The following is a 140,351-nucleotide window of genomic DNA, read 5'->3' as shown; positions in this document are numbered from 1 at the left end:
CAGAAAGTTTGATCGACCTAGGGCTGTTAGCAGCTTTGATCACTGGGGAATCTCACCGCCCACAACCCACCTTACTCATAAAAGCCCCAGTTATGTCCAAAGGCAGGTCGGATTTGAAAGTTTGTCTCTCCCGGTCGGGCGCAGTGGCTCACGCCTGTAATCCCATAACTTTGGGAGGCCGAGGCGTGTGGATTACCTGAGGTCAGGAGTTCGAGACCAGCCTGGCCAATATGGCGAAACCCTGTCTCTACTAAAAATACCAAAATTAGCCAGGTGTGGTGGCGGGTGCCTGTAGTCCCAGCTACTGGGGAGGCTGAGACAGGAGAATCACTTGAACCTGGGAGGCGGAGGTTGCAGCGAACCGAGATCGCACCACTGCACTCCAGCCTGGGCGATAAAGTGAGACTCTGTATGTCTTTCTTTTTTTTTTTTTTTTTGAGACGGAGTCTCGCTCTGTCACCCAGGCTGGAGTACAGTGGTGTGATCTCGGCTCACTGTAAGCTCCGCCTCCCAGGTTCACACCATTCTCCTGCCTCAGCCTCCTGAGTAGCGGGGACTACAGGCGCCCGCCACCTTGCCCAGCTAATTTTTGGTATTTTTTAGTAGAGATGGGGTTTCACCGTGTGAGCCAGGGTGGTCTCGATCTCCTGACCTCGTGATCTGCCCACCTCGGCCTCCCAAAGTGCTGGGATTACAGGCGTGAGCCACCGCGCCCAGAGACTCTGTTTCAAAAAAGAGAAAGTTTGTCTCTCCCATGCTCACAGGTTGGCCAAATCAAATCAACCATTTTCTGTTCCAAAGCACTGATGTGTCACTGTTTGGCTTCCTGCACATCCGGTACTCAAACTGAGCTTTTGGGGTTCTACAAGTATAGGAGAGAAAAAAATATTGCTTCTTGGTACCCTTCTAAGTTCTTTGGCAGGTCTATGAATTAAATTGACATAGACAGATTTACAAGAGAAAAACATTTTTAATTTCATGTGTATGCACAGGAGTCCCACAAAAATATAAGACTCCAAGAAACAGCCCGAAAATTAAAGCTTATGTACTCTCCTGAGCTACAGAATAGGGAATTGGGGCTTCTAGAGGTGATGGAGACATAGGATGGTGAGGGGAGGAAATGGGTGGTAAAAATAAAGGGTGCCTTGTTATGCAGATACAAGCCTCTCAGGTGACAACAATTGTCTGGAGTAAATCTCTTCCTGATATAGATGCCCTCTCTAATGAAAATTTCCTTGTTAGATGTAGATTTCCTTGATAAAAGAACAGAGCAACTCCCATGTCTGCAGTTTCTCAAAATAACCAGCTTGAAATAATCAATATCCCAAAGAGATATATTTTGGGGTGGCATAGTCTCACCCCAATAGTGCAAATTAACAGCTTGTCTTCAGAGGTATGGGATAAAGACAAGACTAGAAATCATCCCTTTGCCCACCCCAAGACCAACGCATGTTTGACTTCTTCCTGGCAGTTCTGTTTTGGAGTGGTGTGTCCTGAGTCCCTAAAGCACCTACTAAAAGGGTCTTTATCCAGAAATCTACGTGGCTTCATCTCTGACCTCCTTCAAATCTTTGCTCAAATATTACTCAACCATCCTATTTAAATGTACACTCCTTCCACCCCACCTGCAGCTGCCCTGCCATCCTTTCCTCTACTTTCTTTACCTCTCTGCTAAATCACTGTCAGACATGCTATATATTTTACTTCCTTATCTTGTTGGTTATCTGCCTCCCTTGCTAAACCTAAGATCTACCAGGTACAGTGACTCACTCCTGTAATCCCAGCACTTTGGGAGACCAAGGCGGGTGGATCACCTGAGGTCAGGAGTTTGAGACACCAGCTGGGCCAACATGGAAACTCCGTCTCTACTAAAAATGCAAAAAATTAGCCAGCCATGGTGGTGGGCGCCTGTAATCCCAGCTACTCAGGAGGCTGAGGCAGAAGAATCGCTTGAACCTGGGAGGCAGAGGTTGCATTGTGCTGAGATCATGCCACTGCACTCCAGCCTGGGCGACAGAGAGAAACTCCGTCTCAAATAAATAAATAAATAAATAAATAAATAAATAAATAAAATAAAACGTAAGTTCTGTGAGAGAAGGGACTTGAGAATAGGAACTATTTTGTCTGTTGTCGTGGCCCAGTTCTTGGCAATAAATACTTATTTAAAATGTTGTAAGAAATGTGAAAGGAAAAGAGACCCCAAACTCACAAAGGGGAAAGTTAAGCTTGGGAACTGAGTCACACAAAAACTGCCTTATTTTGGTTCCTAAACAGACAGCTACAGCAATGGAAGGCCTCATATTTTCCAGGTGACCTTTCTCACAAATTACTCAGGAGGAATTCCTTGTGGGCTCCAAAGTCCTCACCCTAAGGCCAAGTTCTGTTGAATCTCACCCTAATAGTGTAAATTAACAGCTTGTCTTCACAGGTATGGGATAAAGACAAGACTAGAAATCATCCCTTTGCCCACCCCAAGACCAACGCATGTTTGACTTCTTCCTCTACTCTGTGTTCGCTTTATCTTACATAAAATGCAGATTTACTGAGCCAAGGTGAAGGCGTAATGGACTGTTTTCCCTCCTGCGGCTCTTTCCCCTTTAAGTATGGAAATCCTGAAACTGTCTTTGGAAAAAGGACAGGCCACAGAACCTCCTGTAATTTTTGTCTCTTTTTCCCAGGCTCATCCTCAACCTTGGCAAAATAAACCACTAAGTTGACGGAGATCTGTCTCACACACTTTTTTTGGGTTTATGGAACAGATAAATGAAGGTTCTGTGGCAGGATCCAAACCCGGGTTTGCTTGCCCCACAATCTGTGCAGCTGGGGCACACTCCTAGGATGTGTGTGAGAACCCCTGGGCTGCACAGACAGCTGGAGAGAGTCTCGAGGGGAGGAACGACAGGCCCTGATGGCTCCCTCTAAGAACTACCAAAGTCCCATACTCCGTGGGCAACCGTGGAGGCCCCACCAAGCACTGGCCCACATCTGTGGTTGCTGTGACCTTGGCTAAGTCACATCTCGCTCCTCCCAGCCTCAGTTTCCATAGCTGTGGGATCTTCCAGCGGTGAGATCCTTGGACCCTGGGATGAGGCCCAAAAATACTCCTACCCCACCGCTGCCTCTTGTAAACAGAGTGAGGGATTCCTGGGGCCTGGGATGGTGAGGCAGGTAAAGGAAACTGGCTATTGTGTCTGGGAACAATGGGGAACTCCAGAGGGGTTTGGGCAGTGAGGTGGGGGAGGCGCAGTGGCTGGCTCCAAGGAATGGATCTAGTCTTAGTTTACTCTGTAACCCCCAACCTCTCCTGGGATTAACTGCCCTCTCCACCACCTTCTCATCCTCCATTAGCTCCACCCCACCTCCCTTGGCCTGCCCCAGACATTTTCTCCAAGGCAGGAACACTAAATCTGTTGTGGATTTCCTCAGCATTCCTGGAAAAATAACCATCCTCGTCAGCAACAAAGCTGCCAGGGAGTGGTTTCTTCCAGTTCCCAGTTTAGCCTTGTGTCATGGATCCTTCCTGTACTTCCCAGACCTCTGCCTCCCATGCTCTGCAGGCAACTTTGAGGAAACTGACCAAATCTCGTGTTTCCTTAAGGTCAATTAAAAAAAAAAAAAAAAAGAGTATCTGGATACCAACTTGTGAAGGTGAGGACTGTGGGCTAGCACTAAGTGGCCCCTGGGGTCTGCCTTCGTGGTCCACTCCCCAGATGCCCAGGGCCATCCAGAAACATTCTGGATGATGCCCATACACAGGCTTCAGTTAATCGAGCCAGACATGACAACATACATTGCGTGCCGACTGTGTGAAGGCCCATGCAAGGCTCTGGGACAGTGGTGAAGAGGACAGACACACCAAGAGCCACCAGACTGACAGACAGCAGACGGGGAAAACAGGAATGGTAGCAAGAGTTGCACTAGAGTCGGGTCTGGCACCGAGAGTCCTCCTCTTCCCACCCCTTTCTGCATGTCTCCACCCAGGCGCTCAAGAGCATGCTGCCAAAGGCCACTGACTCCGCATGACTTGCATTAAAAACACGTGTCTGAGTCCCAGCTCGTGAAGTTGGCTGGAGGTGCTTCTGAGTTGGTCGCTGTGGAACCACATACTGGCTCTGGGACCCTCTCTCAGGGCCCCTCTGGATGCCAGAGCAGTCTGTATATTGCACAGCAGGGGTTGAGAGTGGCACCTTCCGGAGCTGTGCTATGGGATGGCCCTCCTCCCTAAAATGGGACTTATAATAATACCTACAGCTGACCAGATAAAGAGATGAGGAGAATGTGAGGCTCAGAGTCTGGCTACTAGGAAGGTGTCTCATAAATATTAGTTTCCTTCCTTTCACCCTTATGTCAGAGGCCAGTGGAGAACTGGCTGCTCCTTGGAGGCCTGATACAAGGCAACCTGCTGCTCATGGGCAGCACTTAGATCAGAGGCTAGAGCTCTGTTAATGCTTGAAGAATCAAGGGAGGCCTGCAGAGGCTGTGGCCCCTCACTCCGTCATGTTCCACTGGCCTGTTTTCCTCTCTGGGAAATCAGCACTGGTGTGGGGCCCTTCCCATTTGTAGGAGGTTGAGGACAGCTCTGATGCCTAAACAAGGAGTTCTGACAAGGAGCCAGGGAGGCCTTATCATGGGCAGGGAGTGTCAAGGGTTGATGTTGCCAAGGAGAAGGTGGGGAGACCTTAGGGCCAGGAACCACAGCCAGCCAGGTATAGGCAGTGTGGGAGGGGAAAGGGCAGAGTTCTAGCCCAGGAAGTGGGAGCTCAGCCCTGTCATTATCACAGTGCCTTTCTGCCTGGGACAACAGACCAGAAACCATCTACCTGAGTGAGGAGCTAGGGCCTAAATGTGACCACTGAAAGAGGAGGTGATGCACTTTGGAGAGATGGTCCCTTATCCATGACCATCATTCCTCTGCCTACCAATCCCAGGCAATGATAGACCTATGCACAGGCGACCGGGCAGTGGGGCACACACTGGGTATGCCTGTAAGACATGAGCAAAATGGGCCAGGGAGAGTGACAGGTGGGACTTCCCAATCCACAAGAACAGTTGTTCTGGCCAGGGAGGAGGAGGTGGTCCAGGAGAAGAGCTTGTGTAGAATGCAGCCATTGTCCCCACTGAAACAGCTGTTGCCCACTGCCCCCCACCCCTCACTCAGCTGACAGGACCCTGAGGGTGGGAGGCGGGGGCCCTGCCCTCTCTGGCAAGGCCTCAGAGGGAACAGTCAGCTGTTGAGGCAGAAGACAGCTGTTCCCTGGACAGTGAGAGGGATGAGGGTGGACAGAGGACCTTCAGGAGAAGGTAAGGAAGGACATGCCTAGCATATCTGATGTGGGGAGGGAGAGCAGAAAAAACCACAAAGCCCGAGGGAAAAAAATCTAATAAAGACTGGGCAGCTGGATAGCTCCCGCCTGTAATCCCAGCACTTCGGGAGGCTGAGGCAGGTGGATCACCTGAGGTCAGGAGCTTGAGACCAGCCTGACCAACAAGGTGAAACACCATCTCTACTAAAAATATAAAAATTAGCCAGGTGTGGTGGCAGCCGCCTGTAGTCCCAGCTACCCGGGAGGCTGAGACAGGAGAATTGCTTGAACCTGGGAGGCAGAGGTTGCAGTGAGCCCAGATCGCGCCACTGCACTCCAACCTGGATGACAGAGCGAGACTCTGTCTAAAAAAAAAAAAAAAAAAAACTGGGCAAGACCCCAGTGGAGAAACAGACTTTTTACAGAGAAACCAAAAAAGAAGACCTAAATATTTGAATATTTGAATGAATGAAGCAAGGTAATGATCAGTAAAGTATCATGTTATAATTTTTGTTTTAAAGAGGAAGGTTCTTCCTCTGTCTCCCAGGCCTGGAGTGCAGTGGCACAATCATAGCTCACTGTAGCCTTGACCTCCTAAGTTCAAGCAATCCTCCCACATCAAGCTCCTGAGTAACCAGGACTACAGGAACAGGCTACCGTGAGCCACTGTGCCTGGCTATAATTGTTATAAAGATGTTAGTTCTGACCAGGCACGGTGTCTCATGCCTGTAATCCCAACACTTCAGCAGGTCAAGACGCTTGGATTGCTTGAGCCCAGGAGTTTGAGACCAGCCTGGGTAACATGGCAAAACCCAGTCTCTACCAAAAAATACAAAAATTAGCCAGGCATGATGGTGCATGCCTACAGTCTCAGCTACTTGGGAGGCTGAGGTGGGAGGATGGCTTGAGCCCGGGAAATTGAGGCTGCAGTGAACAGTGATCATGCCACTGGACTCCAGCCTGGGTGGCAGAGAGAGAACATGTCTCAAAAAAATAAATAAATAAATAAAAATAAAATAAAATAAATTAGTTCTCCCCCAAATTAATCTAGAAATTCAATGCAACTCTGACCAAGAATCAACCAATCTGTGTTTTTTGTCTTTCTTTCTGGAAACTGATTATAAAATGTATATGGGAGTCTCAAAAAATAAATAAATAAAATTTATATGGGGAAAAAAAGATCAGGAATAACCAAGTTAATGCTGGAGAAGAAAAAGAAGAGGGGGCCAGGCATGGGGGCTCACACTTCTAATTCCAGCACTTTGGAAGGCCACGGCAGGCAGTTCATTTGAGGCGAGGAGTTCGAGATCAGCCTGGGCAACATGATGAAACTGTCTCTACTAAAAATACAAAAGAAAATTAGGGGGCACGGTGGCACGCACCTGTAGTCCCAGTTACTCGGGAGGCTGAGGTGGGAGGATCACCTGAGCCTGGGAAGTCAAGGCTGTTAGGGAACCATGATAGCACCACTGTACTCCAGCCTGGGCAACAGAAGTGAGATCCTGTCTCTAAAATATACAATGAAAGAAAGGTAACAAAAATAAGAGGGCACTAGCCCTACGGATACCAATCTGGCTAATCTGGTAATATGGGAATGAAAACAGTGTGGCAAAATGCAAGAACAGACACAGTGACTAAGAAACAGAATAGAGAGATTAGAAACAGATCCAAGAACATGTAGGGGAGAGGGGGAATTGCTGGTCAGTGGAGAAGGGACATAAATGGTCATCCCTAAAGGGAAAAATAAGATTTGATCCTCTGGCACATCAATTACAAAAATAAATTCTGGGCCGGGCGTGGTTACTGATGCCTGTAATCCCAGTATGTCTGGAGGCCAAGGAGGGCGGATCACTTGAGGTCAGGAGTTTGAGACCAGCTTGACTAACGTGGTGAAACCCTGTCTCTCCTAAAAATACAAAAACTAGCTGAGCATGGTGGTAAACGCCTGTAATCCAGCCTGGGCCACAGACTAAAACTCTGTCTTAAAAAAAAAAAATTTCTGGTGGCATTAGAGATCTAAATGTATAAAGTCAAACTATAAAATATAGGCACTGGTGCCTATAATCCCAGCTACTGGGGAGGCCGAGGTGGGAGAATTGCTTGAACCTGGGAGGCGGAGGTTGCAGTGAGCTGAGATCGCGCCACTGCGCTCCAGCCTGGGCGACAGAGCAAGACTCTCAAAAAAATAAATAAGTAAATAAATTAAATTAAATATAGGCACAGATCTTTAGGAATTTGGGATAGGCCGGGCACAGCGGCTCACACCTTTAATCCTAGCACTTTGGGAGGCCGAGGCAGGTGGATCATGAGGTCAGAAGATCGAGACCATCCTGGCTAACACAGTGAAACCCCGTCTCTACTAAAAATACAAAAAAAATTAGCCAGGCGTGGTGGTGGGCGCCTGTAGTCTCAGTTACTCGGGAGGCTGAGGCAGGAGAATGGCGTGAACCTGGGAGGCGGAGGTTGCAGTGAGCCGCAATGAGCCGAGTTCACGCCACTGCACTTGAGCCTGGGTGACAGAGCGAGACTCCGTCTCAAAACAAAAGGGAATTTGGGATAGTAGAGAATTATGTGTTGTATAAAACAAATTTTACAAACTTTTTGTTATGGTAATTTTTAAAATTATGAGAATAATATAATAAACTCCTATGCATGAGCCACCTAGCTTCAATAGTAAGTTGAAAACTTTTGGTACTACAAGAGATACTACAAAGTGAAAAGACGATCCCCCACAGGCTGGAAGGAGATATCTGCAGTCCATATAATTGAAAAAGATTTAGTATCAATTACAAGTAACATGCTTTCATAATCCATAGGGCCAGCAGTGGTAGTTCACACCTTAATCCCAGCATTTTGGGAGGCTGATGCAGGAGGATCACTTGATCCCAGGAGTTCAAGGCCAAAATGGGCAACATAGTCAGGCCCTGTCTTTATTAAAACATAATAGAATCAGTAAGAAAATGACAGGAAAAGAAACAAAGGATCAGAGGTGGCAATTTCCTGAAACATGAGTAAGTAATCCATAACTGTGAAAAGCTAGTTATCCCTGCCAGCAAATGGAGAACTGCAAACTATACCCAGAAAGAGTTACCACATCATGCTCCTGAGACGTGGCAAGTCATAGGGTACTGGAAGGAGAGGTGGTGGTGTTTTGTTGTTTGTTTTTTTGAGACGGAGTCTCAATCTGTCCCCTAGGCTGGAGTGCAGTGGTACGATCTCAGCTCACTGCAACCTCCGCCTCCTGGGTTCAAGCGATTCTTCTGCCTCAGCCTCCGGAGTAGCTGGGACTACAGGCATCTGCCACCACACCCAGCTAATTTTTGTAGTTTTAGTAGAGATGGGGTTTCACCATGTTGGTCAGACTGGTCTCGAACTCCTGACCTCAAATGATCTGCCTGCCTTGGCCCCCCAAAGTGCTGGAATTACAGACATGAGCCACTGTGACTGGCCTGTTCATTTGTTTTTGAGATGAAGGCTCACTCTGTCCCCCAGGCTGGAGTACAGTAGCTCGATCTCGGCTCACTGCACCCTCTGTTTCCTGGGTTCAAGTGATTCTCCTGCCTCAGCCTCTGGAGTAACTGGGATTACTGGCTAATTTTTGTATTTTTAGTAGAGACGGGGTTTTGCCATGTTGGCCAGGCTGGTCTTGAACTCCTGACCTCAGGTCATTTGCTTGCCTCGGCCTCCCAACATGCTGGGGTTACAGGCATGAGCCACCATGCCCAGCCTGTTTGTTTGTTTTGAGACAGAGTTTCACTCTTGTTGCCCAGGTTGGAGTGCAACGGCACCATCTCAGCTCACTGCAACCTCCGCCTCCCAGGTTCAAGCGATTCTCCTGCCTCAGCCTCCTGAGCAGTTGGGATTACAGGCGTGCCACCACATCCGGCTAATTTTGCATTTTTAGTAGAGATAGGGTTTCTTCATGTTGGTCAGTCTGGTCTCGAACTCCCGACCTCAAATGATCCATCCACCTCAGCCTCCCAAAGTGTTGGGATTACAGGCATGAACCACCGTGCCCGTCCTGTTTGTTTGTTTTGAGACCGAGCCTCACTCTGTAGCCCAGGCTGGAGTGCAGTGACACAAACTCCACCTCCCAGGTGCAAGTGTTTCTCGTGCCTCAGTCTTCTGAGTAACTGGGATTACAGGCATGCACCACCATGCCCAGCTAATTTTTGTAATTTTAATAGAGATGGGCTTTCACCCTGTTGGCCAGGCTGGCCTCAAACTCCTGACCTCAGGTGATCCGCCAGCCTCTGCCTCCCAAAGTGCTGGCATTACAGGTGTGAGTCACTGCTCCTGGCCTGGAGAAAGAGTTTATAACACAATCATTTCAGAGGGCAATTTGGCAATATCTGATAAACCTGGAATTGCATGTTTATTATTTCCCTGGAACCCAGCAATTCTAAGCTGTAGGGGTGGCTCTAGAGAAACTCCCGTAGATGTGATGCGGAGACATGTACAAGGATGTCCAGGCTGGGAGTGATGGCTCTCGCCAGCACTCTGGGAGGCCGAGGCAGGAGGGTCATTTGAGGTCAGGAGTTTGCGACTAGCCTGGCCAACATAGTGAAACCCTGTCTCTACTAAAAATACTAAAATTAGGTGGATGTGGTGGCAGGTGCCCATAATTCCAGCTACTCGGGAGGCTGAGGCAGGGGAATTGCTTGAACCTGGGAGGCAGAGGTTGCAGTGAGCTGAGGTCATGCCACTGCACTCCAGCCTGGGCAACAGAGTGAGACTCTGTCTCAAAAAAGAAAAAAACAAACAAACAAACAAAAAGAAGTTATCCATTCATGTTCTTTATAATAACAAAAAAAGTAGAAACAACTTAAATGTCCATGAATAGGAGAGCAGAAAAGTAAATTTAGATGTATTCATAAAACAGAATACTATACAGCAGATAAAATGAAAGTACTATCTCATGTATCAAAGGGGATAAGTATCAAAAACATGATACATGATGTGAGTAAAATAAAACCAAATGGCAAAATGATATGGGCCAAATTACATCATATTTGTAAGAATTTATGATACATGAGCAATAATATCTATTTTTGTGGGTGCATATCCATTTAGTAAAAGTAGAAACATAGCCAGGTGTAGTAGCTCACGCCTGTAATCCCAGCATTTTGGGAGGCTGAGGATCACTTGAGCCCAGAAAGTTGAGGCTGTAGTGAGCCACAGTCATGCCATTGCACTTCAGTCTGGGTGACAGAGCGAGACCCTGTCTCTCACACACATTAAAAAAAAAAAAAAAGAAAAAAAAATTACAGCATAGACGGGAAAGACAACTTCAGGAGAGTGGCTCCTTCTCAGGGAGAAGGGGCAGAGATGGCGATGTTCCACAGGGAGAGGAGGGGACTATAGCTGTTTCAGTAATGTGTTATTCCTTCAAAAATAAAGAAAGTGACCGGGCGTGGTAGCTCGTGCCTGTAATCCCAGCACTTTGGGAGGCAGAGGTGGGCGGACCACTGGAGGTCAAGGGTTGGAGACCAGCCTGGCCAATGTGGCAAATCCCCATCTCTACTAAAATTACAAAAATTAGCTGGGCTTGGTGGTGCACACCTGTAATCCCAGCTACTTGGGAGGCTGAGGCAGGAGAATCGCTTAAACCCGGGAGATGAAGGCTGCAGTGAGCCGAACTCCCGCCACTACCCTCCAGCCTAAAAAAAAGAATTTGATAAGGAAAAGCAAAAATGGGCCAGGCACAGTGGCTTACGCCTGTAATACCAGCACTTTGGGAGGCGGGGGCGGGCGGATCACCTGAGGTCAGGAGTTCAAGACCAGGCTGACCAAGGTGGTGAAACCCCGTCTCTACTAAAAATATAAAAATCAGCCAGGCACTGGTGATGGTGGTGGCGAGCACCTGTAATCCCAGCTACTTGGGAGGCTGAGGTAGGAGAATCGCTGGAACATGGGAGGTGGAGGTTCCAGTGAGCCGAGATCACACCATTGCACTCCAGCCTGGGCAACAGGAGCAAAACTTTGTCTCAAAAAAAAAGAAAGAAAAGAGAAAGAAAAAGAAAAAAAAATGTCCAGTACAAAAATGGACAAGGACAAGAGGCTCAGGCAGGAGGATCACTTGAGCCCAGGCATTCCAGGCTGTAGTGCCTGATGATCCCACCTGTAAATAGCAGCCACTCCAGCCTGGCCAACATAGTGAGAACTTTAAAAAAAATGTGTGTGTGTGTGTGTGTGTGTGTATATATATAATATATAACTATATATTCTTTGGGAACATATATAACATACACATAACATATATGTTATATATGTTACATATATTTTATATTTGTGTATATATTACATATATGTTATATATGAAATATATTACGCTATATTAAAAATGTTATATATTATAATATACTATACATTATATATTATAACATATAACATATGTTATATATGTTATATATAAGATATATAGTATAAAATAGATTTGTTATATATGTTGTTATTTATATGTTGTATATGACATATAACATGATATATATAATATATATTTCATATATAACATATATGTTATATGTACAAGTATAGCTTATATATGTTACATATATTGTATATTATATATGCAACATATATATTATATGTAACATATATAATACATGTAACATATATTATATATTATATATGTAACATATATGTAACATATATTATATGTATAACATATATTATATATTATATATGTTCCCAAAGAATATAGAGATAGTTCATAGAAAATAAAATGCAAGCAAAAGCAAAAAATGAAGAGTTGCTCAATCTCATTTGCCATAAGAGAAACGCAAATTATGGCTATGCTGAGATACCATTTTTCTTCTACCAGATTAGAAATATGTAAAAAGTTGCCCACACACGGTGTTTATGAGTCTGTAGGGGAAAACGGCAGTCTCTTATCCTGCTTGTGGGAGTACAAATTAGTATTACCCTTACAGAGGGGAATTTCCTTTTTTTCAGAATTACTGATATACATATTCTTTAGCCCAATAATCCTACATTTAGAAATTTATTGTATAAAAATATTTTACTGGGATAAAATGACATATGTATAGTGTTATTTATTGCAGCATTATTTATAATAATGAAAGATTGGAAAAAACTGTCAACAAAGAACTGCTAAATAGTGAGACTTTAATCCAGTGCAGTACTATGCAGTTATTAAAAAAATAAGGAAGCTCTCAGCCAGGCACGGTTGCTTATGCCTGTAATCCTAGCACTTTGGGAGGCTGAGGCGGGCAGATCACTTGAGGTCAGGAGTTCAAAACCAGCCTGGCCAACATGGTGAAACCTCGTCTCAAAAAAAAAAAAAAAATTGGCTGGGCACGGTGGCGGGTGCCTGTAATCCCAGCTACCTGGGAGGCTGAGGCACGAGAATTGCTTGAACCTGGGAGGTGGAGGTTGCAGTGAACCGAGATGGTGCCATTGCACTCCAGCCTGGGCAACAAGAGCAAAACTCCGACTCAAAAAAAAAAAAAAAAGAAAACTCTCTATATATTAATAGAAAAATATCTCCAAGATATATATTTTAAAATTGCTTTTAAAAATAAGCTAGTTATTGGGCTAGGCACAGTTGCTCATGCCTGTAATCTCAATACTTTGGGAGGCCAAGGCAAGAAGATCACTTGAGCCCAGAGGTTCGAGACCAGCCTGGGCAACATAGTGAGACTGTCTCTACAAAAAATAAAAAAAAATAGCTGGTGTGCACCCATAGTCCCAGCTACATGGGAATGAGGCAGAAAGATCATCTGAGCACAAGAGTTCGAGGCTGCAGTGAGCCATGATTGTACCACTGCACTGCAGCCTGGGCGACAGAGGGAGACCCTGTGCCTAAAATAAGCAAAATACCAACCAACAAACAAAAAAAAAACCAACCACCAAAAACAAAAGAAGCTAATGAGCTCATCCTGCTTTACTTTTTCTTCACTCAGCATCTTCTCAGGCTCTACAGCTGTGGCTGGGTGGCATCTAGTGTGCTGCTTCTGTTGCGTGGCATTCCATGGTTTTCAAGCACATTTGGGACCCAGCTTTCTCGAGACCAGAGGATGAAGCTGCGGAGATATTCTGACGGAGGAGAGGAGTGGGGTTGAGGCTGTTTCTCTGACGTAGCCTCATTCTTTGCAGTAAAAGTGGAGGCTGTAGTGAGAGGTCTGGGGGAAATGAGGGCAGTGGGTGTGGAGAATGGTAGTCAGTCATCAGGAGAAGAAATCTAGCTTGCCATGTGGCCTCCATCGAAGTCAACCAGCATGGATCGGGAGGATGCAGGCAGCATGGTTAGTGCCCTTTCCCAGCAAAACCCAGCCACCTGGTTTTATGAGCAGAGGACTAAAAGGGAATAGAAAGTGTGGGGCTGCCTGCCTGTGGTTACAGGTCCCTCAGTGACAGCAAGGACATAGTGGGAATGGCCTCCCAGGGCATTCAGGCTGAGCTGGGATGGAGTTCCAGTGAAGCTGGACGGGAATGGAGCCCGAAGGGACTAGAAGAATGGCGTACCTCATTTTCCAAATTTTAAATAATATTGTAAATAGCCATTGCTAATAATATTTAATGCAGACAAGTGGTAAACACTTACTAATGTCAAGGACTATTGTAAATCTAATATGCATCTTGCTTATTCAACTCTATGTCATAACCCTCATGCTATTTGTGTTATTTAGTTCAATGGCTTGATATTTTATTGTGTGTAACATCTAATGTGTATGTATGTATTTATTTATTTGTGAGACAGTCTCCCTCTGTTGCCCAGGCTGGAATGCAGTGGTTTGATCAGAGCTCACTGCAGCCTTGAACTCCTAGGCTCAAGCGATTTTCCTGCCTCAGCCTCCCGAGTAACTAGGACTGTAAGCATGACCCACCACTCTTGGCTATAATGTGTTCACAACTGAAAATTCGTTTTTAAAATTTTTTTTACTATTATAGATAATATCAAAGTTTTTTTTTTTTAAAGAATGATGTGCCTAAGTGCTTCACTTTCATTATCGCATTATCGCAGTTGTCCATCCAACACCCCTCTGAGATAGGAATTGTCACCTCTAATTGACAGATTCAGAAGGACACTCTGTTAGAAAGGTAAAATCATTTGCCCAAAGACACACAGCTCATGAATCCTCACCTTGAGCCACTGTGCGAAGTGTTGGGAAAAGAAAATAACTTTTATTTGGCGAGGTGGCAGGTGCCTGTAATCCAGCTTCTTGGGAGACTGAGGCCTGAGAATCTCTTGAACCCGGGACGCGGAGGTTGCAGTGAGCTGAGATTGCGCCACTGAACTCCAGCCTGGGCGGCAGAGAAAGACTCTGTCTCAAGAAAATAAAAAATAAAAATAAGGCCGGGCGCGGTGGCTCAAGCCTGTAATCCCAGCACTTTGGGAGGCCGAGACGGGCGGATCACGAGGTCAGGAGATCGAGACCATCCTGGCTAACACGGTGAAACCCCGTCTCTACTAAAAAAATACAAAAAACTAGCCGGGCGTGGTGGCGGTGCCTGTGGTCCCAGCTACTCGGGAGGCTGAGGCAGGAGAATGGCGGGAACCCGGGAGGCGGAGCTTGCAGTGAGCTGAGATCTGGCCACTGCACTCCAGCCTGGGCGAAAGAGCGAGACTCCGTCTCAAAAAAATAAAATAAATAAATAAATAAATAAATAAATAAATAAATAAATAAAATAAAAATAAATAAAATAAAAATAACTTTTATCTGAGGAAGGCAAGTCCTTTTAACTATCAGGCCCAGAGAGACATTAATATGACACACAATTGCACCCTATACCCTGCTCTCCCATTCAAGCTATGTATTCATCTCTTGAAACTGTTTGCTATTGCGACAAGTAGCTATAAATTATCCTAATAATGCAACACCAGACACTATAGCCAATAACTAATCAACGTTATTTCTGAAAACCAGAATTCCTGACAAACAACTTTGTACCATTCCACTCACTGTCCTCCTTTTTTACTTTTCTTTTTTTCTTTTCTTTTTCTTCTTTCTTTTTTCTTTTTTGAGACGGAGTCTCTCACTGTCGCCCTGGCTGGAATGCAATGGCGCAATCTCGGCTCACCACGACCTCCACCTCCCGGGTTCAAGCAATCCTCCTGCCTCAGCTTCCCAAGTAGCTGGGATTACAGGTGCCCGCCACCACACCTGGCTAATTTTTTGTATTTTTACTAGAGACGGGGTTTCGCCATGTTCGGCAGGCCTGACCTCCTGACCTCGTGATCCGCCCGCCTTGGCCTCCCAAAGAGCTGGGATCACAGGCATGAACCACTATGCCCGGCCCTTTTTTACCTTTAAAAATGCATTTTGGGCCAGGCATAGTGGCTCATGCCTTTAATCTCAGCACTTTGGGAGGCTGGGGGGCGGGGGTGGGGCAGATCACTTGAGGTCAGTAGTTTGAGGCTAGCCTGGCCAACATGGTGAAACCCTGTGTCTACTGAAAATACAAAAATTAGCCAGGTGTGGTGGCGGCAGGTGTCTGTAATCCCAGCTACTAGGGAGGCTGAGGCAGGAGGATCACCTGAGCCCAGGAGGCAGAGGTTACCGTAAGCCAAAACTGTGCCACTGCACTCCAGCTGGGTGACAAAGAGAGACCCTGACACACACACACACACACACACACATACCCCAAAACAAAACAAAACAAAAACTTTTTTTTTTTTTTTTTTGAGACAAGGCCTCACTCCGTCACCCAGGCTGTAGTGCAGGGAGTGCAGTGGCATTTCACTGCAGCCTCGACCTCCTGGATTCAAGTCATTCTCCCACTTCAGCTCCCCACGCAGCTGGGACCACAGGTGTGTGCCACCAGTCCTGGCTAACTTTCTTTTCTTTTTTTGAGACAGTCTCACTCTGTCATCCAGGTTGGAGTGCAGTGGTGCTATCTCGGCTCACTGCAACCTCCACTTCCCAGGTTCATGCGATTCTCATGCCTCAGCCTCCTGAGTAGCTGGGACTAGAGGCATGTGCCACCACGCCTGGCTATTTTTTGTATTTTTAGTAGAGATGGGGTTTCACCATGATGGCCAGGCTGGTCTTGAATTTCTGGCCTCAAGTGATCTGCCCATCCCAAGCTTCCAAAGTGCTGGGGTTAGGCCGGGCGCGGTGGCTCAAGCCTGTAATCCCAGCACTTTGGGAGGCCGAGACGGGCGGATCACGAGGTCAGGAGATCGAGACCATCCTGGCTAACACGGTGAAACCCCGTCTCTATTAAGAAATACAAAAAACTAGCCGGGCGAGGTGGCGGGCGCCTGTAGTCCCAGCTACTCGGGAGGCTGAGGCCGGAGAATGGAGTGAACCCGGGAGGCGGAGCTTGCAGTGAGCTGAGATCCGGCCACTGCACTCCAGCCTGGGTGACAGAGCGAGACTCCGTCTCAAAAAAACAAACAAACAAACAAAAAAAAAACAAAAAACAACAACAACAACAAAGTGCTGGGGTTATAGGTGTGAACCACTGTACCCAGCCTAAAAATCCACTTGTAACTGCTGCTAATCGGAATGTATATTCAGAACAATTTGAATCTATTTTCCAGGGTTACAATCCTTAAGTTTGGCCCAAACAAATTCTCTACTCATATGAAGCTTGCTTCATTTTATGTTTACAGAGTGTTCATGAGTAACCAGCTTTGTTACAAACCGGAAGGGATAATCCTGATTTGAGAGTTTTCTGCTTCCTCTCCATCCTGGCTTGAAGTTGGCAGCATCTCACCCTAGGCCATGGAACAAGGGGTGGGGTTAGCATCTTCCTAGGGTCCCCAGAACCAATTGGGACTGCCCAGGACCTCTCAGAGTCTCAAAGGACCTGCTAGGTTTTTGTTTTTAAAAGATAGAGTCTCCCTATATTGCCCAGGGCTGATCTCAAACTCTTCAGCCTCCCAAGTAGCTGGGATTACAAGCATGTGCCACCATGCCCATCATGGACCTGTTAGTTTGAGGCTCCCACTGACCTCTCCTGCTCTCCCTGGGGACTTTTGCTCATCACCCAGAGAAGCTCTGTGGAGAGCAGGTGGTGGCTGCCATCTCTTAGAGAGAGAGGGAGAATGACGAGTGGGAGAAGAGTTTTTCAAGAGGCTCCAAAGAGAGTGTGACCTATTCTTTCAGAGTGGACTGGAGACGGAGAGGAAGCAGGGAGGGCTGGCAGGACAGGAAATGATTCCTTTGAAGGCTGTGCGGGGTGGCGATAATGGAGGGAAGGCGGCTTTATATCCAGGCAGACTAGCTTTAGTCTTTGAAGTCACAAAGAAGACAGGGGCCAGGGCTCGTGCAGAGAATCAGTCACCAGATTAAGGAAGATCAGAATCCCACCTGCTCCACTAAGCACACAGGGGCTGGGTTTAGAGCACGTGGCAGGAAGTTAGCGACCCCAGGAAGCTGCACAGGTACACAGAGACAGGAAGGGTTTAGCTTCGTTAGGGATGACAGATCTCTAATCTAGGGGAAGTTGGGGGCGCTGTCTCTACCTGAGAGGCTGAGAAGCGCATGTGCTTGGGCTCCAGTGTCCCTGCCAGAAACCAGAAGGGGATGCTGTGGAGAGCTCTCAAAGGACAGGGGGAGAAGTACAGTTTAGAGACTGCTGTTAATTGCCTGGATCTTCTCACTACTGCAGGGGGCTGGGGCTGGGGTTGGGGTGTGGGCATCTGAGGCAGAGACCCCGAGGTCAAAAACAGGTGGACCCAGAAATAAGTGTTTCTTCCATGCCTCCTGCAAGAGCAGTAGCTTGACAGGCAACAAATTTCTTTCTTTTTTTAAATTTTCTTTTAAATTCTCAGCAAGGCAAGTTACTTCTATATAGAAGGGTGAGCCTAGATGGAACAATGGGGAGTGCACATTTGGACAAGGGAGGGGAAGGGGTTCTTATTCCTGATGCTGTGTTGTTCCCCTATTGGCTAGGGTTAGACCGCACAGGATAAACTAATTCTGATTGACTAATTTAAAGAGAATGACGGCGTGAGTACTTTGGTAGGAGTCAGGGCAGAGCAGGTAGCAGGCAATTGGAATAAGAGTGGAGTAGGTAATTGAAAAGATTGCTTTATGAAGAAGTTTAAAAGTAGAAGGCAAAGAATTGAACATACTGACATATTAATTCTTTGAAAAGAAATTTAGAACTCATATCTAACAATCCCTCCCCTTGTATTCCTTACAGGTTCCTTTTCAAACTTTTTTTTTTTTTTTTTTTTTTTTTAAACATGTCTTGACTTAGTTGTTTTGCTTGATTTTCTAAAAGAAGAAGCTTCTCTGGATAAGGTGGAGGATAGTTAAGGGAGGTTTTAGTAAGTAAACAGGCAACAAATTTCTAACAATAGTAATAACAATCTGAATCTGAACACCTTTAAGGCAGGAATGAGTTCACCTATTGCCACAGTCCTCAGCCCTCCCAGTCCCACACCAGGAGGGTTTGTTTGTTTGTTTGTTTACTTATTTAATTTGTTTCTGAGACAGAGTCTTGCTCTGTTGCCTAAGCTGGAGTGAAGTGGTATGATCTTGGCTCACTGCAACCTCCATCCCCCGGGTTCAAGCAGTTCTCCTGCCTCAGCCTCCCAAGTAGCTGGGATTATAGGCGCGTGCCACTAAGCCCAGCTAATTTTTGCATTTTTAGCAGAGATGGAGTTTTGCCATGTTGGCCGGGGTGGTCTCCAACTCCTGACCTCAGGTGATCCACCTGCCTCGGCCCCCCAGAGTGCTAGGATTACAGGCGTGAGCCACCGCGCCCGGCAGGTTCGTTCATTTATGTGACCTGTTGGTTGCTGCAGGTGTCAGATTTTTAACATTTGAGGCCCCTGCAGTGCCACCTTTGGGGACCCCAGTTTGAAGCAGCTGATGAGACTCCTGCCAGCTCTGGCTCAGCCCCTCTAGAGGCACTCCACCATAGGGCACACCACACAGTTCTTTACAGGGAGAGACTTGTGTGCTTAGCATCCGGCACTGCCCATAAACACCAACTGTGGCCTCCAGTTACTGTGACAACTGCACATTTCTACATGCTCTCTATCACCTTTGGCTGAGAGCTACCCAATCCTTTGGTCCTGGGGAAGTGACTTCCACCCTTGCCAGTCTTTTCATGGGATAAAAACACAGAGACAGGGAAGCCAATGGCATGTGCTATTTATTAGAATAGTGTCCACAGGTGGGGAGGAAAAGAGAGAGGCTGTGCCAGGATGGGTGGTCAGCAGGGAGGTGTGAGCAGGACAGCAAGCATGGAGCGTAAGAAATGAGCTACAAGTCCCTTCCCTATTCTTGACCTCTCCAGCCAGGGGGATCCTGGGGAAGCATCACCTACTCTTTAGTCAAATATACTCTGAGAGCGAGCGATGGTGGGGGAAAGCCAGCCATCAGAAGCCTGGTTTGGGAAAAAAGAGAAAGGCTCTGAGCTCGGGGAGTGGGCACGGAGGTCCCACTGCTGCAGTAAACATGGCACCTGGGACCTGGGCACTGCCACCTGGAGCCCATTTCATCAGCAGAGACCGGAGAGCTGAGGGCTACAAGAAGCACCGTACCCTCCTGGGCTAGAACCTCACTGCTGCTGGTAGAGATGGCCAGGCTCCTGCAGACCTCTATCCCCACATGGTCATCTGCAGCCACTGTGGAGACAGGAAGCAGATCCCAGGGTAGGAAGAGGTGGGGGCAGGATGCTGGCCAGAGGACAGCAGAGTTGGGCGGGGGTGGGGTTGCGAGGCAGGCAGGCGCAATCCTGCAGATTCCTTCCCACCCCTTTCCAAGTACCTGTTCCAGGTTCAAGCAAATATGGCCAGTATTCTTGGGGTCCATGGTTAGAAAGACTGCTGTGTTACAGAGGAAGCAGGGGAGAGGGGCTGAGTGCTAAGTCAGTGTTCTGAAAGAACCACTCCCAACTAGGTAGGAAGGGGCAACACCAGCTGTTCCTGGCTGTTCCCCACATAAATCCCCTAGCCCAGTGGGGAATTAATGAGAGCAACTCACATAGCCTCACCAGGAGCCAGGCCCAGTTCTGAGTGCCTTCCATAGACTAACTGGTTTAACCTGCACCTCAGTCCTTTGAGGGCAGCACTATTATTATCCACATTCTAAAGAGGAGGGAATGGAGGCACAGAAAGATTAAGTGACTTGCTCAAGTCACAGCTGCCAGCAAGTGGCGGAGCTGGGCTTTGAACCCATTTCACGTGTGCCTTGTAAGGGGGAGGGGCTCTGGAGCAGCACCCATCAGGGTGTATGGGAGAGGGCCCGCAGCCCCTGGCCTAGGCTGGGGTGTGGGTAGATGCCTAACTCACTGAACATGGTCTTTAGCCTCAGGAAACAGCTGATGAAGCTGTCAAAGTCTACGATCAAGTCATCATCTGCATACCTGGCCACCAGGACCTGCGTTACCTTGTTGTTCAGCTTGATGCCTGAGAGACAGAGAAGTGGGGAGGGGAAAAGTCCAGGCCTCTGGATGCTGCCATCCTCTTCCCTGCCCCAAGGCCCGCACCTGACCCTTGGCCACCTGCTTTCTCAATAGCCAACCGCATCTCATAGGAGTTCAAGGTGCCTGAATGGTCCTGGTCACACTCTCTGAAGATGTCCTGAATAGACAGACAGATGTGGTAGGGCCACGTGCATGGCATGGTGGTTGAAATAATGAAATACTGAGGCCGGGTGCAGTGGCTCACGCCTGTAATCCCAGCACTTTGAGAGGCCGAGGCAGGTGGATCATCTGAGGTCAGGAGGTCGAGACCAGCCTGGCCAACATGACGAAACCCCGTCTCTACTAAAGATACAAAAATTAGCTGGGTGTGGTGGTGCATGCCTATAATCCCAGCTAGTCAGGAGGCAGGAGGTGGAGGTTACAGTGAGCAGAGATCGAACCACTGCACTCCAGCCTGGGCGACTGAGTGAGATTCCGTCTCAAAAAAAAAAAAAAGAAAAGAAAAGAAAAATAAATACTTTAGGACAGTCGGCTCACAGCAGTGGCCTAAGACACCATGCCCCAACTCCAACCCTGGCCCACTCCTGATATGCCTATCATCTGGTGACCTAAGGGTTAATGCCAAGCATGGGTTGTCGGAAGCACTGGTGCCCTGCCCGGCGCTCTCTGTGTGCATCCTTCATGACTAGTTGATACCTGAGCTATACTTGTTATAAAATATTTTGACTGGGTAATATGCCACACTCCAACAGACCCTTTTCTAGTGTGTGTGTGTGTTTGTGTGTGTGTGTGTGGTGTTGTGTCTGTATGTGAGTGTGTTTGTGTGTGTGTGAGTGTGGTGTGGGGGTGTGTGTGTGTGGTTAGGGCTCCGGTCCTAGCTTCCCCTCATTAGTTCCATCTCTCCTAAGACCCTCTTTTCCTTACCCCTCGAGGCTGCCCTTTTAGTGCCCTTTACCGTCCATTTCTTGAGTTTTTTCCACAGGATCTTGAACTCTAGAAGCCCCAGCTTGCCAGAGTCATCTTTCTGGAAGGTGGTCAAGGACAGCAGAGAAGGGAGTGGAGAAGGCATCCCAGGGGACAGGGAAGCAGCAGGGCTTCCCGAGGGGACACACAAGCCCTGGGATTCCGGTACTGTAGCAGCCAGAAGAACTGGCATCTTCTGCTACCACAGAGCCTAATCCCCATCAGGGAGGAGGGCATGGCTGGCCTCTGGGCCAGGCTTGTAGGCAGGGGACAGGGCCAAGAGAGCACTGGACAGGAGGATACATCCATGAGGTTGATCATGCAGCGGCAAGCATCCAGGCCAAAGCCCTTGGTCTTGAAGCTTTTGACTGTGAGGAAGGGAGGGGGTAGAAAGGAGAGACAGGGTAAATGAGGTATCGTGGGGGGCACTGGGAGTGATCAAGAGGGGCACAAAATATGGGGGAGGGGTCGCGTGCAGCAGGAGTGGAAGACTCACATTTGATGGTCATCCTGTTGAGCAGCCTCTGGAGCTCGTGTGCCCCTATCTCCTTGCCCTAGGAAGGGGGACAGTGAACCCCACTTGGGTCCCTCCAGCCCCTCATCCCCCTCCCGTCAGCCCTCCGCCTGTGGCCTGCTCACCTCTCCTGCCACTATCTTAAACAAATGTAGGAAGTCCTGGTCCATGTCATCCTCAGAGACCTTTTCCTGGGGGCAAGGGAGCGGGAAAGGGACCTGGTCAGAAAACTTCCTTCACAGGCCTGGGAGCTTCCTTCCAACCCCCAGCCCTACAGCCTCCCCTCACCTCTTGGAGTTGCTCAGCATAGTTGACTTCATCCAATTCCCTGGGCAAAATCATTGAAAGCTCAAGAGTTACCGGGGAAGGGAGATGGGGATTTCAGCAGGGTGCTCTGGGGGTCATGTCATGTCTTTGAAGCAATATAGGGCAGCTCCATGGAAATCTGGGTTCTAGTTCTAGGTCTGGTTCTGCCACTAACTGGGACTTCACCTTTCCATGCCTCAGTTTCCCTGACTGTAAAACAGGGACAAAGTGAGGGAGGACCTGACAGCAGCTCCCTGAGCTTGATATCCTGCAGCTCTTGGGTGGCAGGCCTTGGAGCAGTGAGGTGCAGTCCCTTACCATGACTCGCTGTGCTTCTCGGTGAAGACACGAAGTAGGAAGTCGGCATCTCTGTGTGGCTCAAAGGTGGAGGGAATAATGATATACTCCCCCGGAGGCAGCCGGAGTTGGCTGCTCACCTCCCGTGAGTTGGCGAAGATCTCTGAGAAGCCATGGTCCTGATACTTCACGAAGAATTCCTTCTTCAAGGGGACATCCTGGATGTTCTGAAACTATATGCACTCTGGAGGTGGGTACAGGACTGGCACGGGAGGTTAGGGAGGGAGGGCCCCCCAAGGTGAACAGCCTGGCCGGGCAGGGTTGGAGGTAGGTGCCACCACCAACTGACCTGGCCTGGACACCACCTAAGTGGTCCGCAACTCCAATAGGGTCTCTTCCTTTCCCGACCCCTACCAGTCCCCAAGAGGGCTGGAATCCTAACCCAGTGACCCCCAGAGCCTCTCGCCAAATTCCACCCTTTGCCAATCCACTTGCAGCCAGGGGTGGGGTGGGTGTGTGTCCAGGAACAAGCCCCACATCTTTATCTTCTGTACCTCCTTTGGGACCTGGGAAGGGAAGAAAGAGGAGAGTCAGATCTCTAGGGTGGTAAAGGGCCTCAGGCCTTCAGAAGCCAAACGGGATGTGTATAGTGTGTGTCTGTGTCTGTGTGTGTGTGTTTTTGGAGGGGTATTAAGAGCCCTGGGACACGGGTGGTGGAGTGGGGCACGGGCTCTGACAGTTCAAAGGTCCTGGCATTAACAATCCCTCTGCTGGCCGGGCGCGGTGGCTCAAGCCTGTAATCCCAGCACTTTGGGAGGCCGAGACGGGCGGATCACGAGGTCAGGAGATCGAGACCATCCTGGCTAACACGGTGAAACCCCGTCTCTACTAAAAAATACAAAAAACTAGCCGGGCGCGGTGGCGGGCACCTGTAGTCCCAACTACTCGGGAGGCTGAGGCAGGAGAATGGCGTGAACCCGGGAGGCGGAGCTTGCAGTGAGCTGAGATCCGGCCACTGCACTCCAGCCTGGGCGGCAGAGCGAGACTCCGTCTCAAAAAAAAAACAAAAACAAAAACAAAAAAAAAAAAACAATCCCTCTGCTGTAGAGGTGGGAGGATTGCTTGAGCTGGAGGTCAAGGCTGCAGTGAGTCATGATCATGTCACTGCCCTCCAGCCTGGGCAACAGAGTGAGACCCTGTCTCAACAACAACAACAAAAAAAAATCCTTCAGCTTTCGGTAGTAAAGTACAGTTTATATAAGGTAGATTTTTATCATTCCAGGTTAAGGGAAGGAAACAGAATCCCAAAGATGTGAGGTGATTTGTCCAACCTCAGATGGCTGAAAAGTGAAAGAGCTGGGATAAAAATCTAGGACAGTGTTTTGCTTTTCCGTGGAACACTCATATCCTGCAGGAAGTGAACAGAAGATTACTAAAATTGAGGATCGAGGACAAATAAGTTTGTAAAAATGTGAGTTAAACCAAGTTAAACAGGTTGCTGTATTGCAGAGGTGGCTTATCAGCACCTCAGTGTGCTTGTGTGCACCGGAGAGCTCGGGCTGGAGTCGTCTTTCCTGAGCTTTTCTAACCTTGACGATGTCTTTGGGACAGGGTCTCGCTCTGTGCCCAGGCTGAAGTGCAGTGGTGCGATCATGGCTCGCCGCAGCTTTGACCTCCTGGGCTCCAATGATCCTCTCACCTCAGCTTCTCGAGTAGTTGGGACCACAGGTGTGTGCTACCATGCCCGGCTAATTTTTTGTTGTTGTTGAGACAGGCTCTTGCTGTGTTGCCCATGCTGGTGTTAAATTCCTTGGGCGCTGGGCGCGGTGGCTCAAGCCTGTAATCCTAGCACTTTGGGAGGCCGAGATGGGCGGATCACGAGGTCAGGAGATCGAGACCATCCTGGCTGACACGGTGAAACCCCGTCTCTACTAAAAAGTACAAAAAACTAGCCGGGCGAGGTGGCGAGCGCCTGTAGTCCCAGCTACTCGGGAGGCTGAGCCAGGAGAATGGCGTAAACCCGGGAGGCGGAGCTTGCAGTGAGCAGAGATCCGGCCACTGTACTCCAGCCTGGGTGACAGAGCGAGACTCCGTCTCAAAAAAAAAAAAAAAAAAAAAAAAAATTCCTTGGGCATCCTCCGAGTGATCCTCCCACCTCGGCCTCCCAAAGTGCTGGGATAACAGGCATGAGCCACCACCCCCAACAAAAATGTTATCCTGAAGCACCAGTCTGTTAACCTGGTGGACTAATGGCCCTAAGAGTAGGGCAAGGCTTGTGTCTGTTTTGCTCACTATTGAACCCCTGGAGACTGAACTGGGGCCTGGCATACAGTAGATGCTCCATATAACTTGCTTATAGAAGGGAAAGCAAGTGAACGAACAACATTCTTTTGGAGATTTGGAGAATTTTGAAAAGCATGGTTTGGCTTGGGAAATGCTTCTCAGGGCTTTCTCTTGGCTCCTGGAATGAGTGCGGCTGGTGGAGCAGACAAGGGGGATGGATTGTCGGCGGGGGGGCATGGATTGTCCGCAGGGGGCGGCGTGTGGAAAAGTCTCAGAGTGCCTGGGAATCAGGACACAGGCTTGGCCTCTGACCCTTGGATGTGTGAGCTTGGGCAAGTGACTTCATATCGCTGGTCCACAGGCTCCTTCTGCTTCCTTAAAGGTATTAGTAGTTAGTATTCCTGAGACCTTTGGAACAATGCCTGGCACAAAGGATAAAATCCATGAAGAGAAAACTGCTGGCTCTGGCTTGAAAAGCACAAAGCACCATTCAAGAGTCAGGGCTCAGCCTGGGCAACATAGTGAGACCCTATCTTACAAAAAATTAAAAAAAAAAAAACAAAAAACTAGCAGGACAATTGCCTGCAGTCCTAGCTAGTCAGGAGGCTGAGGTAGGAGGATTGCTTAAGCCTGGGAGGTCAGGGCTGCTGTGAGCTGTAATCACACCACTGCATTCCAACCTGGGCAACAGATTGAGACTCTGTCTTAAAAAAAAAAAAAAAAGAAATCAGGGCTGTGAAGCCTGTTGGAGCCTGTTCCTCTCCCAGGCAGGAAGTGGCCCTGGGGAGAAAGGAGTGAGGCCAGGCGGCTGGGCGTGGTGGCTCACACTTGTAATTCCAACACTTTGGGAGGCCGAGGCAGGCAGAGTACCTGAGGTCACGAGTTCCAGACCAGGCTAGCCAACATGGTGAAACCCCATCTCTACTAAAAATACAAAAATTATCTGGGCATGGTGGTACATGCCTGTAATCCAGCTACTGGGAAGGCTGAGGCACGAGAATCACTTGAACTGGGGAGGCAGAGTTTGCAGTGAATGGAGATTGTGCCACTGCAATCTTTCTTTCCCTGCCCTCACCTAGGAAACAGAGTGAGACTCTGTCAAAAAAAAAAAAGAAAGAGAGAAAGAGGGAAAGAGAGAAAGAAAGAAAGAAAAGAAAGGAAAGAAAGAAAGGAAAGAAAGGAAGCAAGAAAGCAAGAAAGTAAGAAAGCAAGAAAGCAAGCAAACAAGAAAGGAGTGAGGCCAGGTGAGAGAGAGTGAGTGGCCGGGGGGACCAGCCAGGCACCCACCGAATACAGGACAAAGCCAATGGTCTGCAGCTGGGTTCCCTGCTGCCGTGCATGCCGCCAGTTCTTCTGCATCAGGGCCACCAGGCAGGTGCAGACCACAGCATCGTTCTCTGTGTCATCCTCTGGGTCATCTCCCTCAGGGAGAGAAATCTTAAACTGGGGGTTGGTCCAGAATGTGCCTGTGGTGGAAGCGGGTCAGCATGGTTATATGGGGGCTTCCCTTGGCCACGCCCTTTCCGGGTGGACGGAGCTTCCCCAGCCACACAGGAGTTGTCTCCTCCACAGGGGCTGTGAAATCTGACTAACCCCTGACCTCATGGACCCTGACTCCGGTGACTTGTGCCCCAGGTCTGGTTTCATGGTGAGCCATGGCCCATCCTTCACTCCCTGCACACCCCCTCCCCCCTCACCCCCTCACCCACCAGGGTGGTTCCTGCAGCCCCCTGCGGAGCTGCCTCTGCGCCAGCTGCCCTCATAGAAGGTGGTGTGCCAGTAGCTCTTGTAGTCCCCAGAGAGTGCATCAGGCGTGAGGTTGCAGATCTCCAGGAGCGTGAAGTTGTTCAGGAAATCTTGGTAGGACATCCTGTGGTGGGGTGGGGGTGGAGCCCATCAGCAGCACACTTGCATCCTCAGTTCCCTCTCCCTGAACCGCAACCCCTCAACAACCACCGGAGCCTCTGCATCCAAGGCGCAGAGAGGAGCGGAGCAGGGAGATGAAGGACCAGGGCCTGGGGCAGTGGTAGGAAGCCCACCCCAAGCCACACTGACCAGAACTCCCCGTCCTCCATCTTGTGCAGCAGCTGCATCTGAATGTCTGGGGCCACCTCTTCCCACTCGCTGGACCTGGAGCAGAGATGGGCGGTGGAAGGAGAGGGGCGGAAGTCACGTGGCACCTCCTTCCTCTCCAAGGGACTCCCTCTTCCCTGAATGCCTGCCTGCTGGGGTGCGGAGCTAGATGGAGAATCTAGAGGGAGGGGCTTTGCCCTGTTGTACAGGTTTTTCTCCCAGATGGGATACCAGTCGGTCCACCTAGCACTGCCTGCTGTATCCTCTGACCACCCCTGACCTGGATTGGGGGCACCTACCTGTCACTCCAAGCTCCATTCCACTCAATCCGGCCCCAGGGATTCCGGACCCGAATCAGTGTTTCCATTTTGCCTCTGTAGTGGACCTGGGTAGGCAGGGGTGGTTAAAGGTCAGAGTTATGGGGACAGGGAGACCTTCTCCTCCTTCTCAGGGTCCTCGGGGTAGGGCACATTTCTCAGGACTCACATCCTGAAGGCCAGTCACTGAGTAAGCGTGCCCTCTCACCAGCATCTTGTTGGTCATGGACTCCAGTTCACTGTCGCTGGTGACCTACAGAACAGAGAGGAAGGGAAGGTACGGAGGACCTGGACTGGGCACCCAAAGGAAGGGAGAGCTCTCCAGGTTAATTTTTTTAAACTAAACTTTTAAATTATTATCATTATTTTGAGGTAATTGTAGATTCACATGCAATTGTAAGAAATCATACAGAGAAATCCCATGTATCCCATTCTCAGGTTCCCCCAGTGGTAACATCTGGCAAAACTACAGTGAAATATCAAACCAGAATGTTTTAAAAATTGTTATTATTATTATTTATTATTATTTGAGACAGAGCTTTGCTCTTGTTGCTCTTGGAGTGCAGTGGCGAGATCTCAACTCACTGCAACGTCTGCCTCGTAGGTTCAAGTGATTCTCCTGCCTCAGCCTCCCAAGTAGCTGGGATTACAGGCGCCTGCCAACACGCCTGGCTAATTTTTTGAGTTTTTAGTATGGATGGTGTTTCACCATGTTGGCCAGGCTGGTCTCGAACTCCTGACCTCAGGTGATCCACCCACCTCGGCTTCCCAAAGTGCTGGGATTACAAGTGTGAGCCACTGCACCCAGCTTTATTATTATTATTATTATTATTTATTTATTTATTTTTTTTTGAGACGGAGTCTCACTGTGTCTCCCAGGCTGGAGTGCAGTGGCGTGATCTCGGCTCACTGCAAGCTCCGCCTCCCGGGTTCACGCCATTCTCCCGCCTCAGCCTCCCAAGTAGCTGGGACTACAGGCGCCCACCACCGTGCCCGGCTAATTTTTTGTATTTTTAGTAGAGACGGGGTTTCACCATGTTAGCCAGGATAGTCTCGATCTCCTGACCTCGTGATCCACCCGCCTCGGCCTCCCAAAGTGCTGGGATTACAGGCTTGAGCCACCGCGCCCGGCCTATTATTATTTTTGAGACAGGGTCTCACTGTGTCACCCAGGCTGGAGTGCAGTGGTGTGATCTCGGTTCACTGAAGCCTTGACCTCCTAGCCTCGAGCAAGCCTCTCATGTCAGCCTCCTGAGTAGCTGAGACTACAGCTAATTTTTGTATTTTTAGTAGAGATTGGGTCTTGCCATGTTGCCCAGGCTTGTCTCAAAATTCTGGGCTCAAGCAATCTGCCCACCTCAGCCTCCCAAAGTGCTGGGATTACAGGTGTGAGCCACTGTGCCCAGCCCAGAATGCTGATATGGATGCAATCCATAAACCTGATACAGATTTCCCCAGTTTTACAAGTGCTCACTTTTGTGTGCTCTATGCAATTCCATTACGTGTAGTTTCGTGTAGCCACCACCACAGTCAAGATATAGAACATTTCTATCACCACAAGCATCCCTTGAGTCACCCTTTTATAACCAAACCCATCTCTTTTCACGACTCCCCTTCCCTAAACCCTGGCAACCACTCGTCTCTTCTTAATTTCTATTATTTTGTCATTTCAAGAATGTCATTTAAGGCCAGGCGCAGTGGCTCACGCCTATAATCCTAGCACTTTGGGAGGCCAAGGCGGGCAGATCACCTGAGGTGGGGAGTTCAAGACCAGTCTGGCCAACATGGTGAAACCCTGGCTCTACTAAAAATACAAAAATTAGCCAGGTGTGGTGGCAGGCTCCTATAATCCCAGCTACATGGGAGGGTGAGGGAGGAAAATCGCTTGAACCCAGGAGGTAGATGTTGCAGTGAGACGAGACCACACTGCTGCTCTCCAGCCTGGGCAACAGAGTGAGAATCTGTCTCAAAAAAAAAAAAAAAAGAATGTCATTTAAATGGAATCATGCAGTGTGTAACCTTTGGGGGTTGTCTTTTTTTTTTCTTTTCTCTCAGCTAATTATTATTATTATTGTTTTTGGTAGAGATGAGGTCTCACTATATTCCTTAGACTGGTCTCGAACTCCTGGGCTCAAGCAATTCTCCCACCTCAGCCTCCCAAAGTGTTGGAATTACAGGCGTGAGCCACTGCACCTGGCTGGGTTTGGTGTTTTTCATTCAGCATAATTCCCCTGAGATCTGTCCTAGTTTCTCTGAGTATCAGTAGTTTGTTCCTTTTTATTGCTGAGTAGTATTCCATGGTGTGTAATCAACACAGTTTGTTTAACCATTTACTCACTGAAGGACATCTAGGTTGTTTCCTGTTTGGGGGCTATGATGAATAAGGTTGCTGCAAACATTTGTGTACAAACATTTTTGGAGACATGTCTTCATTTCTCTGGGATAAATGCCAAGAATGCAGGGTCATATGTTGCACCCTGTGTTCATGTATTTTGTCGAGCAAATGTTGGTTGGGTGCCTACTGCATGCTGGGCTCCTTCCCAAGTTCCAGGGTCCAGCAGTGAATGAGACAAAGAAGGTCACTGCCCTCATGGAATGTGAGTACTATCCAGAGAAGATGGGCTATGAGTGAAAACATAGATAAGCAAGATAATTTCAGGTCACAATAAATGTTGGGGAGAAAGTAAAAACCAGATAGAAAGTAAAAAGGGCTGGCCGGGCACCGTGGCTCCCGCCTGTAATCCCAGCACTATGGGAGGCCGAGGTGGGTGAATCACTTGAGGTCAGGAGTTCAAGACCAGCCTGGCTAACATGACGAAATTCCTTCTCTACTAAAAATACAAAAAATTAGGCAGGCTTGGTGGCATGGGCCTGTAATCCCAGCTACTTGGGAGGCTGAGGCAGGAGAATCACTTGAACCCAGGAGGTGGAGGTTGCAGTGAGCCAAGATCTTGCCACTGCACTCCAGCCTGGGAGACAGAATGAGACCCTGTCTCAAAAAAAAAAAAAAAAAAAGAAAAAGAAAAGAAAAGAAAAAGCAAGTAAATAGGGTGGGGACAGCGACTTTAGACAGGGAGGCAGGGAAGGCTAGTCTGGGGAAAAGGCAGTTGAACTGAATGAGAAGGTGCTGGCCATGCAGATACTGGGGGAAGAGCCTTTTGGGTGACAGCAACAGCAGGTGCAAAGGCCCTGAGGTGGGACCATGCTTTGCTTACTTCAATGGAGCAACCCATGAGGGAGGATCGCTCCACCGCCTTCCTAAGGAGCCTGAGCAGGTTCTGAGGGGGCCTCTGGAGTCGGAAGCTCTGGGCCACGCCTCCTGTGAAGTCCTCAAAGCCCTCTATGGTACTGCCCCCTGACAGTGCTTCATAGGACCCACTCAGCCTGTGGGCACAGAGAAGGCACTGTTGGGCTCTAGGATGGAGGTGAGGGAAGGGAGGGATGTCCTGCCACCTCCTCCCCTCCCCCTGATTCCAGCTGCCCAGACAGAGGCAGCTTCCTCGGCTCCCAGCACTCACTTGGCATATGCCTTCTCCAGCAGGGCGCTCCAGAACTCACTGCGTTCGGTTGAGTGCACGAACACCAGCTTGTCATTCTTTGTGGGCAGCCGGTCGTCCACTACCACGTTCACCCACTGCCCAAACTGCCAAATCTGCGGGTAGCAACACACACCCCTTGCGTGGGAACCCTATCATCAAGCGCCTCCTAGTGGCCAGACCTGACGACACGCCAGTGTCAGAGGCTCCACTCTGCTGAATCACTGAATAAATCACTGGATAGTGAGGGAAAGGCAACCCAAAGCCTGGACCTGGCTCCGCCTCCTCTCCAGCTTCTGCCACGAGGGGGAATTTGTCTACATGTAGCTCAGTTAAAGGGGCAGATTACAAAAATTATGTGACAAAGACTACCAGTGTCACACACACCCACACCCACAATGGAGAGGAAGAGAAGGAGAAGGGAGAAAGAGAGCCACAAATTGCTAACAACTATTTTCTTTGGGGACTTAAAAAATCAGCTTACATGGTTTCTTTGGTGGGCATATATTTCTCTGATGATTAGCCCAAAACCCACCCTAATAAATGCTATTTTTCAAAAGGAAAAAAGGTAAACTTTTTCCCCCCCGCTCCCCACAAAGCCATGGTGGCTCTCACACTGTCCTTCACCTGAAAATGGAAGATGCCAGCATAGTTTTTCTTGAAGCTCTGCCCCCTGGGCACCACGCGGTACAGCAGTTTGGGGCAGGTGGTAAGGGAGCCGATGGCAGCCAGCAGCCAGCAGTCCCCTGGAAAGACAGGCAGGGCTTTGCCACCCCTGAGCAACCCTTTATGTGTGGGTGGGCCTCAGAATCCAAGGCCTAGGGGAGCAGGAACTTGACCCTGTACCCCATTCTCACCCCCTGGCAGAGACGCACCCTCCCTCAACCCTCCCACTAAAGAGCGTTCAGGAAGAAGGCAAACAGGGAGAAACTGAAATCAGAGAGACTCTGGCGAGGTGAGTTTCTGTACATTTTCTTTTCTGAGACAGTGTCTTGCTATGTCACCCAGGCTGGAGTGCAGTAGCACGATCTCAGCTCACTGCAACCTCTGCCTCCCGGGTTTGAGCGGCTCTGCTGTCTCAGCCTCCTAAGTAGCTGGGACCACAGGCGCCTGCCACCACACCTGGCTAATTTTTGCATATTTAGTAGAGATGGGGTTTCACCATGTTGGCCAAGCTGGTCTTGAACTCCTGGCCTCAAGAACTCCCGGCAAGTCTGCCAGCCTTGGCCTCCCAAAGTGTTGGGATTACAGACGTGAGCCACAGTGCCTGACTGTACCTTTTCTATTATGTGAGAGCCACATGCTTTTGTTTTCTTGAGTTTGGGAAAGAGGTACTTTTGGCCTCAGGCTCTAGGAACCTATTTTTTTAAAGTAAATTTTTATATGTAAGCAGAGACAGAGTCTCACTATGCTGCCCAGGCTGGTCTTGAACTCCTGAGCTCAAGTAATCCTCCTGCCTTGGCCTCCCAAGGTGCTGGGATTACAGGTATGAGCCACTGCACCTGACCAGTAACCTGCTTTATTTGAGACAGAGCCAATACTCTCCACATTCTTCCAACAGATCCAGTCACCTTCCTGCACCCTGTGAGTACACTGGTGTGGCCACGAAGGTCCCAAGAGGCCTCTCCCTCATGTCACCCACATTATATTGGGGACCCAGGGCTTAGTATGTACCCCAGCAGGACCCCTGGAGCTAGGCATTGAAGTGGGTATGGGGCAGTGTCCCTGGCCTGAAGTTCAGCTAAAGGGAATCCTATGGGAGATGAGCACTACAGACCTCCATTGCCATCTGTCTCCTGGGCATCTCAGCCCTTGTTGGGTGGGGTCCAGGGGCAGGGTACTGGGCATCCTAGGCCAGGCTGAGGTTGAGGGACGAGAAAGTTTCTATGACTACCAATGGCCTCCTGGCTGCCTGGAGACAGGAATATCAAGGACGCTCCAATCCCCCTCACCGTTGGAGTGCCTGGGAGAAGTGAATTCCCTCCTTCTCCAGCACATTGTCCCTCCAGCCTACTGAGCCACAGCAGCCACAGCAGCGGCCCTGGGGTCTAAGGTCTCCTTGGTCTCTGCTCTGCCCACACCTTGCCAGTTTTTTCTGCCCCAAGGGCACAGAATTCGGTCTCAGAGAAAGCCCACCCTGGCTTTATCCCTAAAGACGCAACGAGGGATCTGGAGGAAATCCTTGAACAGGACCAGGCTTAGGGAGGAGGATCTACCCTGGGGCTTTCCATGGGAGCCTTGTGAGAGTGGGTTGAGTGGACCCCGTTGCCCTCCTATTTGATACCCCAGATTGATCAGGTTCTAGCACCTGTAGTGGTTTCCACAAATTCTTCGACCATCCTCCCTTCCAAAGGTAGAGCCTAATTCCTCTCCTCTCGAGTGTGGACCAGATTCAGTGTTTGCTTCTGACAAATAGAGTATGCTGGAAGTGATGATGGGCAACTCCTAAGACTAGGTCAGAAAAGGCATTATGGCTTCCTCCTTGTCCTCTCCCTTAGATAACTCGCTTTGGAAGAGCAAGCTACCACTTTTTGTGGACACTCAAGCAGTCCTATGGAGAAGCCTATATGGCGAGGAACTGGGGCCTCCTGCCAACAGCCAGCAAGGACCTGAGAGTTCCTGCCATGTAAGTGCACCCTCCTAAGAGCAGACCCTCCAGCCCCAGGTAAGCCTTCAGATGATCACAGGTTGCAGATGTCTTGACTGCAGCCTCCTGGTAAACCCTGAACCAGACCCATCCAGTGATTCTGCTTCTGAATTTCTGACCCACAGAAACCGTGAGATAAGAAAATTAGTTTTTTTGGTTTTTTGTTTTTTTGTTTTTTGAGATGGAGTCTTGCTCTGTCGCCCAGGCTGGAGTGCAGTGCTGCGATCTCGGCTCACTGCAAGCTCCGCCTCCCGGGTTCACGCCATTCTCTTGCCTCCTGAGTAGCTGGGACTACAGGCGCCTGCCACCAGGCCCAGCTAATTTTTTTTATTTTTAGTAGAGACGAGGTTTCACCGTGTTAGCCAGGATGGTCTCGATCTCCTGACCTTGTGATCCGCCCGCCTCGGCCTCCCAAAGTGCTGGGATTAAAGGCGTGAGCCACTGCGCCCGGCTGTTTGTTTTTTTAAGTTGCTAAGTCCTAGGTAATTTATTATGTAGCCATAAATAACTGATATCCCCCCAGGACCCAGGCTGCAGCAGGCAGGGAGTGGCATCCAGACTCGGGAGGGGCAGAATGCATGGTGTTCTCACTGTCCTCTCCTCAGAAGGGGAGGGACAGGGAAACAGAAGCAGGCTGTCTGAACCTCAGGGCTCCCTGTTTTACAGCTTCAAAAGACATCCTGGCACCCCTCCCCCAATCCCCTTCCCCAAGTGGAGACCAGCTTCCTGTGCCCCACTCACCGAGGATCCCCTGGCAGACGTCTGTTGGAGAAATCCCATCCATGATGAACAGAGGGTTGTTTATGATATCCTGCAGTGAAGGAATAAAGGTTTCAGGGGGCCCAGGACGCCCCCTCCCCACCTTTCTCCCACCTTTGCTGGGGAATGATGCCCACCTTGAAGTTCCAGGGGAGCAGATATGAGGGGAGGGGAGAGGGTACAGGATCAACTTGGCATAGGTGCAGCCTGTGATAACAGAGGCTGGTGGGTGATTTCCTTAGGGTTACCTGGGAGGTTTGGCTTAAGCATATTCAGAACTGTCCCCAGCTCTGATGAAGGTGGGGCCTAGTGCCAGGCTCAGAATAGGGTGGTGGGGGGTTGAAGATTCTAAAAGTGATAGAGGGATCACTACAAACTCCCCTCCGTCCATGAGTCCATGCCTCCCTTCCAGTGCCCACCTTGGGCCGCTGCCAGCAGATGTTCTGCACATTTTTGGAGTTGGGGCCCAGGTCCTTGAAGCCCAGTGAGCTGGGTTCAGCAGGGAATAAGGGGTCCTCAAAGAGTTCCCCCTTTCTTAGACAGGCTGCTCGCAGCTCCTCAAAGCTCTGGTTACCAAAGTTGTGGGCATTGTGATGCTGGCCCACGCCGCTGGCCTTGAGCCGGCTGTAGTTTATGTGAGCCACCATTCCTGTATCAGTATAAGTGGGCTCTGTGTAAGAAAAAATGACAAATAACGCAATTAAAAAATGTAATAAGCTGGGCACAGTGGTTCATGCCTGTAATCTCAGCACTTTGGGAGGCTGAGGTGGGAGGATATCTTGAGCCCAGGAGTTTCAGACCAGCCTGGGCGACACGGTAAGATCTCATCTCTACAAAAAATGTTTTTTAATTAGCTGGGCATGGTGGTATGTGCCTGTAGTCCCAGCTACTCAAGAAGCTGAGATGGAAGGATCACCTGAGCCCTGGAGTTCGAGGTTGCGGGAGTTTGAGGCTGCAACGAGACGTGATGGCGCTCCAGTCTGGGTGACAGAGCAAGACCTTGTCTCTAAAAAAAAAAAATAAATAGGCTGGGCGCGGTGGCTCACGCCTGTAATCCCTGCACTTTGGGAGGCCAAGGTGGGCGGATCACGAGGTCAGGAGTTTGAGACCAGCCTGGCCAACATAGTGAAACCCCATGTCTACTAAAAATACAAGAATTAGCCGGGCATGGTGGCGGGTGCCTGTAATCTCAGCTACTCAGGAGGCTGAGGCAGGAGAATTGCTTGAACCCAGGAGGTGGAGGTTGCAGTGAGCCGAGATGGTGCCACTGAACTCCAATATGGGTTACAGAGTGAGGCTCCATCTCAAAAAACAAAACAAAACAAAACAAACAAACAAAAAACCCATATTGTGTGATTCTATTTATATAAAATGTCTATACAGAGAGACAGAACGTAGATTAGGGGTTGCCTGTTGCTTAAGGAGATGGGGGATTAGAAGTTGATGGCTAAAGGGTATGGGATTTCTTTGGGAGGATAATGAAAACAATCTAAAATTTGTTGTGGTGCTGGATGCATAACTCTGTGAATATACTAAAAGGCACTGAATTATACACTTTTTTTTTTTCCATTTTTTTTTTAAGAGGCAGAGTCTTGCCATGTTGGCTGGTCTTGTACTCCCACCACACCCAACTGGAATTGTACTTTGGAATTATCCTTTGGGTTTTTTTGAAACAGAGTCTCACTCTGTAGGCCTGGCTGGAGTACAGCGGCTTGATCACAGCTCACTGCAGCCTTGACCTCCCGGGCTCAAATTATCTTCTCATCTCAGCCTCCTGAGTAGCTGGGACCACAGGTGTGTGCCACCATGCCTGTCTAATTTTTTAACTTCTAATTTTTGTAGAGACAGGATCTCACTATGTTGCCCAGACCAGTCTTGGACTCCTGGGCTCAAGCAATCTTCCAGTCTTGGCCTCCCAAAGCGCTAGGATTACCGGCATGAGCCACTGCACCCAGCCAAATGGTACACTTTAAATGGGTGAACTGTAGGGTATTTGAATTGTCTCTCAATAAAGCTGTTTTTAAAAAAAATGGCCTCCAGACCATCTAAACAGATGCTGCTTTTTTTTTTTTTTTTAATTGTTTTTTGAGACGGAGTCTCAGTCTGTTGCTCAGGCTGGAGTTCAGTGGCACGATCTTGGCTCACTGCAACCTCCGCCTCCCAGGTTCAAGTGATTCTTCTGCCTCAGCCTCCTGAGTAGCTGGGATTACAGGCGCCCACCACTACATCTGGCTAATTTTGTATTTTTAGTAGAGCTAGGGTTTCACCATGTTAGCCAGGCTGGTCTCGAACTCCTGAACTCAGGTGATCCACCCGCCTCAGCCTCCCAAAGTGCTGGGATTACAGTCATGAGCCACCACGCCCGGCCTAGACTCCGCTCTTTTAAGGAGAGTGGAAATAATGGAGTGTAGAGAGTGGAGGGCAGAGGGAAGGGGCTGCTGGGGGTGGGCTGGGTCAGGTAATGGCTGAGTGGGTGGCACTGGGTGAGTGTCAGGGTAAGAGTTGAGTCAGGCTGGCTGATGGATCCCAGGCCTGCCAGGTGGCTTGGGACTCTGGACACCCTGCCCACACCTCCTCCCCCAGGGGGACTGCGAACCGCCAACATCCCTTCCTGAGGGTAGCCTCCCCTCCCCGCACCGCCCTCCCCACACAACACAACTGACTTCCCCCATCAGCAGGCCCAGGGGAAGAGAAGAGAGTGAAGGAGGAGGAAGAAAAAAGGGAGGCCACAGAGCCACGACTGAGTCTGCAGTCCTACCCGCATATGAGCTCCGAGGCTTCTCCTGTGATCCATCCAGGCTCTCTGCTGACTCTGGAAGACTCGGCCCTAGAATAAGAAAGAGAGTGGGAGGAGGGGAGGAAGGCTGTGGTCTAAAGTTAAACAGAGCCCAGCTGGGGCTGGGGTATAGGAAGATTTTAGAATGAGGAAAAGAACTAGGTTGGGGTGCAGCTACAGGGAGGGCAGCAGGGTTCTGGGGTTCTTTACAGGTGAGACCCTGATTGAACCCACAGAAGGGCGAGACCCCAGAGGCAAGAGCAGGAGGTCTCAGTTATTCCTCCTCCCCTGAGTAACAGAACCAGGAGACTAGTTGTAACAGCAGAGCTGACAGCACTGAGCACCTTCTCTGTGCCAGGCACACCAGCCCTACAAGGGGGTACATGCAATACCCTGATTACTGGAAAAGGGAGCAGAGGCCCAGAGCCTAAGCAGCTTGCCCAAGGTCACAGTGAGGGTTGGGTGTGGGATGAAGTCCGTACTGCAGACCCTCGACCGAGCTTGCAACCTTCACCCTATGCTGAGCCCCCTGAGGGGAAGTGTTTCTCCTCAGTTGAAAGCTGGCAGAACCCGCCCCATCTCTGTTACAAAGGCATCCACGGACGATTTGTTGCTGAACTTATCCCCCTTCCTCTTGCCACTGCCCCAAGCAAACCCCTTCTCCTGTTCCACACGAGTACCTCCTTGGGATTTCCTCAGGTCTTATGATGACCCCCCTGTTCTGGTTCCCCAAGATCTCAACACACTGCATCCCACATCAAAACAGTCATTGAGTCCTTCAATGACTAAGAATCCCCTCCTAGGACCCTAATTTCTCATTGCTACCATCACTGGCCGAGGCCAGGGCCTTCAGACAACCCCCAGACCTCAAATGGCCTCTTGTCTCCTAAAGACCCTCTCCAATTCATCACATATGTTGCCCCCACCACACACCACACCAACTCCCTTTGAATGAGGTTTTGAACCCTTTACTTCCTCCGGAAACTTTCAGGATATCGCTTTGCCAGCAGAATAAGGCCAGCCCCCAGAGCCCTCTCCAACCCTGGGCCCACCACTCCCAGTACAAACCCATCCCTTTGACCCCTCTTGAGTGTTCCAGACTTGGGGAGACCCTGCCTGGCCAAGCAGCTCTCCTGAGCTCTGCGTCCCAGGAGAGACAGTCCCTCCAGCAGTCTCCTCAACCTAGTCCTCCCCTTCCCTCCACCTAGCCAGAGACCTGGGGATCTTCCCAGACCCTGTCACTATGCCCCTTATCTACTGCACCCTCTTAGCATCTCTCCTGTCCTCCCCCGCACAGCCCGTGATAGGGGCTGCCCCTGTGCAGAGCCACATCGAGTGCAGTAAGTGAGGACTGGAAGTCAAGCATCCCCTCACAGGGAGGCCTCCCAAAACATCACTTTATCTCCTCATGCCTCGGCTTCTCCACCTGGGGGATGGATGATATTCTAAAGTGTTTGCATTTGTTTCTGACACAAAGCTCACTCAAGAAGTTAACCTTAAATAGCAAAAATCTAGGCCAGAAGAATGATTCCCTAACTGGCCCCTTTCTTCTAACATCCTCCTCCCCAACTAGTTCTCTACAGTGTTAGCTAAGATTTTGAAAATGCGAACCTGGGGCGGCACGGTGGCTCACCCCTGTAATCCCAGCACTTTGGGAGGCTGAGGCAGATGGATCACTTAAGGCTAGGAGTTCAAGACCAGCCTGGCCAACATGGTGAAACCTCATGTCTACTAAAAATACAAAATTATTAGCTGGGTGTGGTGGTGCACACCTGTGGTCCCAGCTACTCCGGTGGCTGAGGTAGGAGGTGGCTTGAATCTGGGAGGTGGAGGTTGCAGTGAGTTGAGGGAGCGCCACTGCAGTCCAGCCTGGGTGGCAGAGTGAGACTGTCTCAAAAAATAAAAATAAAATAAAATAAAATGCAAACCTGATTATAGATACTGCACCCCCTGCCCAATACTTTAGATGTGTTTCCCTTGTTAGCATGACAAACCCAAACCAGGCTGCCACCTGCCATCTGGCCCCATGCCTTTCTGCACAGGCTACCCTCATTCCTCTTGCCGTCCTTGTGCCTCTGTCTGCAATCATTCCTGATCCCATGCCCACAATGGGTCCACTGGGAAAAAGTCCTGTCCAGCCTCCCAGTGCCTGCTTGATGTTGCCTCCTCTGTGAAGCCTCCCTGGTGGTGTCCGCACAGAACTTGGGGCTGCGCTATCTTCCTACACTTTTGTTAGGACACCCATCACTACCTGCCTTCCCTGAGTTGACTTGTCTGCCTCCTCTGTGAGGCTGTGAGCTCTCAAGAGGAGAGGGTGAGGCCACCTTGTATACTACTCAGTTTCAAAATGCTGGCTCAAAAATGTTTGCAATGAATGAATGGATGCCTTGCTCAGTATTGTGGTTAATTTTTCATAGATGTTTTCTCTCTCCCACCCCTCCCCTACTCCCTATCCTGCAGCAACCCCAATATACAATATATTTTGTTTATTGTTTACTTCCCCCATGAGTGAAAGCCTGTGAGGGCAGGGATTTTTGTCTGTTTTGTTTGCTGCTGTATCCCTGCTGCTGTATTGAGTACATAGTAAGTGTTCAATATAGATATACTTTTTTGAGACAGAGTCTCACTCTGTTCCCCAGGCTGCAGGGCAGTGGCAGTTACGGCTCACTGCAACCTCAAACTCCTGAGCTCGAGCAATCCTCCCTCCTCAGCCTCACGAGACCAGCAAGGGGGAACATAGTGAGACTTCTGTGCCTACAAAATAAAAATTAAAAAAAATTAACTGGGCATGGTAGCATGTGCCTGAGGTCCCAGCTCCTTGGGAGACCGAGGTGGGAGGATCGCTTGAGGCTGGGAGTTGGAAGCTGCAGTGAGCCCTAATTCCTCCTGTGGGGAAAAGAAAGAGAGATCAGCCTGTTACTGTGTCTATATAGAAAGAAGTAGACATAAGAGACTTCATTTTGTTCTTTATTTGAGATGCTATTAATCTGTGACCCTACCCCCAACCTTGTCCTTGCAAGAGACATGTGCTGCGGTGACACAAGGTTTAATGGATTTTGGGCTGTGCAGGATGTGTCTTTGTTAAACAAGTGCCTGAAGGCAGCTTGCTGGTTAAAAGTCATCACCATTCTCTTAATTTCAACTATCCAGGGACACATACACGGCCAAAGGTCGCAGGGACCTCTGCCTAGGAAAGCTAGGTATTGTCCAAGGTTTCTCCCCATGTGAGAGGCTAAAACAATGCTGCTAAAAGGTTTATGGAGATGTTTGCATATGCATCTCAAGGCACAGCATTTTCCTTTAAACTTATTCATGTCACAGAGGTTTTTGTTCATATGTCTTACTGCCAATTTCCTCCCTACAATGATGCTATTGTCCTGCCACTCCCTTATCTTTAAGATGGTAAAGATAATTATCAATAAATACTAAGGGAACTCAGAGACCGGTGCCAGCGTGGGTCCTCTGTATGCTGAGCGCCGGTCCCCTGGGCCCACTTTTTCTTTCTCTATACTTTGTCTCTGTGTCTCATTTCTTTTCTCGTCTCTCAGGCCACCCCTTCACTTCCACTGTGCTCCAGCCTGGGTGACAAAGTGAGACCCCCATCTCCAAAACAAACAAACAAAAAATAATAAGGTTGAGGAGACTCAGGATCCTGAATTTTGCTTCTCCATAGAGCCTGTAACTTGTGATGAGAAGATATTAGGAATCCTGCCTCAGTTATGAGTAGTGAGCACTTATATAGCATTTCTAAAAATAATAATAGCTAGCAGCGCTTGAGGGCTCACTACAATAGAGCCTTTGGCTTGTGATGAGAAGATATTAGGAATCCTGCCTCAGTTATGAGTAGTGAGCCCTTATATAGCATTTCTAAAAATAATAGTTAGCAGCGCTTGAGGGCTCACTACATGCCTGGCACTATTCTAAACACCCTACATGCATTAGCTGATTGAATCCTCACAACAGCCCCACTGGTTAGGCTTACTATTATAACTTCCCTGCTGTAGACAGAGAAACTGAGACAGAGAGAGGCTGAACTTCCTCAGACTCGGTGGGCATTACAGTCAGGGCAGGCTGCTCTATGCTCTCAACCTCCCAGCTGCCTTGCTGGGAGGTTGCCACAGTGAGGGGCCACGGCTGTGCTGGAGAAGGATGAGTGAGTCAGCTGGCCTCGGTGCGTCCCCTTCGTCCACTGTACTGCAACTTGTGTGTGGTCTTTGTGAAGTCACCTCCCCTGTGTGGAGCAGCTGACAGGGGGTGTTGACGATGGATAAAGGTGTTGGAAAAGGGGTGGCTTGTCCCTTTTTAGCAGAGCTAATGCCTTGGGCTGCACTGGAGCCAGAGTGTCAGCTGTGTGACCTTAGGCGAGTTGTTTGACCTCCCTGAGCCTTGGTTTCCTCACCTGTGTATAGAGGCTGCTACATTCTACATGGGAGGGTGTTTCAGGGTTGAAGAATGCAACATGTGTGAAAAAGACTGGGGTTTAGTAGATGCTCAGGAAACATTAGTCTCATTCTCCCCACTGACCTGGCTGGTCAACTGGTATTTGCTGAGCTCCTTCTAGGATCACATGGCCTGTGCTCTGTGTCACATATGTGTCCCTCCATCATAGGATTTAATGATACTAGTGATATTACTCCAATATTGGAGTCATGTGTGTGCTTGTCTGTCTTTGCCACTGGTTTGAGCTCCTGAGAGCAAACCCTAACTCATGTTAGGCATGTTTTATGGAGCATTTATTCTGGGCTGGCACTGAGGGGTCGAGGTGAATGCACCCCCAACGTGGAGCGTGGAGAAGACCCTCCCATGCGATTCCTCCGCAGGTTCAGCTCCAAGGGCCACGGAGACAGAAGAAGGGGCAGGAAAAGAGGCCACCAGGTTGAGGGGATCATCAGGGAGGTTCTGCGGGAGAGTGACTATCCCCCTTTCCCTGCTCTAAGCACATCCCGTTCTCCTGAGGGTGGGGTGCACTTTGACTTCCTGGTTCTGGAAGCATCAGGGCTGGGAAGCAGGGAAGCGGGTGGGTAGAGCCAGAGTCTGGGAGTTCTCCCCATTCTTTTCTCCCTCCATTTTCCTCAAACCGTCTCTTCTAACCCAAGCTCTCTGGGATTATCTTAGAAATGGTAACGGAAGCCCCCTCACCCCCTCAGGCTATGATTACAGGTGTGTGTGTGTGTGTGTGTGTGTGTCTTTATTCAAAGAGACCGTGAGGGGGGCTGAGGGGGATAAACAGTGGAGCCCCCTTCAGATGAAGAGGGTTCCGAGGGAAGGGTGGAAAGCAGTCCCGAGAGGGGAGAGCTGAACACTTCTGTTTCAGCCCCAATCCATATTTGTGAACCTGGCAGATCAGGATGACTATTCCCATCTGACCTGGGTGGAAGCCAGGGCCTCCCAGAGAGTTTGAGTCAGAGGTTCTCAACCCGGGGTGATGATGGCCCCCAGGGAACAGGTGGCAATGTCTAGAGGCAGTGTTGGCTGTCATAACTGGGGCAGGTCTCGGGGAGCTACTGGCATCTAGTAAGTCGAGGCCAGGGATGCTGCTGGGTGCCCCTCAGTGTAGAGGAAAGCCTCCATGATAAAGAATTTTCCAGTTCAAAATGTCAAGAGAGCTGGGGTTGACAAACCTGGGTTGAGCCAATCATCTAAGGCCATTCACACGATAAGGCAAACCACTCCATGCCCTTCCACCGTGCAGTCACTCCAGGCAGCCGCTACCCTGGCTGCTCCGAGGACTGAGGGTGTTGAGCTCTCCTGGGGGCCTGGAAGGACCAGGGAAGATGCTGTTGTTTGAGAAGACTGAAAGAACATCAGAGGGCAGGCCAAGGCATTTCAGGTTCCATCTCACCTCCCTTGTCTCATTTCCCCAGAGCCCTCTGTCCCCTAGTCACCACCCAGCCCAACAAACCATTTCTCACTGTCTGGCCCCCAAACCCTGCTTCGAAGCTGCATACCCAGTCCCCAGGGTGTGAGGTCATTACTCAGCTCTGACTTGCAGGAAGGACTGACACACCTATCCACACCACCACAGTTGTCATGGAAACTGTCTTTAGGCCGGGCACTGTGGCTCACACCTGTAATCCCAGCACTTTGGGAGGCCAAGGCGGGTGGATCACCTGAAGTCAGGCATTCAAGACCAGCCTGGCCAACATGGTGAAACGCCGTCTCTGCTAAAAACATAAAAATCAGCTGGGTGTGGTGGCACGTGCCTGTAGTCCCAGCTACTCAGGAGGCTGAGATAGGAGAATCGCTTGAACCTGGGAGGTGGAGGTTGCAATGAGCCAACGTTGGGCCACTGCACTCCAGCCTGGGCAATAGAGTGAGACTCTATCTAAAAACAAAACAAAACAAAACAACAACAACAACAAAAACAAAAGAAAACATCTTTTTAGAGAGGGCAAAAGATCCAAGCTGTCACATGGGCTAGGAGCACGAGCAGGCTGAGACAGACAGACCAAGGCTGCCTGTGGGAAGCAGACAGATGGCCAGAGCAACACAGTAGCTCCCCTTATCCCTAGGGGTACTTCCAACACCCCCAGTGGACACCTGAAACTGTGGGTGGTACCAAACCCTGTATATATCTTTTTTATTTTTTTATTTTTAAAATTTTTTGAGACGGAGTCTTGCTCTGTCGCCCAGGCTAGAGTTCAGTGGCGTGATCTCGGCTCACTGCAAGCTCCGCCTCCCGGGTTCACGCCATTCTCCTGCCTCAGCCTCCCAAGTAGGTGGGACTACAGGCGCCCACCACCACGCCTGGCTAATTTTTTTTTTTTGTATTTTTAGTAGAGACAGGGTTGCACTGTATTAGCCAGGATGGTCTCGATCTCCTGAGCTTGTGATCCGCCCCCCTCGGCCTCCCAAAGTGCTGGGATTACAGGCGTGAGCCACCGCGCTCGGTTCCAAAACCCTGTATATATCAATACTATGTCTTTCCTTTATGTACATACCTATGATAAAGTTTAGTTTATAAATTAGGCATAGTTAACATAAGCAGTTAACCATAACAAGTAATAAAATAGAACAAATAACAACAATATAATATCAGTAATGTGAATGTGGTCTCTCTCAAAATTTCTTAATGTTTTCAGATTGCAGTTGACAGTGGGTAACTGAAACTGCGAAGCGTGGAACGTAGGGGCTGCCGCATAAGGCACGAACGGACAGGAAGCTTTCTGCTGCAGCTGCACGTCCTATCTCCTCCATCAGACTGAGAACCTGTAGATCGGTTTTAACTAAATCTATTTTATTTTACTGACCAAAAAAGTATATATCTGTTGTGTATGACATGGTGTTTTAAAATATTTATTCATTGTGGAATGGCTCAGTTGAGCTAATTAATATCAGGATTACTGCACACACTTGTTATTTGTTTGTGGTGAGAACACTTACAATCTACTGTCAGTGATTTTCTTTTTTTAATTTGAGATGGAGTCTCACTCTGTCACCCAGGCTGGGGTGCAGTGGCACGATCTTGGCTCACTGCAACCTCCACTTACCGGGTTCAAGAGATTCTCCTGCCTCTGCCTCCTGAGTAGCTGAGATTATAGGCGCCCACCACCACACCTGGCTAATTTTTGCATTTTAGTAGAGACAGGGTTTCACCATGTGGACCAGGCTGGTCTTGAACTCCTGACCTCAGATGACCCACCTGCCTTGGCCTCCCAAAGTGCCAGGATTACAGGTGTGAACCACTGTGCCTGGCCTCTCTCAGTGATTTTCTAAGTGCAATACATTGTTATTAGGGGACTGTAGATTTAAGGACAGTTTGATTTCCAGTGCTGGGAAAAAACTAAGATGTTGTCTCAGTGAACTTAAAAAAAAAAAATTAATTAATTAATTATATTTTGAGATGAGGTCTTGCTATGCTGACCAGGCTGGTCTTGAACTCCTGGGCTTAAGCTCAGGGCACTTCTGAAGAACAAGGACTGGGTTTGGGGTCACCTGCTAGGCCTAAACTTCCTAGGGTCAGGTAAACAGGGAGGACCTGAGAAGCTGGGAGGCTGGGTCTAGGGGCCTATGGTCTCACGGTGCCCTAGGCTGAGGGTGAGGTATAGGGCTGAGCTTCTGCTGGCCAAGGCTGGCTGCCCTCTGTGCACCCCAGCCCCATAGGAACAACTCAGTTCTGCCCAGCCACCCGCTTCCCCTCAGCTCACTCTTCCCCATCTCCTGGAGTCTGGTCCCAGGCTTGCCTCAGGTAGTCCTGCCCCTGCCACCCTGAGGATCTCATCTTCCTGGGCTGAGGGACCTGCTTTTCTAGGCTTAGGAGAGGTTTTCTCTGTTCCCTAAAGTTTTCTTCTCTACTTGGGCTTTTTCACACAAACCCTTTTCCGCAGCAGCCATGACAGCGGGACGGCCAGTCCCTCTCCTCTCCCCAACTCTAACTGTCAGTGGAGAGGAGAAAGAGCTCCTGCCCGGCCTACCACCCAGTCTGACCACCAGTGGCCTATCCTTCCCCAAACAGTCTGAGGAAGAGGCCCAGGTCCTGTCCTTAGGGAGCATCCAGTCTGATGGAAGAGTCACTGTCTGTACCCTAAAGGGGCACCCAGTCTGATGGGAGACACAACTCCTTCCCTGGGGGGAGACTAGCCTGCAGGAGGTACAGGAGTGGGGTAAGGCCCCATGAGTGCCTACCTGGGGAGGACAGCATGCTGGTGGCTAGCTCGGTGCTTGACAGTTGAAGGTTCTGGTGGGAGGGGGAAAAGAGGCCCTCCCCCTAGAACTCTCTCACTGCAGTGGGATTCCTCGGTCAGCAGCCCGTTTAACAGCTGCCTTCCCTTTTCTCCTTCTCAGTAACCTAGCCCCTTACCCAGCTGAGGGCTACCCGCTTTAGGGACAGATGACCCAGCACCCCCGCCTCGTGCAGACTCCACCAGCCTGGCTGTCCTCACTGTATCATGGTCATCCCATCAGGGTAGGTCCCAGTCCCTTTCTTTCAGCCCCAGGTTTCCAGGAGGGGTTGTCCCTGACACCACACCAACCTGACCTTTACATCCAGAAAGCCTTCTCATTCCCAAAACCCCCTTTCTCACTGACACGGCATTTTTCCTGTGTTGCTGTCTTCACATGGCACCCTCCTCTGTGTCTCTTCTTCTAAGGACACCAGTCATATGGGGGCAGGGTCCCATGCATTTCAGTATGACCTCATCTTAATTGAACGAATTATATCTGCAACCACCCTGTTTCCACATGAGGTCACATTCTGAAGTACTGGGGGCCAGGACTTCAACATGCCTTTTTGGGGGACATGATTCCACCTACAACAGTCTCCTTGCCTGGCCCCAATCTGGCATGGTTAGGCCACTGGTCTGACCACATGTCCCACCTCCGCACCGGAAACGGGGAATGCTCTGAGCTAAGACTCTGCTCCGGAGTACAGTCTTCTCTGGAGTGTGTGATGGCTGAGGACAGGGACTTTCAGGTCATCCCAGTGCCCCTCAGCCCTGCCTGGTACTAATCAGGCACAGAACAGGTGTGAGAGCACCCAGTGGGATCAGAGAACCTTGTTCCAAGCTCCGATACAGGAGCCGACCTCGGGTGAACCCTCCCCCTTTCTCCTTTCTGGGACTCAATCTCCTCATCTATGAGAATATTAATTATGGTTTGTTATTATGTGCCAAACACTGGGCTAAGAACTTCCTATTTATTTAATCCTTAAAACAGCTAGAGGCCATGACATTGCTATTCCCATTTTATAGATGAGGAAAGTGAGGTCCAGAGGTATGATACAACTTGCCCAGGGTCACATAGCTGTTAAGCGGTAGAGCCAGGATTTAAACCAATAACTTCAGCTTTTTTTTTCTTTTTTTTTTTTTTTGAGATGGAGTCTCGCTCTTTTGCCCAGGCTGGAGTGAAGTGGCGTACTCTCGGCTCACTGCAACCTCTGCCCCCTGGGTTCAAGCGATTCTCCTGCCTCAGCCTCCCAAGTAGCTGGGATTACAGGTGGCCACCACCACGCCCGGCTAACTTTTGTATTTTTAGTAGAGATGGGGTTTCGCCATGTTGGGCAGGCTGGTCTCGAACTCCTGACCTCAGGTGATCCACCAGCTTCAGCCTCTCAAAGCGCTAGGATTCTGTACAGGCATGAGCCACGGCACCCGGCCGTAACTTCAGCTCTTATCCGTGTCTTCTGCTGTCCCCAGCTGTGAAAGGAGGAAGTGGACTTTGGGGATCCTGTGGTCTCGCCTGCCCACTCCTGATTCCACTATTGCACCTCCTGGATGTCTCTAATGTGATCTACCTGGACGTGAACTCTGTGACAAGGTGCCAGGGGCTCGGTGCAGGCAGGCACGGGTGTTCCTCTCTATTACAGCCTCCCACCCTGGGGAAGGGCTGTCCTCAGGACTCTTGCTGTGGGTGCTGCTTGGGCATTATCTGGAGTTTCACATCTGGAAATGCTGGAACCTGGTTTTGAACTTCAGGCCGTGCAGGAAAGGGAAGGCATGCTGGGCAGATGAGGAATGAGGGGGTCTCGGCTAACCAGAGGTGGGGGCTGAGGTCTGTCCAGGCCATGCTTTGCAGACAAGGGGGCTTGCCAGGCAGATGGCAGTGGCGTGCCTGCCCATCCATACAGAAAACAGGCTTCGGGAGCACCGGGAAGCCTTCACACAAACCAAAGTGCTCCTTTCAAAGCCATGCCAATTTTTGCCCAACCACCAGCAGGCACTCCCTTGGCCCCAAGACTCTGGGGACTCTATCTGGGAGTTCATGTTTCACAACACTGCAGATCTGACATACATATGGAGGCTGAGGCCAGGACCAAGGCCTCAACTTTCACCTCCACTGTCACCGGCCCATCCTCCACCCATGGCTGGCTGCCATAAACACTGGCCCTCCAAGCTGTGTTTGCCGCAGCTCTCTGCAGCCTGGGGCTGGAACTTGGGCACTCTTTGCTCCTGCTCCTTGCTGGCGCCTGGGCAATCTTTATCAGGGTTGCTGTGTTTGCTGTTCCTGCTGTTGGTTTCTTGTTGACTTTTGTGGAACCTGGTTCTCCTCCTCCTCTGAGGTCTCTTTTCTTCACTCTAGGAGTTCCTTTTTCTTCCATTTCTTCAGGGTTGCAAAGCGATTTAGTGACAGAATAGGGACTGGAATGCAGGCCCCCTACAGTACATGCCGTGTATGCATGTGTGTGGGTGTGGACCATGGCTCTGTGGGCCTTTGCAGCGTGGGTTACAGCAGTCACAGGACCTTTCTTCAAGAAGGTGAATTTTTTTGTTTGTTTGAGACAGGGTCTTGCCCTGTCACCCAGGCTGGAGTGCAGTGGCATGATCTCGGCTCACTGCAGCCTCCACCTCCCAGGTTCAAGTGATTCTCATGCCTCAGCCTCCCAAGTAGCTGGGATTACAGGGGTGTACCACCATGTCCAGCTAATTTCTGTATTTTTTGTAGAGATGGGGTTTCATCATGTTGGCCAGGCTGGTCTCGAACTCCTGAACTCAGGTGATCCACTCACCTTGGCCTCCCAAAGTACTGGGATTATAGGTGTGAGCCACCGCGCCTGATGAGAATGTGAATTTGAGTTGGGTCTTGGAGAATGGGTAAGATTTGACTGGAGGATGGGAGGGGGCTTCTCACTGAGGAGATCACGCCCTCCTGGGGAAGGGAGATGGGCTGGGACCAGGCTTACTTTGAGGTGCTCAGGCGGGCCTTCATCCTGGCCCAGCATGGACCCTGTGGCTTTGCATGACCTTTTCTCTCTGAATCTCTGTCCCATGTGTGTTGCTCAGGGACTCAGGGGAAGGATCAGAGTGGGCAGGGCTGGTGTGGTGGCCACCTGGGCACAGGGGCCCTTCCTGCCTCTGAGATACCCCTGAATTCTCTCCCCGGCCCCTCTCTCTCCTCTCCCTGACACAGAAATGAGACACTGAACAAGTCCCTTCCCCAGCGTCATGCAGGGACCTCTCCTTTCTGGGACTCAATCTCCTCATCTATGAGAATATTAATTATGGTTTGTTATTATGTGCCAAACACTGGGCTAAGAACTTCCTATTTATTTAATCCTTAAAACAGCTAGAGGCCATGACATTGCTATTCCCATTTTATAGATAAGGAAAGTGAGGTCCAGAGGTATGATGCAACTTGCCTAGGGTCACACAGATACCTCCAGATAGGAGGGTGGGGACCCAGTCCAGGTACCCAGGGTAGCTCAAGTCAGACACCTGCCTCAGAGCTTTTCTCTTTGTTTTTATTTTAAAGGAAAAAAACAAACAAACAAAAAAACCCCAAAACAACAACAACAAAAAAAACAGTGCAAAAACCCATTTTCCAGTGTCAGCCTTGCCCACCCCCACCCCCAGGCCACCCCAGCTCTGAGCCTGATTCTTCCTCCCACTCAGCACCCCCTCCCCTCTCATGCATCCCCTAGGGGCTGGAGGCTCCACTTCCCTGGAGGGCTGGATCCCAGGAGGAACTGTGGGGTGGAAAAAACCGGGGCGGCGGGCGGCGGGGACAGCCCCAGATCCACCTGTCCCCCAGGTCTCCAGCCACCAGCACCAGGCGCACCGGGTACTCCTCTCGGCTCTCATTAACTCTTTCCTGGTCATGCTACTAGCTGGGGAGGGGTGGGGGGTACTGATCTGGGGGAACTCCCTCTGCACCCCTCTTTGCCCCGGGGCCGGCTCGGGGCTCTCCTCACTGAGGTTGGGGGGCTCCCTGCCTCCCTCCATCATGGGGGAGAGCGGTGAAATCCCCAGGTTTAAATACCTTAATGAAAGCAGGGGCTGGGAGAAAGGGGCTTTAGATCTAATAAATTATTAGCGTTTTAGTGTCCGTGGGAGTAGGGGTGGGGTGGGGCAGGATGTGGCCTCCAGGGCCCCTCCCTCCCCTTACTGGTGAATCTCATTCTCTATGAGGCTGTCCTCGCAAGACTGGAAGTCTGTGTCCGTGAGGCCGTCGGGCGGCATCAGCAACTCCTCATCTTGGGATGAGGACGATGGGGGCTCATCCCCTGAGCTCCCAGGAGCCCCATCCCCATCCCCGTCCACCTCTGAGTCCTGCAGCACCTGAGCGATGTATTTCTGAAGGGGGAGAGGAAATAGGGGCAAGGTGAACAGCTACCCCTCATGGATGGGGGGAACACCAGGGCCTGCAGGACAGCAGAGTGGGCAGGGCCCTGGGAGGCGGGGGCAGCCCTCCAGGGAGACCAGCTCTCTCCCTGCCCCCATGGGGTCTGGAACAGCTTCCCCTTTCTGCAGGACTAAGGGAACACTGAGCTTTGAGGCTGAGTCTGTCAGAGGCCCCTCCCAACTCTTTTTTTTTTTTTTTTTTTTGAGACGGAGTCTCGCTCTGTAGCCCAGGCTGGAGTGCAGTGGCCGGATCTCAGCTCACTGCAAGCTCCGCCTCCCGGGTTCACGCCATTCTCCGGCCTCAGCCTCCCGAGTAGCTGGGACTACAGGCGCCCGCCACCTCGCCCGGCTATTTTTTGTATTTCTTAGTAGAGACGGGGTTTCACCGTGTTAGCCAGGATGGTCTCGATCTCCTGACCTCGTGATCCGCCCATCTCGGCCTCCCAAAGTGCCGGGATTACAGGCTTGAGCCGCCGCGCCCGGCCCCCTCCCAACTCTTGAGGGCACTCACCGCAGATTTGGGGACAGCAGCAGCAGTGGAGGGCCGTCCATTGCTTCTGGGGTCCACAGTATCTGTCTCCGTGTGCTCAATCTTGAGGAGCCCAGAATGAGTCAGGAAGTGGGGGCATGTCCTCATCCCTGATCATGGCCCCATGCCCGCTTGGCCCTGTTGGTACTGCCCTCAGCCCTTGCCAGCCCTGGGACCGTCTGTATCCCCTTGAGCTCCTGCCCGCAGCCATCCCCCCTGCCACCCTTGCCCCACACCTTGTAGTTGTGGGCACTGAGGTATTTGAAGTGTCCAAAGCAGACGTGGCAGAGACAGATGACGATGGTGATGACCAGGACCACGAATGTGAACATAGATGTGGGAGCTAGGAACCCTGGTGTTGGGGGGCAAAGAATGGGGTTGCTATCTCCTGTGGGTACCCCCAGGGCCTCCCCACCCCAGCTTCTGATACTCTCTCAATGCAGTCCTCACTCTCCCAGATGCTACAGCCTGGTCCCAGCCTCTCCCAGGCCCCTTGCCTGCCACCCCCAGCCATGCGGCTTCTCCTGTGGCCTGCTCTGCCTGGACTCCGGCTGGAATCCCCTCTGTTCGCGCCCCCGTTCCCTGGGTAGGGATCCCTCACCCGTGCGCATGGTGGAAAAGAAGAGTAGCCAGAAGAGGCAGAGGATGGGCGCGGCTACCACCTGGTTCACAGCCCCCGAGTGGATCTTCTTGTCCAGCTTGGCCGGCAGGTAGGCGTAGTAGAGATTGTACCTGTCTACCAGGTGCTTCAGCAGCATGTACATGAGCCCTAAGGGAAGCCACATGGGCCCTGACCTCGGAACCAGTGCCGCCGAACCTTTGTGTGTCTGTCACAGGTTGTCCCGGTCCTGAGAAGGCCGAAGGGTTGACCCCCTCCTCCTGCCCGGGCCCCAGGACGGGATAGTGCCCCATGCCCCAGCCTGATCACAGAACTTCAGCTTCCTCCGCTTCAACCCCTTCATTCTGCACTCCTCATTGGGAATTCTACTACTGGAAATCTAGTCATCTGGATCAACAAGCATCTTCTTAAAACCCATATCATTTTTCTCTATCCCTGTCCCTAAACAGGTAAGTTTAAATTAAGGGACAAGTTCTATTTCCCTACAGGTTGAGGGATAGGGAGTTTCTAATGAGGACAAGGAAGTTAGTTTGGGAACTTGGAGCCTTCAATAACCAGGGAGGGTTGGTTAAGGAGTTAGGATGTTATTAGGGAGGAAAGTAGAGGCTACCAGTGGGGGTGATGGTTACAGAGAAACTGCTAAACTTCAAAAAGGAGGAGGGACCTGGCCAAGTCACATAGTTCAGATACAGCAGACTATCTCCATGAGTGGCAAGGACTTGTCCCACCCTGGAATCCAGGTCTTTCCTGAGTTTACAGGATGGTGTACAAGTGTGCACATGGATGCCTGTGTGGGAGTGTGTGTGAACATGTCAGCACATATGTGATCTGTGTCCAAGCACATCCCACTGAGGGAAGGCACAGGTGTGGGTGAGTATGGCCATGTTGGGGTGACTTTGCCCTGGGGACCACATGCCAGCTGGGTCTGGCCTGAGCTGATGGCTCTCCCCCTCCTCCCCACAGGCCAGGCCCCAGACTGAGCCAGGGACCGGGCGGGAGCCCCGAGGGGCCGGTCTCCCAGCCGGGCCCTGTCCACTCGGGGTGGCCTGCCTTCCTAGAGTGGAGAGGGTGAGGTCCTGGGTCCCCCCGAGCAGGGCCCAGGTCCCGGCGCGGCGGTGCCTACCGAAGGGCACGATGATGGGGCAGGTGATACTGTAGGTCATGACCACCGTGAAGACGCACATCATCCAGGCGTAGGCTGCGCCAAACTGGAACTCGTAGGCCTGATGCTGGGGGGGAGATGGGCAGGAGGATGGCTCAGGGAGGCAGGGACTGACCAGAGGGGCAGGGAAGGAGGGAGGGGGAAGGGAGCCAGGACCTCTGGGGCCAGAAAAGAAGCCATGGGGAACAGGACCTAATGTCTAGGGTTGGGTAGGGCAGAGCAGATGGAGAGAGGGGCTATGGCTGAGAGGAGGCTCACGGCGGTTGCAGTGATGGGGCATGGAAAGGGGCCTTCAAGGGGTCGGGGCCTGGCAGGTAGGGGGTAAGAGTTGGGTGGACTTGGGAGTGGGATGCCCAGAGCCCTCTTATTAAGACAGAGGGACCCTAGTGCTAGGGACCCAGATCTCCCCAACTCCCATCATAGAATGCTACTGTCAGAACCGGCAGGGGCCTTCAGGGTTACCTATGTCCACCCATGGTGGAATACGAAGGCCCCAGATATGGGAAGGGGATGGCCCGGAGCCACCGTGAGTCAACTGGACTCCCCAAGTCTCAGCCCTCCTGTGCCCCTCAACCCTAGCGCGATGGCTGCTGTTTCTTGTTGGGCCACCAGGGGGCGCTGTGCGGGCCGCTGCTGCCCCAGGCGGCCGTACCCGCTTCACGTTGCGCCTCTCGGCGGCCGAGCGCGCCAGGCAGAGCCGGATCATGTACATGAGCAGGCCTGGGATGCGCAGCAGGTCCATGGCGTTGCCGATAAAGGCTGAGGCAATGACGTAGTTCACGAAGAAGGCGCCGTTGTCGGGCAGGAACACACACCTGCGGGCACCAGGTGCTCCAGCACTGCACCCTTGGGGTGACCCGGTGGCGGCCCGCCCACTGCCAGAACTACAGCACCCCACACCTCCACCACCAACATGCTTCTTCCATGTGGACACCCCCAGCTTAGCCCCCCAAGTACCTGTGCCCGTTCCCCCCAGAGACAGAGTGGTAACAGACAGCTCCCAGAACTTGTGCCTCATAAAGAGCCATGGAGAGTGCTCAAGACCACCTAAGGCTACCAGATCGTTCAGGAGAGAACCGTCCAGGATCCCCAAAGACAACTCAGTGAGACCCTCAACCCAAAGGCTGAGCCCCAGGAACACCCAGAAGATTCCCCCACTATGACCATAACTCCAGTTACCCCCAGAGTGTGACGTGAACCTCAGATACCTCCACAAACAAGCTTTGAGACCCTTCCCCCGACATCTCTGGGGGAGCCCAGGAACCTTTGTCAGTGCCTGAGATGCCCCAAGTGTGAGTCAAAGATCACCACAGATGGCCTAGAGCAAAACCCCTAGAGTCTGTGCCCACAGCCATGATGCATGACCCTTAATATATCCTCACATGATTCCCAGAGAAGATGCCCATACAGAACTCCATCGGCACCCCCTGAATAAAAGCCTGAAATGTTAGAGATGTTCCCAGAACTTGTACCGCTAAACACCCCGAAGTGTAAGTCCTTTAGCACCCCTGCCACAGACACCCCCAGAGTTATAAGGCCAACAGCCTTCCACAGATACCCAAAAATATGGGCTCTAGAGACCTTCAGGGATACCCCTGGTAGCCTCCAAGTCACTCCCTAAGTATGACCAAGATCTCACTAGAGATGGCTCCCCAAACCTCCGAAGTGGAACTCCAGAGACGCCCAATGTTAGTCCCAGAATATGGGTACAAGATACCCCCACAGAAACTACCAGAATGTGGACCCCCAAGCCCCAAATCTACCTTGAGGGTGATCTTAGCATCCAGACAGTTAACAGAGAGTGAACACCAACACAGACCCCAGGGACTTCTACCATGTATACACACCCGAGACACCTTGTGGGTGCCTGTGGGGTAACCCCGCCAGATCCTCTCTCTTCTTCCCCCTCCAGGGGTTGGAAGCTCTGTTGCACCCTCCCATGGCACTGGCAATGTCTCTCAAGCATACCCATCCCTGCCGGCTGGTCTCCTTCCCCAGGGTCCCCAGTCACTCACTCAAACCGAATAGCTGCCTCCGCCAAGAATTTCTTATCAAAGAGCCAGCGGAAGAAGAGGTCCAGGCTGGAGGGAAGCACAGGAGAGATGGGGTGGGGGCTGGAGTGGTGCAGAAACACCAGGGAAGGGGGAGTCCCTCCGCTGTGAGCCACTGGGGAGACTCCTGGACATGGGGTGGGTAGCTTAGGAGGCCTGGGGGTGGCCAGGTTTCCCATCTTGGGCCCCTTGCCTTGTAAGGGAGGTAGGGAGCCCGAACTGCTCTCCTCTCCCTGTCCTGCAATCCCCCTACCCTGGCTCCTCTCCCATCCTCCTCAACTCACCTGCTCAGTCCCAGCGAGGGCAGGAGCAGCACCATGAAGATGAGGAAAGTGTAGCACTTGTGCATGGTGGTCCTGTTCTCCCCAGAGCTGGAGGGAGGGGAGCAGGGAACGGTACAGGTCAAGGGAGCCCAGGCCCCAGACGTGCTCCCCCAACAATGACAATGTCCAAGGAGTGTCCCCCGGGAAGAGTGGGCCTCCCAAGGTGAGGGTGCTGGGCACTACCCCTTCCCTGCCAGCTGTGCGACTGCCAGGAGCCTGAAGGGCAAAGTGCTGCCCCGTGAGGACGGGTCATTGAGGGCAGGCCACAGCAAGGTGTGGTGTGAGTAGAGGCACCTTACCGTGTCCAGTGGGCTTCAAAGAAGGCTGAGTAGTAGACGATGGTGGGAAGCAGGGCCGAGAAGCACCACAGCAGCAGGGTGGGGAAGAACTGGGTGATGATGGGGTTCTGCAGCAGGGCACAGGGTGTGTCAGGCAGGGCAGTCTAGGGGACCCAGGTGGCTTTGCTTATGTGTCTCCTCCTCAACTGGGCCCTGGGCCTCACAACTGTCAAGGCGCCCATGTTGGAAGTCCAGAACATCTGGAGGTCTGGGGTGAGGGTGGGGGCCAGGGCCATATGTATAACCCCAGGGTGAATAATACTGAGAGTCAGCATTTGCTGAACACCTACTATGTGCTAAGCACTGTTGATGTACTTTCCATGTTTTCATCCTCACAATAATGCTGTTACCCCATTTGACAGATGAGTAAACTGAGGCAAAAAAATATTCAATAGCTTCCCTAGGTAGCAAACCATGAGGTAGGGATTTGAATCCATGCAGTCTGGGTCTTATCTATTACGCTATTATCACTGCTTGTGATTTGCCAACTGTCCTTCTTCAAACTCTGAGGTTCTAAAGAGGTATGCTCTGTGCATGGCAGGAGGGGTGAGGGGAGGCTAGGCGGATGTGCATGCCACCCTACTGTCATCGGAGCAGCCCTGCTTTTCCACATTGGGTTTCACGCTGATAAAGAGATCAGAATCGAAGTCTAAAAGCCACTGATCTAGTCGAACCCTTCCATTTTTTCAGTTAGAAAGACTGAGGCATGAGGGAAGGGGACCTCTCTGAGATCAGGACTAAATGCAGGCTCTCTCTCTTCCCTGGGTGTTTCTCCAGGTGTTGCAAACCTAAGGGTGACTCCTCTGAGGGGGAAGGTGGCAGGGAGCCCAAGGGAAGTGCACACAGGGGTTTTTGGGAGCTTGTTGGTGGCAGGGGGCTGGAAGAAGCAGAACGGGCTGGGAAGAGGGATCAGGGCCTGGTATCTGTGTGTTGTGACCCAGCGTGGAAAGTGAAAGGGGCACGGGGCCTCACGTTGAGGTACTCCACAGGCTTGGTGACGTTGAACTTGTCCATGGTGGTGATGATGATGGCTGGAGTGGTGAGGAAGAAGAGGAGGATGAAGAGGACGACATTGATGACCAGGCAGCGCAGCCACCAGATGAAGCCTCGGATGGAGAGGTGCTCCCTGGAAAGGTGGGGGGCAGTCACTCCAGGGACCAAGGGCAGGATTGGCCCCCAGTGACACCAAGACACTCCCTCTCCTCCCCCTACCTACTGAGCCCCCCCCAGGCCTTGGAAAGCCTGCCCTGCCACCTGTGTGCTCACCAGTAGATGTTCTGGGGGTCGGGGGCGTAGGACACGGTCCAGTTGGAGATGTGCAGGGACTCGCTGCAGGATGAGGGGCGTGGCTCCCCGCGGCAGGTGCAGCCCTGGCATTTACACACGTTGAAGTCCTTCAGGATGCTAGAAAGATGGGCACTGGTAACCACAGGCCCACCCGGAGGCCACACTGCTGGCAGAAGGCCATGAGCACAGGGGTCAGGGAGCCCTGGTGGGCTGCTCAGGGCCGAGGGCCAAGCTGGGGACTCACATGGCGGTGATGGTCTCATTGTGGAAGGTGACAAAGGCCATGCCAAGAGGCTTCTCATTCACCTTCTCCTTCTCCCGCTTGTAGTCTTCCTTCAGCTTCTGCTCCAGCTTTGTGTAGTACTCAATGGCCTCCACCTTTGTGGGAGGGTTAGGGCCAGGGCCTCCAGTTGGAAAGCCAGGCCGGGGCCTGCAGCATCCAGCCCACACTGACTTGGGGCTTTCTACAAGCCAGGCACTGCTCCACTAAGCATTTTTGTTTTTGAAACAGGGTCTCGCTCTGATGCCCAGGCGTGAGTGTAGTGGTAGGATCTCAGCTCACTGGAGCCTCAACCTCCCAGGCTAAAGTGAACCTCCCACCTCAGCCTCCCGAGTAGCTGGGACTACATGTGTGCAGCACCATGCCTGGCTAATTTTTGTATTTTTTGTAGAGATCAGGTTTTGCCATGTTGCCTAGGCTGGTCTCAACTCCTGGCTCGAGTGATCCACCTACCTCAGCCTCACACAGTGCTGGGATTACAGGCATGTGCCACTGCACCCAGCACCTCTAAGCTTTTTTACATGTATTACTCACTTTACCCTCACAACACTCTCATAAAGTGGGCACATTAACCCCATGAGGAAACTGAGGCACTGAGCAGTAAGCAACTTGCTCAAGTCCCCAGAGTCAGTGGGTACAGCACAACATCGCCCTTTTGGCTGACATCTTCTAATTTGAGGTTTGAAAACCTGGTCGCTGTAGGGACATCAGACAAACCCAACAGTGGGAACTGAGGCTTCAAGGATTCCAGGGACAGTTGGGGACTCACTGAGGGCAGGGCCCCAGCCTTGCCTCCCCAGGACCAGTCCAACCCCTCCCCAGACTCAACAGCCAGCCTGCGTCATACCTGCTCACAGCCTCGCACCACGCAGCAGCAGAGGTGGCCGCAGGGCTTGGGGTTGATCATGGTGGGCACGTTCTCTTTGCTCTGGAGGTTTGTGAAGTACAGCTTTCCCCGCTCGGCCTTCTTCCTGTGGGACCCAGATGTCTGGTCACCTACATCTGGGGCTGGGGCTGGCTCAGCTTGGGGGTCATCTAGCTTACGCCCCAAGGACAGGAGCTGTCTTGTTCTTGAATTTGTTTAGGATACATGCTTCAGATGTGGCCACACCCTAAGGTCTCCCCACCCATCCCCAGAGGGCCAGAAGTTCTTCCTGCAGGCTGACCTAAATTTCTCATACTGTAGCCAAAGAAGGGCATGTCCTCAGATGCAGTGAGGACCATGGGCCCCCTTCCCCTCACAACAAACTCTAACCTCCAGGCCTTGCTCTTTCCAGAGCTGAATTAACAGGCCTTCCAAAGAGTTGGATTAAAATCAAATGCCCTAGGAAAAAATCTAGCAGGGGAGCCTGTGTGGTAGCCAATATGTCCTCCACAATGGCAGGGGGCCCTTGGTGTTTCCCTTCCCTGCCCGCAGTCCCTTACCTCTCTGCATCGAGGAACATGAGGCGAGCCACGTTGTAACACGGGCGGGCTTCGAGAACTGTGCAGTTGGGGTAGGCTTCCCTGAAACACAGTCCATGTATCATCTTGTGCAGGGACCCCACCCACCTGCCCCTGACTTTCATCCAAGACCCCATCACCTTCAAGAAACACATCTCCGGCTGGATGTGGCGGCTCACGTCTGTAGTCCCAGCACTTTGGGGGGCCGAGGCAGGAGGATCACCTGAGGTCAGGAGTTTGAAACCAGCCTGGCCAACATGGTGAAACCCTGTCTCTACTAAAAATACAAAAATTAGCCGGGCGTGGTGGCACACGCCTGTAGTCCCAGCTACTCAGGAGGCTGAGGCAAGAGAATCGCTTGAACCCGGGAGGCGAAGGTTGCAGTGAGCCAAGATCACACCACTGCACTCCAGCCTGGGCGACAGAGCAAGACTGTCTCAAAAAAAAAAAAAGACAAAAAAACCCCACAGCTCCAATTCAAGCTGCCTTTTTCTTAGTCTACAAAACTGAGAGTTCCCCAAGAATAAAGCTTTGCAGTTCCTCCTCATGCTTATCTGAGTGGGGAAGTGGGAGCAGAAGGCCTGAGCACTGTGTGAGTGCAGGCTGGGCTGACGAACCAGGATGTGTAGGGACACACTGCATGCAGCTGGGAAAGCCTGGGCTATGGTCTGATTCCTGTCCAGGGCTGTGACCTTTAGGTTGAGAGAAACTGCATCTAGTCATAGGCTATATACTTCCTTAACTCTGTTCCCAGAAGACCCGGTCACAGCCCAGCACTTAGCCTTGACCACAGATGGACCTCAACCAACCCATAACCCAGTCTACCAAATGATCTCTAACTTTGGCCCAAGATAGAAAAGAGATTGATCCTGACCCCTGACCAGGGTGAGGGTGACCTCTAACAGTGGCCAAAGACTGAATCTTAAGCCCACCCTGGCCAAAGACTGACCCTAGACTTGTTACCCAGACCCACGACTGACCTCCTAACCCTGACTCCAGATTCATCCCTACCTTGACTTAAGAGAGAAACTGTCACTGACTCACTGGTACCTGGTACTGGGCAGGACTTGAAGAATGCTTGCTGAGTGAAGGAATAGTTCATTTGTTTGTTTGTTTGTTTGAAATATTTTGAGATGGGGTCTCATTGTATTGCCCAGGCTGGTCTTGAACTCCTGGGTTCAAGTGATCCTCCTGCCTCAGCTTCCCAAAGTGCTGGCATTACACTAGTGAGCCACCATGGCTGGCGGGAATAGTTTCTTTTTTTTTTTTTTTTTGAGACAGAGTCTCACTCTGTCACCCAGGCTAAGATGCAGTGATGTGATCTTGGCTCACTGCAACCTTCGCTTCCTGGGTTCAAGCGATTCTCGTGCTTCAGCCTTCCGACTAGCTGGGACTACAGGTTATACCCAGCTAATCTTTTTTTTTTTTTTTTTTTGTATTTTTAGTAGAGATGGGATTTCACCATGTTGGCCAGGCTGGCCTCAAACTCCTGACCTCAGGTGATTGGCCCGCCTTGGCCTCCCAAAGTGCTGGGATTACAGGCATGAGCCACTGCACCCAGCCTAATAGATTTTTTTTTTTTTTGAGGTGGAGTCTTGCTCTGTCGCCCAGGCTGGAATGCAGTGGTGCAATCTCAGTTCACTGTAACCTCCACCTCCTGGGTTCCAGCGATTCTCCTGTCTCAGCCTCCTCAGTAGCTGGGATTATAGGCATGTGCCACCATGCCTGGCTAATTTTTATGTTTTTAGTAGAGATGGGGTTTCACCATCTTGGCCAGGCTGGTCTTGAATTCCTGACCTTGTGATTCACCCGCCTCGGCCCCAAAAAGTGTTGGGATTACAGGTGTGAGCCACCGTGCCTGGCCAGTAGTTCGTTTTTTTGTTTTTTTTTTTTTTGAGGCGGAGTCTCGCTCTGTCACCCAGGCTGGAGTGCAGTGGCCGGATCTCAGCTCACTGCAAGCTCCGCCTCCCGGGTTCACGCCATTCTCCGGCCTCAGCCTCCCGAGTAGCTGGGACTACAGGCGCCCGCCACCTCGCCCGGCTAGTTTTTTTTTTTTTGTATTTCTTAATAGAGACGGGGTTTCACCGTGTTAGCCAGGATGGTCTCGATCTCCTGACCTCGTGATCCGCCCGTCTCGGCCTCCCAAAGTGCTGGGATTACAGGCTTGAGCCACCGCGCCCGGCCAGTAGTTCGTTTTTAAATCTGATCACGCACTGTTCTTTGATCCTAATCCTTAATCTAGACTGAGTCCCCATCTTTTTATATTTTATTACAATTTTATATTTTTTTACAATTTTACAAATTACAATTTTATATTTTATTACAATTTTTATATTTTATTACAATATATAAAATATAAAATTTTATATTTTATTACAATTTATATATTTTTTTACAATTGAACACAGTGGCTCATGCCTGTAATCCCAACACTGTGAGAGGCCGAGACAGGAGGACTGCTTGAGGCCAGGAGTTCATGACCAGCCTGGGCAAGAGTGAGACCCCATCTCTAAAAAAAGAAAAAAAAAATTGAGCCAGGTGTGGTGGTGAGTGCCTATAGTCCCAGCTACTCAGCAGTCTGAGGCAGGAGGATTGATACAGCCCAGGAGGTCAAGGCTACAGTGAGCTGTGACCACACCCCCATATTGCAGCACTCCAGCCAGGGAGACAGAGTGAGACTCGGTCTCAAAAAAATTTTTTGTTTTAATGAAGGACCACCAAGTATTGAATGCATGAGTTACTGCTCTAAAGTATTAACATAGACCTCATAAACCCATGAGAATTTAGAAACTTAAATCTGGGATAGGGTCCTTGAAATGTACTTCCCAGGAGGCTAAAGATCTTTCCTCTGATATTGTTCCTCAAACCGTTTTAGGTTTCCCCTTTGGAAGGGTCCACTCTCATTCTCACTAGACTAATCTCTAATCCTCTAAATCCAACCACACAGGCCCCTTGATCTGCACACAAGATAGTCCCTAATTGTGCTGAGACAGTCCTTCAATCCAGACAGACCATAGACTTGGACCACAAGCCCTGCCTAATCCTGACAATGAGCTCAAAGGCTGTCTCTTACTCACCATATACCCAGCCCTGTCCCAACAGCTTGTATATAGTAGGTGTTCAATACACATGTGGCAAATGAGCAGATCAATGAGATGGCTACTCCATCATGCTCATCCCAGTGATCCAAAAAACTCCAATTAGGACTACAGTCTCCCTTAGCCCTGCTTATAGGCTGACCTCTCCTAAACGAAACTATAGACCCACCCCTGAAACACAACTAGGATCTTGAGCTTCCCAAGGGCACGGATCAGGTTTGGTTCTACTCTGTCTCCCAGGCATGAAGCACATAGTAGATGTACAATAAATGTGGGCTGAATGAACAGACGGTTGACTAGTAGGGTTCACTCAGGTCTCTGTTCAAATGCCACCCTGTCAGAGTCCCTCCCTATCCACCCCATCAGAAATAGCAACCCTTCCCAACCCCTCTTACCCTGCCCACTTCCCTGCTGTGGTTTTCTTAGCACCTACCCCTTCTTGACACAGTCTCTATTACTAGTTCATCTGTTCCCTGTCCACCCCTCCCCACCAAAATGTAAGCAAATGAGGGCAGGCCTTCTGTTGTTTACTGCTATACCCCCAGCTCCTCCCCATGCAGTTACATGGTAGGTGCTCACTAGATATTTGTATCAAAACAACAACAACAACAACAACAAGAAAAAAACCCAACACCAGATTTCAATACAAACTGATAACTGATTCCAACTGGATGGTAATATTAAGATGTCACCTAATTCATTGTTACCAAAGATGGTATGAGAAAAAAAAAAAGATGTCACTTAATTCTGAGTACACACTGTCCTTAATCCTGACCCAGAGTGCCCTGTAATGCTGATGACAGCTTGAACCTCAGACAGGACCCCGAACAGTTCTCTCATACTGACAAGAATGATCTAATTTTGACTGCTGTTTTATAGCCTGTATAAGGACTGGGCTTGTTTCTAATTTATTTGTGCCTGGCACATAGAAGGTTTTCAATAATTGCATGTAGTGTGAAAGAGTATCCATCTACTAATGCTGATCACAAACCAGTCCTTAATCTTCTAACACAGGCTCTGGTATCTGACCCTGACCAGATAGATGTTCACTCTCAATCCTGCCCAAACATGATCTCTGATTGGATCACACACAGGCCTGACTCAGGACAGTGAGTGAACTCTGATTCTGGCCAACAGACAGATCTGGGCCTCGGATTCAACCTTGATTCTTTACTTTCTTTTTTGAGACAGGGTCTTGCCCTATTACCCAGGCTGCAGTACAGTGGCGCAATCGCAGTTCACTACAGCATCAGCCTCTTGGGCTCAAGACATCCTCCCACCTCAGTTGCCTGAGTAGTTGGGACTATTGGTGCATGCTACCATGTCTGGCTAATTTTTATATTTTTTTGTAGAGATGGGGTTTCAACGTGTTGTCCAGGCTGGTCTTGAACTCCCGGGCTCAAGCAATCTTCTCAAGGGGATTACAGGTGTGAGCCACCACACCTGGCCTAAACCCTGATTTTGACAGTAGACTGAGCCCAAATCTCAACCTCAGTCTGGGCCATGATCCAGACCAACGTCCCTTATCATGACCACTGGCCAGCTCCTGATTCTGACCACAGACTGACCTCAGAGCAATCTCTGATCAGACCCTGGATTAGCTCCTAAAGCCGATCACCATACGATGAACCCCCTGAGAACTCAATCGTTTTTCTTTTTTTGAGACAGAGTCTCGCTCTGTCGCCCAGGCTGGAGTGCAGTGGCACGATCTTGGCTCACTGCAACCTCTGCCTCCCAGGTTCAAGCGATTCTTCTGCCTCAGCCTCCCGAGTAGCTGGGACTACTGGTGCACGCCACCATGCCCGGCTAATTTTTGTATTTTCAGTAGAGACAGGGTTTTGCCATATTGGCCAGGCTGGTCTCAAACTCCCGGCCCTCAATGATCTTTTATTATTGTTTTTAAGACACGGGGTATCACTATGCTGACCAGGCTGGTCTTGGAACTCCTGGCCTCAAGTAATCCTCCCATCTTGGCCTCCCAAAGTGTTGGGATTACAGGCGTGAGCCCCTGTGCCTGGCCTCTTCTATTTTTTATTTTTTGAAACATTTGAAACAGGGTCTTGCTCTGTCACCCAGGCTGGAGTGCAGTGGTGCAAACATGGCTCACTGCAGCCTCGACCTCCTGGGTTCAAGTGATCCTCCCACCTCAGCCTCCCAAGTAGCTGGGACTACAGGTACATGCCACCACACCTGGCTAAGTTTGTTTTTTTGGTAGAGACGGGGCCTTACTATGTTGCCCAGGCTGGTCTTCAACTCCTGGGCTCAAGTGATCTGCCCACCTTGGTCTCCCAAAGTGCTGGGATTGCAGGCATGAGCTCCCATGCCTGGCCTTATTCATTTTTTACAGTCCCAAAGCCCACTACGGTAACTTATGACTAACTGCATTTGAGAAAGTTTGCTGAGTGAACAGATGCATATGTGAGAAGAGCCCTAATCCTGTGGTATAGAGACCGTCCCTACACACCCCCATGGAGGGGCCCTTCACTCTCATTCCCCACCCTATGAGCTGTGCCCCAAGATGCATCCCTAGCCATGGGGTGACCAGGTGAGTTCCCACTTTGCCTCATTACATCACCTCCCTTTTCTCTAGTTTCTGGCCACCGGACAGTCCTGGAGGTCTGCTCTACCCACCCCAAGACATAATTCCAGAGCTGAAAAAGTCTCAAGAGAATACACAGTTCAAATTCTCCTGGACTCCTTGGAATCCACTGGAAACCAAGGAGCTTCTCCCTGTCATATCTGCACACAAACTCCAGAATGCTGCTTTTAATTTTAAAGAAGGTATGTACGCCAGTGGACCCTGGGTCAACGACCTAGACCCAGTCTGAGCCAGGAGGAGGTTTGCGGGTAGGGGGTTTGAGTGACTCGCTCTTCAAGTTTTTGTCCTCGTTTTCCTGTTTTAAAGGGGCCTATCACCCAGCCCAAGTGCTAAACCACCCTGGAATCGGACATTTCTTCCTGGATCTAATCTTTATCCCACCCATGGCAGAGCTCCAGGTTAGGGTATAAGGATGTTCTTGGAGTTCAAAGGCAGAGAAGGCTCTGCAGCAGGGCTTGAGGCTAGGGGGAAGTGTGGCTTACTCACTCAAAATGCTTCTTGATCTTTTCTGACTCTGCATATTTGGAGATTCCATTGATGAAGAGGGTCCGCTTCACCTGGGTGACAGGGGAGTGGGTTTGCCTTCTGAGGCCTGACCCCAGCGGAGCCAGAGGATGTGGGGGGTGGAGGGCACTAGAGAAGGGTGTTTTGTTTTGAGGGGGTAGAGAAGTAGGTGAGCAGAGGGGAGCAGATGGGGTGACAGGAGGCCTTAGTTATAGATAAGCCAGGTCCCAGGGAAAGCAGGGGAGTGTTTCTAACAGAAATCAGGCAGTGAGCCTAACAAAAGAGCCACGCCATCCTATGCTCTTGAGGGGTTATAGAGGCAGATGAAGGGGGTACTACTTTCAGCTCCTTAGACCCTGAGGACCCAGTACAGTGGTTGGCATGGAGTAGGTGTCTGGTTCTGGCTTGGTGAGTGCATGTAGAAGGGGAAGGAATATTACTATCCTAATGTCAGCCACAGCTACTTCCCCAAGTGCTGGGCACAGCATGGCTGTTTCCGCGTATTCCCCACAACCTTGGGGGAGGTACTGTTGTTATCCCATTTCACAGATGAGAAAATCGTGGCTTGGGAGGTTATGTAACTTGCAGGACGCTGTGCCAGCATTCAAACCCAGCTGACACCTCTTGGGGCTGAGACAAGAGAGGCCTGCAGGGAAGGGAAGGGAAGAGGCTGGGGGCGGGGCAGGACCTGGGCTCTGCTCCACGCACCAGATCATCCTCCTTGTAGCGCATCTTGGAGGTGTGTCTACGCATGCTGTAGACGGTGAGCAGCAGATACAGGAAGGCGAAGGAGGTGTGCAGCCATAGCAGGTTGTTCCTGGGAGGAGCAGAGAGGATACATGGGAGCCACTGGGGCTAGGACACACTCAGATGAGATGCCTCAGCCTGTCAGTGTTAAACCCTTGAGACAGACAGGGCCCTCTACTGCCACCAGCCTTCTGGCACTGACTCCTCACAAGGCAGGCCCACATCCCACATCCCCTAGACCCCAAGATTCTCCCATTCCAATGAAAATGTCCCTGATAGGCCACCTCTCTACACCCTACCCGCTGGTTACAGTGTCTCCAACTGCCCCAGCTGGCCCTCCCTGGTTCCTGAGATTTCACCCTCCTCTTCTGTATCTGGTCATCCTTGGGGGATCCTCAGCAGGCATCCCCCTCTTCTGTCTCCAACTCAAGCCCTCAGGGACCCTCAGCCATCCCTGTAGCCTTTGCTCCCATCAATGCAGCTGCCTTTCCTCTCTGTCCCACATCATGGCCCAGACTCTGGTCATAGACCTTGGCCTGGCCAACCAGCTTCACCTCTTACCCTGATTTCAAGTTGGCAATGGTGGTTCTCCCAAAGCTGTAGGCATTGTTCTCTAGGGGGTGAGAAGAGGGAGAGGATAATGGTGGGGTCAGGGCACATCCCCTCCAGCCCCATCCTCTCTCCACCCTAGCCGTCCTGGCCCTCACTGACCCAGCAGGTCCCCTGAGAAGTTGACAGGCAGCACGATGCCTACGGAGAGGACGCCCACAACCACCAGCAGCCCGATGATGTGCCGCTGAAAGGACAGGTAGTGCACGGCGTCGCCCCCACATTTGTCCCGGATCTCATCATCCCTGCAGCCGTACGGGGTGGACAGAAGAATTAGGTTAGGACCAGGGCAAGAAAGGGGCTGCAACTTGCCTGCCCTGACCCACCCCCACCCCAAACCCACCCTAGCTCCAGCTGATCTGGCAGTACTACAGGGCTGAAATGGGACTTCTTGGTCCCCTATTTTCTGAGGGGAGAAGGGAGCAAGGCAGAAGAGAGGGGGAGGGAGAAAAAGGAGAAATGCATGGAGAAGGGGAGGGATGAAGGCAGAGGACTAGAAGGAAAGAAAGAGGTAAAAGAAAAAAGAGACTGCAGAGAGAGGAAGGGGAAGAAGAAAAATGGGAATGCAGAGAAAAGGGAAGAAAAAAGAGAAATATCTGTGGAGGGAGAAAGAGGAGAAAGAAGGAGGACCAGCAGGAGGAGGAGTGGTAAAAGAGGCAGAAGTGAAGGAAGGATGGGAGGAGGGGCAGCAGCACCTCATGGGTGTGGCTGAGCCTGGTGTAGTGAAGTGAGGTACCCATGCAGGAGGCTTAGGGGAGTGGGTGGCGGCAGTGCTGACCTGTCCCGGCTTCCTGCCTTTCTCAGTGCTCACTGCCTGCCTGCTGGACTCTGGCTGGATCTCCTGAGTTCTGCCTGCTGGACACAGGCTCTGCCTGCCGCTGGCTGGCTGCTCCCAGCCTACTGCTGCCCCCACCCGCTGGCTGCACAGAGGCTGAGGCAGGGGCTCCATCCCTTCTCTCTACGTGGGGCAGGGCAGGGAGAGAAGAGGGCAGAGCGGGCCCCCCAGGCAGGGGGGTCACAGAGGAGATTGTGGGGTCAAGTGAGTGTCCGGGGACAGCAGAGGCTCGGGTCCCCAGGGCTTGGCCTTCCAGAGCAGGGAGGAGGGTGCTGGGCTGGCAAGGAGTGCTAAGGCCCTGAAAGCTGCTGGCTTCTCAATTTTGTAGGGAGATGCCAGGTTCTGAAGTTTCTCTCTTTCTTTAGAGCTTGAAGATGGTCCACTTACTTTATCCTGAAGATGGCTGTCAGCCAGGAACAGAAACCCTGGGGGAACAGAGGGCTGTCAGCGGGAGTCCCCAGCCCACCAACCCGAACCTCTCTTCTCCCTCAAGTCCCACCCATTCTCTTAATTACCTCCAGGCACAGCTTCCACACCCCTCGCTAAAAAAAAAATCCTTATATCCTAGGAACTAGCTTATCCCCAAAAAGGGAGAGAGGGAAGGTCTCAGCCCTCAAAGAAAAAAGACCAACACTAAACAGGGTTATCTGTGAATCCTCATGTCCAGATCTACAGATTTCTGCAAATACCCTGTGGCTGTGTAGGCCAGGGTGGGACGGGTGGGGCTTGGGGTTCTAAGGTTAGCAGGGCCTCCAGACCTCCAGCTAATAAGAGTTTACAATATGGCTGCCAAAAGCAGAGAGGAGGGCCTTGCTGCCTGAATTCCAGCTATTAACCCTCTAGTCTACCCTGGAAGGACTAAAGCCCAGGGTCACTGTGAGCTACAAGATATCTCCCCACCTCCGGCCAGATGTGGTGGCTCACACCTGTAATCCCAGCACTTTGGGAGGCCAAGGTGGGCGGATCGCCTGAGGTCAGGAGTTCAAGATCAGCCTGGCCAACATGGTGACACCCCATCTCTACTAAAAATACAAAAATTAGCTGGGTGTGATGATGCACACTTGTAATCCCAGTTACTTGGGAGGCTGAGGCTGGAGAATTGCTTGAACCCAGGAGGTGGAGGTTGTAGTGAGCTGAGATCACACCACTGCACTCCAGCCTGGGTGACAGAGCAAGACTCCATCTCAGGGAAAAATTGAAAAAAAAAAACAAAAAAAAGAGATCTCCCCACTCCAGCCTCTAGGCCTGTAAAGGCAGAGAGTGGGGATATTCAGGGGAGGGCTGGGCCGAGGGCACCCTGCCCCTAACTCCATCCAGGAGAAAGTCCAGACATAACACAGGATGGGGTAGAAAGGTGCCTTTCAGCCATGATTCAGGACCATGCTACCTGTTGCCAACATCACCTGAGTCTGAGGACTATCTGGATACCTCTGGCTAGCAGGTGTGACAACTTTGCCACCTACCAGTATGAGTCCAACTCAGGAAGCTGAAGGCCATCTTCTGCTGGGACTGCTGGAAGAGCTGCCACCCCTAGGACTTGCAGCCCAAGAGGGACTGACCAGGGCCACCCCATGTCTGAGGATTAGAGTTCTGACTAGGCTCCTCACCCTCATGGAATTAATGACGGAGAGCCAGGCAGGTAACACCTGTGTTTTAGGTCTGATATGAAAGGGGGTCTGGAGTCTGTTATGAACTGCCATTCATACGCCTTTTTGAAAGGGACCACTGCTGGCCAGGCGCGGTGGCTCAAGCCTGTAATCCCAGCACTTTGGGAGGCCGAGACGGGCGGATCACAAGGTCAGCAGATCGAGACCATCCTGGTTAACACAGTGAAACCCCATCTCTACTAAAAAATACAAAAAACTAGCCGGGAGAGGTGGCAGGTGCCTGTAGTCCCAGCTACTCGGGAGACTGAGCCAGGAGAATGGCGTAAACCCAGGAGGCGGAGCTTGCAGTGAGCTGAGATCTGGCCACTGCACTCCAGCCTGGGCGACAGAGCTAGATTCCGTCTCAAAAAAAAAAAAAAAAAAAAAAAAAAAAAAGAAAGGGACCACTGCCACTCAGCTCCAATCCACAAGCAGGTCAACTGGCCCACACGGCCAGGGGTCACCCACCTGCAACCTCCAAGCAACATGACGGATTCTGTTGGCTTTGCTAGGCAGGGCTGGAGGGCTTATTATTTCTTTTGTTTGTTTTGAGACGGAGTCTTGCTCTGTCGCCCAGGCTGGAGTGCAGTGGGGTGATCTCAGCTCACTGCAAGCTCCGCCTCCTGAGTTCATGCCATTCTCCTGCCTCAGCCTTCCAAGTAGCTAGGATTATAGGCGCCAGCCACCATGCCTGGCTAATTTTTTGTATTTTTAGTAAAGACGGGGTTTCACCATATCTCCTGACCTCGTGATCCTCCCGCCTTGGCCTCCCAAAGTGCTGGGATTACAGGTGTGAGCCAAGGGCTTATTATTACTTCTAAAGCCATGACTATGGAAAAAAGGTGGCCTTAGGATTAATCAGCAGAAGTGGGCACAGAACTCTTTGTGGCAAACAAAGTTGGGAATTCACGAATGTTAGGGCTGTGCTAGTTTGGAGGCTGTGACATAGAGGAAGGAGCCAGGAGTTCTGGGCCTGGGGGGGTCATCCTGTGGTTCCCTGGATGAATCACTTTCCTTGCTGAGGAGGAGGCCAAACCAGCATCCCTGACTACACATCACTGAAAGTGAGGGACTTCTCAGCCCATATGCCCTGGGGGTGGGGTGGGGGACTAAGAAGTTTTAGGGAGGGCACTCACATTGTCCCTTTGGTCAAAGTCAACGGAGCTGGATACAGAGGTGAGACGCTCATACCGGTCATGACTGTCCCCGTGCATAGCTGAAGCCACACTGGGGGTGAGGGAGATGAGAGATCAGAGAGCCTGTTGAGTCTGAGTCCCCGGGGAGCTGGGCCGAGTGCTCCAGAGCTCCAGGGCTATAGAAGGCACAGAAGGCACAGGAAGCGCAAAGGCTGAACCAGAGAGGAATGACTGCCCTCTACCCGGCTTCCCTCAAATATGCCTCTTCCTTTCAGGGTGACTCAGGGTGGGGGCGGAGGTGGGCACTGATGCTGGGCAGTAGGGCCTTGAGGGAGGAGGTAATCTTCATCATCTCCCTAAGGAGGCTGAAGTGAGAACGCCAGAGGGCCCTGCAGTTCCAGAGTTGACTGGCAGGGGCTGGGGACAGGCAACAGAGCCAATATTATGCAAAGAGCAATGAGGAGGTGGAGGAAAGGATGGACCAGGAAAACCTGGAAGGGCTGGGAAGACTGGAAGGTCTCCTGGGTGGGGCCCTCCCCTCCCCTCCCCTCCCCTCCCCTCCCCTCCCCTCCCTTCCCCTACCCTCCCGCTTCCCTGACTCCAACAGCTGTTACAACTCCAACTCCAATCCTATAGACAGAGATGACAAAGTGACAAAAAAGCCCATTCTGGGGGGCTCCTTGGGCAGTCCCCCTCCCAGGCCTCCAGAAGAGGTGAGCAGAGAACCCTGGAATATGAAGAACTAGCTGTTAGGTGACAAGAAGCTGCTGGTGACACCCAATCTTGTCTCTACGTGATTGTGCTGAGGATTTCCTGGAGGACAACTCCTCCCCTCCAGCCAACAAGGGCCGCATAGGCAGGGGCACACAGAGAGGGACTTCTCACAGGGAGGGACTTCTCCCAGGCAGGGAGCCAGAGGGAGAGATGAAGGGGAGGTGAGGCAGAGACAAGCTGGGGAGCCCCCTGCTCTGCAAAGCACACCGCCTGCGTTAATCCGAAACATGAGCCTGCAGAGGAGAAAACTGCAAAAAGAAACCAGCAACTTGGCAGGAAGAGAAGAGAAGCGTGAGAGAAGAAAAGGGAAAGCTGGTTTAGTGGGAATGAGGGGGCTGGTGCCCCACATACTATTCCTGTTCCACTCGGTCCCTCTCCTGCCGCCGAAGCCTGGGGACAGAGAACAGACAGGGTTAGCAGAGGTGGGGGAGAGTCCCTGGGGATAGGTGAGGAACAGGGGCCCAACTGAGGGCCCTCATGCCCCCATGCCCACATTGGGGCTAGTCCCTTTTCATCCCCCCAGCAAAGGGGATTGAGAGAGGGCTGGCTCCTTCCTATTCCTAAGGAGTGTGGAGCAAGGTGTGTGTGTGGAGAGCTAGAGGGAGGGTCCCAGACCCTTACCTGTCTGCATCTGTCACCAAGGCCAGCCGCCCATAGTCCCAGGCCACCTTCCGGAGGATAGAGAATAAGAACAGCAGTGCCTGAGGGAAGAGGGGGCAGTTGGCAAGTGCAGAGGCTGTCCGCCTGCTGGACTAGGGGGCAGAAGCAGAGGGTCCAAAATCTTGTCTTAGAAGGGGATGACCCTGGCTCGGGTGAATGGTCAAAGTCGAGGCTTGGGCTGGATGATGGAGACTCCTCCTGCTTAAGCCTGGGAAGTCAGGGGCAGGTGGCAGAGTGGTTAGAGCTGGAGGTGTTTGCCAGGTGTGTACAGGGCATGGATGCCAAGGTAGGGGGTGGCAGCAGGCACTCACAAGGAAGCACATGAAGTCGAGAGCCAGAACGGTGGGGACGCCCCCAAAGGGCAGGCCCTGCAGGACAGTGCTGCGGATGCGGGCGCTGTAGCAGTAGTCCTTGGGGTTGCTGTTGTTGAGGGCCGTGGTGCCCAGTGTGGCCAGCAGAAAGGGCAGCATGGCTGCTACTGCCGCATGGTCCTCCTGGGCAGAGGGTGGAACAGTCAGCTGGGTTTGCCCCCATCCCCTTCATGGCCCAGTAGGGTGGGTGTGGGGAGGGGGCAGTGAGGGCAGATCACCAGGCTGCCTGGGTAGGTGGAAGCTCTGGCCTCTGGAGATAAGGGCCTAGGGAGGGGAGAGTTGAGTCACATGGATTTGCCTTCACTGGCAATCTGGCTATGACACCCCACCCTGGGTATGGGGAACTCAGTCTAGATGCCAGGCCTGGACTGGGGAGGCTGGTTTCATTAAGAGGCTGGTTTCATTTTCAGGAAGGGGTCTGTGATTTTCTAACATCTATCTAAATGCCCCCTGCCCCCGCCACCCCCACACTCTCATTCTTTCAGTCTTAGGGCAGGGGGCGGAGCTGAGCCTAGGAAGACAGGGAGGGGTCTTAGATTTGAGGACTCAGGGTAAGATGAGGGGTCTCCACATCAGGGGAAAATGGGTCAGGAGCCAGCTGCCTCGTCCTGATCTTTTCTTTCTATGCCTATTAGAAAAATGGCACAATTTCATTTGATTAGGGTTTTGAACTCTGTTAATCACCTCTATATAACTGGCTTAGGTTCGACGATGGGTCAGAGTAGGAAGTCAAGTAAATAGCAGTACTTCTGCGTTCGAGTTACCTCCCTGGCCCCAGCCACTCCTGCTTATTCTCATTTCTCTTCCCTATACCGTTCTCCTCTCTTCAGGATCACCTGAGTGTTATGAGTACTACAACTCCCACAGTGCCATGCTCCTGCCTCTAATGCAGGGAAGGCTGGGAAAGCTATGCCCTCCGGCGAGCTTTTCCACTGGCAAAGGAGGGGAGAGTGGGTGGGGAGCCTCTTAGCCTGCCCGGGCAGCCAGGGTGCTGTCTGGTTCCCTGCTGCTGGCCAGCTGCATTGATGCTCAGAGTGGATGGGGTGGGCAGGAGGAGGAGGAAAGGGACAGCCAGCCTGAGTGCCTGGGTTCTCAAAGTGTTTGGGGACAGAACAGAGTGGGGCCCTGGGGAGAATCCCAGGATGGCGGAGAAGTGTGGCCTCAGCAGTGCAGCACTGCCCCACCCATTTTACTGGGGGGTCCCTGGGGGACCCTTCTGCTGACAACACTGAAGCTCTGCCTTGGGGGCGGGGGGTGGGGGAAGGTCCTCAGGGAAGGAAAAGGAAAACCAGACAAAGAGAACAACAAACTAGCAACAGTGACTGCAACTTCGGGAGCAGGGGCCCTTTGCCCCCAGGGGGAATCAGAGGGTTTCTCCTGCCTCTTCCTAACACTTCAACCACAGGGCAAGAGGCAGAAGCCCTCAGATGGAGGGGAGGATGGAGTTGTTGATGTGTTTTACTTGGTCCCAGGGAGTCTCTGCAAAGCCTGGATTAGGAAGACTAAAGGAGTAACTGCTGGTATGTCATGCCTCCCCCTTTTCCAGTTCAAGCTGCCTTTAAAAATACACCAATTTAGTAATTGTATCAGGTACCATTTGTCCAGTGCCCTCAGTTTCAAGAATAATATATACGTGATTTCATTCAATCCTCAATGATCCTGAGTTGAGTGTCACTGACATTTTAGGGTGGGGGCACAGGGACTCAGAGGTTAGGCAACTTTCCCAAGGTCACACTGCTAATAAAATGAGGGACCTAGGACCCAAACCTAGCTCACCTTCTTTTTAAAGCTAGAATGCTTTTCAGGGCACCACAATGCTTTTCTGATGTACCTAGAACAGGACTCGGCAGACCATGGAAGCTTTATAAATGCTCATTAAAAGTTCTCAGGCCAGAGAACTTGAGGGTGCTGTGGAAATGTGTGTGTCCAGGTATGTGTGTCCAGGTAAATGTGTGTTGATGTGTGGACCTGTGTCCAGGAGGAGCTAGGTGACTGCATGGCAGTCCACGGAAATGAAGGGAGTTGTTGGCTTCGAAGTGGGGGTGTGAACATGGGTGTGTCTGGGAGCCTGGGTATGTAAACATAAGATGCACAGAACCCTGGCACACTATAGGAGGTTAAAGGTAGGTATAGGTATCTTGGGTTGGGGGGGCTCTAACTAGTCCCCCTTTCTCAATTCTCAACTCCAATGTACTCCAGCAATCTCAACACTCCATTCCCACCGCTTGCCTGTTTCTCTGAATTCCAAGGCTCCACCAGATCAGAATGAAATGAGAACAAGCCCCAGAGTACCATTCCTATCACCTCCTGTCTTAACCACACCAAAGAAAGGTAGAGCATTTTGGAAGCTTCTATATGAATTGGCCCCAGCAGGGTGGACAGGGTCTAGCCAGATGCTTAGTAACTGAAATCACCATGCTCCTCTGCTGTTGGCCTCCTTAGGGTCACAAAACACTCTCACCTCCACAACTGCATTAATTCTCCCACCTGCATGGGAGGAAGGCAGGGTGCACTCAGATCACTATCCCCATTTTACAGGGAGGAAGCAGGAACCCAGTAGGGGAAGCAACTTGCAGTGACAGGACAGGTAAGGGGTGGAGCCTGGGCTGGCGGCTCTGCCGGTTGACAGGCCTGCTCCAAGCTTTTAATTGTGGGGGCGGGGTTGCTGGGCTGAGTTTCATCAAGGGCAGCTGCTTTCAAAGCCAGCACTGGGCTGAGAAATAGAGAAGAGGGAAGACACTGAGGCAGAATACCTCGGGGACGGGAGGTGGCAGTTCTTCCACTCCACAAGGCGCCTGCACCAGCTATATCCCAGAGTTTCTCTAGTCTGATATTGAGGCTTTAGCTAGAAGTATGTCCAGAGAGTGATGGAGGATTTTATTTCTAGCTAACTTAAGCTTTTATTTTACCATTAACGAGTGTGTGCATGGTGGGGGTTGGAGAGCTATAACTTATACGCCTGTTTTTTTGGTTGTTATGTATTTTTTTGAGACGGAGTCTTGCTCTATCACCAGGCTGGAGCGCAGTGGTGCGATCTTGGCTCACTGCAACCTCCGCCTCTTGGGTTCAAGGGATTCTCCTGCCTCAGCCTCCCGAGTAGCTGGGACTACAGGCGCATGCCACCATGCCCAGCTAATTTTTGTATTTTTAGTAGAGACAGGGTTTCACCATGTTGGCCAGGATGGTCTCAATCTCTTGACCTCATGATCTGCCCACCTCAACCTCCCAAAGTGCTGAGATTACAGGCGTGATATAAACTTTTTCAATGGAGTTACTGGACAAGATTTAAGTTAGGGCTTGGGATCAAAGCAAGGCCATGTGGTCTGAGGGGAGGAGATGAAGATGGAAGCTAGCTCTGTTACTATGAAACCTAAGTCTCAGTCTTCCAATCTGTAACAAAGAGATATGAATATTCTTACTCTACCCCCTACCCACTTCAGAGGGATAGGCAAAGAATATATCCACAAGTGAGCATAAAAGTAGTAGTAGGTGCCAGGCACGGTGGCTCACACCTGTAATCCCAGCATTTTGGGAGGCCAAGGTGTGCAGATCACAAGGTCAGGAGTTCGAGACCAGCCTGGCCAATATGGTGAAACCCCGTCTCTACTAAAAAAATACAAAAATTAGCTGGGTATGGTGGCGCGAGCCTGTAGTCCCAGCTACTCGGAAGGCTGAGGCAGGAGAATTGCTTGAAACCAGGAGGCAGAGGTTGCAGTGACCCTAGATCACGCCACTGGGTGACAGAGTGAGACTCCATCTCAAAAAAAAAGTAGTAGTAGGCAGGGTGGGGTGGCTCACCCCTGTAATCTGAGCACTTTTGGAAGCCAAGTGGGGAAGATCCCTTGAGCCTAGGAGTTGGAGGCTGTAGTCAGCCATGATCATGCCACTGCACTCTAAACTGGGCAACAGAGCAAGACCTTGTCTTCAGGAAAAAAAAAAAAAAAAAAAAAAAAAAAAAGCCAGGCATGGTGGCTCACACCTATAATCCCAGCACTTTGGGAGGCTGTGGTGGGAGAATCGCTTGAGCTCAAGAGTCCGAGACCAGCTTGGAAAACATAGGAAAACCCTGTCTCTACAAAAGATACCCCCCCAAAATTTAGCCAGGCATGGTGGTGCACGTCTGTAGGCCCAGCTACTCTGGAAGGTGAGGTGGGAGGATCACCTGAGCCCAGGGAGTTCCAGGCTGCAGTGAGCCGAGATCATGCCACTGCACTCCATCCTGGGTGACAGACAGAGACCCTGTCTAAAAAAAAAAGGAAAGAAAAAAGAAAAACAGAAAAAAAAAAGTAGTAAAATAACACATGTATTAAAAATGTTTATTTAACTCTTCTTTTGTGCGAAGCGCTCTTCTAAGCACTTTACAAATGTAACTCATTCGCTCCCCATCACAACCCCAGGAGGACACTGAGGTACAGAGAGAGTATGTGAGCTACTCAAGGTCACATAGCCAGTCTGTGTAGACCCAGATAAGGACCCAGGCTGCCTGGCTCAAGTGTATGCTCTTAATCACCGCACTTTGCAGAGATATCTACAAACAAGAGCCACTTCCACCAGGGAGCTGGAGGCAGCCAGTTACCACTCTGGAGAAATGCCATACCCTATTTCTACCTGCTTGCCTTTCCTCTTGCTTATAGCTTCCTTCCACTCAGGCCTTGGGTTTGTGATTTCAGGTTCTGAGGCAGGTGTAGGGGACAGGCACCGTAGTCTGGTGGTTAAAAGCACAGACTCTAGGATGTGACAGACCAGGCTTCTAACCTGGGAAAATTACTTAGTCACCCTGGGCCTCAGTTTCTTCATCTGTAAAATGGGACAATAATCCAGTTGTGTCGGTGTTCTGGGGATTAAAAGCTCTTAATACAGTTCAAGGTATATAACAGGCTCCAGGAATTAGCTATTGTTATTAATAAGGTATGGAATAAAAGGGATTGGTTTAGAGAAAGAAAACTGGTGAAAACAAAAATAAGATAAAAACACAGAATTTAACATGATAGAAATATAACAGAGCCCCTCAGTCAGGTTGGGCTTCTTATTCAGACCTAAGGGTTTACACTGTGTTAAGGATTCTGCCAGTGAGTGATAGGGAATATTCTCACTCTTTGAACATACCCCATGCATCTGTGGCAGCCTGGGAGGTGGAGGCATGGGAGAGTAATGGGTCAGAAGTTCAGAGATGATAACCCATTATTGATCAACTACCAGGAAGGATGTCAAGCTCTTTACTTGTTACCTTGTTTGATCCCCATGATAAAACTTGTAAGGAGGTGGTAGTAACCACATTTTTTTTTTTTTTTTGAGACAGTCTCGCTCTGTCACCCAGGCTGGAGTGAAGTGCCACGATCTCGGCTCACTGCAACCTCTGCCTCCCAGGTTTAAGCCATTCTCCTGCCTCAGCCTCCTGAGTAGCTGGGATTACAGGTGTGTGCCACCATGCCTGGCTAATTTTTGTATGTTTAGTAGCGATGGGGTTTCACCATGTTGGCCAGGCTGGTCTCAAACTCCTGACCTCAAGTGATTTGTCTGCCTCAGTCTCCCAAAGTGCTGGAATTATAGTCATAAACACACTTTTTAATGAAAACTGAGGTTCAGACAGGTTAAGTAACTTGTCAAGGTCACACAGCTGAAGAATGGTAGAGCTAGAATTTGAACTCAGGTCTCTAAGACTGTGCTATACTTGGAGGGAACTTGTATGATGTCCCAAGGGGGTTCTTAGTTACCAACCGCCTGACTTCTGCCTTGCCATGTCCCCACCCACCCACAGGCCAAGACTGCACTGAGTGAGCCAACAGCAGGCCCCAGCATGTGCCACCTGGGGCATGCCAGGGCCTGGACCCTCTGGTGCCCTGGAGGACAATCATGCTGCCAGCACACCCCCACTTGAAGCCTGGCTGACACTCCCACTCCCCTCCTCATCCTGGCCTGGGAGGCAGGATGGGCCCCTCTTCAGCAGGTGTTGGGCACAGCCTCATTGCTCCCAGGCTGCTGCAGACCGGTATTGGGTAGGCAAGCCCCAGCCCCCCAGGGCAGTGGAGTGCTCAAGCTTGCCCTGAGCGGCCAGACCTCTGCCCAGGGGACCCAGGCAGGTGGCAACACAGAGCCCCAAGGGCAGCCTCTGACCTCTCCTCCTCACTTCCCAAGCGTCCTTTCCTTTTCTGGGGAACAAGATGCCAAGCTTTGGAACTGTCCGCCTTAGGCGTTCAAGACAGCCAGGAGGGACAAAGCGGCGCCCCCTCCCCGCAACAGGGCCTTTGCCCCACTCTCGGTTCCGCGTCTGAATCTTTTCCCCACCGCACCCTCCAACGCAGGCCCGGGCGGCTCATGAATGAACTGCACTGTGTGGGGCGTAAGGAGAGGACACGCTCCCGGGGCCGGCCGCCTCCCCAGCCTGCAGACCAGTCAGTCCCCAGAAGGGTCGGGGGCAGCCGCCGGCCTCATGCCAGCGCCTGCGAACCCTGCCCTTGCCCAAGCCCGAGCCCTTACCCTGGGCCGGCTTCTGGTGTACTCGCCCCCGGGAGCAGCAGAAAAAATAAAAGGGACCGAAGGCATCGGACTTGGCGACCCCGGGGTCCAAAACTCGGGGGCGGGGGCGGCTAGTTCCCCACAGCGGCGGCGGACAGGCGGGGCGCAGCTGGCACTCCCGAGGGGCGCGCAGGGGACGCGCACCTGCACCGGGCAGGTGGGAGAAGAGTGGCACTCGGGGGCCGGGGGCGGGGGTCCCACCCCTTGGGATCTCCCCAGGACTGGGGAGAGCGGGCGGCGCGTATGTGGACCTCCGGCAGGGGTTGGAGGACTCACATTTGGCTCGGGATGGTGCGGGGTTGGGGGCAGCGCGCGCCACCGCTGGGTCCCGCGGGCCCGGGCACCTCTGGGTCCCGCAGGAGGTTGAAGGGAGGGGACGCGCAGCTGAGTCCAGGTTTTTTCTTTGGGTGGTGGTGGGATCTTCGAAGAAAAGAGCGAGGGCTGGGGAGGGGTCGCGTACTCACCCCCAGGCGCAGACTCGGCTCCGGCTCCGAGCCCCGGGTTGGGGCGGGGCGGGGCTGGGGGAGGGGGAGGGGGAGTCGCTGGGCGGCTCGAGCTCCGGGCTCCTGCGGCGGCCGCGGCAGTGTATGGGGGAGGGGGAGCGGGAGGAGGGAGAGGGAGGGGGCGGAGCCCCGTATGCCCCGTCCCCTACGCCGGCGCACGCAAGGCGCGCGCGCACTCTCAGATCGCGTCCGCCGGGCTGGGCCTGGCGCGCAGGCGCTGGGGAGAGACCGCGTGGGGCGAAGGCGGCGCTTGGTCGGTGAGGCCCGTGGCGGGATTTTCCCGGGCGGCGAGAGCGGTATGGTGGGGTGAGTGGGTGGGCGTCAGGCCCCTAATTCTCTCCTTCTCTTCCTTTCTCTCCACTAGGGGAGGCCCACTCCCCGGGGTGAGTGAGGAGAGGCCAGAGTGGGAGGCAGAGGGTCAGTGGGAGGGGTCCCGACGGGGAGGGGAGGCCCCTCACCCGGACCCTCCTCCCTCCGACTCTCCGTGGGCGGCTTCTGCGACTTCCAAGTCCGTGGCAGGCTCTCACCTGCTTTCCCCGGGTTGCGGAGCCGACTTGGGGAGGGCGGGCTGCGTTCAGCTGTCGCAGGTCACTCCCGTGCGTCTCCTCGGGCTTCTCCGCTCTCCGCGCCGCCCTCCCCTTTCCCAACTTGGGTCTGGAGATGAGTTATCCAGACGCCTCTGTGGTGTGAGGATTGAGGTTTTGCTTTCACTCTGTCACGCTGATGAGTGCGCCCTCCCCCAGGCAAGGGGGTTCCCTGGTTTCTCATTTCACCAGAGACTGCATCTATCAGTGATTAAGACTGGAAAGATGAAGGGAGAGACTGAGACTCTTTTCTATATATATGTCACCCACACAAATAGATCACAAAGGCACAACGGGCACCAACCTGGTCATTTAATTTTTGGTTCCTGGAGGGGACAAAAAGGAAGTTTTGCTTTCCACAGCGGACGATGAATGAACTTTGCCACCATAAGAGATGGATGGGACTGAATTTATAAAGAGGTTAAAAGGGCATATGACAGACACCTTGGGCTACTTGGGAAACTCTGGGAGTTTGGGAGATACTTAACTCCCAGGGCTGGTGGTGGTGGTGGGGAACTGCCACTGCTGAACAGAAGGACACTGCCCACCTGGGGGTTTGGATCTTGTAGTTGGTCAGCGTCACTGCTGTATGCTGGCTTTTCAAGAGTTCATTAGTAGCTTGTGGAATGCAACTGTAAGGTTTGATTTATTGCAGTGTTTTTCAAACAATCCTATGGTGAGTTGGAAATCAGTTTAGTAGATCACGGCCATTTAAAACATGAAACAGAAAATATCAGACAGTGTTGCACTTAGTAAGGGTATTGTTTCTTGACACTTGCTTCAGGTGTACACACACGTGTGAATGTATTAGAAGGTGTTCTACAGTGTGTTTCTGTAGGTCGCAGTGAGAAAAATTTGAAAAGCATTGGTGTCCTGTGCCCTTCTATTTGCCCTCTTGCCTTTCTTTGCCTGAGTTTTCAGTCACTTAAAATTGTCCGTGAGGATGCAGTTAGCATGCCAGGAATATACAGTAAAGAACAAAGTGGATATTCTTCACGGAGGTTACTGTGTGAGATGAAAGACAGTTCACTATTCATCACTGGAAATACTGTATGTGCTATTGAAAAACAAGGATTTTATTGAGGTAAGAAGTTGGTTGGCTTAATTAGGAAGGGCAGTTTTTCAACTGTGACAGAAAGGAAGATGGAGACAAAGCCCGTTTTTGGTAAGGTGCCTGGTGGGAAGGGTCTTTGTAGGTTTGGATTCTGGGAGTTGTGAAATTGGTGTAATCTATTGCATGTGTGGAACAATAAAATTCACTTTGAGGTCAAATAGCATTGTAATGGATATCTGAAAAATGGAAGTGGAGGCCATAGTTATCTGGTTTTTGGACTTCTGAAAATCACTAGAAGGCTTTTTTTTTTTTTGGTTCAGTCTGTCTTGCCCAGGCTGGGGAGATCTGGGTGCAGCAGTGAAATCTCAGCCCACTGCAGCCTCTCCTGGGATCTAGCAATTCTTATGCTTCAGCCTCCCGGGTAGCTGGGACTGCAGGCGCGCGCCACCACTCCTGGCTGATTTTTGTATTTTTAGCAGAGATGAGGTTTCAACATGTTGCCCAGGCTGGTCTCCAACCCCTGGCCTCAATCAGTCTACCCAATTCAGCCTCCCAAAGTGCTGAGATTACAGGCATGAGCCTCCTTGTCCAGCCAGAAGGCATTTTTTATATGTTTTTATTTTTTACAAAATAGTATAGTTATGAGTCTGAGCATGTGGATTCCTGAGCTATTTCTGCCTGTGCCTGATTAGGGTCAGCATCTAATCCTTAAGGAGTGTGTGAGCCATCAAGTGACACTTTCCAGGGCAAGCATTTCAGAAAGCCTGACATGAGAATTAAGTGCCTTGTGGAATCCGTGAAGGAACAGTGGCCAAAATATTTTATTATTGCTCCTGAATATTAAAGATAAAATGTTTCCTGGGGTTGGGGGGGCGGAAGGAAATAACAACAAAATTTCTCCGGAGTCCACTTTTCAGGTAATTGGGCACTGAACATGGTTATTTAGACTCTCCTTAGCTCCTAGAGTCTTCAGTTGCAAGAATCCTTTAAAACCTATTTTGCTCCACTCATGTCTTTGGGATTATGATACCTGGGCCCACCTAAGACGGATTTTCCTACTGTCAGGTTGCTTGGCTAGTTCTTTTTTTTTTTTTTTTTTGAAACAGAGTCTCACTTTATCGCCCAGGCTGGAGTGCAGTGGCGCAATCTTGGCTCACTGCAAGCTCCGCCTTCCGGGTTCACGCCCTTCTCCTGCCTCAGCCTCCCGCTAGCTGGGACTACAGGCGCCTGCCACTACGCCCAGCTAATTTCTTTTTGTATTTTAGTAGAGACGGGGTTTCACCATGTTGGCCAGGATGGTCTCGATCTCCTGACCTCGTGATCCGCCCGTCTTGGCCTCTCAAAGTGCTGGGATTACAGGCGTGAGCCAGCGCGCCCAGCACTTGGCTAGTTCTTAGGGCTGTGTGGGGGCTCGAAAAGCAGGTTATGGTTTAGCCTTCTATTTTATAGGCTCATGATTTTTCTGGGTTGTTGCTTACCCCGGTATGATTTTACATGTGTATTTACAGTGACAACTAGTATGCAAGAGAAGACTGCAGTTCAGATCTCAGAAATGTTCTGGGTCAGGTAATATGCTGAATATTTAAAAAGGTCGTAGTAAAGTAGCTTACCATTCACCAGTGAAACACAACTCAGAGTAGGAAAGCCCTCTGTTAAAAACTCAAAAAATCATTTATGTCTTTAGAAAAGAGAGGAAGCACTTTATCATGTCCACTCTAAACTGAAAACACTTTCAGGGCTGTGATCTTAAAGAGGCATCCATGGTGCTGCCCTAAGAATCAGGGAACAAGCTTGCTCTTCCAGGCCAGGATCTGGTAAACAATTTATCCTGCAGATTTAGTCCCTACTGGATAATTCAGAGAAGGATTGTCCATGTTAAAATGATCCCTTATATGAGTGAAGCTAAAGCACTTCCATTTCCAGACCACTTTGCTTTTCCCAGTATGATCTCTGCTTGGCAGAGAGTCGTTGAGACCTGGACAGGTGATTCCAGGGTCACAGACTTGGTGTGAGAGAAGGGGAGGATGGAGTGAAAGAGATACATGCTTTCCATCAGCAGCACCCTCCCATCCCCATTCTTTAACTTTTCCACACTACTCTCCTGCCAGTCTGACATCTTCATAAACCTGGAGCCCACCTAAACCTGGCCCAATGTGAGTACTAATAGGAAGGGAATTATGTATATGATTCAGTAGAATTTTACTTTACCTTGTGCAGTTTTTCCTGAGTTGGACCAGATGAAGAATATTACAAATTTATATCTGGATTATAGATGTTTGTATACTTGTGAGGTAGGGATGGGAGGGGGAGCAAAACTAGATAAACTATACAATTATCTCCACTTTGAAAAACCATCTTGAATAATTGAAAATTGTCAGATCTGTCTAAGTACTACTGCTTACTTTTTTTTTTTTGAGGCAGGGTCTCACTCTGTCACCCAGGCTGGAGTGTTGTGTCAAAATTATGGCTCACTGCAACCCCCAACCCCTGAGCTCCAGTGATCCTCCTCCCTCAGCCTCCCAAAGTGGTGTAATTACAGGTGTGAACCACCACGCCCTGCTTTAAATACTTTTGCAACAAGGTGGGGCATAAGTTAGATAAACAAATATAGGACAATAACCCTAGACATGTTTTCCCTTTGTGAAATGGGATTGAGAAATGGGGTTTTCTCAGTGGTAGCTGTGGTGGAAACAGCCGATCATCCTATTGAGGGATACTTTACATTGATAGTGCTGCTGTGAAAACTCACACCTTGGCAGATCACTCAAAATCAGCTTTAGCTTTGGTCCAAGGCTGTCCTGCGTGTAGTGCAGATATTTAATGAAGAGATGGCTTTTTGTTTCCTGAGTTTTTTAAAGATTATGTGGCAGCTTTGCCAAAGGAGAAGGAGTACTTACCCTGTGTGTGGAACATTTATTTGTATCCGTGAAGCTTATTAGTGGCTAAAGCAGCATCACTGTGCAAGTATTGTGCAGTGTTTAATAAAAACAGCCTTGGGCTCTGATCTGGGCCTTATTGCCTTCTAACCTTGGGTGAGTCAACCAACAAGCTTTGCATTTCTGTCTTCATTTCTCCAACTCTGTGGAGCCTGCAGAACTGTTCAGAATCATTAGCAGATTCAGCCCCCTTGCAGACTGTTGGTCTTTCCTGTTTGTCTTTGTTTCCATTGGGAGCTCAAACTGAAATCTTCAAAGAAAGTAATCTGTGTGAAAGTACTTTGAGAATTATAACATGCTGTTGTGTGAGGTTACCAAACCACGCACACACCACACTTCCTAAAAGGAAATAGTTGGGCAGCAAAAACAGTAATGAGTCTGTAAGCAACAAATGAAAGTACTTATTGGTCCAGAATGGTTGAGGAGAAACCTGAGATGTGAGGGGTTGTGTCTGCGTGACAGGACAGAGGGTCCCAAAAATTCCTTTTTGTTTTTGATTTGTCAGAGCTGCCAGGCCTTTGCTTTTCCTATTTTGATTAAGAAGGACATTTATACTCTCACACTGGCAGAGTTTGTCTTTTTTGCATCTGGGCTTTCCATTTGATTTTTCAGTGTCTCTTTTCCTGTCCGTTACGTACTAGCAGAACCTCCTTTAAAGGCTCATTTGTGATTGTGCTGAACTTTTTGTTTTCTCCTTTTTCTATAGAGGCCATTCCCCTTGAAAGGTCTTTAAAATGTAACCTGCCAGGTACCTAAAGATTGAAATTGTTTAGGTAGAAACAATGTATAATTATATATAGATCTGTGATACTAAATATATTTTGCTGATCCTCAAAACTTAATGGTACTTTCCAGCATTCCACAAAGCATCAGAGGTACAGACTCTTTGTGTCTGCCCTTCCAACTCAGAGTAGCTAAAAATGAGCTCTCTGGCAGAGGACGGTGGCTCACGCCTGTAATCCCAGCACTGTCGGAGGCCGAGGCGGGCAGATCACGAAGTCAGGAGATCGAGACCATCCTGGCTAACACGGTGAAACCCCGTCTCTACTAAAAATACAAAAAATTAGTGCCTGTAGTCCCAGCTACTCGGGAGGCTGAGGCAGGAGAATGACGTGAACCCAGGAGGTGGAGCTTGCAGTGAGCCGAGATCGCCACTGCACTCCAGCTTGGGCGACCGAGCAAGACTCCATCTCAAAAAAAAAGAAAGAAAGAAAAAAGCACTCTGTGCCTGTGAGGCTCTCCCAAGTCACTGGGAGCCTGGGTAAAGGGCACAAGAAAAACCACAAACCCCGCTCACATGGAGCCTCTCTGGAGCTGGAGGTTGAATTATAAATCAGTTCTTTTTTTGTTTTGTTTCTGAGACAGAGTCTTACTCTGTCACCTAGGCTGGAGTGCAGTGGTGTGATCTCGGCTCACTGCAACCTTCGCCTCCCAGGTTCAAGAGATTCTCCTGCCTCATCCGGGGACTGACTGTAGCTGAGACTACAGGCACATGCCACCATGCCCCGCTAATTTTTGTATTTTTGGTAGAGACCAAAAATTTGGTATTGTTGGCCAGGCTGGTCTCAAACTCCTGACCTCAGGTGATCCGCCCACCTTGGCCTCCCAAAGTGTTTGGATTACAGGCGTGAGCCACCGTGCCCAGCCATAAATCAGTTCTGTCCACTTAATAGAGAGTTACTCAGCTGTAGGTGTGCTAGGCACAGTTCTGGGCACTGAGTGTCTGGCACCGAGCAGAGCAAGGGCTGGTCCCTGCTCTCACAGAGCATGCAATCCAATGGAATCTGTAGGGCGATGCCAATTTCCCCATATTCCATTGAAATCCTTAGTCCTCCCTTGCCTCTACAACTGAAGGGAGATCTTAAAGCAAGATGGAAAATGAGCATGGCTTGGATTGTATTAATTTCTTTTTTCTTTTCCTTCCACCCACCCTCTCTTCCCACCCCCGACCCCAGCTCTTTTTAAGGAGAAGTTGATTCATTTTCTAAAACAGGAGGGTAATACTTAGTGCTGATCAGGAAGTGGCATGAAAAGCCATCTCTGGCACCAAAGTTTTCCAAATACCTGGCCTCCTCTAAGTGAGAGTGTCGTAGAGAAGGAACTATCGTTGAAGCCAGTCTCCTGTGCACAAGACTCAGAGTGACATTCCTTGTGAAACAACCATTGTATATAGACTAGGTCTGAAGTGATTCAGAATCTGTGTCCATAGGATAGATTTATGCTAGGAAATAATATCAGGGTCCATCAAAGTTGCTTTGAAGTAAATTGCTGCCTCCATTGCTCTTCCCTGATCTGAAGCAGTTATTTTAGTGGTGGGATGAGGCATTTTCCATAGTGGACAGTATAGGCACCAGGCCCAGGAGGTGAGTCCAGGGGGCCTGGAAAAAAAGCACGGGCTAATCTTCCATGATTAGCACCATCATTCTCTTACAGCGTGTTTGCCTGACATGTCCTGATTCCGAAAATACAGATAAGAGCTCTACCGTGTCTGGATTTCCCTCTGTCAGAGCCATGGGGGATCTGTCTATCTCTTGGCTACCTCATTTATTTTATTCAACAAGTATTTATTGCACTCCTACTGTTACTATCAGGACTGGCTGGGGTCTTTTGCTAGGGTGGAAGAGGAGGGTACAACTGTTTTTTTTTGGAGGGATACAGGACATATATACAATAAGTGAATGTATTTGGTTCTTTTGTGCTTTCAAGTTCATAGGAATGCTAACTGCTGGCCATTTGATGTCTGAGTCCTTTGGGTTTAGGTCTAGAGGTCAATATCAGATCCACTAAAGAGCTAGTGAAAAGTCACTGAATTGGGAAATGCTCCCTAGAGACATGAATATATCACTCTTGTGTTTGAGGGCAGTACAGGTAATCCTTACCATCAGAGTCTGTGTGGCTCCTGAATTCCTGTAGCATGTTCAGATGCCATGTTGTCAGAATATCTGGTTTCTGAATTTTGGATAGCGAGTAGGAAGAAATAGAATGTTAAAGGACATCAGCCTTATCTCAAAGTATCCACATTTACTCAGTGTCGGTGTTTGGATAGTGAATTTTGACTCTGAGCGTTGCACTGGCACAAGGATGTCCCAGTGTTCAGGAGGGGTAGCAATTGATGCTGCCGTTTGACACAAGACTTTGTGGAGGAGATTCTTGTGGAGCTGGATCACATTTGGCTGGGCAGAGATGAGTGTTGGTTGTGGAGATGGCATGAGAGCAAGGTGCAGAGAGGAGGCCTGAGTTTGTGTTTGTGCACTGACAGCTTTACAGAGTCTAGGGAGGTGCTTTGTGATGACACCTGAGTCAGGAAAGTTCTGGGAAGCCCTTAAGTGCTTCTGCAGTTCTTGGACTAATATCAGCGTTCTTGAGGAAGCAGTGTGGTGCTGAGAGGCAGGGTGTTGCACTTCTCGGGAGAGGGAATGTGGGTGGTGCTGGGTGAATCTTGAGGGTTCTGTGGAGTCGCTCAGGAGACTCTTCTCCCCCAGGGAGCCAAAGGCCTGCCAGCATCAGATGGGAACAGCTTGGCAGGCATTTGAGCTAACGCAGCCTGGACCAGAAGGACTCTACTTTTCAGAAGTTTTGTTTTGTTGTTTGTTTTTTTGCCAGTTTTTAGCTATTGCTCTGAGTATGGATCTCTTCTTGCCTCCTGTACTACAAATTGTCTTCAAAACTTAAATTAGATTAAAGGGAATAATTTTCACCTGGTATGTGTCTCCATTTCAGTTGATTCAGCTAGCACTGAATTGGCTGTGAGTAAAATGTGCATGTGACGTCAGTGTTCTTTTTTTTTTTTTTTTTTGATGGAGTCTCACTATATTGCCCAGGCTGGAGTGCAGTGGCCCAACCTTGGCTTACTGCAACCTCTGCCTCCCAGGTTCAAGCGATTCTCCTGCTTCAGTCTCCTGAGTAGCTGGGACTACAGGTGCCTGCCACCACGCCCGGCTTGTTTTTGTATTTTTAATAGAGAAGGGGTTTCACCATGTTGGCCAGGCTGGTCTCGAACTCCTGACCTTAAGTAATCCGCCTGCCTTGGCCTCCCAAAGTGCTGGGATTATAGGCATGCACCACTGCGCCCAGCTGACGTCAGTATTCTTGATGGAACAAGAATGATTTAATAGTTGTAAAATATTAATATTTAAATTAAAGTTGCCGTGTTTACTCTGTTGAGTAAGAACATGGGTTTAGGAAGCCCACAACTGGGGTTCATATTTCAGCCTGGTCACTCCTAGCCATGTGACCTTGGGCAAGTTATTTAACCTCTCTGGGCTTTATTTCTTTGTGTATAACAATGAGGCTAATAATAATTGTACCCATTTCATAGAGTTTTTTGAGGTTTATTTTATTTATTTATTTTTTTGAGACAGAGTTTTGCTCTTGTCGCCCAGGCTGGAGTGCAATGATGCAATCTCAGCTCGCCACAACTTCCACCTCCAGGGTTCCAGCGATTCTCCTGCCTCAGCTTCCTGAGTAGCTGGGATTACAGAGTTGTGCCACCATGCCTGGCTAATTTTGTATTTTTAGTAGAGATGGGGTTTCTCCATGTTAGTCAGGCTGATCTCAGACTCCTGACCTCAGGTGATCTGCCCACCTCAGCTGGGATTACAGGTGTGAGCCACTGTGCCCGGCCATGAAGTTTAAATGAGATGGTATGTAAGACACTTAGCCTGCTGCCTGACACATTGTAACCATTTGATAAGTGTTCATAAACAAAGAGCACAGAAAGAGGCCAAATGACCCTTAAAGCTGCTTAACACCCAGGGCTCTCGTGTGAAATGAGTTTGGTATAGCAGAGCAAGGCTGCGGAGTGCGGTTGGACGCCCTTGGACTGAACCTGGATCCAGTTCTGGTTCTGCCCTTGACTAATTGTGGGATTCTACACAAGTCACTTAATCTGCCTGTATATCAATTTTCTAATCTTTAAAATGATATATGACATGATGATGATGATAGCTTATTAGCTGGTAAAGAGTGCCAGGCACTATGCTAAGTGCTTTGCATGGCTTATCTAATTGAATCCTCATAACTACCTTGGGGGAAGATACTGTTAGTATCCCTGTGTTACAAATGGGAAACCAAAGCTCAGCAGTTTGGTTACTTGTCCAGGGTTACCTCACCAGTAAAAGTAAAGCTGGTCTCATTTGGTAGTCTGTGATTCTCTGTGTGTCAGATGTTAGTAGTTGCATGCATTAGCTGCCTTCTTTTGCATTTAATTTTTCTAATCATAATTACATTTTGGCTAATGCTTCATGGGTTGTCTTAAGGAAAACATTTGGGAGTAAGTTTGGGATTTGAGGCTAAATTGTAGTTAATAAGCATTTAAAGGCCAGTTGTGGTGGGTGACTCACACCCATAATCCCAGCACTTTGGGGGGCTGAGGCGGGAGGATTACATTAACTCAGGAGTACTCAGGAGTTCAAGGCCAACCTGGGCAACAAAGTGAGACCATCATCTCTGAGAAAAAAACCCAAAAAATTAGCCTGGCATCCTGGTGCGTGTCTGTGGTCCTGACTATTCAGGAGGCTGAGGTGGGAGGATCACCTGAGCTTGGGGAGTTCAGGACTGCAGTGAGCTGCGATTGTACCACTGCATTCCAGCATGGGTGACAGAGCAAGACTCTGTCTCAAGGAAAGAAAAAAAAAAAGTATTTATGGAGTGTCTAGGTATTCCTGGGGAGGAGTGGATTCCTCTGCCCCCCACCCCAACATTCTTATTAAATAAAGTCTTATCTGAGGTGGTTTGAACTTGTGCAAAGCAAAGCTGTGTGTAAATACTACAGTGTAGAGGCTTTTCTCGGCAGACCTCTTGAATGGGCACCTCTGCAGCCAAACATTTGGGTGGAAAAACAGGTGTGTTTTGCAGCTGGCTACAGGCCTTTCTGAAGCACTCTCTGAAGTGATGTTCTGGTGTTTCAGGGCGCTGGCAGCCTCTATATTTGTTAGTGCTAGGGAGCAACAGGGTTGAGATTCTGAAAACTGGAGCCACAAGTCTTGGGTTGGTGTTTGCTCTTTCAACTAACTCTTCAACTTGGTTTCCCAAAGCCCACTTTCAGCTGTAGTATGGTGTAGGTCAGTTTTCCATTTTACAGTGTTGTTTGGGAGACTGACCCAAATAGAGACTTTGGTCTTTGACTTGGCAAGAGCAGCCTTTGGCTTTGCTTTGCTGGCCTTGAGCTGTACAGGTGTTCTGGCCTTTACATTTGGGGGAAAGGTGATGTAGTGACAGACAACTTGAGTGGCTGCTTAGATACTTTACTTTCTTTTAGGGAGTTAAAGTACTGGTTTCAGAAGGCGCATGAGTATCAACAAGGGCAATAGTGTGCAGTTTTTCCTCTGTGGAGGACTCGAGAAGTAGTCCCTGGCTGGATTTATAACCAAGGGTTCATATTTTCCTCCTGCCTGTAGAAGTGATATAATAAGGAAGGCATTCTCTGTGCTGCTGTATTTTTTTTATAGCAGAAGCTGTTGTGGGCCATGCCACCTCTCCAACCCCAGAGTTAGAACGTGAATCAGCAAAATCGGAGCTAGAGCTGTGTCTAATCATCTGTGTATCCTTTAACCACTAAGATTTATATTTTGTGACTAATGATCTTGTGCTGGAAGTGCCATATCCCACACAAGTCCCCAAAGAAAACTGGCTCTAAGGGCTGTGACTTAGAAACCAATTTTTCCCCCTCTCATTTTTCCTGCAGGATCTATCTTGGGATCCCATGGCTTTCTTTACTGGGCTCTGGGGCCCCTTCACCTGTGTACGCAGAGCACTGAGCCATCGCTGTTTCAGGTAACTTTTCCCATTAAGTCCTTAAAACTGTCTTTGTGTAAGATTCCTATCAGGGCTGGGTGTTATGGTGACTAGATAGAACAGGAGTAAAAACGCAGGGAGGTAAGCATGGGGTTGGGAAAAGCTAAAGGGATCAGGCCGAGCTGGCTTGGTTGGTCTGGTCACAGGATGGGGGATAGGTAAAGAGGTGATGATGCTGTTAGAAGTGCGACGGGGAATGGCATATGGTGGAAGCTTTTACTCTTCAGTCCTTGCAAGACTCTTAGAGTGAATCTGACATCTCTCAACCCTGTCATTCCCCTACAGCATTAAAATCCTCTCTTTTAAAAATGAAATTTTTTAAATTACAAAAATAATACATGCTTATTACCAAGAACTTGAGCATGATAGAAGTGTGACACCCTCCTCTTCTTGTAGATGCTAAGCCAGGAGAGCACAGGAGGCACGCCCGTTGGCAGACATGCCTCCTGGCCCTGTCATGCCCTCATCCCACAGGTGTTTCCTGAGCACCGCGCCTGGGGTTGGCCATACAGAGATGAATGAGAGTTGCTTCCTGTCCTGAAAGAATTCTCACTGTCAGCTATAGGAACAAACTTGAAAATAAGTAACTCTAAGAAAATGTGATAGAATATTTTAATAGAGGATTGTACTTTTGATGGTCTCTCATAGGAGCTGCTAGTGGAGGAAGAGAAGGAGAAAGAGTGGAGGCAGTCTTCTCAAAAGGGAGGTGGGGGCAGATCCTGTCTAGGCCTTCAGGAAGAATTGGGAGGAAGGGTGTGCTTGGGGAACTCCAGTACTTCCTGGTTGCTCCTGCCCAGAGTGGTAGAATGTGTGGCCTTAGAAGGTAGGTAAATTGGGACAAAGTTGTTGACAATGTAGATGGTGGGGAGTAGCATCACTTTTATATTCTAAAGAGAGCTCTTTGTCTGCAAAGTGAAGTGCAGTGGGAACCAACTAGGACAGTAATGTCACAGTCTTGGTGCAGGAGAGTGAGCTGCTCAATGAAGGAAGTTGTTGGTGGGATTGGAGAGAAAGGACATAGGTGCTTAGCGGGTGATATTAACAGGACTTGGTGGCCAGTTGATGTTGGTGGAGAGAGGTTTATGGCTTGGGTTCTGGTGCTGCTGGAGAAGCCATTATCTAGATAAGAAGTGTAGCAGCAGGAGGAGGTTTGCAAGGGGAGGCAGTGAGGTCAGTTTGGGACCTACTGAGTTTGCAGTATCTGTAGAGTAGGGAGTTGAGGAGAGTGGAAATGTATGGAACTAGAATATAGAAGAGAGGCGGGGCTGGAGATGGAATTTACTAGTTGGCAGCAATGCTAATGGGCAAGACTGCCTAGAGTAGGCATAAAAAACAAGAGAAGAGGTCCTAGGATTACTCTGTGGAAACACCAGCATCAGGTGCTAGCATCAGGAAAACAGGAATCCCACTGTAATCGTCTTGTTTAATAATACCTTGTCTGTCTTTAATAAGTACTCTGTAAAAATTTTTTTTTCTAATGAGGAAAAATGTATTAAAAGATTGTTACCTTGACTTATTTCCAGTTTCTGCTATGTTGTGTCAGGGACTTCCCTTTGCAAACTTACCCATATCTTCTAGTTCCCAGCAACATGTAAATAAGAAAATTAGGGAATGGTGTATTCTGGGGAAGCAGGTTTTTCAGGATAGGCAGTGGATGAGGCCTAGCCCATAAGGGATTCCTTTAAGTCCTCAGAGTCCTTTTGGAAAGCAAAGGCTTTAAGTTAGGCTGCTGTGAAGTTCATTGTCACGTTGGGTTCTCTTTAAAACTCATCCAAATTGAGATCTTGACACAACAGCAGAAGCTCTCAATTGTGAGGAAACTGTTGTGGGTACAGATAAGTCTTCACAAAGTCCTGACTTTCTGGTGCTGCTCCTGGACAGCACTCTGCTGTGTGTGTGTTGCTGACATGTACTTTCTCCCTAGCCTTGACCTTTCAGAGGCCTGTGCACCCTCACCATGAGAGATACAGACTGCAGACTTTTTTTTCTCCCACCAGCACCACTGGGAGCCTGAGTGCGATTCAGAAGATGACGCGGGTACGAGTGGTGGACAACAGTGCCCTGGGGAACAGCGCATACCATCGGGCTCCTCGCTGCATTCATGTCTATAACAAGAATGGAGTGGGCAAGGTGGGCGACCAGATACTACTGGCCATCAAGGGACAGAAGAAAAAGGCGCTCATTGTGGGACATTGCATGCCTGGCCCCCGAATGACCCCCAGATTCGACTCCAACAACGTGGTCCTCATTGAGGACAACGGGAACCCTGTGGGGACACGAATTAAGACACCCATCCCCAGCAGCCTGCGCAAGCGGGAAGGCGAGTATTCCAAGGTGCTGGCCATTGCTCAGAACTTTGTGTGAGTTGAGCCCAGGCCTCTGGTTGCAGGAGGGTTCGTGAATGGAGCAGTTCTGAGAACGACTCTTTTGCTAAGGGAGCTTGGGAGCCACATGGCTGCTCCCTTCACACTGGGTAACAGTGTAATGTCCTGTGAGAGAATAAATATATTCATTTATGTGTTCCGGAGCTTTCTGGGATGTGGTGGGAAAATAAATGACACTGAAGCAGTTGAAAGGTGGCTTACCCAAGTCTGGCCACACGGGGTAGCATTCTTTACATGGAGCAGCCTTGGTGCCAGGGTCTGAGCCCTTGCTTTTCTGGTTTGGACCCTGTGAGTTCACGCAGGACTGTCAGGCCCTGGAAAACTGAGGTACACACCAAATGCCAATTTATAAATGTACCGTGGAGTCTGCCACTTTCTAACCAAAAGATATTTCTTTTTGTTTTTCTCATCCCAAATATCCTCTTCCTGTATTAGTGGACTTGAGGCTTTAAATGGTTATAAAGATGACCAGGTTAGCATGGAATAAGAGCAGAGAGGCTGATTTAATCTAGTGAACATTCCCTTTAGGCTGTAGTAAAGCCCAGACAGTAATTCTTTCTTTGTTCTGGATAGTCTGCCAGAACACGCCTCTGTGCCCAGTAGCAGAGCTTCCTCCCTGGACTGCTGGAGAAATGGATACATTCTTACATTTTGCAGATGACATAATCTTGGGCCTGTGCAGGTGATTCAGTGAGTTATCTTTCCTTCATCTGTTGATCTGCTTGGGGAGATTTAGAGGCTCCCTTAGTTTCTTTAGTGGAACCTCATCAACTTATTTATAAATTCTTTTTTTTTTTTTTTTTCTTTTTTGAGACGGAGTCTCGCTCTGTCACCCAGGCTGGAGTGCAGTGGTATGATCTTGGCTCACTGCAACCTCCACCTCCCGGATTTAAGCGATTCTCCTGCCTCAGCCTCATGAATAGCTGGGATTACAGGCATGCACCACCACACCCAGCTGATTTTTGTATTTTTAGTAGAGACGGGGTTTCACCATGTTGGTCAGGCTGTTCTCGAACTCCTGACCTTGTGATCTGCCCACCTGGGCTTCCCAAAGTGCTGGGATTACAAGTGTGAGCCACTGTGCCCAGCCCTTTTTTTTTTTTTATTAATTCATTTAGAATACCTTAGGTAGTTAACTCATTAAATGAGTAACTAATCTCAGTGGCTTCTGAGAGTCAGAGTAGGATAATAATTAGGAACACAAGCTCTTATAGCCAGACTGTATGGGTTTGAAGCCTGACTCTACCACTTAATGACTATGGGCAAATTATTTTACTTTTCTGTGGCTCAGTTTCCTTATCTGTAAAAGGGGATGTAATAATGGTAACTACTTGATAGAACTGTTGTGAAGATTAAATGAGTTTGTACTTGTAAGTGCTTAGAACAATATCCTGGCAATAATAAGCACTCAGGCTGGGCATGATGGCCCATGCTTGTAGTCTCAGCTCCTCAGGAAGCTGAGGTAGGAGGAGCACTTGAGCTCAAGAGTTGAATCCAGCCTTAGCAACATGGCAAGACCATGTTGCTAAAAAAACATGAAAGAAAAAACAAAAACACTCAATAGGTACTTTTAGAAATAGGAATTAGCTATTTCCTATTGTCACGACTGCATGGGTCAGCACTGAGAAAACAAAGGTGAGTAAAAGCAGGTGTGGCCCCTGCTTTCCTGGAGCTTATAGAGTCCCAGGGGAAATCAACATGAATCAATTCCTCAAACAAGTGCAAAGTCCCAAGAGTAGCAAGGGTCAGTGATAAAGGAGCTAGAGTTTTTCAGTGGGATCAGAGGCAGCTTCCCTGAGGAAGGATTGCATCAGCTGCAGTCTGAATATGTACAGTGATAGAAGTCAGTAGTGGTTACCTGGGGGGTAGGGAAGGTGTAGACTGGAAAGGGGAAAGAGGGAACCTTCTGGGTCTCAGGAATGTTCTAAATCTAGATCTGTGTGGGAGTTCCATGAGGATAGACATCTGTAAATAATTACTGAGCTGTATACTTTAGTGCACTTCACTCATAGTGAAATAAATGAATAGGCATTAGCTAGGTGAGAGAAGAGGAGGAAACGTTGCTGGTAGAGGGAAGGGCATGTGCACAAACCCTGTGACAGGAGGGAATCGGATAAATGCCAGGTCTAGAAGAAAAAGCCATTGTGGCTGGAGCCACAAGAGGGATCATGATGTGGGTTGAAGCCAAAAGAGAAGTGGGGCCTTATGAGCCCTCGGAAGATTTTCCTCATGCTGAGGGCTTTGGGATGCTGTTGGAGAGTAATTTAGCAAGTGGAATAAGGCTGGTGGGAGGGGAGATTTGCTCTGCAGAGAGATCCTCGGGGAGGCCAGAAGGGATGAGTGTGTGCTTTGCAATAGACTATACGCGAGGTGATAATATGGACTGGGGTGGTGGTGGAGGGCAGTGGGCATCTTTAGGAGGTGGAGTTGACTTGGTAATGGGTTAGTAATGGGGAATAGTAATGGGGAAAGGCCAGGGATGGGTCTGAGGTTTCTGGCTTCTATACCTGGATGGTTGGTTGTGTTGAACATGGAGCTAGGCTGGAGGATTAGGGAGGAAGAGCAGTTGTGGGCAAGCTGAATGGAGGTGCCTTTGAGACATCGAAGAGATGTCAAGTAGGTAGCTGGATATAAATCTCTTAAATTGGAATAACACTGAGGACACTGAGTTTCAGAGGTAAGAGGTGATTTCTCAAGGTTCTACAGCTAGTAAGTGGTAAAGCTGGTCTCAGCTGGATCCTGTGACTTCTAACCGAGGGTCCTCCCACAACATCATTGGGTCTTCCTTTCGTAGTTGATGAGTCTACTCCATCTTGACCCGATTCTTACTAGCTGTGAACCTAGAGGCTGATGTTCTGATTTTCCTGAGTTCTGTGGGCACACCTTGGAGCCCGTTGCCCACTGAGCCTTGACTGCAATGAGGCAGAGGCTCTTAGTTTAACATCTTCCATTGGAGGAGCACATCGCTCCCCAGGGCTCCTCTGACTAAGCCTGATTCAAGGTACTCTGGGTATTTTAGGAGCTAATATCCTCTCCTTCTGGCCCTCTAGAAGGGCTGACATGCTCTGCTGCAGTGGTTGGATGTGGTCAAGGAGGAGGAATCATTGAAACCAGGGCCTGCTTTGCCAGTGGTGAGTGTTTCTCTCCAGCGGCAGCAGCTGGTGCTCAGCAGGTTCTTAATGTCCCTGCTTTCTGTGCTACTTCCTAAAGGCTGTGGGAGGTAGAGAGCCCTGGCCTGAGGCAAAGGGAAGGTGGAATTGTTCTCAGCCTGGCACCACTTGCTCAAGGGCTGGACCTTTGCTCTCACTGGGGCAGCTTGACCCAAGCTGCCCTCTGGCTTCTCAGGTTGCTTGCTTTCTGGGGTCAGCCTCACTTCTTCCTCTGCCCTTAGTCAGCAGGAAGTATCTTCCTTTCACGTGCTTGCAGGGTGCTGCCTCCCCTCACCCGCCTCCCTGCTGTTGAGGTTTGCCAGAGTCATTCAGATGACTCTCCTCTGTCCTCACTGTCCCCTCCTCTGGTCTTCATGGACTTAAACCTTCTTCCCAAGGTGTTCTGTGCTGACCACTGGAAGGCTGTGGTTTCAACAAAGTCTGTGGCCAGGGCCTGTGACGCAGGCCCTTGCAGCACAGCCCAGAATAGCCTCGGCTTTGCTGCTTTTCCAGCTGCCCTATCACTTTGCAGGCTGGGATCTAATTTGCTGTCCACCCTCTCCACCCCAGTCTCTCAGTCAGTGCTGCTTTCTTTGCCCATAAAATATTTATAATCACAGATTATGTTTCCCTATGAGTATAAACTTGCTTTTGTTGTTTTTCCCTTTCTGTGCCCTTAAGAATCTGCCCCTGACAGGCCAAAGGGCTTTATTCTCTGGGTTCATGGACTTCATCACACTTTCTTTGCTGAAGTGGCTGGCTCCCTCTGCTAGACCACTGCTGAAGAAATGTGAGAAAAGAGCTCTAGGTTAGTTATTGTAGTCAGAGACCTGGGTTCCAGATGGAACCCTGCTGCTTACTAGCCACAGCCTCTCGAGTTGGGAGCTTATTGCTCGAGGGCTTGGTGCTCAGGACCTCTGGCCAATGGGTGTGACTCCTAAGGACCAGCCACACTGAGGGATATGCCCTTGACTGCTGATGAGGTGAGGGGGGACCTGGCCAAAGCATGTGCAGAGAGGCCTTGCCACCATCAGCACTCCTGAAGCTAGTCACCTCTGGCACAGATGTCCAGTCTACTTCCTGTGTGCCTTTGGGAAGTAGCACAGAAAGCTGGGAAATTAAGAGCCACTAAGTACCAGCTGCTGCAGCTGGGGAGAAGCACTCACCACTGAGTTTCTCTCCTGAAATTCTCAAGCCCAGCCTTGCACTTAGGAGGGCAGTGGCCACTGTGAGGCAGAATTCACTGGAGGTGTGCCTCCTCCTGTGTCAGAGTGAGGAGGAGGGCCAGGGCTGGGGTCTCTCCGGGGGTGAGATCCTACTGTGCAGGTGGGAGCCCAAGGCCGTTCCGCTCCAACCTCCCTGTGCGCAGCCTCCTCAGTGTCCTTGCTCAGGCTTCTTACTGCCTTTCTTGGCCTCTTCTCATGGTCTTTGATTTTCTTTCTCAGTGGCTGAGAAATCTTGTTTTTGACAAAAATTATATAATACTGTACTAAAATGCTTAACTGAAATTCGAATCTGTACCAGCAGCTGCATTTCTTTTCTTCCTCTAATTTTGTAATTCAGACTTAAAATTGTGGGACTTTTGTTTTATTCTTTCCCACCGGGAGGATGGTAACGGATCACAATTCAGTTCTTCCCAGCATTTTGGACACCTTCTTGCTGAATTATTTTGCCAAATATTAGTAATTTTCTGAATTATTTGGGCTTCCTGGGCTGAAAGTGGTGATGAGTTTGCTTCTTAACTTTCAATATAAAGATGGTGATTCCCAGCTAGATTTGGGAACAGTAATAATTTGTTGTCATTTGCTTGGTATTATGGCAGGCTGTTTCATAAGACACACCACAGGCATTTTTAAAATGAAAATTAAACTTATTTTATTTTGGGAGTTTCATAAGAACTCCTGAATAATTGTGATACCTTTGGATATTATGAAACCTTGATTGGCAACTGATTTGAGGCCAAGTGTTTACACACTCAATAGAGACAGTTTTTGGCCAGTCTGGACTGATGATCCAGTGTGTGATCACAGCTGCTCTCCCTGCTCCCCACTGAGCTCCCTGTTGATTGGCACCAGTTCTCAGGGGGCTGCCCAGCACAGGAGGAGGAGAGAAAGAGAGACCTTTGGGTGCTGACCTTCTCAAGGGATACTACACCTGGCCTCCAGTGGGTTTCCCAGGCAGGGAGTGGGCTGTGCTGCCCCATGCCCACAGGCTAACCCAGTGCCCTTCTTGGCTGGCCATGGCTAATGTCTGCAAAGAGGCAGGCACACATGGGTCAGGGAGCCAGGGCTTTCATTTGTCCATGTGTCTCACTGGCGTCCTGTCAACCAACTGCATTAACTTACCAGTTTGCTGCCAGGTCTGGTAAAAGGTTTGCAGGTAAAGAAGGATGAAATCCTTGTCTGAAATTAGGTTTCAAGGTTATCTCTGGATTTTGTTTCTCCGGGCTGGGTCCCCATAATTGAGGGCAAGGCTTTGTTGGAGTTAACTCACCTATGGCCTCAGAACGGTTTATTTTAAAACAAAGCTGAAGTGGATTCCCACCATTGTGGTTTGGACCATTCATGATGACCATGTCGACTTGGGGGACTGAGGAGCCACCCACATTTCACATGTGAAAGTAACAGAACTCGAGTTTTCTCATGCCCAGTCCAGCTCTTTTCACTGCATCTGACTGTGATACAATACACAGTTTCACTCTGTTGCCCAGGCTGGAGTGCAGTGGCGTGATCTCGGCTCACTGTAGCCTCCACCTCCCGGGTTCAAACGATTCTCCTGTCTCAGCCTCCCGAGTAGCTGGGATTACAGGCGCCTGCCACCACACCCAGCTAATTTTTGTATTATTAGTAGAGACAGGATTTCAACATGTTGGTCAGGCTGGTCTTGAACTCCTGACCTCAAGTGATCTGCCCACCTTGACCTCCCAAAATGCTGGGATTACAGGCGTGAGCCACCACACCTAGCCTGAAAAATACTTTTGAATGGGGCCATACCTGTCCAGCCTGCAGGGGCAGGAAGCAGCATTGCTTGTGAGGAGTTGAGAGAACCTCAGCTGCACTGAGGAGCAGGACTTCCCAAGGCATGTGGACCAGGTGGTTGGAGTATGTGGTGCTGGTGGGTCGGAGGGAGGCAGGATGCTTGTGAGCTGTGGTTTAAGACCTCTCCAACCCCTCATTCCTCACTGGGTCTGAGAGCTTCAGAGCCCACCTTGCTGCTGCTTCTTTCTTCTGAGTAGGCGCTTCCTCACTGGGATCCACGTGATTTCTGAACCCCCCTGGCAGACCTGTACCTCTGTGTAGCACTTCCCAGTTTGCAGAGTGCCTTCACCTTTTAGTCCTACAAAGTTTCTTCCAGCGTAGAACTTCTGTGACTCCAGGCCTGGTGACAACTCTGAATAGTAGGTAGGGCTGGTGTCCCTGTTTTAAAGATAGGAAACAGGAAGTAAGTGGTAGAGTTGGGCCAGTGTTCTTTTTCCTCTGTGGGGCCCCGGCTGAGCCCTGTTGCTCCTCAGCATAGCACTTCTTATAGCACTTTGAGATTGGGCAAGCCCATGGCTCAGGAGCAGTCTCTGTCTTGTTCATAGTTCCGTCACTGATGCGTCGTAGATGCACAGAAATATGAGAGCTGAAAAGTTAAAATCCGTATTCTCAATTTAGGAGTCGTATATAGACATCTAGTATAGGGTTTGGTAAAAATTAAGACATTATGGAGTGTCTACAAGGACCCGTGGTGGACAGAGTTGCCTATCTCCACATAGATCCTTATCTCAAGGGCCTCACCCACGCTGGCCAGATGCCCAGTGTTTCCTGTTTCCCCATTAAACTCTAGTTTATGACTCCAGTTTAAGGTATCCTATGATGTCTGTAACCCCTTAAGCTGGAGTGTGTTTTTACTCTTCATGTTTAGGGGGAAAAAAGCTGTACAAGAGATAAGGCAGTGCTTCTTAGCTGAGGACGTTTGGCAGTGCCTGGAGAGAGTGTTAGTTGTCACAACTGGGGGCAGCATCTAGTGGGTAGAGTCCAGGGATGCTGCTGGCCATGCTACATTGTGCAAGACTGCCCCCACAACAAAGAATTCCCTGGCCCCAAGTGCTGACAGTCTTAAGGGTGAGACTAGGTGGGACCTGTTGTGTGTAAGGAGGATAGAGAGCATCTGGGAGTCATAGTGAGCCGATGGTTCATAAATAGTGGTGTGGAATTGTAGGAATGAAACCACATTGCAATCCATGGAGATATGCACTTGCTCACCGTTTATCTGCCCATTGCCATGATTTGGGCCCTACAGCTGGAGCAGGTGTTGGAAAATTTAGAAAGACTGCAGCTTACTGAAGGGTTGAGGCCAGCAGTCAAGGCCATTGGAGGATCATGATTGCATGTGCAGTGCTCTGGGTTGGGGGTTGAGGGCAAAGCTTTAGCTTGGGCTCAGCCGCTGGCTCGCATGTCAGGTCACTTTGGCTGGTCACATTTCTCAGAGCTTTGGTTTCTGCCTCTGCCCTTACCTCTCAGGACTTTCTTAGCAGTGGCACCAGCAACCGTCCTGCCTTACAGATCTTACAACTTTGGAGTCACTTTTGGGTTTGTCCTACTTTTCTGTTTTCTTTTTTTTTTTTTTTGGAGATGGAGTTTCGCTCTTGTTGCACAGGCTGAGTGCAGTGGTGCGATCTCGGCTCACCACAACCTCCGCCTCCCGGGTTCAAGTGATTCCCCTGCCTCAACCTCCCGAGTAGCTGGGATTACAGGCATGCACCACCACACCCGGCTAATTTTGTATTTTTAGTAGAGATGGGGTTTCTCCATGTTGGTCAGGCTGGTCTCAAACTCAGGACCTCAGGTGATCCACCCACCTCAGCCTCCCAAAGTGCTGGGATTATAGGCGTGAGCCACCACGCCTGGCCTCATTTTTGTTTTTTATGAAGTGCTGTCCATTCTCCTACAGCAGCATTCCTTTTCCTTCTGGAACTTCACATTTCATCCCAGGGCTCTGACCTGGTCTTGGCATGCTGCCAACTTGTTGTGACAATCTAGCTGCCCACTGGAGGCAGCTCTTGGAGGTAGAAGCCACATCTCTCCAGCCTTGGTCTGTAGCACATGGTAGTAGGAACAGACAGGAAACTAATTTATTGAGGGCTTGCTTTGTGCCAGTTTTGTGCTGGACACTTTACATATTCTCTTCCAAGTCTTCACGATGCCGTGTGATTATTGTGTCTGATTTATGAGTGAGAAAACCCAGGCTGAGAATAGTTAAGGGACTTGTAGTCAAGTGACAGGCTGAGATTTGAAGTCAGGACCGCCTGGCCTCATTTCTGCTTTCTGCTGCACTGACCTGTGGTGGAAATATTTCTTGGTAATGTGCCCTCCCTCAGCTATTAAAATAGCTTTCCGGAAGCATCCGTTGGATGACCACTGTGGATACTTGTAGTTACTTCCAGTTGCCTCTTAGGTCAGCACCTTCCGGCCCAAGCTGAGGTCAGTGCTTCCTGCTGGAGGTTGGCTCCTGGCCTTATTTAACACCACTGTTTCCTGTCACTCCACAGCTTGGTCATCTACGCTGGCCAAGGAAATGGGCCAGTCTTCCTTCTCTGCACTTGACCGACTGGGGGCTTTCTGGGTCTTGGCTCACCCTGGAGCTCTTAACACCCGTTTCCAAGTGGGTTCCTAATGTTTGCTGAGTGAGTTATCAAGTGAAAGAAGAGTGTGGGTTCTTCCCCATCCCACAAAGGGCCACCACTCACCTTCTCCAAAGCCAATTTCTCATCTGGAAAACCCAAGCCAAAGAAGTCCCTTGCAGCCTGGCAGAGGAGCTCTGCCCACTCGGTGCTCTCAACCTGGAGGCGGGGGTTTGTCCCACTTGGAGACCTTGACTTTGCTCATTGCTTCTCCAACCCTGTCAGTACTGTTGCTGCCTTTACACAGGCATAAGCCATGCTGACCCCACAGGTGAGCCTTGGCACATTTTTGGCCTGGAATGTCATTTTCTCCCTGGAGAAGTGGTCGGTGACCCTGCTCAGGTGTCTCATCAGTGAAGTTCTGTTCAATTGACATTGATTGAGCCCCGGGTTGGACATCTTAATCTGTCCCTCAGGGTCCCTCTCACCCTTTTCCACCCTGCCCTGTGCCCCAGGAGGCTGACCTGTACGAACTGCATCAGCGGGCTCCCATTCCTGCAGGGCTGACCACACTCCTCAGTCACATGTCACAGCCCCTCAGACAGTGCTCCACACTCTTGGGGCCTTGGCGTCAGGGCACTGCAGCACCCACTGTACTGGTCCACACCTTTGTTAACAGTCCCTGTGTTAAACTGTCCTCAAATTATCCTAATTCAAGTGTTCCCCTGTTGCCTGCTTGGACGCTGACTGATGCAAACATTGACTGTGTTTGCCCAGATGGGCAAAATAGGGATCTTGTCCTGGAGAAGCTCTCAGAAGGGAGACAGATCCATGAACAGTTTCTGCCTCCTGCAGCAGGTGACAGGAGCCCATGTGCTGTGGCAACACTGACCCGGGAGGGTCAGAAAGGCTTCCTGAGAAGATGCCCAGAGCCTGGAAACTGGACAGTCAGAGTTAGTCAAGTGACAGGCTGAAGTGGGAATACCCTTTCATTCCAGCCAAAACCAAAGGTGTGATGCCGGGTGGGATGTGCCGGGAACTGCCAGCCACTTGAGGTACCTAGAGGGTTGCAGTGGGGCTGAGGCGGCTGACAGGCCAGGCCAGGCCAGGGAAGGCTATGTGGGTTGCACTAGGTGCTGGGACTTTAACCCCGTCACTGTCCTGCTTTAACTGGCCAGTGGCTCCCCATCCCAGATGGACATTTATTAAGATCACCCAGCTGCTGTGCAAAGAACCCCTCTAAAAGGGATGGTGTGAGGGGCCAGGAAGGGAGCAGTAAGTTCAAGAGATGGCCGGGCACTGTGGCTTATGCCTGTAATTCCAGCAGTTTGGGAGGCCAAGGCAGGTGGATCATCTGAGGTCAGGAGTTTGAGACCAGTCTGGCCAGCATGGCGAAACCCTGTCTCTACCAAAAATGCAAAAATTAGCTGGGCATGGTAGCGTGTGCCTGTAATCCCACCTACTTGGGAGGCTGAGGCAGGAGAATTGCTTAAACTGGGGAGGTGGTGGAGGTTGCAGTAAGCTGAGATCGTGCCACTGCACTCCAGCCTGGGTGACAGAGCAAGACTTTGTCTCAAAAAAAAAAAAAAAAAAAGAAAAAAACAAAACAACATAATACTCGTAGGGCAAGGCAGGGATGGAGGACAGGAGTTTGGAAAGATTTGAGGGAAAATAGCTATTTAGTAGGTTGAGGTAGCTTGGCATGGAGAAAGGACCATGCTGGGAACAGGGCAGGGAGTTCAGAAATTCAAGTTAGCACAACCAAATTATCTTGGGATAGGTTATTGAGAGGTGGGCTTTGTATTCAGAGGAGCTTCACAGTGAAGGAGAATGGGGTGGAGGGTTGGGAGTGAGCACAGGGCAAGCTGCAGGCTGTACCTGTGGAGGGGAGCTGGGCCAGCTCAGCTGCTGACTAGTGGAGGCCTGGGCTGAGGCAGGGAAGGGAGATGCCTGCAGCAGCCATGGCACAACTGGGGATCTGGTGAGACTGTGTGTGATCTGGGCTACAGGGCTTTCTCTCCTGCTAGCCTGTGCTGCCCCTCGCCCTGCCCTTGTGCTCAGGAGCTGCCCCTCCTCTGAGCCATGTCCAAGAAATAAAGCATATCCATGCCTCCCTGCACCTGCAGTCTTAAGCCTATTGGGCTAATTAATTGGTCAGCTTCCCCTGAGGTGGAATAGGCAGGATCTGGTGAAAGTTTGGAGGTGGATGGAGGTGAGGGTACCTTCTAGGGCTCTGACTTGGTGGAGTGGATGGGGCTCTTTATGGAGTTCTTAGGAGGGGAGAGAGGAGAAGGAAGGGAATTCTTTTCTGCTTGTTTAGTTGCAAGTGTTTTGTTGACAGTGGGATGCACCAAACAAGGTCAGGCGTGAGAACAGAGGGAGAGAGACTTGAGAGGCTTCAGAAATGCACAGTGCTGCTAATCATGAGGTCACCCAACAAGGGGCTGGGGAGAGAGGCGCAGTAAGCCAGGGTGGAGTGCTGGAGAAGCCAGTGTTTAGGAGGCCGGTGGGCAGGATGAAGCTGGTTAGGGAGTCAAGAAGACAGTCAAGGAGATGGGAGAAGGACTGGGGAAGTGGAGTCCTGGAAGCCAAGGAGGTGATGTTCCAAGAGGAAGTGGTCAGCCTCAGCAGATGAAGTGAGGCCTTTGGAGGGAAAGGTGGAGTGGCCACAGGCCGTCACTGGTGGAGTAGTGGGGTCAGGCAGCCTGTGGTGGGGTGAGAAGGGGGAAGTGCAGGTGACTTCTGCAAGAAGCTTGGCTGAGAAGGGAAGGAGAGAGATAGGCTGTAGCTGGAGGTTGACATAAGGATTTTAGGATGGGAGACACCTGAGCAACTCTTCTTGTAGACAGGTGGTGCTCCCCTTGTTTCGAGGAGGTCTTTGGTAAGAAGATGTTGGCATAGTAAGTTACTAAGAGACCCATATCATCAGCAAGAAAAGGCCCACTAGTATGGTCTGCATTTTACCCTGAAGTTGTCCGGTGACACCCAGACCCAGGGAATTGGGACCAGGCTGCCTGATGGAGAGCCTAGGCTCTGCATGGGGACCCCTGGGGAGACCGAGTCTGGGGCTTTTCTAACTTGGACAAAGGATGGTTTGATGGGGAAAGTAAACAACTATTTGATGCCATCCCTGGACTCTATTTCTGACCATCTACTAGAGGCTTTGTACCCTTCAGATACCGCGGGTGCTGTCAGGGGCTTACAGCAGCAGTGATCACATTCACTAAACACTCCCTAGCCCAGTCCTAAGCATTTTATGTGCCCAGTGTAATCTTATCTTCCCAGTGGCCTCGTGAGGTAGGTTCTGTCGGCATCACTGGGTTTCGCCCTGTGCTACAGGCACGGGAACCAAAGCTCAGAGAAGTGGGATAACTTGTCTGAGGTCCCAGGCCTGGGAAATGGTGGCGCTGGGCTGCCTAACCTGGCTGCAGTGCTACTGCACCATAGTTGGTGGTGGTTCATGAGTGGAAGTTGGGGTGGAGGGCAGTGGTGACTGATGGAAGGAGACCCCAGGAGAGGAGGAAGCAGGAGAACCTGAGCAAGCGAAACGGCACCCTCATTCCCTGAGCCTGGTGGGGGGACTGGGTGCTCAGAGAGGTAAGCTTGTATGTTAGTTGGAAGAGGGGTGTTGTCTGCTGGGAGTGAGGGAAGGGTGGGAGCGGAAAGGTGGGGCCAGCTGCCAGAGGAAAGGTGAGGATGGAGAAAGGGTTATCAGCGTACTGAGGGTGCTACGCCCCATGATCTCCCCCAACAGAGAAGAGTTCTGTCCAGCATTGCTTGGTGGCCAAGTGAGGGAGGAGAAAAGGTGGCTGCAGATACTTTGGGTCTGAGTCTGCAGGGCAGGGTAGGGGATATGGCCCCTCTCAAAGGGTTTGCTGCCCAGGACAGGGTCAACTATGCCTTTCTCCATGATTTCTGGTCTTGAGCACAGCTCTTCATGGGTGCCCCATACAGGGCTCTACTCACTGAAGTGCCACCGACTCCAGGGATGTGTCATGTCTGACCTCAGTGGAGGGCAAGGAATGTGTCTTTTTGTATCTCCAGTGCCTAGAACAATGCTGGCACCTGGAAATATTGCTTGAACATAACTGTCTTGTTTTTGTCTTCCTATGAGTTCAAGGACAGGAGCAGTGCTTAATGCACAGTAGGTAATGGAATATTTGTTCCAGCAACCTGGACACTCAAGGGAAGAAGCTGGGGCTGCTGCTGCCTCTCTGGAAACCTTATCTCCCCTTTGATTTCTGCCTCTCCCAACCCAAGTGTACCCACACACGCCAACACATACACACTCACAGACACAGGCTCACACTCCAACATGCATACTTATTCACACACATATATGAGCACACAACACCTGCACACTTGCATGCACACACTATTTCAGTCAGAACTGCTCCTGCAGAGTCTCTCCAGCCCCAGGGCCTGTCCTGCAGCCTCCTAGTGGCACTGCTGTGGTGTGACCCGGAGAGCCTGGACAAGGACTCTATTCTCAGTATATTCACTCCTAATTTGTCCATGACAGATTTAGGCTCAGAGCTCAAGGGGGTTGCAGACACTGGGTGAGCCTTTGTCGCTGCCCTTGAGAAGGTCCCAGTTGCCTAAAGCTCTTGGCCAGAACTAAAGGAAACCAAGGACACAGGTACATAGCAGTACCTACTGTGTGTGCTAGATGCTTGGTGCAAGGCATTTTGTTTACTCCTTACAATAACTCTATGAAGCAGGTTTGACTTACCTCAGTTTGTAATGTGGAAACTGAGACTCGGTTGTTAATTAATTGCCGCAAATTGCACAGTAATGGATGGAGCCAGGATTTGGGCCTGAGTCTGACTCCAGAGGTCCTTTCTTTCCACACTAGGTGGAATACTTGTTGGCAGAACAAGGGGGAGAAGAGGCTTTATGTTGCCCGGCTTGTCCTTTTGAGCAGGTAACATCGTATTACCCAGAACATAAAGGTATGAAAGTTAATACAGGCCAGTACTTCTTAGCTTTTGTGGGCCCTTGAAAAACCTGAAACTTGCTAAGGGTTGTGGACCCTCTCCCCAGATAGTGCATATATGCAGAAGCACACATAGGTTACTTTTGGTATAATTTCAGGGATTTGAGGTCCCCCTGAAACCTCCAGTGGCTCCCAAGTTGAGAACCCCCGTGAGGGGTATTTGCTAACAGTGTGACAGATGAGAAGAGATGACTGTCCTTGCCCTGCACAGAGCACATACCACAGTGCCCAGAGAGGTCTGTACATACTTGTTTCAGCCTGTTTTTAATAGTGAGAATTGGAAACAATCTGAATAGCCATCAGTAGGGACCTGGGTAAATAAGCAAAGTCCGTGTGTGCCATGGAGTAGCACACAACTGTTCCGAGAAAGGATGGTGTATGTATAGATGTAGCTCTCCAAGACATATTGTTGAATGGGAAATAGCCTGTTGAAGAGTGATACACACACTTTATTCTGTTTTTTTTTTTTTTTTTAAGACAGAGTCTCACTCTGTCACCCAGGCTGGAGTGCAGTGGTGCAATCTCGGCTTACTTCTGCTTCCATACCCCGGGTTCAAGGTGTCTCAACCTCCTGCGTAGCTGGGATCACAGGCCACCATGCCCAGATAATTTTTGTATTTTTAGTAGAGACGAGTTTTCACCATGTTGGCCAGGCCGGTCCTGAATTCCTGGTCTCAAGTGATTCACCTGCCTCATTCACCCAAAGTGCTGGGATTGCAAGCGTGAACCACTGTGCCCGGCCCTACACACATTATTTATGTAAAATCACTCAACAACATTATTTCCTACAAATACAGAAAAATTTATGGGGCTGGGTGCAGTGGCTCACACCTATAATCCCAGCACTTTGGGAGGCCGGGGTGGGTGGATCACTTGAGACCAGGAGTTCGAGACTAGCCTGGCCAACATGGTGAAACCCTGTCTCTACTAAAAATACAAAGATTAGCTGGGCCTGGTGGCATGCACCTGTAATCCCAGCCACTTGGGAGGCTGAGCATGAAGATCACCTGAACCTGGGAGGCAGAGGCTGTGGTGAGCTGTGATGTCACACTACTGCATTCTCTGCACTCCAGCCTGGGCACCAGAGCAAGATACCCTGTCTCAAAAAAAAAAAAAAAAAAAAAAAAAAAGAAAACCCGCAAGAAAACACTAGAATGATTGATACCCAAGACAGTGGTAATAGTGGGAGTTCCTTTGGGGAGGAGGGAGGGTAGAAGGTTCCTGGTCAAAGGTGACACAGCTCTGTGCTTTAATTTTTTTTTAATAAGGAGACTATATCCCTCTATTATTTGTGTACTTAAAACCACAAATAATTTTAAAATGCAGTGCACACACAATGTGTATGGGGGAATGAGGGCAAGAGGAAGGGATTCTGAAGGAGGTGGTGTGGGGTAGAGCTTTTATAGCAAACAAGCCTGTATTCCAGTCCTGACCTTGACAATTACCTGCCAATGACTTAGGGCAAGTCACCTTACTCTGAGTCTCAGCCTCCTCATTTGAGAAGTGGGTATGACAATGTCTGCCTTCCAGGGCTCTTGTGTGGATATGGAGTAGGCCATAGAATTCTTGGCACATAGTAGGCACTCAGTGCATCATAGCCATTATTGTTATTTCAAATTTCAGCCAAAAGTAACCACTTGAGCTCTTACTAGGTGACAGTTGGATTAAGGACGTTGGGACTGTATCTGGTTCAATCAGGGATGACTTCCTGGGGGAGGAGGAGCTTGAGCTACTTAAATATATGTGGAAAGCAGGGCAGCATTGAGTTAGAGAGAGGACTGTGTGCAGAGGCCAGGGAGGGATTATACCTGTGTGCCTATTATTAGTGATGATATTACTTATTTCCATATTATAGACAAAGAGGGCGAGTCCAAGCAACTTGTCCACAGACACATAGCTAGTAAGTGTAGAGTGTTCACATGGAAGGGATGGGCAGAGGAAGAGAAATGGGAAAATGCAGGAACTGGGATACTTCTGTAGGGGCAGAAGGGAGAAAAAAAATGGGCTTTGTAATCAGAAAGACTCCTGAAGAGAGGGATGTGGGGGATTTAACAGGCCAGCCATTGCCCTTTACTAAAAAAAAAAAAAAACAAAAAAACGCCTAGGGGAGTTGTAGGACCTTAAGGTTTTACCTTTGCAAGATGCTCCTGACAGAGGCCAGTGGCTCTCCATCTCCCCTGCGCCCAAGCAGAGAGGATTGGGGCCCCTCCCCACAGGAAGGGGTGCTAGGCTGAGTAGTCCTAGGAGGCTGGGGCGCCTTTTCCCTAGGAACCCTCCAAGAACTGGGTGGGTTGAGAGCTGGCTGGCAGTACTGTGCCAAATGAAGTCGCTGCATGCCCCGTAACCTGGCAATTCCACTTCTTAGGTTTTCAGGCCAAGCCGTAACGGTTGCTGTCTATAAGGATGGTCATGGCAGGGTTGCTGGGGTGTTGGAGGGAACTTGGGTGCCTGTCGCCCTCAGAGTGGGTAAATAAATGTGGAAGGTGCCCACCAGAAGCTAAATGTTCCCCCAGCAACATGGATGAGGTTTAAAAATACAGTGCTGAGTGAAAACAATTAAGAAATATATATATAATGTGTGTGTGTGTGTGTATATGTGTGTGTGTGTGTGTATGTATATATATAAAATGTACTAATTGTGAAACTAAAAAATACATACACTTGTTTTGCAAGGACACATACAAATGGTTGGCTATGGGTTAGGATGAGGAATGAGAATAAAAATGAGATAAATGCAGAATATGGTGAAATCCAGTTCCTCTGCAGGTGGAGGGGGAGGCCAAGCGGTCAACCCACATTTCCGTGCACATTGCGCCATCTAGTGGGCAAAGGGGCTTTCAGCTGCCCTGGTCCTGGAGCTGGTGCAACTGTGGCACCATGACATCCTGGGCAGGTGCTGCCTCAGCTGGGCCCCTGGAGCAGAGGTGAGGGGTGAGCGCTGCCTGTCAAGTGGGGGCCAGGCACAGCCTGCTGTAGGCCTGGCCATTGGGCTGGTAGCCATCTCTGTTGCAGTGAGGAGGAGGGTTCAGACAGGCCTGGCTGCCTCTAGGGGCTGTCTGATGTCAGGGCTGGCTCTTCACCGCCTGCTGTGGCAGGCAGGCAGGTGGTTCCAGAGGAGGGAGCGGCTGAGGCTCTGATGCCAAATTTTCACATGTAGCCCTCCCTCCTGGCAGGAAATGGAACATCTGGCAGGATCATTGTGAAAGCAAAGAGGAGAGAGGAGAGCGGGTAGAGACACTCAGAGTGTAGAGAGAGCAATGACTACCTTGAGTCAGAGCACAGAGGACAGACCTTGGCACCAGACTGCCAGGGTTCACGTCCCTTGGGCAAGTCTCCCGTGCATCAGTTTCCCCTCCTTGGAGTATGATAGTACCTACCTTGTAGGAATGAAGTGAGTCAAAATAAAGCACTGAAAACAGGTCCCCTTTCCGGGTCAGGGCTGGGTAAGTGTTGTCCACTCTCAGTATCTGAGGTTCACCCAACTCCTGTAAAGCCAGCACCCTGCTATCATCCTTCATGGGAGTCATGGGGCATGAACAGAATGCCCTGGGCTGATGGGGGTCACTGCAGCAGGGCCTGTGGCTGTAGGCTAGGAATGGACTCCAGCTAGTGACCCAGGCCAAACTTTGGGGAGGGAGGTGGGGTGAAGCAGGGTGGGGCCTGGGGCTGGGGACACTGCGTTCTTTTTTTTTTTTTTTTTTGAGGCAAAGTTTTGCTCTTGTCACCCAGGTTGGAGTGCAATGGCGCCATCTCGGCTCACGGCAACCTCCACCTCCCAGGTTCAAGCGATTATCCTGCCTCAGCCTCCTGAGCTGGGATTACAGGCTCCTGCCACCACGCACAGCTAATTTTTTGTATTTTTAGTAGAGATGGGGTTTCACCATGTTGGTTAGGCTGGTCTCGAACTCCTGACCTCAGGTGATCCACTAACCTTGGCCTCCCAAGGTACTGGGATTTTACAGGCATGAGCCACCATGCCCAACTGGACACCCCATTCTTGGGGTCTGTAAAAATGCTTTCTTGGCCAGGTGTGGTAGCTCATGCCTGTAAACCCAGCACTTTGGGAGGTGAAGGAGGGTGGATCACCTGAGGTCAGGAGTTCAAGACCTGCCTGGCCAACATGGTAAAAACCTGTCTCTACTAAAAATCCAAAAATTAGTTGTCTGTGGTGGCACACGCCTGTAGTCTCAGCTACGTGGGAGGCTGAGGCAGGAGAATTGTTTGAACCCAGGAGGCAGAGGTTACAATGAGCCGAGATTGTGCCATTGCGCTCCAGCCAGGGCAACAAGAGTGAAACTCTGTCTCAAAACAAAACAAAACAAAAAAAACCACCACCAAACCAAAAATACTTTTTTATCTTCTGCTTAATCTGTTCCCAAATACCCGCCAGCCAGGTTGTGGAGGTTGTGTGTAATTAGGATACATGAGCCCCTGTCCAGCGGGGACCTGGCAGTCTTGGTTACTTCTGGGGCTTGACGGGCCCTGTCCTGCCCCACCTCTCTTGGCAGCCTCTGGCCATTTATTTTAGCTGCCCCTCCCCACACACCAGCCTCTCGAGGCTCCTGCATCACAGTCATCTTTCTAAAGCACAGTACAGCTCAGCCTGTTGAAGCAACTGCCTTGGCTCCTCGTTGCCCAGAAATTCAATGTAGACATCCTTGGTAGGCATTCAGGGTCCCTCCTGGTGTGGCCCACCCTGCCTTCCATGCCCGTCTCCTGCCAGTTCTACTCTCAGCAACTCCATTGCCTCTCAGCTCCCACCAGGCCTCATGTTCCACATCCCTGACCTTGCTCAAGTTATTCTCCTTGCTTTGAGCGCTCTTCCTCTCCACTTTTCCACCTGGCAAAATCCTCCTCATTCTTAGGGACCCAGTTAGTTCCTCCATGAAGACTTCCCCAGCAAACTGCACCATCCCACCCCAGGCTCCTGTCATAAACCATTTGTCATTAATCACTTAACAGTTACCACATTTTGTCACAGCCAGCAAGTTCCTGTTCAGTGAGTAGAGGAAAGAAAACGTGGACTTTGTCACCAGACTGTATGATGGAATCTCAGCTTGGCTACTCACCAGCTGTGCGACCCTGGGCAAGTTACTTAACCTCTGAACTTCGGTTTTCTCATCTAGTAAATGGGGATAGAGCTCTTATTTAACCCAGATTCCTCACCAGGCCTGCAAGCCTTGCCTGCCCTGCCTCTCTCCTGTCTCCTGTTGCTCTCCATCCACATCTTACCCACATCAACATCCCCACCCCTCCTTGAACATTCTCAGTCCTTTCTTGCCTCCTGGCCTTTGCACCTGCCCTTCTTTACCTGGAATGTTTCCTTCTCATTCCATCCTCCACCTCATTTCCAATGTCACCTCCTCAGAGAGGCCCTCTGCGACCACCTTCTCTAAATCCCCCGCTTCTGCTTCATCTTACTTTGTTTATTTTCTTCTAGGGCTTATCCCAACCTGAAATTTCCCTATTTTCTGGCTTAGCTGTCAGCTCTGTGAGTATGGGGCTCTTTTCTCTGGGAATTCAGATGAACAGACTTGATACATGTTAGTCCTGGCCTCTCCTCTTCCCCCAAGCCACACCTGCTTATCTGGGAGCCCCGTCAGGGCAGGGCATCATGTCCTCCTCATTCTTGCTTTCTTGACCCTGAGCAGTATGCCTGGTCCATAGTGAGCCTTAGCCTGTATTTGCTGCCTGCCTGCCTGTCATTGTCTTCCCGACCTTTTCTAGCAGTCCTTGGTGATCTCCTGATGGTTTCTAACACATGCTGCAGGTTACATGTGAGGCTGAGCCTGATAGCTCCCAGAGCGGGAGTGCCCAGGGGTGGCCTCGTGTTTCTGCCACTTACTTTGCTTTCCAGCCCAAGACAGGATTTTAAGTGGAGAGTCTGGGGTATATTACTGGCTGTAGCATTAGGGACCTTGGCCATACCCTTTGCATTACCCTGCATGGTAGGACAATACCTAGAATGGTCTGGTCAAACCCAAGAGACTTAGAGAAGGCCAGGAGGACACAGTGATGCCTATAGGCCTCTCTCAATGGGGAGATTGCGCTGTGATTTGTTCAAGTGGAGTGGGGTCCACACAGTCTGATGAAGCTTCATTTGGTTTAGAGGAAAATTGCTCTCTGAACGCAGACCATCCCTTCTTTCTTTCTTTTTTTTTTTTTGAGATGGAGTTTCGCTCTCGTCGCCCAGGCTGGAGTGCAGTGGCATGATCTTGGCTCACCACAACCTCTGCCTCCTGGGTTCAAGCGATTCTCCTGCCTCAGCCTCCCGAGTAGCTGGGATTACAGGCATGCGCCACCATGGCCAGCTAATTTTTTAAATTTTAGTAGAGACAGGGTTTCTCCATGTTGGTGAGGCTGGTCTTGAACTCCTGATCTCAGGTGATCCACCCGCCTTGGCCTCCCAAAGTGCTAGGGTTATAGGCGTGAGCCACTGTGTCCGGCCTCCATCCCTTCTTGAGCTGACCAGAGGTCTGGTAATTGGGTGAGTGTGATGGCTCCATGTTACCTACCTCCTCTGGCACCAGGACGTAGGGACCAGTCTGTTGGTATGCAGAGGCTGTGGTACCTAGCCTGGCATCAGTGATGCTGGGAAGAGGGAGTGCTGTTGCCTGTCTGCTACTGAGGGAATGACAGAGAGGGCTGGAGGGAGTGGCCTGGCAGGGATGGACCCGAGGGCCCATGCCCTCCTTGTGCTCACTGAGCAAATGAAGCAGGATTCACTCCCTGCTGGGAGAGGGAGATTGGGATTAGGGGGCATGGTGTTGTGCTCTCAGATTTGAAGATTTATCAATAAAATTTCAAAAAGTCATTTTTGGAACTGGCATAAAGGTTGGTGGCATCTTATTTTGTCAAGTAAGGACACAGGATAGGTAAAAAATTAGTTTCCTACTATTGTATCCTAAAAAATGAGTATTTTATTTTATTTTATATTTTGAGACGGAGTCTTGCTCTGTCCTCCAGGCTGGAGTGCAGTGGCGCAATCTCGGCTCACTGCAGGCTCTGCCCCCGCCGGGTTCATGCCATTCTTCTGCCTCAGCCTCCCAAGTAGCTGGGACTACAGGTGCCTGCCACCACATCCGGCTAATTTTTTGTAGTATTAGTAGAGATGGGGTTTCACCATGTTGGCCAGGATGGTCTCGATCTCTTGACCTCGTGATCCACCTGCCTCGGCCTCCCAAAGTGCTGGGATTACAGGCGTAAGCCACTGCACCTGGCCTAAAAAATGAATATTTTAATACCAAAAATTGAAAAAAAGAATAGTTCTTCTCTGGAAAGGCCAATCAGCATTCTTATGCTGACATTTTGAGCTGTGGACAGAGGGGAACAAGGTCAGAAACCAGCTCCTGGGAATTGTTGGGTTAGGAGTTTGGAGAGCGTGTGCGTATGAAGGGAGATAGTGTTGAAGCAGGTTGCTGGCCTGGTGGTATGACTGGAGGGAAAGGGCCTGAATATTTCCTGGATTAGTCCAGAATATTTCCTGGATTAGTCCAGAAATTCTTCAGTCCCCTCTATCACTTAGCCTTCCTGTGGATTAACTTGTTTTCTCTTTGAAAGTGTAAACATCCGGCCGGGCGCAGTGGCTCATGCCTGTAATCCCAGCACTTTTGGGAGGCTGAGGTAGGCGGATCACCTGAGGTCAGGAGTTTGAAACCAGCCTGACCAACATGGCAAAACCCCGTCTCTATTAAAAATACAAAAATTAGCCAGGTGTGGTGGGACGCACCTGTAATCCCAGCTACTCAGGAGGCCGAGGCAGGAGAATCGCTTGAACCTGGGAGGTGGAGTTTGCAGTGAGCTGAGACCACACCACTGCACTCCAGCCTGGGGGACAGAGTGAGACTCTGCCTCGAAAAAAAAAAAAAAAAAAAAAGAAAGTGTAAACATCCTACGGGCAGGGCCCAGCAGAGAACCTCGACAAGTACTGCCCTGTGCACAGCCTCCTGGGAGAGTAACTGTATAGGTGAAATCTGGCTGGGATAAATGTCAAGGGCATGTGTGGGGAAAGGAGAGGGAGGAAGGAAACGAACCCTTGCTGGTCCTTACTGTGTTCCTGCAATATGCTTAAGGCTTTTTCATGAGTTAACGAAGAGCTGCTGCTTATCTCCATTTTACAGATGAGAAAACTGAGGCCCAGAAAGACTCAGTGATTTGCCCAAGGTCACACAGCCAGTGGTGGAACCAGCATTTACATTCAGGCCTCTATGAACTCAAGGTCAGAGATTTTATTTCTCCAGCAGGCCAAGGCACAAAAAATTTTAAAAACAACTTGAGTCCCATCTTCCTGTCGGCATAGTATCTAGCAGACATGTTTTTGATTCGTTCTGTCCATCTGGAAACACTGTGGCTGACTCTGTTGGCAGCTCCCAGGCCCTTGGAGGGGAGGTTCAAAACTCACAGTTTGTTTTTAACTTAAGAGAATTCTGGTAAAGTACACATAAAAGTTGCCATTTTAACCATTTTAAAATATTTTATTTATTTATTTATTTAGGAGACAGTCTCACTCTGTCGCCCAGGCTGGAGTGTAGTGGTGCAATCTCGGCTCACTGCAGCCTCTGCCTGCTGTGTTCAAGCAATTCTCCTGTCTCAGCCTTGCAAGTAGCTAGGATTACAGGTGTGTGCCACCATGCCTGGCTAATTTTTTTGTATTTTTAGTAGAGATGGGGTCTCACCATGTTGTCCAGGCTGGTCTCGAACTCCTGGGCTCAGGCAGTCTGCCCACCTTGGCCTCCCAAAGTGCTGGGATTACAGGCGTGAGCCCTGCACCTGCCCTTAAAGTGTATAATTTAGCAGCATTTAGTACGTTGAAAATGCTGTGCAGGCTGGGCACGGCGACTTACACCTGTAATCCCAGCACTTTGGGAGGCTGAGACGGGTGGATTGCTTGAGCCCAGGAGTTCAAAACCAGCCTGGGCAACATGGGGAGACCCTGTATCTACAAAAAAATACAAAAATGAGTTGTTGTGATGGTGTGCCCATGTAGTTAGCTACTTGGGAGGCTAAGGTGGGAGGACTGGTTGAGCCTAGGAGGTTGAGGCTGTGGTGAGCGGAGATCATGCCACTGCATTCCAGCCTGGGTGACAGAGTGAGACCCTATCTTGAAAAAAAAAGAAAAGGAAAAAAAAGAAAATGCTGCTTGACTGTCACCACTCCTCAGTTCCACGCTGCTCCTCAGTCCCTGCCGCCTCCCAGCCCCTGGCAGCCAGCAATCTGCATTCTGTCTCTAAAAATCTCCCCATTCTGTACATTTCCGATAAATGGGATTGTGTACTATATGGCCTTTTGGGTCTGGCTTCTTTTACTCAGCATCATGTTTTCAAGGTTCATCCATGTTGTAGCATGCATCGGTATTTTATTTCTTTTTATGACTGAATAATATTCCATTGTGTGGATGTACCACATTTTGTGTATCCATTCATCAGTGGTGGACATAGGGGTTGTTTCCACTGTTGGGGTTGTGAATAGCGCTGCTGTGAACATTCTCGTGCAAGCTTTTGTCTGAACAAGTGTATTTAATTTTTTTTAGTCTATACTAAGAGTGGAATTGCAGGGTCCTGTGGTGCTTCTGTGTTTAGCTTATGGTGGAACTGCCGAATTTCCACGGCAGCCGTACCATTTTACGTTCCCACTAGCAATGTGTGAGGGATCTCATTTCTTCACATCTTCACCAACACTTATGTTTCATTAAAGATTTCTTTTTTTTGAGACGGAGTCTCGCGCTGTGTCACCCAGGCTGGAGTGCAGTGGCGCGATCTCGGCTCACTGCAAGCTCCGCCTCCCAGGTTCACGCCATTCGCCTGCCTCAGCCTCCGAGTAGCTGGGACTACAGGCGCCCGCCACCACGCCCGGCTAGTTTTTTGTATTTTTAGTAGAGACGGGGTTTCACCATGTTAGCCAGGATGGTCTCGATCTCCTGACCTCATGATCCACCCGCCTCGGCCTCCCAAAGTGCTGGGATTACAGGCTTGAGCCACCGCGCCCGGCCTAAAGATTTCTTATTATAACCTCCCTAGTGGGTGTGAAATGGTAGCTCATTGTGGTTTTCATTTGCATTTCTTAATGACATCAATCAAATTTGCCCTTCACTCTTTGGGGGGCCACAGGTAGGCCTCTCCATGCCATGCCTCCATGCCTCAGAGTCATCTGTCCAGGGGTGGTGTGAGGGTTAAATGAGAAAATCATGTGAAGAACTCAGTATCTATGCCAGGCACATAGTAGGGGCCCTTAAGACCTACTCAGGCAGTCCCAGGCCTGCCACTGTCAGCTGGTAGGGAGGCTGGCCGCTCAGTGGACCCTCACGGCTCTGACCAACGTGGAAGTTAGAGCTGCTCCCACGGCCTGGCAGTCCCCCCTGTCCGCTCTGCCTCCACTGTCCTGGATTTTCTGGGGAACTGTGACCCTTCAGAGGCTGGGATGACATTTATGGAAGGTGGCAGGTCCCCTCCACCCCTTTTCCATTTTCATAGACACTCCTGGCCCCTGGGTGCCTTCCCTTCTAGGTGGTCTCTCGATACTGCCCTCTGCTACTGGAGCATAATGGTAAGTGCCTGGAAGTCTATCCCTTTCATGGTAGACCTTAGCCAATGACTGGGGTGCAGGGGAGTGAAGTCCCAGCTCCCTTGCCTGGAGCGAGGACAATTCTGAGGTGTAACTTACACTCCCAAGTTCCCCTGCGAGATCAGGCTGAAGTCACTCTCTGCAGAATTTTTCCTGAATCTGCACCCTTCTTGGCCTCTTACTTTCTTGTCTTGCTGTCCCAAGTCCCTCTCCAGTTTCTCTGGGAGCACTCCCAAATCATTTAGCTATGAATCCTCATCTCAGGATCTGCTTCTGGGGAACGTGATCTAAGACATGGAACACCTACTGTGTGCCAAGCCCCATGGCAAATGCTCAAATAGACAAAGATAAATAAGATGCAGTTCCTTCCCCCAAAGGAGCGCATGACTTGGTTGGGGTGGTCCTGATCGCAGTAGTAATGTTAATAGCCCATGTTGTGCACCTTCTATGCGCCAGGCCCTATGCTGAATGCTTTACATAGATTAGTTCATTTAAACTTTCTAGCTCTTCTAGGCGCTTCGGCAGCCATGGCTTAAGGTGCAGACATGGCAAAGTCCGAGAACCACAACACACACAACCAGTCCCCAAAATGGCACAGAAATGGCATCAGGAAACCCTGATCACAAAGATACTAATGTCTTAACGGGGTGGACCCCAAGTTTCTGAGGAGCATGCACCTGGCCGAGAAGCACAACAAGAAGAGCCTAAAGAAGATGCAGGCCAGCGATGCCAAGGCCATGAGGGCACGTGCTGAGGCTATCAAGGTCCTCATAAAGCCCAAGGAGGTTAAGCCCAAGATCCCAAAGGGTGTCAGCTGCAAGATCGACTGACTTGCCTACATTGCCCACCCCAAGCTTGGGAAGTATGTGCATGCCTGCATTACCAGAGGGCTCAGGCTGTGCCGGTCAAAGGCCAAGGACCAAACTAAGGCCCAGGCTGCAGCTCCAGCTTCAGTTCCAGCTCAGGCTCCCAAAGCTGCCCAGGCCCCTACAAAGGTTTCAGAGTAAAGATCTCTGTCCGCCAACATGAGGACAGAAGGACTAGTATGAACCCCCTGGGCTGCCGTCTGCATGGGGCTGGTGTTCTCCTCTGCTATTTGTACAAATAAATCTGAAGCCGGAAAAAAAAAAAAACAAAAAAACAAAACCTTCTAACAATTTTGCGAGGAGATGCTATTATCATCCCCACTTTGCGGATGGGAAAACTGAGGCCCAGAGAGGTGAACTAATCTGTGATCCAGGGTTTTACAGCTTGGAAGTGGCAGCACCCACCCTGAGACCTGTGCTCCTAACCACGCCTCTTTCAGCATGTTTCATCTGGGAGGGATGCCCCAGCTGCTTGCATTCAGTAGAGGAAAGATTCTCCAGGGCCTTGCTGTGACTGGTTGTAAGGGCGTTTCATGACTACTTTGTTGCTGATCTTGGATAACTTTCTTTTTATTTTTTTGAGACAGGGTCTCGCTCTGTTGCCTAGGCTGGCGTAGCTGGAGTACAGTGGCACAATCTCAGTTCACTGCAAGCTCTGCCTCCCTGGCTCAAGCAATCCTCCCACCTCAGCCTCCCAAGTAGCTGGGACCACAGGTGTGCCACTATGCCCTGCTAATTTTTTGTATATATATTTTTGAGCCACTGCACCTGGCCCAGATCTTGGTTAACTTTTTATGAGTGATTTAAATTAAGAAGGAGGCTGGGCACGGTGGCTCATGCCTGTAATCCCAGCACTTTGGGAGGCAGAGGTGAGTGGATTGCTTGAGGCCAGGAGTTTGAGACCAGCCTGAGCAACATGGAGAAACCCCATCTCTACAAAAAATACAAAAATTAGCCAGGTGCCATGGGGTGCACCTGTAGTCCCAGCTACTCAGAAGGCTGAGGCAGGAGAACCACTTGAGCCCAGGAGTCGGAGGTTGCAGTGAGCTGAGATTGTGGCATTGCACTCCACCTGGGTGATGGGAGTGAAACCCTATCTCAACAACAAAGAAGAAGAAAAAATAATGAGTTAAAAACCCATCCCTCTGATAGTGTTATTACCACTCACCTTCTGCTCTGCTTTCCCGAGTAAGAGACAAGGTAGGACTGCTGTCCGGGTGCCAGCACTGCCACCCTGGGTGAAGCTCCCATCCCAGGTGTTGTGGTATAAACAGGGTATCAGCTGTTACACCCCAGGGGGAATCAGAAGCACTGGCTCAGGAACAGTCAGGCAATGCTGTCTGAGAGTGCACTGGGGTGGGTAAGAGCACAAACTCAAGGCAGGCTGGCTGGGGCCAAATCCTAGCTCTGCTGTGTGCAAGCTGAGTGACTCTGGGAAAGAAAGTTACCCTCTCTGTGCCTAGGCTTCCCCATCTGTAAAATGAAGACAATAATAGCATTGGCCTCTTAGGGTTGTTGTGAGAATTAAATGAGATAATATACCTAAAGCAGAACACTGCCTTGTACACAGTAGGAGGTATAGAAATGTTGACTATTATTATTGTTAATTAAAGGAAAGGCTAGGCAAGGCTAACACTCCAGACTTAGGAGTCACCCAGCAGTCTCCTGGTGGAGTCCCTGATTCTGGGCACAGTCTCCCAGACTGATGTCCCTGGATACCTCTGTGTTCCAGGAGGGTAGGATAGAGGCTTCTGTCTCCTTTCCTAGTCCTCTCCTTCCTGGCTTGCATCTGACCCATGCAGGCTTCCTGGTGCTCTCCTGAGTCAGAGGCTCCTGGAATGGGAGTTGAGGCTGGAGGGAAGGGTCTCAGGGACATGGCCTCAGACTCTGAACGAAGACATGCTGTCCACTGGCCTGAAGGCCTCATGGTGGGGGATGGGAGTGGCAGCTGGCACAGTGCCCTGCTCCTGTGAAGAACCCAGTTATGCCATTAGCTGTCTGGATGACCCTGGCCAGCTCCCTCCCCTGGTCCTGGCAGCTCTGTCTGAGTGCACACTAAGCATTGCCTCATTTAATCTGCAAACTTGCCAGGTGATTCCAGTCCTCATCATACAGATGTGGAGGCAGAGGCAGTGAGAGGAACAGCCACAATAAGAGCAGGGGGACTTTCTCACTGATAATGACCCAGGACTCACTGGGCATTTCCTTGGATCCAGGCAGGTGTGGTTCAGGTGAGGAGCCTCAGGCCACGTGCAAGGTGGAGCTGGAACCAGAACCAGGTCTGCTTAGATGTGGTTCCAGTGCCTGACACTTGGCCTCAGTGATGAGGGCCAGGTCCGAGGCTGAGCATTTGTCAGGACCCCCATGCCTGTGTCCTACAATGTGGCTCCTGGCCAGCTGAGGCAGGCTAAGAAGATGCAGGGCAGGGGTTTCGTGTCCCCTGGCAGACTGGGTGGAATTCCCTGAGGTCAGGGGCTAGTCCCTTCACATGGGATAGTTTCTTACTGGGAAGTTTTTGTTTTTGAAGTTTTTATTATGGAAACTCTGAAACACATGCATAAATAGAGAATAAGGTATAATGAACCCCACGCACTCATTCCCAGACTCAGCAGCTATCAATTTATGACCAAGCTGGTTTCATCCACCTTCTTGCCCCCTCTCCCCTGCCCCCACACCTAAATCTTGAAGCACATCTTATAACAGCATATCATTTCACAGATTTTTCTAAATGTGTGTCTAAAGATAAAGACTCTCCTTAAAGAAAAAAAAAATCACCTGAATTCCAGGAACTTTAAAAAAAAGTTGAGAGAGGGTCTTACTCTGTCACCCAGGCTGGAGTGCAGTGGTGTGATCATAGCTCACCGCAGCCTTGACCTCCTGGGCTCAAATGATCCTCCTGCCTCAGCCTTCTGAGTAACTGAGAGTATAGCTGCAAGCCACCATATCCGGCTAATTAAAAAAAAAAAAAAAAAGTTTTTAGAGATGGGGGTCTCAATATGCTGGCCAGGCTGGTCTTGAGCTCCTGGCCTCAAGCAATCCTTTGGCCTTCGCCCCCAAAAGTGCTGGGATTACAGGCATGAGCCACTGTGCCTGACCTCCCAGGAACTTTTGTAAGAACAAGGACTTGCTTCCCATTTTCTCCTGGCACCCAGCTCAGGGCAGAATCACTGCTCTAGTTTGAGGTTATGTCCTCTTCCAGGGCATAAAAGGGGCCCAAGGTAGGTGCGACCCTGCGTGCACAGCAGCTTGACTTTGGCCAAGACCCTCCTTTGCTGTGGAAGGTGCGGGGAGGGGCAAGCTCTGAGGTCAGGCCCAGATCTGACCCTCATGGACGCGGCTCCTGGCTCCACCTGAGCATGTGCTGAGGACCGTGGGGACTGTTCCTCCCTGTGAACCTCAGATGTGGTCCTCAGTGTGGACCGGGGGTGTGGCTTGTGTTACTCAGGCCACAGCAGGCTCACTGGCATCACTGACTTTTCTCATTTGGTGTTTATTTCTTTCCTCCCTTCCTCACACCCTTCCTTTGTTTCCCCGTTTTACTGTCTTTGATGCCTTTGTTTGTATGGTTCCTGCAGGTGGGCGTTACTCTTTTGTAAACACGTATTTTTCTTTTTACTGTGATAAATATCATTGTGTTATAGATCTCATTGAGTCAACACTATAAAATCTAGCCTTGAGCTGGGCATGGTGATGTACAGCTGTAGTCCCAGCTACTTGAGAGGCTGAGGCAGGAGGATCCCTTAAGCCTAGGAGTTGGAGGCTGCAGTGAGCTATGATTATGCCACTGCACTCCAGCCTGGGTGACAGAGTGAGACCCTGTCCCTCAATCAATCAATCAAAATCAAATCTAGCCTTGTTGCTTCTAACTGCTACATAGAACCCTAGATGTGCAACCACACATTTTCCTGCCCACCCACCCCCTTAATGAGCTGCCACATTCCCCTAGTACGTCATGTCCTGTGGGGATGGAGCTGTAACTCACATCCCCACCAATGCTGGTCTTTATCCAGCTTTTGAATTTTTGCCCATCTACCAGAGGTAAAAGTGATGTATAATGATTTTCAGCATCTTTTCTTTTCTTTTTTTCTTTTTTTTTTGAGACAGGATCTCACTCTGTCACCCAGGCTGGAGTGCCGTGGTGTGATCATAGCTCACTGCAACCTTCAACTTCGGCTCAAGTGATCCTCCCACCTCAGTCTCCTGAGTAGTTAGGACTACAGGCATACACTACCTTGCCCAGCTAATTTTAACATTTTTTGAAGAGGCAGATTCTCACTATGTTGCCCAGGCTGGTCTCGAGCTCCTGGCCTCAATTGTTTTCTTTAATTGTTTACCTCTCATGTCCATTTCTGGGGTAGGGTTGCTGTCCTCTTGCTGCTCTGCAGCTGTTTCTTATATTGTCTAGTCTGGATATGGCTCCTTGGGTGGTTTGAGGTGCTGAGCATCCTCGTCATTGTGACATCTTCAGAGCCCTTTGAAATATGACTCCTCTCCTTCCTGCTGGCCTTTCCAGCTCCTTTGTGAGTGGATGGCACAGGGGAGGCCCTTCTCACTGTCTCTGCCCTTTTGGTAAATGCCAGGTGTCTGGGACAGGGTACAGCTTGCAACAGGAACTTGCTCTTAGCATGGGGCTCAGGCATGGGGCAGGGATAGGCCAGGGAAGGACGGCTATGCCCCAGGGCCCTGTCCCTGCTCCTGGGGCCCTTGCCGTGGCAGGTCTCAGCCCAGCATGGTCAGGATTCCTTCATTCACACACAAAAGCACTGGGCTGGGTCATGGTGTTGGATCTGAGGCCTCAAACTTGACTAGGACCCTGTCTCTGGCCTCAGAACCTTGAAGCTCAGCATGGGGAAATAGTAGGTCCATGAACCAGGGTGGGGGCCAAGTCAAAGCCTCAAAAGAGGCCCTAGGCCCTGGCAGCTGGTCTGGCACATGCTGATGTGGCCAGCCTGAAGGGTACAAGCCTGTCCTGACAGAACACAGCTTGGCCATCTGGCAGGACAGGCATCACCAGTCAGGGTGGGCTTTCTGGAGGAGGTGTCTTCGCTCTGGGCTTTAGAGGAAGCACAAGAGTTCTCCAGGCCTCAGCAAGGTCTTAGCCAAAGTCCTGGGTGGGAACAGGAGCAGAGTCTTGCATCTCTATCCCCAGGGAATGTGGTTTCTAGGTCTTTGACTCCTGGCTTCTGTTTCTGAGCAGGGGCAGGGAAAAGGAAGTTGACTTGGGCTTAGCAGGCCTGCCTCTATCCTCACTGTCTGAGTGACCTCGGGCAAGTCTCCTCTCCTCTGTGGCCCTTGGCCCCCTCATCTGAATGATGCAGGCGTGGGGTGGAGAGAAGCTCCCCAGGACCCTCACAAATCCCCTGGAAAGACCCTAGTAGGGCAGCAGTGGCTGTCTTTACCTCTTAACCCTGTCATATCCTTCAAAGACAAGAGTGACGAGGACAGAGGCTGCCCTGGTCTCTGGCCCCAGCCCCTCTGCTGCCTCTCACCCATGTGGACCCCCTTTCTAACAGCCCACAGGGTAGGCTGTGGCTCGCTTCTCAGGGTTTTCTCTCAGAGCCTCTGTACTTTCCAAAGAACAGCTACTGTGAATTGAGCAGGCCCTGTGTGCTGGACACAACGCTTAGCATTTTACTGAGGACCTCGTTTTCTTCTCACGATCTGTGAGCTGGGTGCTATTAGTACGCCCATTTTGCAGATGACACTGAGGGGCTCAGAGAGGGTAAGCCACCTGCCCAACATCACCCAGCTTATAAGTGGCAGGGCCAGGATCCAAACCCAGTGCTGCCTGCTCCAGAACCCATTTCTCAATCTCTTCCCAGGTCACACGGGTCTTCCCTTTCTTAAATTCAAACTGCCCAGTTAACACTCCTCGGTCAAGCCCTCTCCGTGCATCTTTATTACCTCCACCCTTCCCAGATTCACCCCCTTTCCTGCTGGAGTCCTGCTGGCCCTGCCTGAGCCTCTGCTTGTTTCTCTGCATCTCCTTGGAGTATGCTCACTCTCCCCAGGACTCCAGCAGGGGCTGGGTGCCCACAGGAAGCTGGGGGGCTCCCTGAGGCTTCTCATTAAACCCTACCCTGCATGGACACTGACTCCATGGAGGGCTTGGGTGGGGTCTCACATCCCTCACACCCCGGAGAGTTACCATCCTTTCTGAGGTTGAGCAGGGTCAGCTATGGAGCAGGTCACCCTCTAGGGCCCAGCAGGCCTGAGGTTCTGGGCCCTGGCAGCTGGTCTGGCACGTGCCTGACGTGGCCAGCCTGAAGGGTACGTGTCTGTCCTGCTGGAAGCCTCTGGGTTATCAGAGGGGAATGAAGGGGGTGGGACACATCTCCTGGGACGTGCAGGGACTCATGCATGCATGTGTGTGCGTGCGTGTGTGTCTGCATGTGCAGCTGTGCCAGCCAAGGGCATTGTGAGCCTGGCCCCGAGGAGGGGTGGGGGGTTCTGTGTGCAACACTTGACTCCCGTGCATTTAGCAAAATCAGCATAGCACTGAGACCAGCAGGCCTTTGAGCCATCTTCACTGTTATTTGTATAATTAGGGGCCAAAATCAAATTTTCATTCCCCCGGGGGAAATCCTGTCTTCCACATGAAACCCAAGCTGGTGGAGGGCTGGGAGTGGGTGTGTAAAATGAATCTGGGGCCGGGAGTTCAGCTGCCTGAGCCAAGTCCTGGCCCTACCTTTCTTCCAGCTGCAAGGCCATTTCACCTGCTCAACCTCAGCTTCCCATCTGCTAATGAGGGCCAATCTGTCTGGAACGGTGGCTGAGTCTGAAATGAACCCATGATGTGCAAGGCAGGTGAGAACGCCACTGTGGAACGTAAAGGTGGGCGGCAGTTGCTGATCAGCACCTTTTACTTCCACTTAGAACCATGCTAGGCCCGGCAGAGGAAATGGATGGACCCTTGACTCTATTTGGTAAGGATTTAACCTGTGCCTTGAGAATGGATTGGGTTGCCTTGGCTGCAGAGATGTAGAAGACAGTTGGGCAAGGTTCATTGGATGGATGACCGAATGACTAAATACATGAAGAGATGCCCATTTCTGCAGTGTTGAGAAGTTCGATGACTCCCAACTGGGAGGCACAAGGGACTGGACCAGATGACCTTAAATTTTTTTTTTTTAATATTAAAAAAATATACGGAGAGACAAGTTTTCGCTATGTTGCTCAGGCTGGTCTTGAACTCCTGGCCTTAAGCAATCCTCCAGCCTCTGCTTCACCAAAATGTTGGGACTACAGGTGTGAGCCACCATGCTCACCCCAGATGACATATGAAGCTGCTTCCCACTGAAGGTCCCTCCCAGGTTCTGTGACTTGAGCTGAGTTCTGCCCTCTTTCCAGGAGCCCCTCCGTAGTCCCAAGCCTCCCTGTGATTGGTGCTGGGTTGGGCACAGGACCTTTTTGTCCCACACGATCCTGCCCACAAGGGTTCCCAGGTTAAGGTATGGGGAGAGCTCATGGCCAGGAGAACTGAGGCCCACGCAGGACCTACATAATGAGTCAAGAGTGAGGCTGGGGGAGAGGACAGCCTTTGAGAGGCCAAGGCTGTGTGGTGGGAGGGAAGTATTACCAGCTTGTTGGGGGTCAGCTGGAAAGGCTTCCTGGAATTGGCGTTGATTCTCAATGTGGGAGCCACTAGGTTGGCCCCTAGTCCCAGCCGTCTCAAGCTTGTGTGGACTAGTATGCATCTGCCCTCTGCTTACCTTGCCATGTCCAGCCCATGACCCTGGAGGGCAAGAGGGAGGGGTGTCCTGCTACAGGGCAGAGGGATTCTGGCCTAGGTGTGTGTGGCAACTCCTGAGGCTGCAGGCTCCAGTTTTTGCTGGCTAACTGAAGCAGTCTCTGGAGAAGCTGGGGCTTCTAGGAGTGGTTCTGGTGCTGCGTGGTCTTGGCTAGTTCTCATCTCTTGGAACATTTCCTCCCCTGCAAAATGAGTGGCTGGCAAAGGTGATCATCCAAATCCCCCTGCACTGGGATTCATGACAGGAGTCTGCGAGTGGGGGACACCTGGACAGCCCAGCCTGAGACCCTGTGCCCTGGGGTGAGCCAGATGACAGGCTCAGGGAGTCATGGGAGCAAGGGGATTCTCTCTGTGCAGCTGCCTCCTGGAGGGCCTTTTGGGGGCTAAAAGTGCCACCCTGCAAGCTTCCCTCCATGGCTTCTGCCCCCCTCCCCGGCCCCATTTTGTCCCCTTGGTGTCACATTCCACAGTGGAAAGCGATCCCTTGCTCAAGGCCTGAGGATTACAATCAGGAGAGAAGCCTGGGTCGCCCTGGGAACACTCACGTAGCCTTTTCCCACCGGTGCCCTCCTCCTCCTGACAAAGGCTGGGGTAGGGGGATGATCCTGATGCACCCCAGCCTGAGGGAGCAGTAGGGTCTCTGGGGTTGGGGGGCTGGTCAGCCTTTCCTTCTGAGTGAATTGTGTTGAGAAGCCCCCAGTGGGCACTCTCAGGAGGTAATTGGGGCCTAGGTCCTGGGTTTCCATGTGCTTGGGCTCCCCTGCCCCCTCACTTCTGCCCTGACCCCTCCCGCAGGCTGCAGTGCCACTCCCCATCCCTACTAAGCTGGGGATTTCCGCAGGCTGAGCCAACCGCCTGACCCTAATTATGGCGCCTTCATCCTGTTGAGGTTAAGCTCCCTATGACTTTCTCTCCTACCACCCCAGAGGCCAGGCTTGGGGTCAGACACTCAAGAGGCTCAAGCGTACTGTGCCCCCTCTGGAAAGGGTTGATGGGCCCCTGTCCCCTTGGGTGGTTGGGAGGCAGCTTCTTGTGGGTCTGGGTGGGCAAGTTAAGATAATTTCTCTGGGCTGGGTGCGGTGGCTCACACCTGTAATCCCAGCACTTTGGGAGGCCGAGGAGGGTGGATCACAAGGTCAGGAGATCGAGACTATCCTAGCTAACAAGGTGAAACCCTGTCTCTACTAAAAAAATACAAAAAAATTAAAAAAATTAGCCGGGTGTGCTGGCGAGCACCTGTAGTCCCAGCTGCTCAGGAGGCTGAGGCAGGAGAATGGTGTGAACCCGGGAGGCAGAGTTTGCAGTGAGCCGAGATTGCACCACTGCACTCCAGCCTGGGCGACAGAGTGAGACTCTGTCTCAAAAAAAAAAAAAAAAAAAAAAAAAGATAGTTTCTCTGGAGAGCCCTTAGGACAGAGGGGAGCCCTGGGGAGCCAACCTCTAGAGGGCTGGGAAGTCTGAAGATGGGGAACTCCTAGAAGACCCATTCTCAACCCTGGCTGCCTATAGAATCACCTAGATTTTCTTAAAATTACCTATGTCTTAGCCAACCCCTACCAATTTTGATTTCCTTAGTCAGGGCTGGGCAAACATGGGTATTTGAAAAATCCTCTCAGTGATTTCCATGTACAGCCAATCTGAGAATCCTGCTCTGTCCTCCACCCCATGGTGCTGTTGAGGAGACTGAGGCTCAGTGAGCAGAGGCCCTTGATGGAGGCCACCCCACTAGTTGGGGCAAGGCTGGGTCAGAACTTGAGGCTTCTAACCCCATGGCAGGCTCCTTCCTCAAGGCCTCCTCTGTCCCCCAGGGGCTGGTCTGGTGTCCCATTGAGTGTCACCTGTATTCATTTCACCATTTGGGCACTGGGGAGCTGTGTGATCCTTGGCAAGTTGCTTAACCTTGCTGTACCTTGGTTTCTTCTTTGTGATAATGGGCTCTAGTGGTAAGAATTGGACAAAATGATGCCTGCAAGGTGTTCAGTAGCACCTGAGGGAAGAGTAGCCACTGTCCTGCTTTTTGCCTGGAGCCAGGCCTGGTGCTGCAGGATCTGGGCAGAGGCCTCCTTGATTGTCCCCACTAATCAGGCAAGTGAAGCCCTTAGAGGTGGAACTTCAGAGGGTGGAGTCCCCGGGGAGTAGTCACCGCTGAGGCTCCCCAGGGCCCTGACAGGGAGTTGGGAGGTGTAGGGAAAGTGTAAAGAATGACTTCCTTGCACACTCGACTTCATGCACTTCCAGATGGAGGTGTCAATGGTCAGGATTCTGCAGTTATACGAGTGACCACCAGGAGTCACCCTCAGCTCATGCTTGAAGTGAAAGCAGCGCTGAAAGAGGGAAAGGAGCTGTAAGGGAGAAAAGGGGGAGGACACCCCACCACAAAGTGGATGAACCTGGAGAGGACCCAAGGCTGCCAGAGTGGCTGCTTCATTTCTGCAGGAAGGCGCAGGACAGAGCTCAGACAGGTGGCCACCGTGCCAGCAGGCAGAGGAGGGAGCAAGGGCTCGTTTGTCTGCCTTCAGAGTTCTCCTTCCCATGCTGATGTCAAATCACAATTCAACAGATTCTTTATGGGGCACCTGCTGCACACAGAGGGACAGGAATATTACTGAAAACCTAGTATATGCCAGACCCTATACACACAGTGGGCTACTCAACATCCACAACAACCCTGTATAGTAAGTACAAATATTGGTCCCCATATACAGATTGGGAAACTGAGGCTTATACCAGTTATGTGTTGTGCCCAAGGTCACCAAGCTGGATGAGGATTGTCTGGAGCCTAAATTCTTTCTCCTACACCAGATTGACTTCCAGAGAGTTCTAGGATACAAAGCTGGCAACAGACTTTCTGCCAGGTAGAGGGATGTGGCAGGTGACAACCCTGTCTGGCTCTGCTAATCAGGATCCAGTAAGACGCTCAAGACAGGTGGCCACTCTGCCGGCAGGCAGAGGAGGGAGCTGTGCTCCCTGGGGTGGGTAGAAGTAGGATTTGGGTGGGTGCTGGGTGTTGGACACGGGCAGGCTGCAGACATAGCAGCAATGAGGGGAGACTCTCTCAACCTGCCCACGTCCTCCTCTGAGCAATCTCCCCACCCCAGAATTGTTTCAGTTTCCTCATCTGTCAGTTCTAGGGGTGGACTTTGTTCATTCAATGCTGTGTCCCTGACCTCTGCTCCCTGCCAGGCTCTGAACTAGTCATGTGTCAGGCTAGATACTTAGATGGACAAGACAAGCCATCCCCTGCCCACAGCTGCCCCACCTGAAGTCTAGGCCAGTGACCTCCGAAGTTTTTTTGATCATGTGCCCTTAGCAATAAAAAAGATTGTTGAGTACACACCTGTCATACGAGTATATTTTTATATAGTTTACCTTGTAAAACACACACTAAACGAAAAAAGGATTAGATGAAAAATAAATAGGCATTCTAAAACTTTTTTCCAGCACCCCTGAACCACGCACACATATGGCACCTGAAACCCAACTGCTCCACGAGCTGGGAGGGTAGGGTCAGTCCAGCCATACTCAGGACGAATGTGTGGTCAGTGTTTCAAAACATCCTTGCTCACCCCTTTATGCCCTAGCAACGGAAGGGAGAAACTTCAGATACAGCAGGTGGGAGTGTGGGCAGATGGGAAGCGTAAGCAGGGATATGTCTGGGGAGGAAGACAAGAGGCAGGTTTTTATTTTAGACTGTGATGTTGAAAATTTTGTGATCACTTTTTACACTGTCCCAGGACATACAGAACCAGGACATAGTGTCCCAAGTAGTATCTAATTTCATATACTTTAGGCAGTTCTATTCCATTTCCAAAGGTTTAGAATACCACCCCCACCAACCCTCAGGAAACTGGAGAGCACTCCCTCCACCACACACCCTTGGGACAGGAAGGACAGACCCTAGTTGGGGAGGCATTTAGGTGTCCCTTCCTTAGGGGCTTTATCTCCCACTTCCCCTCCTGAGACCCCCTCGCCTGGGCAGGTCCTCATGCAGGGTAGAGCACTTGGAGGCCTCTATAAACATGGGTTACAGGAGAGAAGGGGCAAGAGGCCACAGCTGGGGTACATAAGGAAACCCCTCTATGGGCCCCCTTACTCAGAGAACTCTCAGGAGAAACCCTTTCCCCCACCCCCAGTCCTGGCACCAAGCTGGAGAAAGACAAAATGGCTTGTGAAGGCATCTGTCTGCCCTCCAGGGTGGCTGCCAGGGTGGCAGCCATGATGGCTGGCCTGGTGTGGGTGCCTTTGTGTGCCATGACTGGGTGTCTGTTTCTGCAGTCACTAGGCGCTTGTTCTGTGGGGTGAGGGGTGTGGGGGTGGGGGCACGGCCTGTGGCAGGGCACGTACGTGAGGCTGGGCACGAAAAGCCTCACCCACCTCCTGCCAGGTACAACCAGCTGCTGGGGCCAACTGCCGACCGCCTCCTCCCTTCCCCGGGCACAGTCAGGCCGGGGGGCAAATGACTTGGCAGGCGCCTCCCCTCAGTTGGACCCACTAGGGCAGGGCCGGCTCACCTGGGGCACAGGCAGGGCTCCTGGCTGGGTGGGTGTTCTGCCAATCCCCTCCCCAACTCCTAAAGTGGAAGGGTGGTGGTGAGGCCAGGGAAGGGGTGCAGGTCAGAGATATGCCCCTCTCCTCTCCCAGACTGTGCATGGGTAAAGCAGGGCAGAGAGGGGCTGGTGGAGGGGCGGGAAGTTTCTCTGTTTAGGGCCAGGAAATGATTTCCATGCAAATGAGATGCAAACTCCTTAATGAGTTTGCAATTAGGAGACCAAGGCTGCCAGGCCGGGCAGCGCCTGCAGGTTTTATGAATGGGCCAGCGTAGGGCGGGGGAAGGGGCGCGCCGGCCCGCCCCCACATTTCCCTGCCGCGGTGCCCGCGACATGCCGCGCCGCACGTTGCTGCCTCCAGGCCCCGCCGCGACCTGGCCCACCGCCAGCGGGTCAGCTGCTCCGGACGGCGCGGGAGGCTGCCGGCCAGAGTCCCCGCCACGCCGCCGGCCGGCGACGCATAGGAGCCGACGACACGCCCCCTGGGGCCCGGGAGGGGCTCTGTCCTCGGGCCCCCTTTTTTCCCGGTTATTGGAATGATTTCCCAAAGCAGGAATGCCAGAAGTTAGCCTTCAGGCCCCGTTGTATTTAAAATGGGCTGCCCTGGGATTTCACTGACCAAAGGAGGGGGCTGGGCCACTAACTTTGGTGGGAGCAATGACCTTGGGAGGGATGGAAGTATAGGTGACAGGAGACGGACCAGTTCCCATCCCAGAGCTCCTTGCACTTCTCCAATCCCCTCATGCCAGTCCACACCTACCTAACCTCAAAAGGTCTGTTCCCACCACCCCAGGGCACCTGCTTTTTCTGTAAAGCCACCCTAGTCTGCTTTGGGTCTTGCTCTGACCTGGGGCCCAGGAGAGGGTCTCCTAAGTGGGAGTGTACACTCAGGGTAGCTGTGGTCCAGAAGGAGGCTGACCAGAGTTTGAGAGTTTGAGCCCAGTTAGGTCACAGCCCCCTAGCTCCTCCCCTCCCCTCTACTCCCCCTGTCCCTGCCCTGCCCCATTGCTTTCAGAGTAAATTAACTAATTACCTCCAATTAAAGCACCTGGCTCTCTGTATCCTCCTGGGCCTTCAATCACTGCTTCTGGGAGTCCTCTTTACCCAGGCAGGGTCTGGAAGTGGGCCTGGCCAGTAAATTGGAAGTCAGTTAATCAATGAAGTGGGGCGGGGAAGGCAGAATGGAGGAAGCCCACAGTGCCATTTACTGGTTGGGAGTGGTCCAGGCAGCCAGGCTCTCTGACTTGGCCAGCTTGCATACTGAGGCTGGGTCTGGGGACTTGGGCCCTAGTGGGGCCTGTGAAGGCTGGGAGCAGGAGCTGCCTTTGGAGGTAAGTCCCTGGTGAAGGGCCTGTGCAGATGTCAAGGCCCTGAGGGTGACCCTAGAAGCCCCTCCTCAGGAGAAGCAACTTGAGGGGCAGGTCCTAGAAGCTAGCAGTTCTTGGCACCTGCTGCCTCCCTCACCCAGCAGGCAGGGAGAGACTCCGAATGCCTGTGGGTCCAACCAGAACCTCCTGTCTTTAACCCCACCTGGCTCCTCCTGCTGCTCAGGAGGTGAAAACCTCTCCATTCTTTTCGCCAGGCCCCCTTGGTGGCCCCCAGGCACAGTCCCAACACTAGCTCTGTCCAGCACTGTCCTGGCCCACCCCACGTGCAGGACGTGATGGGGAGGATACCTGGCGGCAGGAGGCAGACTGATGGATTGTTGACCTGGGTCTCACCTCTCGGCGAGCTGGCCACTCCTGGGACTGGGCAGGGTCACACCAGGCTGTGACTCAGGCCCCTGCCCCACCATGCCAGGGACCTGGGCTTGGGCCATCCTGTGTGTATGTGGGGTGGGGCAGAGATTTGTCAATCAGAGGCTTCTCTTTGGGGACACCTCTCATGGTCCCAAGGAGCCAGGCTATGACTAGAAGGATCAGGGTTTCCATGGCTGCTCCTCCCCACCCACCATCCCAATAGAGGCTGACAGGAAGGACCCCCAAGCAGGGCACAGCAGCCATCAGAGTTAGTGGGTGTGTGAGCCATCCAGGACAGGGGCAGGGCTCAGCACACAAGAAGGGCCACCCCTGTGGTGTTCTGAGCCCCTATCTGCCAGCTTGGCTTGTCCCCCTAGGCCCATGGAAAGCTGACTCAAAACTCCCCACCTCCAGGAAGGCGTCACCATGCCTCGCTTGTTTATGGCCAGCCCAGCGCTGCTCTCAGTTCCCAGTTTTCACTTGTTTCTCTGCCTCTTGTCCCCTTCCCTAGATCCACCAAGCGTCTATCTTCATACTGTTTTTTCCTGCACTTCATAGTGGCCAGCAGAGGGCGCCGCCAAAAGACTGAGGCCACCAGGGAGGGAACCGGAGAATCTGCTTTTTGGGGTCTAGCCACTGTGCAGAGCCCAGGCGCATGGGTCGGTGTCGGGTGTGTGTGTACGTATGTGTGTGTAATGAAACTGGATGTCTTCCTTCCCGGCGATCTTGACTTAACCTGTCAGCAGAGGTCTTGTGGTCAGACCACAGGTTGAACCTAGGTGGTTGCTGCAGAGGTAAGCCCAGGTGGCTCTGGGAAGGAAGAGGAGGATGAGTGAGTTGCTCCCTTCTAGCAGCCCAAATGGGAAGGGACAACGGAGGTCGCCAGCTTTCCTCCCTGACCCTGGAAGAAGGGTTGGGAGGGGTTGCACAGAATAGCTGGTGTCCCACCCTGTGGGAGGAACTGCTATGGACATCTGGGCCACATCTGGTTTCCTGGCAGGGCAGGGGGCTGGTCTGTTTGGAATCCTTGGTCCACCGCTTGGTGGTCCCTCACCATTACATTCCAGGAGGACCCTTTACAAACAGGTGTATAGGGCGCAGCCCTGTAATACGAGTGAGTCCAAAGCAACCTAGTCCTTATCACACTCCTTTGAAAGTGGCCCTAGGGGCCTGGGCAGCAGTCTGCTCCTCGGCGCCACTCGACCTTTCTGTGGCCGTGTTGGAGTCTGCATGCTGAGATGCTGGCCTTTCCCCTTGGAAATGCTGGGAAATGTGCTCTGGTGTCCATCCTGGCCATGCCTCTTCCTCCAGGTGGGGTAAGAGATGAAAAGGGGAGTGAGTCTGCAGTACCTCTTAGGGACCCCACCCCATGAAAGGCGGAGTGGGGAAGTGCGTGCTGTTGGGTCACCTCCACGAAAGCTTGGAAATGCAGTTGGGACGCGAAGCGGGAGGAAGGGTCAGCAGGAGTGGTTCTTTCTTGGGTCTGGATTCTGGGTTTTGGTGAGGAGACAACACGGAGAAAACCCCTCTTGGTAGGCTTGGTTGCAGGACGCTTAGGCCGGGAGATGGCCGTAATGGCCTTGCAGAAAGAATCGGGGGCGGGGGAGGGCGAACGCTGAGCATCAAGCCCACCCGGACTCTCCCTCTGTCCTCCCCGCTGCGGGGGCCCAGCCCCTCGCCCCCACCCCTCTCTCGCCAGGGCCGCCACGGCCCCTCCCCGAGACCGGGGCGCCGCCTCCCCCTCCCCTCCCCTCCTCCTCCCCCTCCCACCCGGCGCTGCAGCTGCTGCCGACGGACCATTCTGCACGTAGCGAATGGAGGAGCCGCACAAGGGAGGCCTCAAGTGCGCGCGCGCGGGAGCCGGAGCCGCGCGGGAGGGGGAGCGGCTGCGGGCGCGCGTGCGCGTGCGGCGCCGGCTTTGATCGCGCGCGCCGAGCTCCGGAGCGCGCGGCTCCTCTGAGCGCCGGGGTTGCGGATGCTGGGCTGTGACCCCCGTATCCTCTCCCCTCCGCGCACACTCTGTTACCCCTCCAGCAAACCCCGCCTCTACCCAGGACCCTTTTCAGTTGTCACCCCAACAGTACTGTCCTCTGCGCGTAGTAGGCTCTTCTGCTACGGGATGCAGGGTGACGGATTGTACAGTCAGCCAGGTCCTGGGCTAGGGGTTCACAGAGTTCAGAACGTGCCCATGTTCATGACCATATAGTTCCACCTTTGCCCCAGGATCTCTCAGCCTGGAGGCCATCACCCTCCCACCTCTGCTGTACCTCAATCCCAGGCAAGCCCCATAAAGCCCCTTATAAGGCCTTGGGAAGGAAAAACAAAGGAGTGCTTTGACTTTTATTTCCTCTGGGATGGGGAACTCCCAAGGGAGTTCGTTTCCCTTTCACCTCCTCCTATGTCACCTGCACAGCTCGTACTCCCTGGGGTGTCCAGGACTCTGCTGGGCTCTGCCCACACCGCTGACAAAGGTGTGGTATGGTAAGCACAGAGTCTGCGTCCTGTAACACAGGAAGTACAGGAAGGCTGTGTCAGGCTATGGCAGGCAGGGCTTTCATCTTGGAGGTGTCTCCTGACTTCCAGGGGCACTCTCTTCACTTCCTGAATCACTGATCGGGAAGGGGACTGGCAGGTGGCTGGCCTGCCACCGGGGCCACTGGCAAGTGGGTGGCTGGAGGGCTGTCTTCCTTCCCTGGATGGGCGGGGTTGGCACCTCACTCAACCCTCCCTGCTGTGCATCGTGGCTCTCCTGGCTAGGTGGGCACTGGGAAGGCAGGTGGCAGGGCCTTGCAAAAGGATGTCTGAATAGGGTTGGTGGTGTTTCGAACCTCCCTGTGGGAGTGAACTGAAGGCGACAGGTCTGTGGAATGTGCAGGTGAAGGTAGCTGAGAGCTGTCACATACTAATTTAAACTTGCCCCAGTTTTTTGACCCCTCTGAGCCTCAGTTTTTCTGTATAATGGGAGTACAGCATTCACCTAGCGGGGCTGTTGAGGATTAAAATCTACTCTGCCTGTAACATGCCTCATATGTTGGAGGCAGATGCTCAGTATGAGATAAACCTTCTTTTTATTATTGTGTTTGAACTGGCTGAAAGTCTGGGGACATTTCCCTTAGCTTTGTTTCCATGAAAAGAGTGAATTCAAATCCCAGAACTGGCAGCTCCTTGGAATTTGAAGGTGGGCTTTGAGAAAGCTATAGAGAGGCCAGTAACATATCATGTTTATGTCACCATCCAAGAATGAACCATTTCATACTAGTTTTCCAGACATTAATATCTGAAACCTTAAAAAGAGATATTTTGGATAGGAATCACTAGTGGATATTACACACTTTCCGGGCTTTTAATCAGAGGTTACAGAACATGTGAGTCTTCATGACTCAGGGTTGTGGTTACAAGGGTCCATCACTATCCTGGTTGTAATACAGTGAAAATTCAAGGCCTTTTTTGGCCCCACACTAGAGGCTCATTCCATGAAGGCTACATTTTCATAGTTCTTGTGTCTACTTTTATAGTACTTTATCACTTCATCAACTCTCTCCATATAAACTATCACTTCTGTTACCGTTACTTTGCCTGCCTCTAGGGCAGACCACCAAACCCACCCTGTTCTCAACTTGTTTCTGTTTGGCTGTGGGCTGAGACGTCCGAAAATCACATCTGTTGGAAGATGTGAAAAACAACAAGATCTTTTGAACTTGACAAATTATATTAAAGTTCATCTGGAGAAATAAACATGCAAAAAGAGCTTGGAAAATCCTGAAAAAGAAGTATTATAGGGGACGACTAGTGCTACTAAAATGTTGTAGAAAGCTCCAGTAATAAAATAGTTGGGTACTGGCACAAGAACAGACAGGCAGATCAAAGGAGCAGAGTAGAGGCCAGATACACACCCGTGAACAAATGGAAATTAAATATATGATAAAGTGACATTTTAGATCAGAGGAGAAAAGATGAATTATTCAATCAAATTGGACAACTGGCTAGCTGTTAAGGGGGGAGAAAAAGAAATCCAGCTCCCCACTTCATCTCTTATTCTGAAATAAATCCCAGATGGAGCAAAGATTTAAATGTAAAAAGGAAACTGTAAAATATTACTAGAAGAAAACATCTGAAAGTCTAAAAGTATATGTTCTTGGATTGGGAAAAGTTTGACACAAAACCTAGGAGTCACAAAGGGAAAGAATTTTTAAAAATTGTCTGTATTAAAATATGATGTAGGGTATTGTGGTACATGCCTGTAGTCCCAGCTACTTGGGAGGCTGAGGTGGGAGGATAACTTGAGCCCAGGAATTTGAGGCCAGCCTGGGCACCACCGTGAGACCCCATCTCTGAAAAAGAAAAATGGTTTTTAATGTAATATCCTGAATTCTAAAGACAACCATCTGGAAAAAAATATTTTTAACATAGATGACAGATGAGTTCTTACAAGTCAATAAGGAAAATAAAAACAAATAGAAAAATGGGCAAAGCACATAAACTGGTAAGGGGATACTAACGGTTAACAAGCAGGTGAAAATGCTCACCCTCAGTCAAAATAGAAGAAATCAAAATGAAGACATGAGAAGATTATCTTTTTGCCAGTTTGATTGACAACAGCTGAAATGGGCAACCCCTCACTGTGTGGACACAGACATCCTCAGAGCAGGGGGGAAGACAATTGCACCAGTGAAGGGGATTGGCAATACACATGAGAATTAATTCACAAACCATTAACTCGAGGGTTCCATATCTAGGAATTTATCAGATGCACGGTTATAAATGTCACAAGTGTTCAAAGTATACATACAAGTGTGTTCATTGCAGTTTTGCTTCCAAACCTGAAAAACTGGAAGCAACATTAAGTCCATTAATAGGGCACTGATTGGATATGTTATGAGGCATCCAAAGACCAGACTAATATGCAGTGGTTAAAAAGAGTGAGGTTGAGGTTGTATGTTGATATTCACTAAGTAGAAAAGCAAGTGGCAGGACATTGCTTGGATGGTGCTACTCAATGAAGGGTGTGCCCTCTGCCACCATGGGCATAGAGCCTGTTAGAAGTCCAGACTTTTCAGCCAGTTGCAGTGACTCATGCCTGTAATCCCAGCACTTTGGGAGGCCAAGGCAGAAGGATTGCTTGAGCCCAGGAGTTCAAGACCAGCCTGGGCAGCATGGTAAAACCTCTCTACAAAAAATTAGCCTGTAGTCCCAGCTACTAGGGATGCCGAGGCAGCAAGATCGCTTGAGCCTGGGAGGTGCAGGTTTCAGGGAGCCAAAATCACGCCACTGCACTCCAGCCCAGGTGACAGAGAGCGACGCTGTCTCAAAAAAACAAACAAACAAGAAACTCGGAATCTTGGGCTAGAACTACGGGGTGAGAAACTCTAGGGCTGGGGCCCAGCAGTCTGTGGTTTTAACATGTTCTCTGTATGATTCTGATGCATACTCATGTTTGAGAAGTACTGATGAGGAGTATATCACAATATGTGTAAAAAATTGATAAAAACCAGTTAGCCCTTCTGCCTTAAAATTTCAGAGTCACCAGAAAGGGCTTTCCATGACCAGAGTGAGAAGGGATGGAAAAGTCCACTTTTCACTTTATATGTTTCTGAACTGTTCAGACTTTTTGCCACAAGAATATATTACTTTGGTTTTTATAAAAAGTAGTTAACTCTGGAGGCTGAGGCAGGAGAATCACTTGAACCTGGGTGGTGGAGGTTGCAGTGAGCCGGAATCAAGCCACTGCACTCCAACCTGAGTGACAGAGTGAGACTCCGTCCGTCTCAAAAAAAAAAAAAGCAGTTGACAATTTTAAAAAGCTACCCAAATGGAGAAAGAAAATGTGGTACATACATACAATGGAATATTATTAAGCCTTAAAAAGGAAGAAGATTGTGACATATGCTATAACAGGGATGAACTTTAAGGACATTGTGCTAAGTGAAATCAGCAAATCACAAAAGGACAAATATTATATAATTCCACTTTAATGAGGTAACTAAGGTGGTTAGATTCATAGAGTCAGAAAGTAGAATGGTGGTTGCCAGGGGCTGGAGAGATGGGGAGTTAGTGTTCAATGAGCAGAGTTTCTGTTTTGCAAGATGAAAAGAATTCTGGAAATGGATGGTGGTGATGGTTGCACAACAGTATGAATGTATGTAATGTGAACATATGTAACATGAATGTATGAAATGTGAACGTATGTAATGTGAATGTATTTAAATGCCACTGAAATGGACACTTAAATATGGTTAAAATGGTAAATGTTATGTTCTGTGTATTTTATCACAATTTTTTTTTAAAGTTTAAAACAGCTGCCTTTAGATGAGTAAAGCAGGGTTAGTGATTGCAGCTGGCAGGTTCTGTGAGCGCCTCCATCTAGATTATAGAGTATGTATTTGAGGGTTGGGCTTCTTGCGAACTCTCTGTTGCCGAGCCCAATTACAGCAAGTCTTGGCGTCAGTCCGATAAGAGTGAGGCCACGTGTTCGCCCACACAATGGGAAGCCAACCTAAGAACTTGCTGCCTTGAGGGATGGGATAGGCTGACAATAGGGACAGACAGGAGGGTGGTTTTGTGACTTGCTGGCAGACAGAGGCATGCTAGGTTACTGGGGAAGCTGGATCCTTGCGCCTTCCCTGCTGCCTCTGCTGAGACCCTTCCCTGGCCTGGGGAGGGGCTTGCTCTCCTAGAGGGTCAAAGCTCTGCAGGAAGTGTGGTGAGCCAGTGGCCCTGGGGAGATGGCTCCTGTGGGGACAGGAGGGAGAGAGGGCAGGATGAGTAGAGATTGTGGGGCAGGGCATGGGTTTCTTGGGAACCAGCCTGTGCTCAAGACATCTGACTGGAGCAAGGACTGTACTTGAAAAAGGGATCAGGCCAGGGTGGGGTGAGGATGAGGGGGCACTGGATGTGAGAGAACCTGCCCAAGCTGGGCCTGGCTCAGCCAACTCTCTGGGACCCAGAGGCAGGGGACAGCAGGTTGGCTTCCACTTGCCCTTCTGCCAGCTGGGGGAGAGGGCTCCTGCACCAGGCTCTGGGGATTTCTCCAGGCCCATTCTGGTCTGGATACACAGCTGCCCATGCCACCCTAGACCCTCCCTCCCCGGGCACCAAGAGTCTGGGTTCCAGGAACCAACTAGGGAGACCTGTGGCCAAGGAGGGGTCCAGAGGTGAGGAGGCCCTGCAGCTAAACTGGCTAGGCTGATGAGGCCACAGAACCCCACCCCAGGGCCAGCACAGGTCAGTACTTAGCATGCCCCCATCCAATCCTAACCAGCAAACCCATTTCAGGAAGCTGGAGACCAGTCCCTGAGCTCAGGGAGCTCACAGTCTGGCCGAGAGAGGAGCTACCCTGACTCAGGCAGAGTGGGTATTGACCACAAGCCTGGCTGCATCACCCCCAAGGCATGATCTGTCCTGATTCTGTGACAGCCGCAGACTTCAGTCTGCCCATCTGTGTAATGGGGTTGATATCTTAGGGTGCCCTCAGCCATGGCAATGCCCAATTCTCATTGTTAGGTGAGAGGCACTGACTCTGATCCTGCCAGCCTGGAGAGGGGGTTGTCAATGGAAAAAGGAGAGCACAGAAGTCCAGCCCAAATCTCTGCATGGTACTGTGTTTTATTTCCCTGAAAAAGGTACAGGAGGTCAAGAGGAGGCAGGGAGGAGTGGGGGATAGAGGGCTGGGAAAGCCCAGCTCCTCGTATTGAAAGGTGATTAGAGAGTGGAGAGGGATTCCCAGGCCTGTCCAGCTGTTTCCTGCTTCCTTCACTACCAAAATGTATACACTGTAATGTAGGGCTGTCCCCTCACAGGGACCCACTGGGGTAGGAGGCCTCTCTCTCTTCTAATCCAGGTGGCTAGAGCATAGGATAAGGGAAAACTAATGGTGTTGGGACCCACTTCCTGGGCTGATTTGGACTCATGGAAGCAGGAACCTGCCAAGCTTGGCTTCCTCAGGCCATGGGCATAGCTGCCCAGGCTTGTCTGCCCACTCCCCATGCTCAAATGGTCCTGAAGAGCCCCTAGCTGAGGGCAGCGGGCATGAGGTAATGCTACAAAATGCCTGCGCTCTCAGCTAGACACCCCCCACCAGGCCCAGGCAGGCCCTGCACACACATCCTGTGGGTCTTGCCTGCCCAGCTACCCATGGTGATTTAACGTGAGAGACTGGGGCTAGACTGGGAGAGACCACCCAGAGGGGTGAGTGGGTGAACTGGGAACAGGCTGCTCACTGAGGAAGCCCCTGCCAGTGAGCATGATTGTTCTTCCTCAGGAGGGTGGCCTGTTGGGAAGTACATGCCCCACCCCACCCAGTCTGAAAGCCCCCAAATGATGTTGGGATGGTGGAAGAGTCACCTGTTTTAGATGCTAAAGGAGATCTAGTTCTGACCTAGTTTGATGGGATTGACACAGTGCCTGTCTTCATGGAATTCACAGTCTGAGAGAGACATAGCTGTGTCCTTAGGGAGCCCCAGTCTGAGGGGAGACACAGCCCCGTCCTCAGGGAGCCCAGTCTGAGGGGAGACACAGCCCTGTCCTCAGGGACCCCCAGTCTGAGGGGAGAAGCAGTCTGAGGGGAGGCACAGCCTCATCCTCAGGGACCCCCAGTCTGAGGGGAGACACAGCCCCATCCTCAGGGAGCCCCAGTCTGAGGGAGACGCAGCCCCGTCCTCAGGGAGCCCAGTCTGAGGGAGACACAGCCCTGTCCTCAGGGACCCCCAGTCTGAGGGGAGAAGCAGTCTGAGGGGAGACACAGCCCCGTCCTCAGGGAGCCCCAGTCTGAGGGAGACGCAGCCCCGTCCTCGGGGAGCCCCAGTCTGGGGGAGACACAGCCCCATCCTCGGGGAGCCCCAGTCTGAGGGGAGACACAGCCCTGCTCTCGGGGAACTCCCACTTGAGGGGAAATGCCCTGTGCTCCCTGCTTCCTCCCGTGCATGTTATTTTCCCTCCCAGCCCCATCCTCTGCTCTCCTGAAGTTTTCCTGCCCTAGGAAGGAATTGAGTGGGTGAATTGGAGTTCCCAGTTTGTTGTGGGCCTCCTCCCCGCTGACTCCCTGTCTGCTCACTGTCCCTGCATGGAGTCTGTGAACCGAGTACGAGGGTTCCAGGTGGGGAGACCGAGTCATAGTGACTCAGGGGTGGACTGGTCGCTCCGCTCCCATCACTCAGAGTGGCTGCGTGAAAGGGCAA

At 50.7% G+C, this 140,351-nt stretch overlaps 3 protein-coding genes and 1 pseudogene across 10 annotated transcripts; 2 read left to right on the top strand and 2 right to left on the bottom strand.

Moving 5' to 3' along the window:
• Positions 1-19,363: 19,363 nt before the first annotated feature.
• CAPN11 (calpain 11) lies at positions 19,364-45,801 on the bottom strand. Its single transcript, XM_025382999.1, has 23 exons — positions 45,754-45,801; positions 37,111-37,179; positions 34,772-35,022; positions 34,335-34,404; positions 31,574-31,692; positions 30,929-31,062; positions 30,626-30,794; positions 27,580-27,663; positions 27,393-27,478; positions 27,076-27,150; positions 26,730-26,890; positions 26,308-26,486; positions 23,292-23,303; positions 22,759-22,970; positions 22,423-22,462; positions 22,260-22,325; positions 22,117-22,174; positions 21,924-21,988; positions 21,613-21,681; positions 20,736-20,814; positions 20,524-20,640; positions 20,000-20,058; positions 19,364-19,857 (listed from the first exon to the last, which is right to left on the bottom strand). Exons 1-23 carry the CDS (start codon positions 45,767-45,769, stop codon positions 19,831-19,833), a joined length of 2,217 nt encoding a protein of 738 aa, XP_025238784.1. The 5' UTR covers positions 45,770-45,801; the 3' UTR covers positions 19,364-19,830.
• Positions 45,802-49,282: 3,481 nt separating this feature from the next.
• TMEM63B (transmembrane protein 63B) lies at positions 49,283-78,899 on the bottom strand. 3 transcript variants are annotated; one of them, XM_025383333.1, is made up of 24 exons: positions 78,741-78,899; positions 71,135-71,317; positions 70,785-70,864; positions 70,515-70,553; positions 69,390-69,480; positions 66,995-67,032; positions 65,875-66,017; positions 65,725-65,776; positions 65,125-65,233; positions 64,399-64,469; positions 58,198-58,278; positions 57,620-57,743; positions 56,737-56,870; positions 56,472-56,609; positions 56,178-56,331; positions 55,167-55,273; positions 54,829-54,915; positions 54,509-54,574; positions 53,146-53,308; positions 52,455-52,560; positions 51,314-51,481; positions 50,949-51,064; positions 50,695-50,775; positions 49,283-50,135 (listed from the first exon to the last, which is right to left on the bottom strand). In XM_025383333.1, exons 2-24 carry the CDS (start codon positions 71,291-71,293, stop codon positions 49,944-49,946), a joined length of 2,499 nt encoding a protein of 832 aa, XP_025239118.1. In that variant the 5' UTR covers positions 71,294-71,317; positions 78,741-78,899; the 3' UTR covers positions 49,283-49,943. The 3 variants fall into 3 exon arrangements, with proteins under 3 accessions (XP_025239118.1, XP_025239119.1, XP_025239117.1); XM_025383334.1 differs by having other exon boundaries at positions 78,672-78,843; XM_025383332.1 differs by lacking the exon at positions 78,741-78,899 and adding an exon at positions 78,175-78,293.
• On the top strand, positions 78,362-92,157 carry MRPL14 (mitochondrial ribosomal protein L14). 6 transcript variants are annotated; one of them, XM_025383338.1, is made up of 3 exons: positions 78,368-78,470; positions 89,473-89,561; positions 91,580-92,157. In XM_025383338.1, the coding sequence occupies exons 2-3, from the start codon at positions 89,491-89,493 to the stop codon at positions 91,944-91,946; spliced, it is 438 nt and encodes a 145-aa protein (XP_025239123.1). In that variant the 5' UTR covers positions 78,368-78,470; positions 89,473-89,490; the 3' UTR covers positions 91,947-92,157. The 6 variants fall into 6 exon arrangements, with proteins under 6 accessions (XP_025239126.1, XP_025239123.1, XP_025239121.1 ...); XM_025383336.1 differs by having other exon boundaries at positions 78,368-78,509; positions 91,580-92,153; XM_025383337.1 differs by having other exon boundaries at positions 78,414-78,519.
• Positions 92,158-116,821: 24,664 nt separating this feature from the next.
• Positions 116,822-117,283, top strand: LOC112623586 (annotated as a pseudogene).
• The last annotated feature ends 23,068 nt before the right edge of the window (positions 117,284-140,351 follow it).

The sequence above is a fragment of the Theropithecus gelada genome, chromosome 4 (assembly GCF_003255815.1).
Source record: "Theropithecus gelada isolate Dixy chromosome 4, Tgel_1.0, whole genome shotgun sequence".
Lineage (NCBI taxonomy): Eukaryota > Metazoa > Chordata > Mammalia > Primates > Cercopithecidae > Theropithecus > Theropithecus gelada.
Note: the sequence above shows the minus strand (reverse complement) of the source record. Positions and strands in the feature narration are given on the sequence as shown.

Bases quoted from the DNA above. Each gene is read 5' to 3' on its own strand.
- CAPN11 (XM_025382999.1), bottom strand. The intron at 35,023-37,110 runs GTAGGACTGCAG...TTTCTTACACAG, and splicing joins GCCTCGGAGCTCATATGCGG to AGCCCACTTATACTGATACA. The intron at 34,405-34,771 runs GTGGGCACTGGA...CCTTCACTGCAG, and splicing joins TCTGCTGGCAGCGGCCCAAG to GATATCATAAACAACCCTCT.
- MRPL14 (XM_025383338.1), top strand. From the start codon at position 89,491: ATGGCTTTCTTTACTGGGCTCTGGGGCCCCTTCACCTGTGTACGCAGA. The intron at 89,562-91,579 runs GTAACTTTTCCC...TTCTCCCACCAG, and splicing joins CTGAGCCATCGCTGTTTCAG to CACCACTGGGAGCCTGAGTG.
- TMEM63B (XM_025383333.1), bottom strand. From the start codon at position 71,293: ATGCTGCCCTTTCTGCTGGCCACACTGGGCACCACGGCCCTCAACAAC. The intron at 65,777-65,874 runs GTCAGTGAGGGC...CTCACCCCCTAG, and splicing joins CTTCTCAGGGGACCTGCTGG to AGAACAATGCCTACAGCTTT. The intron at 51,065-51,313 runs GTGAGGGATCCC...CCCCAACACCAG, and splicing joins CTTTTCCACCATGCGCACGG to GGTTCCTAGCTCCCACATCT.